Source organism: Artemia franciscana, chromosome 11 (assembly GCF_032884065.1).
Source record: "Artemia franciscana chromosome 11, ASM3288406v1, whole genome shotgun sequence".
NCBI classification, from domain to species: domain Eukaryota; kingdom Metazoa; phylum Arthropoda; class Branchiopoda; order Anostraca; family Artemiidae; genus Artemia; species Artemia franciscana.
Window position 1 is genome coordinate 30,821,751 of NC_088873.1, and position 144,179 is coordinate 30,965,929.

General features: G+C 35.9%; 3 protein-coding genes across 3 annotated transcripts in view; 2 read left to right on the plus strand and 1 right to left on the minus strand.

The window, feature by feature from the left end:
- The first annotated feature begins 47,144 nt into the window (after positions 1-47,144).
- On the plus strand, positions 47,145-91,749 carry LOC136033083 (uncharacterized). The gene is made up of 5 exons (XM_065713687.1): positions 47,145-47,718; positions 70,506-70,749; positions 71,708-72,312; positions 79,437-79,677; positions 91,500-91,749. Exons 1-5 carry the CDS (start codon positions 47,173-47,175, stop codon positions 91,682-91,684), a joined length of 1,821 nt encoding a protein of 606 aa, XP_065569759.1. The 5' UTR covers positions 47,145-47,172; the 3' UTR covers positions 91,685-91,749.
- A 10,001-nt stretch (positions 91,750-101,750) lies between these two features.
- LOC136033084 (pleckstrin homology domain-containing family F member 2-like) lies at positions 101,751-140,050 on the minus strand. The gene is made up of 9 exons (XM_065713688.1): positions 139,844-140,050; positions 133,781-133,845; positions 119,923-120,060; positions 118,193-118,256; positions 117,137-117,262; positions 115,534-115,640; positions 114,414-114,573; positions 110,137-110,228; positions 101,751-102,056 (listed from the first exon to the last, which is right to left on the minus strand). The coding sequence occupies exons 1-9, from the start codon at positions 139,857-139,859 to the stop codon at positions 102,024-102,026; spliced, it is 801 nt and encodes a 266-aa protein (XP_065569760.1). The 5' UTR covers positions 139,860-140,050; the 3' UTR covers positions 101,751-102,023.
- Positions 140,051-143,023: 2,973 nt separating this feature from the next.
- LOC136033085 (ribonuclease kappa-B-like) overlaps positions 143,024-144,179 on the plus strand; it is a 16,059-nt gene continuing 14,903 nt past the window's right edge. Inside the window, exon 1 of the mRNA XM_065713690.1 lies at positions 143,024-143,165. Within this exon, the coding sequence (XP_065569762.1) occupies positions 143,097-143,165 (69 nt within the window). The 5' untranslated portion in view covers positions 143,024-143,096. The remainder of the gene's footprint in view (positions 143,166-144,179) is intronic.

Below are 144,179 nucleotides of genomic sequence, written 5' to 3' on the forward strand. Positions count from 1 at the left end.
GCGGCGCTAACTTCTAATTTCAAATCAAATGAGCCCCATCTGAAAGTTATACGACCAGCCATTCCAGAAGATTCTTTTATCCCCCAAGGGCATAATTTAAAACCCTTACCCCTGGGCAAGAACTCTTGGAGGGGGGAGGTTATCAGACTTGGAGGCATTGTTACATTTTTTTAATATTTTGAACTAAATGGTTATATCACAATTTCAATCAGATGAGTTTGCTGAAAAAGAGTAGTTGGGGGGGGCGGTAGTTGCCCTTCATCACTTTTTACTCCAAAAAGGGAAGTAGAAATTCCAATTTTAAACTAACTGAGCCTGGCTTGTTGTATGGTTGTATGAACTAGGTTTATACAACCATCCTTTCCATAAGAACCTTTAAAACTCTTGGGCATAACTTATAACCCTTGTCCCCAGGTTCCGATGGTTTGTACCAACCCCAAAAGCCTTGTTATGTGATCTTTGGACTATAATGGCTATCTAAAATGTAAGAAAAAGGTAAAGAATACGGCACTGCACTTTACAGTCCCTACCAACGGTACTGATCTCCGTATCCTGGCCCTTCAGCCAGGAATGCAATAAGGGACTGGGGGCCAACCATCCTGTGCATCCTTTCCTGTTTACCTTTCCCAGATTTCTCCAGGTATCCATTTAGAGCTGGGTCGACTCTATCTGAGCATACAGAGTCACGCCACTGACCCCTATTCCCAATCATATAAACTGTATACACTAAGATTCGAACCCTCGCCCTCTCAGACAAAAGATCACAAATCCGGCGCACCAATCCACTAGGATCTAAAATGGCTATCTCAAAATTTCCATGAATGCATTCCGGGAAAACACGAAGTGGGGGGGGGCGTAGTGGAGGCAACTGCCCTCTGATCACTTTGACTGTTAAGAAGGGAAATAGAACTTCTGATCATAGACAGTGCAATAGCGCTGCCTAAGTAAAGAGCAATGTGGGCACAATGTATTTTTTCTTTTTTTAGATCAGAGGACTTTGTATTGAAGGAATTGTCGTAGAAACTTCGAAAAGGACTCATTCGATGGGGATTGAAGGGGCTAGTGCTCTGGCAAGGATTGTAAGCATGTACTTGGGGCAAATAAGATTTACATAGAAAGGATGATCGTAAAAGCTTCAGAGGGGGCCTATTGCATTGCTAATCGGAAGTTTTAGTGAACTTTTTGAGATTCAGAGTTTTTGGAGGATCAACCATCCTCCCCCCCCCCCAAAAAAAAAAACGCCTCGAATTTTCCCGAAATGCATGCTATAGAAATTTTAAGATGATTTTATATTGTCGTAGAAACTTCAAGGACAGTCTATTTGATTGAAAAAGTGAAAGAGCCAGTGCCCTTTTTGATAGCCTAAACTAATTGGAGGGCGACTAACACCCACCCCCTTGCCCACCATTTCCCCAAAACATCTAATAATGTTTTGAAATAGCCATTTTGTTGAATGTAATTGAAAAGTCTGGAAATTATATCTTTAAGGTGGACAGTCCCCCAATAGCCCTTAGGGCAAGGGCTGTAAATTATACCCTGAGGGTATATAGGTTTTATGTAGAAAGGGTGATCGTATAAACTTCGAAGGGGGCTCATTGGATTTCTAGTCCTTTTTTTTCAAAATTTAGAGTGATCGGAGAGTGGATACCCCCCACACCACGTATTTTCCCGAAATGCATCTGATACAATTTTTGAGATGCCCATTTGTTGCTATAGAAACCTTGAAAACAGCTCACTCGGTTGGAAGTTAATATTCTTCAAAAAGCTTATTTTTATAGTACCCGTAATTTACCCCACTCACACAATTATAATCAAACAAAGATAAAAGGAAAATAGGAAAAAAATATTGGGTGAGAGGGTTTTCCTGGGTAAAGGAAAAACTAATACGATTTCAGCTGAAGAAACAAAAAAAAATTTGAAATATGAGTTTTTTTGCCTTAAAAAGTGCGATTTTCAAGGCCTGGGTGTAGCATACGGGAGTAATTATTTTTAATTTATGAACATACTTAAAAGAAAGGTTATAAATCTTAGAAGAAAAATTTGAAAAAGAAAATTAACCTTGAAAAAAAAAATACTTCTTCTCATTTTTTAAGCTGAGAAGAATAGGTGGCGTAATAAAAAATATACCTCAGCCATCCGTATACAAATGGCATAATCTTGATTTGCCAAATGTGTCAGACCATCCCCATAATTGAAAGACGTTAATGTTCCTGTTGTTGAAGTATAGTATTGTAGACATTGTGCAGGAGCTAAAAAAAACAACAACAGAGGTTTCATTAAGTTTAATTCAATACCATCCCTTAACTGTCGGAGCTATTTGCATTGGCGTACTGATTAAAATGTAGAACCTCGAAAAGTTTGAAGATCAGTTGTTTCTTTCATAGTGAACTACGTCCTGGGAAGAATAATCGACTTTTAGCACCATTTTGTATTAATTCGATCATGTCCTTGTTTAGACTATATTTTTCAGTCGATCATAGCCTGTTTATTTTTAGATAACATGACAAAATACTTCATTCCACCTGGAGAAGTCATTAGTTAAAAAACATAAAAACCCCAAATAGTGAACCAAAACAAGATTCTGCTAGTACTGAGATTTAGCTAGCGCTAAGTTAGGCAAACAAGGATTTTCAAAGAATTTTCTGATTGTTTGTCAGCCAATCGGAAGATTCTAAGCAGGATTATCAAATCGGAATCGAAAGTCTTAAAACTTGGAGCATTAACCACGTCATCAAACAGTTCGTGGTAACGAACTGTAGTATGGAGCGACCCAGCTCAATAGTAACCGAAACTCTAAAAAATGGAATTTTGATACCAATAGTTACATCAAAAGAATCGCATTTTAATGCTGATTTTAAATATATAAGTTTCATCAAGATCAGTTACTCATCAAAACTTACGAGCCTGAGAAAATTTGCGTCATTTTAGAAAATAGGGGGAAACATCCCCTAAAAGTCATACAATCTTAACAAAAATCACACATCAGATTCCGCGTATCAGAGAACCTTATTGTAGAAGTTTCAAGCTCCTATCTACAAAAATGTGGAATTTCGCATATTTTGCCAGAAGACAGATCACGGATGCGTGTTTATTTGTTTTTTTGTTTGTTTGTTTTTTTCCCAGGGGTGATCGTATCGACTGAGTGGTCCTAGAATGTCGCGAGAGGGCTCATTCTAACGGAAATTAAAATTTCTAGTGCCCTTTTTAAGAGACCAAAAAATTGGAGGGCACCTAGGCCCCCTCCCACGCTCATTTTTTCCCGAAAGTCACCGAATCAAAATTATGAGATAGCCATTTTATTCACCATAGTCGAAAAACCTATAACTATGTCTTTAGGGACGAATTACTCCCCCGCAGTCCCCGTGGGAGGGGCTGCAAGTTACAAACTTTGACCTGTGTTTACATATAGTAATGGTTACTGGGAAGTGTACAGACGTTTTCAGGGGGATTTTTTTTGTTTAGGGAGAGATTTGAGGGAGGGGGGTTACGTGGGAGGATATTTCCATGGAAAAACTTGTCATGGGGGAAGAGAATTTCAATGAAGGGGGCGCAGGATTTTCTAGCATTATTTAAAAAAACAATGAAAACATAAATATGAAAAGTTTTTTCTACTGAAAATAAGGAGCAGCATTAAAACTTAAAATGAACAAAAAATATTACGCATATGAGAGGCTTACCTCCTCGTTATACCTCACTCTTTACGCTAAAGTATTTTTAGTAATTTCAACTATTTATTCTACGGCCTTTGTGATTCAGGGCTCATTCTTAAGGGATTGGGACAAAATTTAAGCTTTAGGGTAAAAAGCGAGGTATCGACGAGGGTTGAACCACCTCATACACGCACCAAAAACATACGAATATAGAAGTTTGTTACGTAAATTATTTCGTAAGTTACATATATTTTTTACCAATGAAAATGTTTGCAAAAAAGTAAAAGTTCTAGTTGCTTTTTTAAGTAATCAAAAATTTGGAGGGCAACTAGGCCTCCTCCCTCGCTCCTTTTTCTCAAATCTTCCGATTAACTGCATTTAATTAACATGCAAATTTCGTTTTAATTATTTATGTGCGGAGAGCCAAGATCAAAACATCCATTAATTCAAAAACGTCCAGAAATTAAACAAAAAAAAGTTTTTTTAAATGAAAGTAAGGAGCGACATTAGAAACTTAAAACGAACAGAAATTAATCCGTATATGAAAGGGGCTTTTCTTCCTCAACACCCCGCTCTTTACGCTAAAGTTTTTTACTGTTTTAAAATGTAGAGTTAAGAGAAAGAGTCAAACTTTAGCGTAAAGAGCGGGGCGTTGAGGAAGAAAAGCCCCTTCTACATGCGGAGTAATTTCTGTTCGTTTTAAGTTTTAATGTCGCTCCTTACTTTCATTTAAAAAACTTGTTTTTTTTTTGTTTAATTGTCATACGGAATGAGTCCTCTACGCAATGAAAAACAAGAGGCTACGTGGGGCTCGTGACAATGCCCTCAAATTTTGCGTTTTTAAGGAACTTTTTTATTCAAAAATATTTTTTATGTTGCTAGATGTTCCCCCAGAGAATTCCTCCCGCCGAAAATTCGCCTCTGTAGACCTCCATCGGATAAGTCCCACAATACTAAAGCGTTGCCTGTAGTAAAGAGTCACAAGGCTTTAATATTTTATGATTTGTTTGTTTATTTAGAATTATTTTTTTTCCAAGAGTTACTTCATATAAAAAGGAATGGTCGTGTAAACTTCGGGAATGGGGCTCATTCGAATAGAAATTGGGAGTTCTAGTGCACTTTTAAAGAATAATAATTGATCCAAGGCCAACCACTCATCCCCCCATGCCCTTCTTCCTTAAATTCCGGTTAAAATTGTGAGACAGGTATTTTGCATCATAAAAACAACAAACTTGGGACTGTTTTAATTTTCCTATTTCAGTTGCTATATTCAAGTTTTATGTCATTTATATACGTAGTTTGCTGAGGACGGCTCTTGGATATTGTGCCAAAATATTCTTAAGGCCTAAATAAATTTTACTATCGTAGGTAAATTCCCTCTTGTTTTGCTTGTTGTTGTCTTTGTCCATTATTATCCTTTGGTATAATTAAATAAAAAAAAATAAGTTTTTTCAACTGCAAGTAAGGAGCGATAGTAAAATTTAAAACGAACAGAAATTACTTCTTATATGAAAGGGGCTGCTCCCTCCTCAACGCCCCGCTCTTTACGCTAAAGTTTGACTCTTTCTCTCAACTCTTCTTTTTAAAAGAGTAAAAAACTTTAGCGTAAAAAGCGGGGCGTTGAGGAGGGAGCAGCCCCTTTCATATACGAAGTAATTTCTGTTCGTTTTAAGTTTTACTGTCGCTCCTTACTTGCAGTAGAAAAAACTTGTTTTTTTTTTATTTAATTTCTGAACGTTTTTGAGTCAATTCATGTTTTGATTTTGGTTCTCCGCAGAGGAATTTGCATATTTTTTTTTTTTTTTGGCTAAATGGCTTTCTCATAATTTTGATCGAATGATTTTGAGAAAAAAAGAGCGGGGAGGAAGCCTAGTTGCCCTCCAATTTTTTGGTTAATTAAAAAGGCAACTAGAACTTTTAATTTTTTACGAATCTTTTTATTAGTAAAAGATATACGTAACTTATAAATTAGCTTACGTAAAGAATTTTTTATTCTCATGTTTTTATTTACACATATGAGAGTCTTCGCCCCCTCGTCAGTACCTCTCTCTTTACACCAAATCTTAAATTTTGTCCCAACTCATTAAGAATGACCCCTGAATCACAAAAGCCGTAGAATAAATAGTTGACATTACTAAAAATACTTTAGCGTAAAGAGCGTGGTATTAGGAGGAAGTGAGCCCCTCATATGGGTAATAATTTCTGTTCGTTTTAAGTTTTAATGCTGCTCCTTACTTCCAGCTGAAAAACTTTTTCATATTTATTTTTTCATGTTTTTTTTTAAATAATGCTAGTAAATCCTGCGCTCCCTTCAAGGAAATTTTCTTCCCCCATGACAAATTCCTCGAAGGAAAGTTCCCCCAGTATATCCCCCTTTTCTCAACCCCTCCCCCAACCAAATATCCTCCCAAAAACGCCTGTACACTTCCCAATAACCATTACTGTATGTAAGCACTGGTCAAAGTTTGTAACTTGTAGCCCCTCCCATGGGGACTGTGGAGGAGTAAGTCGTCTCCAAAGATATAATTATAAGGTTTTCCGACTACGCTGAATAAAATAGCTATCTCAGAATTTTGATCCGTTGACTTTGGGAAAATAATTAGCGTCAGAGGGGGCCTAGGTGCCCTCCAATTTTTTTGGCCACTTAAAAAGGGCACTAGAACTTTTCATTTCCGTTAGAATGAGCCCTCTCGCAACATTCTAGGACAACTGGGTCGATACGATCACCCCTGGGGAAAAAAACAAACAAATAAACACGCATCCGTGATCTGCCTTCTGGCAAAAAATACAAAATTCCACATTTTTGCAGATAGGAGCTTGAAACTTTTACAGTAGGGTTTCAAACAGTTCGTGGTAACGAACTGTAGTAAGGAGCGATCCGGCTCAATAGTAACCAAAACTCTAAAAAATTGAATTTTGATATCAATAGCTACATCAAAAGAATCGCATTTTAATGCTGATTTTAAATATATAAGTTTCATCAAGTTTAGTCTTACCCATCAAAAGTTACCAGCCTGAGAAAATTTGCCTTATTTAGGAAAATAGGGGGAAACGCCCCCTAAAAGTCGTAAGATCTTAACGAAAATGACACCATCAGATTCAGCGTATCAGAGAACCCTACTGTAGAAGTTTCAAGCTCCTATCTACAAAAATGTGGAATTTTGAATTTTTTGCCAGAAGACAAATCACGGGTGCGTGTTTATTTGTTTTTTTTTTTTTTTTTTTTTTTTTTTTTTTTTTTTTTTTTCCAGGGGTCATCGTATCGACCAAGTGGTCCTAGAATGTCGCAGGAGAGCTCATTCTAACGAAAATTAAAAGTACTAGTGCCCTTTTTAAGTGACCAAAAAAATTGGAGGGCACCTAGGCCCCCTCCCACGCTCATTTTTTCTCCAAAGTCAACAGATCAAAATTTTGAGATAGCCATTTTGTTCCGCATAGTCAAAAACCATAATAACTATGTCTTTGGGAATGACTTACTCCCCCAAAGTCCCTGGGGGTGGGGCTGCAACTTACAAACTTCGACCGGTGTTTACATATAATAATGGTTATTGGGAAGTGTACAGTCGGTTTCAGGGGATTTTTTTTTGGTTTTGGGGGTGGGGTTGAGGGGAGGGGGCTATGTGGGGGGATCTTTCCATGGAGAAATGTGTCATGGGGGAACAGAAATTCAATGAAAAGGGCGCAGGATTTTCTAAAATTACTATAAAAAAACAATGAAAAAATAAACATGGAAAATTTTTTTTTCAATTGAAAGTAAAGCGTAGCATTGAAACTTAAAACGAACAGAGATTATTACGCATGTGAGGGGTTCTAAAAATACTTTAGCATAAAGAGCGAGGTATTTAGGAGGAGATAAATACCTCGCTCTTTATGCTATAGTATTTTTAGTAATTTCAACTATTCATTCTACGGCCTTTCTGATTCAGGGGTCATTCTTAAAGAATTGGGACAAAACTTGCGATTTAGTGTAAAGAACGAGGTATTAACGAGGGTACAAACCCTCTCATATACATTATAAAAATTAAAGAATATAAAAGTTTGTTACGTAAGATAATTCTTAAGTTACGTATATTTTTTACTAATAGAAAAATTCGTTAAAAATAAAAATTTATAGTTGCCTTTTTATGTAACCGAAAAATAGCATGGCAACTAGGCCTCCTTTCCCATCCCTTATTTCTCAAAATCGTCTGATCAAAACTAAGAGAAAGCCATTTAGCCAAAAAAGGAATTAATATGCAAATTTCATTTTAATAATTTATGTGTGGAGAGCCAAAATCAAACATGCATTAATTCAAAAACGTTCAGAAATTACATAAAAAAAAACTAGTTTTTTTAACTGAAAGTAAGGAGCGACATTAAAACTTAAAACGAACAGAAATTACTCCGTATATGAAATGGGTTGTCCCCTCCGCAATCCCTCGCTCTTTACGCTAAAGTTTGACTCTTTGCCACAATTCTGCTTTTTAATACAATTAAAAGCTTTAGCGTAAAGAGCGAGGGATTGCGGAGGGGACAACCCATTTCATATACGGAGTAATTTCTGTTCGTTTTAAGTTTTAATGTCGCTCCTTACTTTCAGTTAAAAAAACTAGTTTTTTTTATGTAATTCTGATAAGCGCTGAATCTGATGGTGTAATTTTCATTAAGATTCTATAACTTTTAGGGGGAGTTTCGCCCTATTTTCTAAAGTATTGCAAATTTTCTCAGGCTCGTAACTTTTGATGCGCAAGACTAAACTTGATGAAACTTATATATTTAAAATAAGCATTAAAATCCGATTCTTTTGATGTAGCTATTGGTATCAAAATTCCATTTTTTAGAGTTTTGATTTCTATTGAGCTGGTTCGCTCCTTACTACAGTTCGTTACCACGAACTGTTTGAAAAGAAAATAATTCGCTATTTCGGGGCTTCTGACACTATTACTCCTTTGCGGAAGTTAGGCTCAAAATTGAAAAAGGATTTTATTTTTTCTCTGGGCCCCTTCCGCTTCTTAGTTCGTTTATTTTCTCGTTAGTTTTCACCTGTTTTCGCTTTATAGTTGTGTTATCTCTTAGCAGTTCTTTCGTTAGTTGAATTATGGTTGTGGTATATATGTTTTATCGCTCGTATAGTTGTGTTATTTTCAAATTATACTCCGTAATAGAGAGGCTCCGAACACCCAGCATTATATATTAAGATCTGAATTTGACGTTTTTTTCTAACGTGACCAGATTCGTCCTGCGCCCTGCGCCCTTTTCATTGAATTTTTCTTCCCCCATGACATATTTCTCCAAGGAAAGATCCTCCCACATAGCCTCTCCCCTCAACCCTACCCCCAAAACCAAAAAAATCCCCCTAAAAACGTCTGTACACTTCCCAATAACCATTATTATATGTAAACACTGGTCGAAGTTTGTAACTTGCAGCCCTTCCCCCAGGGACTGTGGGGGAGCAAGTCATCTCCAAAGACATATTTATTATGGTTTTCGACTATGCTGAACATAATGACTATCTCAAAATTTTTATTCGTTGACTTTGGGAAAAAAATGAGCGTGGGAGGGGGCCTAGATGCCCTCCATTTTTTTTGGTCACTTAAAAAGGGCACTAGAACTTTTCATTTCCGTTAGAATGATCCCTCTTGCGACATTCTAGGACCACTTGGTCGATACGATAACCCCTGAAAAAAAAAAAAAAAAAAAAAAAAAAAAAAAAAAAAAAAAAAAAAAAAAAAAAACACGCACCCGTGATTTGTCTTCTGCCAAAAAATACAAAATTCCACATTTTTGTAGATAGGAGCTGGACACTTCTACAGTAGGGTTCTCTGATACGCTGAATCTGATGGTGTCATTTTCATTAAGATCCTACGACTTTTAGGGGGTGTTTCCCCCTATTTTCCTAAATAAGGCAAATTTTCTCAGGCTCATAACTTTTGATGAGTAAGACTAAACTTGATGAAACTTATATATTTAAAATCAGCATTAAAATGCGATTCTTTTGATGTTGCTATTGATATCAAAATTCAATTTTTTAGAGTTTTGGTTACTATTGAGCCGGATCGCTCCTTACTACAGTTCGTTACCACAAACTGTTTGAAAATGCACAGTTTCAAACATTTGTAGATGAGAGCTTGAAACCTCAACAACAGGGCTCTTTGAGTCTTTTGTAGTTAGAAGGGGAGAGAAGATGCCTCAAAGGGTGCATTTTAATGCCAAAACATCCTAATTCCCATTGAACTTTCAGACAAATATAGAATTTGTTTTAAGGAAGGGGCAGGAGAGGGAGAGGCAGAAATTTGCATACAATCCCTCTTGGCATCTAGAAATATGTCTGGTCTACGCTGTTATTATGAAAGTGAAGAGGAACACTAAAGCCCAAAATGAGCAAAATTTATATCTAAAATTCTTTGGTAAAAAAGCTGGAGCCAGCATTTCCCCCGGAAGATCGCACCCACGTTGAATTTCCCAGATAATTCCCCCCCATGGAAAGTTCCTCCGCACACACTTTCTCTGTGGCAGCCACAGAGAAAGTACAAAATAAATATCTCATATTGTCGATCAGATGTCCTAAGGGGTGACAAAAGGACCAGATATCAAAAATAGTTTTAGGACAGGGCCTGGTTAGTCTCCAATCACTTTCGACTTTAAAAAAAAGTATTATGGATCATAATTACCGATCGAATGAGCATCCTCCGATGTTTCCACGACCGAAAGGGGGAGGATGGGAATGAGGAAGGGGCAGCCCACCTCCAATAGGGAATACATTCTGCTAATTTTGGAACTTAATGGTTCACCTTACTTTCTTAATAACAGCGTAGAACAGAAATATTCCCTAAAATCAATAGAGATGAAATATCAATGGCTAGCCCCATCCCCTACCCCTTCCTTAGAGCAGATTCTGCATTTATCTAAAGGTTAAATAAGTGCAAGGATGTTTTGGTATTAAAATGCTCTTTTTTCATAATACTTCTTTACTTTCATAATAGTAATTGAATTTTTATATTATTGTTATTTACAGACCTCCACAGAGCCTTCTCCATGATTTTATGGACCTATTTGAAGAATAGTTGATGAAACTTCCGACTAGCTCTGTGCTATGTTTTATAATGGGGGACTTCAATATTGACCTAATAGACCGATCGTCTGCCAGTACTGAATTTATTAATAGAAGTCTATCTAATGAGTTTCACACTTGTATAAATATCCCTAAAAGAATTATGGAAACATTGGCTAGACAACTGGATAATATTATTCTAATTTTCCTTCGAGTTTTCCTAGGGTACTCATCAATGAGATATCCGACCACTTTGGAGTTTCAACTGGCTTCAGGGCTGCATTTAATAGAACACTTTCGGATACAACAAATTCAGCTAGCTGGTAAGTTCCGAGTCTCTTGGTTGCTGACTGCGTATCAAAAAACTCAGCTAGTTGTTTTTCTTTGAAAGTTTTTTTCAACTTTTTTAAACTAAGAAATTTGAACTTAAATTTAAGAAATTTGAATAAATGAGAAATTTGAGAAAGGGGGGGGGGGGGTAATTCAGAAAAATTAGAAAAAATGAGGTATTTGTAGATCAAGTGTACCAAAGATATCAAAATATTTTTTTTATTCTACACCAATGATTCAAAAAGAGTAAAGAATGGTGAAACTATTTCAGGAGGAGATGGATAGCAGTCTCCTGGTCATGTAGATCAAGCAGTAATGGATACTCTCTTGACTATGATAGAGGGCAAGCGAGCCGTCAAGATTTCACCAGCTCTTCCGTTGTGATAAAAAATTGAACTTATATTCTCTCTTGTGTGCATGTGAGTGTATGTTTGTGTGTGTGTGTGTTTGTTTGTGTTATAGAAAATTACTCTACACTTGTTTTAAAATTATATTAAAATAGAGATTATTAAGCACACAATGAAAACATTCTTTTTCAGCTTAATGAAAACCTTACCATTCCTAAAGAAATATCTTCATGTCATTTTGGGTTTACTTAGTTACATTATTGCCTTCATCAGGTCAAGGGGGCATCAATTTCCTTGACGGCAAGGAGATATCAATGTTGTCACCGCCATCATCATTTCGTGACAGTTTCTGTGCCCAATTGAGACAGAACAGGCCCCCAGATTGGCTTGAAAAATTTTTGTTGGACTGGTGTGGAGAGGCAAGTGGTGATACTGTAACTCCCCCTAATGTTTCAACAGGAGATTTGGACGTTCGTTTGGGTCAGGCAAGTTGAACAACAAAGTGTACCAGCAACCTTTGAACAACAAAGTGTACCAGCAGCCTTTGAACAACAAAGTGTACTAGATTGTGTAAAAATTCACTCATGATATTTTTGAAATAGAAAATAAAAATGATATACGGATGTTAATCCTGATTTTTCCTATAGTATAATAATGTTTATAGTGTCATTTTTTTGACAGTTTTTTTTTAAGCTACAAACTTGAACTTTGAATTTTTCTTGAAGGTCTCAAAAAGACATTACGTATACTTGTAACAAAAAATTCAGTTAAGTTACATTTTTTAAATTCCAGGCCAATGATTCAAACAGAACAAAGACTCGGGAAGAGGTTGTTAAAGCATTTCAAAGAGACTTTGACGATACCTCTGAACAAACTCTTTGACGATACCTCCGACACACTATGTCTGAATCATCCCTCTCCAGATAAAAAGAATATTCCTATCAATTTCGCTGCAGGTTGTAAAGAAGATTACAAAAAAATTATCTTTTTAATTCATCGACTGATTTTTTATGGTAAACTAAGGAATTTTGCCTGAATAAAATCAGCTTTAGATTATCAATCCACACATTGACATCAGAAAAGCAATAAATAATGAGGGGACTGAGCCAGAGTCGTACTAATCCGGACTCCTCAATGCCAAGATTATTAGGCAATACTCTTTTTATCTGACCAGATGACCGGGGATGTCGTGGGACTCGTTATGGCATACCATCGAAAACTGCCTAGCAAATATATTGGAATGATGCTAAAAAATTTTCAAAAACAATTATCTCAATGAATAGCAACAAGTTCAGATGGTGACTTTTACTCTCTGTAACGTGTAGCCTATAGCAATCAGGTAATTCAGACGATCCACTGACTGCGTATAAAAAATTTAATAAAGAACTTTTGGGTACAGGAACCTCAGATAGTTGATAAGTTCTGAGTGTTCTAGTTGATGACTGACTGTAAGAATTAATAAAAAGTACGTTTTAATTCCAACAAACTCATCCAGTTGATAAATTCTGAGTGTTTTAGTTGCTGACTGAGTATAACAAAATTTTTAAAAAGCAGTTTTGAATACAGCAAACTTAAGTTCTTCGCACATTGGATACCAAGGGGAATACCTGATTGTGATAAGTACATCCGACACAGCAAAAAGTATGCTATATCATAGGACCTCTGTTTGCGGATGTGTAATATTAAACTTCAACCAATAGACATCTTTAAGCTTAACCTGTCATTATTTTAGACATGTTACCCGAAGCAATTGTACTGCTAGTGTCAAACTATGCTATAATGGATGAAAATACTAAAATGAAAATATCTTTTTACTGCCATTATAGCATCTGTTAAGGCTGTTGTTATGATTACACCAATTCTTCTGGTTCTAATGCAACCAATTTAGTTCACGCGCTCATTGGAAAAAATGTGACGAACCGGGAAGAGATGAGGAGAAAAATTTTAAATGAAATGAAATCTACTAGAATGGTGGATAAATCTGTTTTAAATTGGTCAAGTAAGAAACTAGCAGAAGGAAGGGCGCCTCTACCGCCACATGAAAGCTCAAAAATAGAGTGAAGGGCTTGGACATATAAAAGAGATGTTTATATAAAACATATAAAAGAGACGGGGCATACAGGAATTCATCATCGTTCTGGATGAGCCCCCATTTATCAATTAATGCAAAATCTCACTACTGATGAAACTTATAAGAATGTTTTTGATTTTATATTTGCAATAATTTTATTTTCCATATAATCTTTGTCTTAGATTTTCCTTAGATCTTGGTTAAGCAGTAAAAATTGAAAAAGACCTTTTTTAATGGTTAGAGATGAATGAACAGGATTTTTTCAGGTCAAATTTAAAAAGCTGGTTAAGTCCGAGTGTTTTAGTTAATGATTGAGAATACAAATTTAATGAAAATTAGTTATGAGTACAACAAATTCAGTTAGTTGGTATATTTCGATTGTTTTAGTTGCTGACTGGATACAAAAAAATTAATAAAAGTACTTTTCAGTGCAACAAACTAAACTAGTTTGTAAATTCGGAGTGTTTTTCAAAAACTTTAATAAAAACAACTTTTCAGTACAACAAACTCTGCTAATTGGGGAATACCAGGTCTTTTAGTTGCTAACTGCATATAAAAATTTAATAAAAGCACTTTTTAGTACAACACACTCAGCTAGTTCGTAGATCCCTAGTGTTTTAGTTACCGACAGCGTAAAAAAAAAATTGAAAACACTTTTTATAACTTTAAACTCAGCTAGTTGGTAATTACCCATTCTTTTAGTTGTTGACAGTTGAGTCAACAAGAGTCTTTTCAGTTGTACCACAAAATTTAATGAAAGCACTTTTGAGTGCAACAAACTGAGCTAGATTGTGGATTCTGAATGCTTTAGTAACCGATTGCATATCAAAAAGTTTAATAATAAAAAGCACTTTTAAGTACAAAACTCAGCTCGTTGTTTAATTCCGAGTCATTTAGTTGCTGACTGCGTATAAAAAATATATAAGAACACTTTAGTACAACAAATATAGCTAGTTGCTACATTCTGAGAGTTTTAGTAATTGACTGCATATTAAAATCTTTAATAAAAGCACTTTTAACTACAACAAGCTCAGCTAGTTGTTGATTTCTAAGTCTTCTATTTGGTGACCGAGTATTAAGAGATTTGATCATAGCACTTTTGAGTTCAACAAACTTAGATAGTTGGTAAATTCCAAATATTTTACTTACTGACTGAGTATCAAGAAATTTCATAGAAGTACAATCATTTTGATTGACCGATTAAGATGCCGAGGACAGTGAAAATAGAAGAAAAACATTGGCTTTGGATTGTGATAAAAAAAATAAAACCCTTTCACATTTTCCTGATAAAGAAAAACACTATTGTTTGGTAATATCAAGTGCATTTTGGTGATGTCAGAAAATTATTCATTCGCTTATCATGTCTCTACTGCTATCATCTATTCATTTACAGTCATAGATGGCAATATTTTTGACTACCCCTAGTTCTACTACCTGTTCCGCTATAGTTGTAGATGGTAGCACAACTGGGTTTTTACCTAGGTTACTTTATGTTAACGTGTTTTAAGCTAGGTTTGTTTGGGTTTAGTAAGCATGCTCGCACGCTTACTCAACCCACATGAACCTATTTCCTCGAACTCGTTGGGTTTCATCGAAAGCAAACGAACTCTAGTTTTTCTTCAACTCCCCCTTGACATACATTAAAATTTTCACACTTGTATCACCAGTCGTGGCTTATATATTGCTAATATTCTGTTTCCACAACCAGTAAGGACAAATTGTTTTGATTGTGTTTGATGTCTTTTTCAACTTTCCATAAATTTTCACCTTAATTCTATTAGCCTTTTTGGGAGATCCCGGATAAAGAAAGTTCTCTTTTCTTAATAAGAATCCTTATATGTTAACAATAAGCAATTTCCATAGCTTACGTCCCTTGTATCGGAAGCTACACAAGGAGAGGGGGGCTTGTCAACTCTGGAGGCATATGGAGGTATGTAAACTTTAGACTAGTTTGAATAAAATAGCTTTCGCACAATTTTGATCAGATATATTTTGGTGGAAAAGAGCGTGGGAATGGGTGATGGGTCTCTGGTCACTTCTTAATTTCAAAAAAGGCATTGAAAGTTTCAATTTTCAATTGGATAAGCCCCCTTGAAAGTGTATATGACCAGTCTTCCCATAAAAACCAAATATCTTAACAACAAGCAATTTGCATATCTTATAGTCCACGCCTTGGCACTAGAACGGGAATAATTGAACCCGGAGGCATTTTTGTTTGACTTTTGGACTGTTTTGAACAAAATATCTGACTCAAAATTTTAGATTGAGTACTTCTAGAGAAAAACAGTGTGGGTAGAGCCCACACTCCTCTAATCACTAATCTAATCACTCCTCCAATCACTTTTAACTCTTAAAAGAGAGCCCTAGAACTTTTAATTTTTAATCGAATAAGCACCCTTTGACGTCTCTACGACCAACTCTTCCTTATGAAATGCCTCTAGGGAAGAATAAATAAATAAATAATATGAGTAGTAACCGTTCAATCCATCTGTCAACGACCATACCCACTACTCCTTTTTTCCTTAGCGACTTAAGATCCTGAAGGAGGTTTAACAGCGGTTCCCCTAGCACTACCATCTACCTAAATAATATTATAGATGGCGATATTTTTTCTTTACTTATAGATGGTAAAATGTTTTCGTTTTTAACGTTATTATAGAAGCATATTTTAGCCTCTAAGCAGTTTCCATTGAAATTATGAATTATTTGTCTGGTGTAGGAATCCAGCTTAACACCCAAAATTTCCTATGATAAAGGTTTTCAACTGAACCATCAAGCCAATGATATTATTATGCTCTTAAAAATACATTCTAAGCATAACACAGGAGTTTGACATGGCTACTAAGCATGTTATCGATGATATAACATAATCTATCCAATGACCCCGGGTAATACTTTGCATGCTGCTATACGCCTTTCACACAGAATGATTAGCATTAATGAAATCAGGGTAAGGGTTATAGTTAAGTAACGTAACAATTTCACACTTCATATGTATGTATTAGGCACTGAGAGGCTTATGACTCCTTCCCGCCATTAATTTGGACGGTTTTACAACTTTATCTCACAGTGAATTCTAGGTTTTATGAATCCTCCCAGTCATAAATCCTAGACGGATTTTACAAGGACTCCAGACAGTTTTACTGTGTCTGGGAGTTTCTTGGCGTCATTTTGACAAGATACATACCGCAGTTATTTGACATTTTGCTGTGCGTGTTGTTGATGATAGAGCATAACGGATCCTAAGACAGCCCTGGCCATCTGGAAAAAAATAAAGAGAGCATCGCGTAATCATTTTGGACTTGAGCGTGGGTTTAAAACAAGGAAAAACAAACCTTATAATATCATTAGTTGAACAAAGATTGAAGTGTGAAATGGTTTAATTAATAAACCATGGCAATATAAATGTTTTTTTAGTATGGTTAGTGGAGGGGGCTGTTTTTCATACAGTTTTATTTTACTAAAATTCATTTAGTGTCCTTTTAGTTATCGAATTGTTGGTGATTATATGTCATATAGCATCTTTCATTTAAAAAAAATCCCCTCCCTGCTCGTTATTCTTAAACTGCTGGGTTCAATACATTGAAACAGTATTGCCAAAGTTCTACTTATCTAACTCTGCCTTGTGCAACGTATATATTTATAGGGCTGAGTTTTGGAATCTATTCAACTCACTTTTGGCGGGTAGTATCAAGACAAATCCAATAGACATATTGTACTCCAATGCGGGCAATATTTGAGCCCTTCTTGAACGACATATTCAGGAGTAGAGTGGGTGGGATAACATTAAATCATCCATCGCACAAAAATTGCGTATTTAAACGAAAAGTCGGGTGATGTGTATTCGCATTATGTGGAAACTCAAATTTTACATCCTCCTTCCCTCTCCCTCCTATTAAAATAAAATCGGTTTTAAAATTAGCCGCATTAGTATCTGAGTTCTCAATAAGAAAAACCACCGATTCACTGGCCCTCTCATCATCTTCATCCAACTTAGTTACAATACTTTCCACCCAATCCATGAATACACCTTCAAAATTGTGCATGTACGGGTGAGGTTTTTTATTTTCAAACTGATTCTAATGAATACAATTTCATAAATTTTTCGTCCTAATTTATCTATTTCAATGTTGCGGTCAGGAAAAAGTCTAGCAATCAAACTCCCACCGCTACTGACGGATTATCCTATGAAAATTGTGTACTATAAAATTTGTTGAGACAAATCAATGTCAACACTAATGGTACAATGTTGAGCACTGGCAACAATCTATCAAATTATGCAAGCGACATACAATTTATGTTGATGACCCCGAAGTCTTATAAGAAACTGAGAGGTCAGGCGAGAGGCTACGAATATAGATCAAGCGTTGATACTGATGGAGAACTCACTTGGGCAATGAACATGGAGTATCATTTAGTTGATAAACTAAATCATGAAATATTTAATATACTTCAATGGATGCCTCCCAACGTTAAGATCAACATAAAGTTACAACTCGCTCCGTCCAATTTCATTCTGAGAAAAACACTTGATGCAGCACCCGATGTAAGTCCCAATTTCACGTCGGCAACACTTAACGTACAAAAAACAGGTTATGAGTTCTGTTGCTTTTGCAATTGCAAAATTAAGAGCCAGTAGAAATAATATGAAACAGCTAGCTCCTCACACGATCATCAATAAACGACAATTTCCATGGGTGCACGTACTTATGCCGACTCTTCATTCATCAACCATGAAATTCCTTAAAAACTTGCTTTGGCATTTCTAAAAATTCCAGTGCTATAGGATCATGGACAAGTTCCCCTCGAAAATATTTAAAATGTTTGACTTACTTCTCTTATGTATAAAGTAAACGGACTTCCTTTCTACAGTTTATTCTTTGATGAATCCTATAGTACCCTATATGAATTTTCAATGCAATATCTGGATCAAAATTCACAACTATTTGAAAATGGTATAGCCGATACAATGTTCCCAAAAAGTCATGCTATCATTGGATTGGACTTGTTTGGTACTCATTATATGAGTATTGTCTGAACTGGCACTGTCCGTATAGAATGTACCTTTGTCAAGCCGTTGGAGGATAGTATAACATTAATCTTGCTAAATTAATTTGAAACATATTGGGAAATTACACTTATCGGAAGTGTTCTACTAGACCTCGCACCATGAATACAAATCAAACAATCGTTTGATTGTTTCGATCAAATTTGATCTCTACACGTCCAAATACAAACCCTATTGCATACACATGGATTTCCTTGAACATATTCATAACGCTAACAATAGCATTATCATTGTTAGTACTAGTCCATCGACTCTACAGACGGATCATTTGCTATTCATCTTTCAAACGGCGAAGAAATTTTCTGGCCCTCTTGGTTTACCATGTGCATTTTACTTTCCCCAAATCAAAAACTTTCTTGAAAGAAGTGGGAAATCTACTAATCAAAATAAGAAGTGAATACAAGATTTATCAACCAAAAGCTCTGGTTTTCATGCTCTACTGTATTTGATTTTTTGATGTCTTGGCTATACTTAAAGTGAATTTCTCGACATTTATGAAGACAATCCTCTACTGAATGACTTCATAGTGGAAAAAATCCTTTAACCGAATAATATTGATTTTAGCACCCTAAGAATGCAGTGTTTTAAAAATGTTTTCAAATTTATTTTCTACAATACAATGTACCTTCATTCTTATTATATCTTTTTATGAAGTCAATGACACTATTTCGGTTCATATTGTAAAATTCACATGTTTCAATTTGTTTATTTGAAGGAATTTCATACACGATATTCGCATATGAAAAGTCATTTTCTGTTACAGCCAAATAAAAATCAGTAAGGTTATTTTCCAAGTAGTCATTGTTTTCACAGCGATGACGTACAAACCACACTCGCTTGTTATTCAAGCAGCTGAAGCGTTGACCAGGTTCTTCCTCCGAAAAAATTTAAAACCACGATGATACCAGTCTCTTAAAAATAAACTGAAATCACCTTTAGGTTTTTTTCCAATCACAACGGGGTATTTTCTCATTTTCAGAGTAAATTCAAGTATTTTCCCATTGATCAGATTTACCATAGTTACAATGGTAGCATGTGAAGCTTTTAGTTTGAGATTTACAAACCTCTTCAAGACAGAAATTACAGTCTTTAATTTGTACAGCATGTCCTCTATGCAATTTACAGGGATCGTATTATATACTCTTTTCGTCATAGTCATCAACGCTTGTGCAGTTCGCGCGTGACAATCAGCTGCCCAGTGTATGCAAACATAGTGGACATGTGTAGAGTATTTTGTCACTGTTGACTCTCACACTGCCAAATAGAAACTAACTTGCTATCAGAAGGAATATTTATTTTACTTCTAGTGACGGAGAGGAGGAGTGATCCAGTGACTTCGCACTTCAAAATCAATTGAATCTGTTTAGAAAGGATTTTTTTAGATTTTCGACATGATTGTTGTTCTAATGATGAACAGAGACCGAATTATCATTCGGGTAGAATCTTATATCAACATAGAAACTTGAATATCCAGCTATTATTCGAAAGCAAATCTACAATATCATTTTGTTTTGTTTCGGTTAGTATGTCAGTAAATCGAGTAACTGCGTTTGACCCACGACGGATAAGCATTGTATAATGATCCGAAGCTGCTGACTCATCTTTCATAGTATCGTCAAGCATTCTTTGAGACAATGTTTTCTTTTGCACCGATTACATTTGAAACTGATCCTATAGATTCAAACATTTTTCCAAAGTCACAAGATTCCATATGATTTTTTGTTACTCAAATCCATTTCATATTTTTGCTTTTGACACTTTCCACTGCTGATTACAAACCAACTAACAGACTCCAAGGGAAACTGAATTTATTAAGAGGGAGGATTCATAAAACCCTTAGAATTCATTGCGATGGGGAGTTCTAAAACTGTCTGAAATCATTGTGTGGAGGAGTCATAAAACCCACAAAACGTATTGCATGCAAATGAAGTGTGGAAATTGTTATACAACTTAGGTATAACCCGTGCTCTGAATTCATTGATGCTATTCACTCTCTGTGAAAGGCGTACAGCAGCACGCAAACTATTATCTAGATTCAAGGGGCTTCTCACCCTCTGTGAAAGGCGGATAGCAGCACGCGAAATATTACCCGGCGTCATTGGACCCATTATGTTACATCATTGATAACATGCTTAGCAACAATTTCAAATCACAGCGGTATCAATGACTTGTTGGTTCGGTTGGCTAACGTGGGGTTCTTTTACCATACGAAATCCCAGGTGTGACGTTCGATTCCTACACCAGACAAAATAATTCCTAATTTCAATGGAAACTGTTTAGAAGCTAAAAACACAAATGGGTCTATAATGACGTTGGAACAGAAAACATGTCACCATCTGTAGCTATAGTAAAAATATTGTCATACATGACCTAAATTGAGTAGATGACAATCCATCCGACAATGGGCGTTGTCATATGGATTGACCCATTACCAGTAATAATACTTTGAACCCTTTTGGCCCTTTACTGTGAGCAACACTACAACATTGCCTTTGACTTAAGCAGGTGAGTAGGACTTTCAGTTTCAACTCTAATGGATATTCATATTATCCAGGGGTATTATGGGAGGAGTTCCCCTGAGTAAAATTTTCCACAGGAGGGGAATTCTCCCTGGGGATTTTCCGCGGAGGGGTATTTTGCGAAGGGATTTTTGTAGGGGGGGGATTTCTACAGGGGGAATTTTCATCGGAGGAGAATCTTCCTGGGGGGGGGGACGCCTAGACCCAAAAAACACACAATTCCAGACATTTGTAGATGGGAGCCTTAAACCTCTACAATAGAGATTTCTGAATATTTTGTAGTTAGTGAGAGAGGCAAATGCCTCAAAGGGTATATTTTAACGGCAAATCAACCAAGCTTTCATGGAGCCTCCTGGTAAATAAAGAATAAGTTTTATGGAAGGGACGGGGAGGATGGAGTTAAAAATTGATATTTAATCTCTCTTGATATCTGAGAGCATTCCTGGTCTATGCTGTTGCTATGAAAGTAAAGAGTAACATTAAACCCCGAAATGAGCAGAATTTATACCATATAGGAAGGGGGCTGCCCCTTTCTCATCCTCAAAGGGCCCTTCATGGTCATAGAAACCTCGGAAGATGCTCACTCGATCAGGAATTGATGGTTCTAGTCTTCTTTTTTTTTTTATTTGAAAGTGAATGGAGACCAACCAGCCCCTGTCTCAAAACAGTTTTTGTGAGTTTTACCTCTTACTCCTGATTTGCTTGACTAACCCGAACGGAAAAGCATCTATTTTGATTCTATATAGTCAGGAAGGGGCTTAAAAGTACCGAAGAACGTCAAAAATGGCTATATTTAAACATCTTTTCCGGCATTTTTAGCAGCAATCCTAATGTACTATTTTAATCGTATATGGCGTCAGTCAGCTGCATGGACGTTGGCTATGCGTGCAGAGTTTCAATAAGGTTTGTATTAGAAGACACCGATTCCAGGGTCTTGTTCTTATAATCAATTTATTTAGGGTATCCATAAAGTTATTGACTGTCTCTTACACTAATAAATTGCATTGCCATTATGAGCTACGATATCATCTGAAATGGGCATAGAGGTAGACAAATATGTAACTACTATGACTAGAGTCTTATTATCAAAAATAATATTATTGTCCATAGAGGAAATTGTAAAAAAAAGTCTTGAATCAACTTCATCTCAATCTAAAAGGTGTGAACAAAGAATACAAAAAAGCAGAAAAAGATGAAAATTGCAATCAAATTGTCCAATAAATCAAATCAAATTAAAAGTTTCACTTACCATTAGTTATGGAACTGCAAGGGAGTTGTGTTATTTTTACATTCCATGTGCGAGCGCCATTTTCTTCACCTGGCCCATTTCCTATACTAAATGTCATTGTAAATGCATTTTGTCCAGAGCTCATGTCCACATACACTATGAGAGAAAACCTTGTTACAAAGATTAGTTTTTGCAATGCGGTCATAGATGAAGGAAGGACAGAAAAAAAAATCCCCCATTAAACAAGGAGATATAATAACGTCCATTAATAATTGTCATTTACAAATATCTACAGTTAGAGCGTCATATGCTATCCATATGTCATATATGTTTGTTTATTTTTTTAAGGGGAAGATCAATTGGCATATCTCTGCATAGGGCGTTGGACAGTATGATATAACTTGTTTTTCTTCTCAAGAAAATGTTCAATAACTATAAAACTATAAACTTAGATTAGTTTGGTTATTATAAGTAAGCTTTTTCGGAACTGAATCATTTCAGCTTAAGAGTATTGATGAAAAGACACGAAAAGCAGATATTATCCCGAAAATTGTTAAGAAAAAAAAAATATCCGGGCAGCGCTTTTAAGCCATAAACTGAATAAGAAACAATTTAAGATTCTTTAGCATCTACTCTTCAAAGTGTAGAAATACTTTACTGATTATTTTTTCTCCTGTAATCGGCCTCAGAGATGGGTTTGCTCTACTTACTATGCTGACCAGTATTATTGCCACACAGAATCGGGATCGGATTTGATCCTCCACTTATAGTGAAACTGTCAGTATCACACTGTCCTTGATAGTTTGCAGCATCTTCAGAATATTCGGCAGTGTTTGGTTGAGCGATGACGAAATCCTGAAAATCCAACCTAGAAGTATAATCCCATTTAAATTTCACGTTTTCTTCACTACAACTTACGAATATGTGGCTGAAAAGGGACTTTTTCTGTGAAAATCAGATTTCATTATATTTCTTAAGTGTTTTTTTATAATTTGCGCATCAACCTTTCTTTAAACAACTTTTTTTTGTCACCCTTTTATCCAATTAAGCTGCCAAGCTCTTATTCAGATCCATCGATGTGAACCGTCATTTCATTTCCTTTTCTTACATTTTTATCTGTTTTGGGTTGATTAAACTGGCTAAAAAAAAAAAAAAAGAAGAAGAAGAGACTAGCTGCAAATAAACAATTTAAAATTCTTGTCTATATTTTGCAACTTGAGGACTTTCCATGGGTTTCAACGTGAATTCCTTGGGCATTTTTTTTTTTTTTTTGAGATGTTCCCCCTAGACGGCATCAATAGGGCAAAACCCCACCCCCGGGTTACAAGGGGACGCTATGAGTCTACTGCAGAGAAATAGAGAAATAGAAACAAAGGATATTTCTAAAAAATAACAATCAGAGATCCTACTCAGGTACATATCGAATGGAAAAGTAGTTGAGAGACCAATCGGCTGCTATCACATACACAAATTAGACGCTGAGAGCTCATCCATCTCGATTTGTGAAACTATAAAAAAAAACTTAGTGTATATTTGATGCGGTGTATTGCCCAATGTTATGACTGCGCATCCGTTATGAACGGGGAATTTAACGGAGTTCAAGCAAAGTTTAGGGAGAAGGTGACTCGTGCAGTTTATGTACACTGTCACTCCCACAGATTAAACTTGATTTTGACTGCCTAAAAAATATCAGCTAAAATTCCGCTATTTGTGGATTTCCAGCGTAGTACCGGGCAAAAAGTCTTGGAGCTTCAAAGGACCATCCAGAACTGCTGGTTTTACACATTCCACTCAATTTCGAAGGTGAAGGCCAGGTTTGATTGTATTGTTGCTGTGCTTGCCGCAGTCTCTGATAGTTCCAACGGCCAGGCAGCGTGTGAGGCAAATGGACTAGGCCTACTGGACAAAATCAACTCTGCCTCTTTTTTCTCAACTTTGCACATAATGGGAAAAGTATTAGTCATTGTAAATTGTTTATCAGAGCAATTTCAATCCGAAAATTTGTTCATTTATAAGGCACTTGCTCGGACATATGAGACACTCCAAAAGCTGAGAAATGATAACGAATGGAACAACATAAGCAAAAACATATCCGAATTCTTGGCTTTACACGATATCCAGGAGTCAAAATCTCCACGATCTAACACTATTGCTCGAAGCAAGAGTTATCAAGCCATTTCCATTCACCTCAAAGACTTTTTTTCAAACTCAACAACCGGTAAATGCAATACTAGTCGGCCAGTTCAATCAGACTCCGGTAAACTTCTGTACTTTGAGGTAATAGAGCGTTTCACGAGAGAGATATTTCATGCAAAATATGCTTCTGCTTTACGCTTGTGGTTTCGACCACTCAAGTTCCGACTTTCTGAAACTTTCGAAAGTGGAAAGGGTTACGTGTCATTATCAATGGATTCTCAATGTCGATGATCATGCCATAGAATCCCAGGTTTCTCTTGCAAAGCTGCAATTGTCAAAAAGTGATATTCCAAAAATGGAGCTTCTTCCAGCTATCAAAACCTTATTCGACCTCCCAGTTGCCTATTCTGCAGTGCTAAAACTGATGAAGCTAGTTGCTACTTTGCCTGTGACCACTGCCAGCAATAAACAATTATTCTCAGCATAAGAGCCTGTGAAGGACTACATGCGATTGACGATGGGAAACGACAGCCATTAAAAATAGGAGGTAAAGAAACTGGATTTAGATAAAATGGTCGACGATTTTGCCAAGAAGCAAAGTTGCTACTACCCCTTTTTTGCGTATGTTTGCTCAATGTTGTTTTTTTTAGCATCTTAGTTAAAAAAAATTCGATATAAACCCTTCCCCTCTCTACATTTTCCTAAATTGGCGCCACTGTTAATGAAACCTCTTTACTGAATTGATTTCGATTGCGACGACTATTTGATCTTTTTTCTTAAGAAAAGGAATATGAGTTGAATTTCTTTACTCTAAACTATTGTATACAAGGTCCAAAAAATTAGAAATACAAATAACGATCATTGTGACTGGACCTGCAAGGTATAGAAAATTTAAGATTTGAAAGCTCTTTAGACCTCGGACATTCAAGAAAACAAGCAATCACGAGTCCCAACCTCTAATGGAAATTGTAGGTCGGAAGCAAAATTATTCAAATATACTAAAAGCACATTAATAAAATCATGCCCATGGTCCCCAATAGATAGAAAAACATTAGCAAACAAGTTTAGAAGGAATACTTTAGTGGAAAACTGCCCAACGGGAAATTTTTAATAATATATATATATATAGAAACTTGCCAAACACGAAAACAAAACTGTTCTCGTTTTTAAATCTACGGTTGGAAGAAGAAAAATTTCCCTTAACCCAAAAACAGAGAAAATTTTTTTCAGTGCAAAATACGAGTCATGATCGTATCTAATCCCTATAGTTTCTTAATCAGACAAACAAAATTTTCGTACAATCAAACAGTTCGTGGTAACGAACTGTAGTAAGGAGCGACCCGGCTCAATAGTAACCAAAACTCTAAAGAATTGAATTTTGATATCAATAGCTACATCAAAAGAATCGCATTTTAATGCTGATTTTAAATATATAAGTTTCATCAAGTTTAGTTCTACCCATCAAAAGTTACGAGCCTGAGAAAATTTGCCTTATTTATGAAAATAGGGGGAAACACCCTTTAAAAGTCGTAGGATCTTAACGAAAATGACACCATCAGATTCAGCGTATCAGAGAACCCTACTGTAGAAGTGTCAAGCTCCTATCTACAAAAATGTGGAATTTTGTATTTTTTGCCAGAAGACAAATCACGGGTGCGTGTTTATTTGTTTTTTTTTTTTTTTGTTTTTTTTTTTTCCAGGGGTCATCGTATCGACCAAGTGGTCCTAGAATGTCGCAAGAGGGCTCATTCTAACGGAAATGATAAGTTCTAGTGCCCTTTTTAAGTGACCAAAAAAATTGGAGGGCATCTAAGCCCCCTCCTCCGCTCATTTTTTCCCAAAGTCAACGGATCAAAATTTTGAGATAGCCATTTTGTTCAACATAGTCGAAAACCATAATAACTATGTCTTTGGGGATGACTTACTCCCCCACAATCCCTGGGGGAGGGGCTTCAAGTTACAAACTTTGACCAGTGTTTACATATAGTAATGGTTATTGGGAAGTGTACAGACGTTTTCAGGGGGATTTTATTTTATTTGGGGGTGGGGCTGAGGAGAGGGGGCTATGTTGGAGGATTTTTCCTTGGAGGAATCTGCCATGGGGGAAGAAAAATTCAATGAAAAGGGCGCAGGATTCTCTAGCATTACTTTAAGAAAACAATGAAAAATAAACAAGAAAACGTTTTTTCAAATGAAAGGAAGAAGTAGCATTGAAACTTAAAACGAACAGAGATTATTACGCATATGAGGGGTTCTAAAAATAATTTAGCATAAAGAGCGAGGTATTTTGGATGAGATGAATACCTTGCTCTTTATGCTAAAGTATTTTTAGTAATTTCAACTATTTATTCTACGGCCTTTCTGATTCAGGGGTCATGCTTAAAGAATTGGGACAAAACTTACGATTTAGTGTAAAGAGCGAGGTATTAACGAGGGTACAAACCCCCTCGTATACATAATAAAAATATAAGGTTATGAAAGTTTGTTACGTAAGTTAATTCTTAAGTTACGCATATTTTTTACTAATAAAAACGTTCGTTAAAATTAAAAGTTCTAGTTGCCTTTTTAAGTAACCGAAAATTTACAGGGCAACTAGGCCTCCTTCCTCACCCCTTATTTCTCAAAATCATCTGATCAAAACTAAGAGAAAGCCATTTAGCCAAAAAAGGAATTAATATGCAAATTTCATTTTAATAATTTATGTGCGGAGAGCCAAAACCAAACATGCATTAATTCAAAAACGTTCAGAAATTAAATAAATAAAAAACTAATTTTTTTAGTTGAAAGTAAGGAGCGACATTAAAACTTAAAACGAACAGAAATTACTCCGTATATGAAATGGGTTGTCCCCTCCACAATCCCTCGCTCTTTACGCTAAAGTTTGACTTTTTGCCACAATTATACTTTTTAAAACATTTAAAAGCTTTAGCGTAAAGAGCGAGGGATTGTGGAGGGGACAACCCATTTCATATACGGAGTAATTTCTGTTCGTTATAAGTTTTAATGTCGCTACTTACTTTCAGCTAAAAAAATTAGTTTTTTTTTTATTTAATTTTCTTTTAAAGCTTGCTCATATTTTTGATGTCACAGTCACATAGGAATTGCACTGAATCCTGGAAATGTGGTATTACCTGTTATACTTCGACTTTTTAACTTTTCAACAACTTGAATTGAGCTTTTATATATGATTTCTGTGTCCCTAAAAGGGGTTGAAGAATGGTGGCCAAAAATTTTGCATTTTCGTAGCTGGGGAACTATAGCCCGCTAGGATAGAGTTCAAATCAATATATTTTTTATTGATTTTGGAAAGGCCATAAAATTTTGTTACGGAATAATATTTAGGCCAAACTTTTCTGTACATTTGAAGGGTTTTTAGTCCATCATCTTTTGTAGTTCCCAGCTCCTTTCTCGATTTGTTTGTGCATTTATGTGTAAGGATTTTAGTTTTGTATATTTTTAGCACCAGGAACTCGTCGGCTTCCCCGCCGGACCTTGACATGGCTACGCTGCAGGCTTATATGCATTGATTTTATTGTCACTTGTCTTCAAAGAACAGACAATGTTAGCCTCTTCTTGATGTCATGACGTCACCACAGGATTGATACAACCATCCTTGGAAAAATACGAATTCTTCCATAAAGTTCTGATTCATTTAACTTATTTTTGTTGCTATGCCAGTTTGATGAAAAAAGAACTATGTAGCCAAGACCGGGCCCCGGCCATTGGCATGCAGCAGGCTTGTGTGTATTGATTCTCGTTGTTGCTTGTCTTCTAACTGCAGATAACGTGAACTTATCATCGGCATCATGGCTTCAGGTTAGATTCAATGGAACCAGGCTGGGAAAATATTAAAAGGGCACATAATTCTAACAAAAGGATTTTTTAATTAAATACACAGTTGCTCCTTTAACAGGAGTATATACATTCGATATTCTTTTGCTTTAAGTCACAAGGTGTCAAATAAGTAACAAAAACTTAGTTAAGAAAGTTTAGCGCGTATTCAATTCCTCCTTCCTGTTAATGCACCAAAGAAGTATCCATTTTACAGGGTTTGTTTTCTTCTAGAATTCGTTTGGTTCTTGCTGTTGCTTCTCTTCGAACCACATATTTCTTTTACTATTCGATATATTCGTTGGGATGCTGGTTTTTAGATGTCCCTTTGCCGCAGATTTCGCTTGCACTTCATTTCAGTGCATGATTACCTCAGACTTTCTTCCACGCCTTTTACTTTAGCTGTTCGGAAACATTCTAAGGCATGTATTCCAATGCCTATGCCATATGAAATATCTAAATTTGGCATAATCGTTGTTTTATTCTTAGTTTCAAGTAATAGGGTTAAAATAAGCGATTTTAATTGTATAAAGAAATTCTGTCGTGAATTCACTTCCTCCTTCCTGCTTAACACGTTTCACATTCAATCATAATCTTTTGAAATATCTAAAATTTACAATAGCATAATTATCATTTTATATTTCATTTTTGACAAAATATAGTAAAATGGGGTAATTTCTAGTAAAAATGAGGGGAAGGTTTCTTACCTTAATTGACAAATATTTGGGTTGCACTTTTGCACTGTCAAGGAGCATTGAAGCTGAGGATTCACTCCAGTTGGGTATTCAGGGTTTTGGAAATAAGTACAGTTTTTATTTGATGTAGATCCACAGGTCGACACGACAACTGTAACAAAATGACAATATCATACATGAACAATATCAATACTAATTCTGACCCCGAAGACCTATTTCTGATAAAAAAAAAAGCGTGGAAAATCTTTGGTCAAGGGTAACAGGGTTTAATGTGAGAAACAAAAGTCGGAGGGTTTCAAACTTTCTCAAAAACATAACTTTAAAAAGACTATTCACTCCCTAACAGCCCAATCTCTCATACAGATCAGCTCCACACAACTCAAAGTTCAGTTGTTTCAAACGACACAGTACACACATAATTCAGATTCTCATAAATATTAATTTTAAAAAAATCCAAAAAGGAAGTTTATCATATAAATGTTAAATATGCTCTGGGTTTTTAAACCCAGAACGAGCATAAATAAAATAAAATAACGATGAAAGACTAAAGTGACCAATCATCACAACCAATGAAGAAAGGAAACTCAAAATAAACTGAAGGTAGAATATAAGTTACATAAAACATAAAGATAAGAGATGCTAATACAATTGAGGAAATAGATTCTAAAATGTGATGAAATTAAAATGAATAATCAAACTTAAAACGAAAAGAAATTACTAAAAGCGGGAATAGAGCTACTGCCCCAGAAGCTTAAGAAATTTCTTGGACCGAGCCTTTGATTCTATAAAAATTTCTAGGCATTATACTCGAAAGAATCTTCCTAGGAGAATGTTCAAAATTTTATGTATAAATGAAAATAGCATAAGAGAATAATTGTACATCAGAGAGTTCCCGTACATCTGAATCTTCGCTTAACTCAACTCCACTTTTCCACAGCACTAAACTCCGTGATCGAATCACCAAGGATGAACTCCGCAAATTCTGCAATTAGCAGTTTAATAAGGCCACTATAACTTAACAAAAAAGACTCCGATGGTTCGACCATACACTTCGCCACCCACACCACACCTTCGTCAATAAAGCCCTCAGATATACACTTCTTCCGGGATGGGAAAAGCGCCATGGGAGACAGAAGAAAACATGACTCGACTGCATCAAGGCTAACCTAGACACAATCAGTGGCTTCAAGAAGCATCGATGAAGATGCAAAAAGTCTTGGCTCAAATCTATTGAATCACTCGTGAATGGCTGAGAATCTTGTATTACTAAAAACATGAAGCTACTGGACGCCAGGGAGAGCTTAGATGCTTGAGTCCTACTACAATTACCAGTATAAGTAAGTACGTTTGAACTATTTTTAACAAAATGGCTATCTCAAAATTTCTATCGGATGTATTTGGGGAAAATGGGTGTGGAGGGGATTAGGTGCCCTCAAATCTCTTTTGAATCTTAAAAAGTAAACTAGAACTTTCAATTTCCAGCCAAATGAGCCCTCTCCGAAGTTTTTACGAGCATCCCTTCCATAATAACCATATATGCACCCAGAAAATAACTTACAACGCCTGTCCCTGGGCCCTGGGGGGTTGCGTCGACAATAATATTTTTCTTATCAGACCTTTCAACTATTTTTAGCAAAATCGCTATTTCAAAACTTTCATTGGATTCGTTTGATGAAAAAGAGCGTGGGGGGGGGGCTAGTTGCCCTCAGATCTCTTTTGACTCTTAAAAAGGAAAATAGAACTTTCAAGATCCAATCAAATGAACCCTCTCTGAAGTTTATACGAGTATCCCTTTCACAAGAACCATATGCGCCCCAAAGACATAACTTACAACCCCTGCCTTCTAGGCCCTGGGGGGCTGTGTCGACGCCGGAGTTTTTGTTATCTAATTTTTGAACTATTAAAAAAAAAATGGTTATCTCACAATTTGTATTGAATGGGTTTGGAGAAAAAAGACGTGGGAGGGGGCTATTTAACCACCGATCTGTTTTGACTCTTAAAAGTGAACTAGAACTTTCAATTTCATATCAAGTGAGCCCTCTCTGAAGTTTATTCGAGCATCTCTTCTATAAGAATCATATATGCCCCCAGGGCGTAACATAAAATGCCTGCCAACAGGCTCTGGGGGGGTGTATTGACACCGGAGTTTTTTTTATCTGATCTTTGAACTATTTTTAACAAAACGGTCTTATAAAAATCTTTATCGGATGGGCTGGGGAAAAAAGTGTGGGGGGCTAGTTGCCCTCAGATCTCTTTTGAATCTTAAAAAGGAAAATAGAACTTTCAAGATCCAATAAAATGAGCCCTCTCTGAAGGTTATAAAAGTATCCCTTTCATAAGAACCATATATGCCCCCAGGGCATAACTTATAACGCCTGCCCTCGGACCTTAGGGGTTTTGTCGGCTCCCGAGTTTCTGTTATCTGATCTTTGAACCATTTATAACAAAATAACTATCTCAAAATTTTGTCGGCTTTATTTGAGGAAACAGGGGTGGGAGGGGGCTAGTTGCCATCCAATCTCTTTTGACTCTCAAAAACTGAACTATCAAATGAGCCCTCTCTGATGTCTCTTCCATAAAAACCATATATGCTCCCAGGGAATAGCTTACAACGCCTACCCCTGGGCCCTGGGGGGTTGTGTCGACCCTGGAGTTTTTTTTATAGGATCTTTGAACTATTTTTTTTTTAATGGCTATCTCAAAGTTCTTAACGGATGGGTTTGAGGAAAAAAGGGCAAGGATGGGGAGGGGCTAATTACCCTTCGAACTCTTTTAACTCTTAAAAATGGAATTAGAACTTTCAATTTCCAATCAAATGAGCCCTCTCTGAAGTTTATACGAGCAACCCTTCCATAAGAAGCAATACACCCCAGGGCATAACTTTCAACATCTGCCCCTGGGCTCTGGCGGGTTTTGTCTACACCAGAGTTTTTGTTAAATGGTGTTTAAACTATTTCTAACAAAATGGCTATCTCAAAATTTGTATTGGATGCACTTGGGGGAAAAAGGCGTAGAGGGGGGGGGGGCTAGCTACCCTCACAATAACTTTTGACTCTTAAAAAGGGCCCTAGAAGTTCTGGTTCCCAATCGAATGAGCTCCCTTCGAATTTCATTCGACAACCCCATCCATATGAAGTGCCTCTGGGGAAAAAAATAATAAATAATAAAACACTGGAGCCGTATGGTCTTTACTATGAATTGCTTAAAATCTGAATCGTACCCAGTCAGTTGTGGTGTCGCACAGGGATCAGTTATTGGCCCGATTCTCTTCCTTTTGTTTATTAATGATATGCCTAATTGTATCCATAACTATTGTTTTAGTGTTAGCGATATGACTAAAATTCTCCGGAATGAAACTGTGTCATTATTTGTGGATGACACTGTGGCTATCAGCTCTGCTTAGACGGAAAAATTACTCCTGACATTGATGAAAGATAATGTGGATAAGTTACATTCTTGGTTGAGGGTAAATAAACTTAAGATTAATCTTGGTAAATCAAATTTTGTCATTTTTTCGCAATCTCCTTTTTTTGTCTATGGATTCATGATATTATAACACATTGTGGAGTTTCAAAGCGTAATTTAGTGATTCAGTACCTGGAAGTTTATATTGATGAGATTTTATCATTCAAGTACCACGCACAGTCTGTGACTAATATTTTGTCTCGTAACCTAGGTACAATGAGAAAACTTTTTTCCCTACAAATGTGGGGCATATTTTCCCTACAAATATCCTAAGCCTTTTTTGTTTTTCCCTTATGCATCCATATATTCTGTATTGTAGTAGCGGTTGGCTTGGTACATCTACTTCCGTTGTCCGGTCCGTACGGGTTCTTCAAAAAACGCTGTTCGTTTGTTGGTTGACCTAAAACCCCAGGATTCAGTACGGAACGTCTACGAGCAAATAAGGATACTGCCAGCTTCAAGACTACGAGAGCTATATACACTTTTGTTTATTTTTGGACTAAAACTGACAAATCTTTCATGATTTGACAGTTTAATTAATTTGAGATCCATCATCCATAATTAAAAAACTTGGTCTTCTGGAGAGATTAATATTCTGTTGATTATTACGTGCCGGTCGACGTTTTCTTTACTTCAAAGCGGGATTAGAAGGTGGAATTATCTAGACCAGAGTTTGAAAATAAAAGTGACATTTCTTTTTTTTAGAGAGAAATAAAAGAAATTCTTTTTACTAAAAATTAATTCTATACAAAATTAGTGGTGAATAGTAACTTTGGTAAAGAGTCCTTGCTAATATTACTACTAAACAATTTTGGTTGGATGAAAAGGAGTATTGTTGTTTGTATGGATTGAAAGTCTGTGAGACTTTTGGTCTTCTACTTAATTGAAGCCATCACAACCTCTACAATAAGATTTTCTTGTCGATAAATACATTACATGTATTTCTTTAAATACATTAAAGTACTTCAAATAAATAGAAAAAGAAAATAACACTGTTTATTTTCTCGGTCAACCTGACTGAGACTCTTGGCAGGTGTGACTTGCTAAAAGATAACAAACCGTGTATTGGTCCACCCACATACTTCCGCCGTTTACCCAAGCCAAATTAATCAAACACTTGGAAAACTATAGGTTCTGTCACTATATTAGTTCTATGACTATCTATCTTGGTTCTACTGCCCTAGCAATGATACATGGACGAATAATAGATGAGACATATCTATTAACAAATGAACTTACCTCCTTTTAATATAATCCTAATAAGGGGGGAATTAATGCCAAGTTTGCTTCTCACTAAATTGGACTAACTATCTTGGCTTTTCTACAATTAGCCCTGACTTGATACCCACAACTATTCAATTTTAATTCAAAGTTTCAATTTTAATTCATTTAATTTAGTTGAATAGTACAATAAAAAGAATGAGGGTTAATTTGATAGCTGAGAAGTAAGTTTGAACTTTGTTTTTCTTACGCTATTCTATTTTTGTAATGTCTGAATATATAAGAGGTTTAAGTTCGAGGGGGGAATTTTCCTGCTTTGAAAGAGATATATTTTGCATGATCGCTATAAAATCAAAACGTGGTAGATAAGCAGGTAGGATGATTTTTGTGCATCTCTACTCCTTCTGTAAATTAGTCTAAGGCGTAAAAAATTCCATAAAGGTAAGTCTAAATCTGTTATGATCTACGGAAGCAATAAATCTTTCCGCGATTTTCGTCTGAATTTGATTTTCTTGTAAAATTGAATGCATAATAATTAGATATATTATTGATAAAATAAATTGACCCCTTTATCAGGAAGCCTTGTCGCTTAAAATTTACTGTATTTCGTTTCCTAAAAGTATTTAAAAGTATTGTAAGGTTTTTTCTAAAAGTATTTAAAATAAATTTATTCCTACGAAAAAACCTTCCTTAAATATATTCCCTGTCAGCCAGCCATCACTGATATTTTGGCTTTTGCCCCCCCCCCTGGAAAATTTTCTGCTGGCACCCTTGCACCTGATCAATCTTTTCGTTACCCAACGTCACCTTTTCATCTTCACTTAATCCTAGCTTTTGTAGCTTGTCTTCTTAACATTGATTTTCAAACCTATTCTGGCACCCTGAACTCGCAAAACCTCTAAAAATTCATTGATTTTGCTGACAGTCTCATCCAGGATGCTTAAATCATCAGCATAATCTAAGTCCAGGAGATTTTTTCTCGCCATTTGATTCCGTGGTCTCCCATTGCCTTTCCTGTGCTCCTTAAGATAAAGTAGATCAAAATGATGCACATAAAGTGGGATAGAACACAACCCTGCTTAACTCCTGATTTAATACAAAACTAGCTACTAACTTCATTTTCTACCTTAACCGCAGAAGTGTTATTCTGGTACATCGCACTAATCACATTAAGTGTATTTGTCTAGTATGCTATACAAGGAAAAGATCTTTGCTAAAGCCCCTCTATCAACAGAATCGAACACATGCTCATTATCTATAAAACTAAGGACTAAAGGTATTTGACAACTAAGGCACAGCTCAATTATTAACCTAAGAGTGAATGTTTCACTCTAGAAGTTTGAGAATGTTTCACTCTCCATTCACTCTAAGAGTGAATGGTCGACACATCCTCTACCTTTTCAGAAACCGCACTGTTTTTCTCTTAAAACTTTGTCTACAGCATCTCTCAGTCTAAAAAGTATCATATTACTAAATAATTTGCTACCTTCAGAAACAAGACTAATGCCTCGATAATTACAACACTCACTCTTATCACCTTTCTTATTCGGTGGTTTCATTAAGGTTTTCCTAAAATCATCAGGTACTTCTCCTTTTCAAAAATCATATTCATAATCTTCAGTGTCTTATTTCTAACCTCAGAGCCACCGTATTTAAGAAACTCATTTATTACACTATCAGCACCTGGAGCCTTATTATTTTTTAATCCTTTTAGTACTGTCACTAATTCCTCCTTACAAAAAAAACTCTTCGTTCACGTCCAAGGTATCACAAACTTTTTCATTTTCCTCTATATCTTTTCCTGTTACTGACTCTTGGTTTAGCAAATTCTCAAAATGTTCCGCCCATCTCCATATCAATAATTGCTGCTCCGTTCCTGTGTTTAACCGGGACAAGTTGACTACTCCCTCTCAATTTATCAACAAACATAAACCTTTTTCACTAGTATTCCAAGCAGCAGTCTTAACTTTCTTCCCTAAGACACCATCAGCAACTTCACAAATGGTTTTTCTAAAATTATTCCAACCATCTTCTACATTGTCAAATTTTTTAACTTTCAAGTTTGGTATTCAACAGAGGCGCCATTTGGGGGGGGTCAGGGGTGTTCAAATGCCCATCCCAGATTTTCCAGGGGGGCCCAAGCTTCCACCACAAAGGGCCTTTTGCCGGCCATAATAATCCATTATGTCCAACATAATCCATTCTGTCCAATTAATTTGAAATTACTGCACGCCTATTAACCAAAGAGCGTAATTACTTGAAGACCCTCGGGGTAATTACGCTGTTTGCTATTAATCATTGTAAACTTTGAAAGCAGGTTAGATACATAATAAAATTCTCGCGTTCTGTCAAATACCCATTTCCTAGATGATTACGCGACACGAAGTGATTCGGGGGGGGGGGGGGGCAAGATGGAATTCATGCCCATCCCAGGATTTGGTCCAAATGGCGCCTCTGGTATTCAACTGATCCTGGAAAGTTTCTCTCAAATTTTCATCCTGGAGTTTACCAACATCATAATTTTCCGGGGGTTGTGACCCTTCCGAATTTTCAGCTATAAATTAACCCTAGACAAACTAGATTTACTTTTAACATAAATAACAGCACTCCCATATATCCTAGTATCTTGCATTGATCCTGCCAGTCTTCGGGTAACTATAACATAATCAATAAGCTTTGCTGTCTTACCATCACGTGAATATTATGTCAACTTACGGGCCATTTTATGACCAAACACCGTATTGGTTATAACTAGATTGTAATACCTACATATATATATATATATATATATATATATATATATATATATATATATATATATATATATATATATATATATATATATATATATATATATATATATATATATATATATATATATATATATATATATATATATATATATATATATATATATATATATATATATATATATATATATATATATATATATATATATATATATATATATATATATATATATATATATATATATATATATATATATATATATATATATATATATATATATATATATATATATATATATATATATATATATATATATATATATATATATATATATATATATATATATATATATATATATATATATATATATATATATATATATATATATATATATATATATATATATATATATATATATATATATATATACATATATATATATATATATATATATATATATATATATATATATATATATATATATATATATATATATATATATATATATATATATATATATATATATATATATATATATATATATGTATATGTATATATATATATATATATATATATATATATATATATATATATATATATATATATATATAAATATATATATATATATATATATATATATATATATATGTATATATATATATATATATATATATATATATATATATATATATATATATATATATATATATATATATATATATATATATATATACATATATGTATATATATATATATATATATATATATATATATATATATATATATATATATATATATATATATATATATATATATATATATATATATATATATATATATATATATATATATATATATACATATCAAGTTCTGATTTTTCAGTGGTCGTTAAAGAATATTTACTTATCTTGTATTTTTTATCCTTTCATGCTACCAATATAGTGTACTTACAGACACAGCAAACACCAAATCCAGAAGCACATGTCCCATATGCGGTACCTCCGCCTGTCGAACACTCTGCACTGCTTAAACATGTTCCATTGTATAACGAATTAGTGGATACACATTCATTATTAGGAAACCGGATAATTGAGAAGACAGAAAGAACTGAAAAGATTAAATTTTAAGCCTCCATTGCACAATTTAGAAAGATATTTAACAGAATACTCTTTCAAATATTGTAGTTTTGAATCCTTTTTTTAAATTTTTGCTTGATCTCTAAAAGACATCCCATTTAAAATTCATGAACCTGCCCCCCCCCCCAAAAAAAAAAAAAAACTTACACAGAATGAAAAGTATGATTTGACTAATAGATATCATATGCATCGTGTAATCAAGCCCAAAACCCAGAAGTAGCCAACCCTTTGCTGGTCATAATAATGCGAGAAAAATTAGATTGGGAAGCCAGTATCCCCGTTTAATCTTATTCAATATGCCATCAAAACTCTGAGATGAGTTCATTAATGTCAACAGCAACAAAATTTCAATTTTCCATGCCTCAGTTTTTTTTCCAGTGTCTTTTTTCAGTCTGAAAAATACATACGCAGTGAAAATACGTCCAAAAGTATGAAATAAGATCATGAATATGTAAGAAAATGTCATACAGTTCCATTCATTAGCCTATTCATTTTTATCCATTTATGATATCTACTGATAAACATAATTTTTGGCTTTAAATGGCTTCTACGTTTTAAGCAGAACATAAAACTTAATACTTCTAGATTAAACACAGTGTTTGCAAAGTGCTTTCTAGATTGATTTTTTTTGCGAACGTCGAGGGTTTTGTAACTACAATAAAAAAAAACATTAATCAATAAGGAAATAGTCCATAGCGTTTTGTTTCATTTCATTATATTCAAAAACACAAACCCTTTTTTTTAGAACAGATTTTCTTTTACCCATAGTTTTTAAATTTTTTTTTTTTTAATTTTGATGTTACAAGCAATAACCAATTATTTGCACTAGCTATTACAGATGGAAAAATTCTGATCATATTTTCAAACTTTTTTAAAATTTCCTTTTTTATATTTATTATTTTCGACTTTTTTGTTTAATCTAAGACTGAATAGTCTTTAGTCTTCTCTTGAACAAAATTTGTCTTATCTAAGATTCAAACCTAAGTTACTAGGATCACAAGCAAGCTTTCTAACCACTGCACAATCAGGTTTTGTGTATTGGTACTGGTTTTATACTTTTTGGTGCGTCCGATCACCCGCTTACATTTTATTATTTATACAAGAGATAGTTCCCAAGAGGGGGAATTTTGATGCTGCATTATTGGAATGGCATCGGTAGTACATATACGTAGAAAATTGGAATTAACTGAACATTGGTTGAAAAATAGCTCACAAGTTTAGCGAGTCTATGAGACCAAAATAGAGACAAGTTGGTCTCAGTTGCTAACGGTCTGGTAAGTGAGTTGTTGAAATATGCTGGCTGCAATGCTAGAAACTAGAACGATGTTTCAAAACCGGTGAAAATCAAGAATTTGATTCTTTTAAAGGGTGAGTACCTGGTTATCTGAGAAAAACTTTAATTGCAGGGACCTTAGTAGTCAAGACGCGTCGTTAATGCGATACAAATACAAATACATATTATAAGAAAGATGACAAGAGTAAGTGATAAAGTCTTGAGAATTTTAAAAAAAGCTTTCTATTCTTACTAAACGGCCCTTAGATTTCAGGAGTCGTTCTTAAAAAATTGTGATAAAAAGCCAAAATTTAGCGTAAAGATCGAGGTATTGAGGAAGGGGCAACCCCTTCATATACGGAATAATTTCTATTCGTTTTGAATTTTAATGTTGCTCCTTACTTTCAGCTGAAAAACTTTTTTTATGTAATTTCTGATCGCTTTTCATAGAATGGTGGTGAATCTGGCTCACCCTCCATGGAAAATTCCTTCCCCTCACCAGAAAATCCTCCATGGTTAGTTCCTACCACGTAAAATACCCCCCCCCCCATAAAACTTCTTGCGGACGTTTCAGCCTGAAAAAATTCTCTTTAGCATACTTTGGATTGCAACAGAATTTAATTTCTAACTGTTTTTCCAAATCTCTCCAAAAATTCCCCCCTTCGTGGTAATTTTTCCCTGTAAACCTAAATACGCTGAAAAATTCCCCCGAGCAATAACCTCTTAACATATCCAAGGGAAAAATTAGTTACCAAAGAGAAAGTAAGACCTCTAAAAGAGACCTCATTGTTAATGGAATTGACGAAGTCTTTAGTTTTATACTTTAACCTTTATGAATATATCTTGTCTAAACATAAAGAAAGAAAACGATCAAAAACAGAGCTTTTAAAGGCCAAATAAAAATACTGAAGAAAACACAGCAAGCGAATATTTTGAGTAAACAACCGCCTCTCTTTTTCAGTGCAAACAAAATAATATGACCAAGGGAAAAACAAAAAACTAAAAAACCAGTGCAGAAAGTAAAACAAAACCAATGAAAAAAAACGCCAAAAAATAAAAAAAATTGTGTTCGTGCTGAAGAAGAGAGGCGGTTGTTCTCTCGAAATATTCGCTTTCTGTGTTTTCTTCAGCATTTTTATTTGGCCTTTAAAAACCCCCTGTTTTTTGGCCGCTATGTTAGTTAAACATCCCCCAAAACAAGCTTCATAAATTTAATTTCACACTTGAAACTGTTCCTAAGATATTGATGATATACCCTTTTGACAACCTGCATCGAAATGTCAGGTTGTCATCCGTACAATATAAATTTTCAGAAATATTCTCTGAAAATTTCACCTTCATAACCCTTAGGTATATCTGTAATAATAGTCACAGCAGTAATATAATTACTCGATCTAGCACAATAAGCCATTGCTATGATATTGTATATTTACTCTTTTGATAACCTGTATATTCACATACTTCTTTAAATTTTCATCTTAATGCTCTTAACCATACAAGTAGTTGCAATAGAAGTAGGAGTTGGAACAACAATAATAGCAGTAGTAGAACTATTAAATGTTGCAGTAGCAGTAATATTAGTCGTAGTGTTTGTATATTGCTTTTGGTCAATTGTTCTTCCCCTTTAAGTATTCTCCGAGAGTACCAACTTAATACACAAATTAATTCTCAAGAGACGCTATTTTTACAAGTGCTCATGGTGTCTTCTTTAGTTCAAATTTGCCATCAATATTCTCTCAAATTTTACCTTCATAGGATTAGCCTTAATAGTACTAACATCGCAGTAGTTTCAGTGATAGTAGAAGTAGTTGCAGTGTTAGTGTTGTATTAGTAGTAGTGGTAGTAGCAATAACAGTATTAATATGTATTAATAGCGATAGTAGCATGTACATATTTCTTTTTGGTCAGTTGAATATCGCTTTCATGATGCCCCGGAAGTTTCACCTTGACAAGGTAAACCGTTCCAAAAAAAATTGAAATGCGCTTTTATCACTCTTTTGACGCCCTTTTCACCTTAATACTCTAAGCCTTACAAGTTGTTGCAATTGAAATAGTAGTGTTAGTGTTGGTAGTAATATGCAAGCATTACCTTTTCGAAAATTGATCTTTCCCTTCAAGTATTCCCCGAAAGTTTCAACTTAATACCCAAATCGATTCATGAGAAACGCTCTTTTGACAATGTGCATTTGCTATATGTCTTTGATTTAGTTCAAAATCTCCCTCAATATTCTATCAACTTTTCACCTTCATCCCCAGGGCATAACTTAAAGCCCTTGCCCTTGGACTCTGGAGGGTTCCCTGGAGGCATTGTTATATATTCTTTGTACTGTTTTAAACAAAATTGTAATCGCATAATTTCAATCAGATGCGTTTAGTGAAAAGAGGGGTAGTTGGGGTTGGGGCTAGCTGCCCTCAATCACTATTGACTCTTAAAAGGGCACTAGAACTTCCAATTTCGACCAAATGAGCCAGTTACCTCTAAAGCTTATGCAACCATTCCTTCACTAAGAGCCTTTAATTCCCCAGGGGCATTACTTACAACCCTCACCCTTAGGCTCTGATGGTTTGTATCAACCCCAAAAGCCTTGCTGTATGATCATTGGACTATTTTGAATAAAAGGACTGTCTCAAAATTCCTATTGGATGCCTTTCAGAAAAACCGGACGTGTTTGTGTGTGTGGGGGTGGGGCTCTGAATCCTTTGACTTTTAAAAAGGGCACTAGAACTTCTGATTACCAATTCAATCCCCTCCAAAGCATATACGACCACCCTTTCTATAAGAAGCTTGTATATCCCAAGGACATAACTTAAAACCCTTGTCCTGAGGGGGGGGGGTTGTCTTCCTCACATACTTAATTTCCGGACCCTTCAACTATGATAAGCAAAATAGTTATCTCCAAATTTTGATAGGGTTGTTAAGGGAAATGATGTGTGTGGAGAGGGGGGGCTGGTTTCTCTCAAATCGCTTTGACTCTTAAAAAGAACACTTTAACTTCCAGCTTCAAATCAAACAACCCCGGGCACGGGGGGGGTGTCAACCCTTGAGGTATTTATGTTCTTAGACATATTTTGAGCAAAATCGCTGTCTCAAAGAAGCGAGGGGAATAAGCTGTCCTACATCACTTTTAACTCTTAAAAGGGAACTAGAACTACCGATTTTCAACCAAATGATTCCTCCTCAAAAATTTATACAGCATTCCCTTCCATAAAAACCTTAAATGCCCCCGGGATATAATTCATAACCCTTGCCCCCACGCTCTGGGGGTTGGTTTCAACCCCAAAAGCCTTGCTATATCATATTTGGACTATTTCGAATAAAATTGCTATCTCAAAATTTCTATTAGATGCAGTTCGGGACAATACGACGTGTGTGTGTGGGTGGGAAGGGAAGTGTAGCTATCCACCGATCACTTTGACTCTTAAAAAGGCCACTAGCTTTTCCGATTACCAATCCAATCAGCCCCCTCCAAAGTTTATACGACCAAGTTCTTTCTAAAAACCCTATATTGCCCCCAAGTACAGCATGGAACCCTTGCCCTGAGGGTTGGGGGAGTTCAACTTCAAAGACATATTTTCCGGACCTTTCAACTACGTTGAACAAAATGGATATTTCAAAAATTTGATTGAAAGTGTTTGGGGAAATGACAGGCGCAGGTGGAGGCATTTATCCTCCAATAGCTTTCGACTAATAGAGAGGAAACCAGTCCTCTCAATTTCCAATCGAATGAGCCGTTTTTGAAGTTTCTACGACAACACTTTCTGTGAAAACCATATATGCCCAAGGATATAACTTAAAACCGTTGTCCTGATAAACAATTTATAATAAGGGGGGAGGGCTGTCATCCTCAGAGACACAATTTTTGGACCTTTAAGCAGCGCTTAAAGGTCCACTTAGGCAGCGCTTCTGCGCTGCCTATGAAACAATATATCTATGTTTTACAAAAATCCCGTTTGTTCAACCTCAAAGACATAATTTCCAGACCTTTCATCTACGTTGACCAAAATGGATATCTCGAAATTTTGATTGGAAGTGTTTGGGAAATGATAGACGTAGGGGGAGGCATTTATCCTACAATAACTTTCAACTAATAAAGAGGAAACTAGTCCTCTCAATTTCCAATCGGACGAGCCTTTTTTTAAGTTTCTACGACAGCACTTTCTATAAGAACCTTATATGCCTAAGGATATAATTTATAACCGTTGCCCTGAGAAGTAACATATAATGGGGGGGGGCGGTCATCCTCAAAGACATAAACTTCGGACCTTTCAACTACGTTAACAAAATGGCTATGTCTAAATTTTGATCGGAAGTGTTTGGGGAAATTATGGCCGCGGGTGGGGGGGGGGTGTTAACGATCTGATCAGTTTCGACTATCAAAAAGGGCACTAGTCCTCTCACTTTCCAGTCGAATGGGCCCTTTTTGAAGTTTCTGCGACAACACTTTCTATTAAAACTTTAAATGCCCCTAGGAAATAACTTACAACCCTTGGCTTAAAAAATAATACATTGTGTCAACATCGGTCTTTACTTAGGCAGCGCTATAACGCTGCCTAAGTATTTGTCCTCCAATCACTTTCGACTAATAAAGAGGAAACTAGTCCTCTCAATTTCTAATCGAATGAGCCCTTTTTGAAGTTTCTACGACAACACTTCCTATAAAAATCTTATATGCCCAAGGATATAACTTATAACCGTTTCCCTGAGACATAATTTATAATGTGGGGGGAGGGGGCTGTCATGCTCAAAGACATAAATTTTGGACCTCTCAACTACGTTGAACAAAACGGCTATATTTAAATTTTGATCGGAAGTGTTTGGGGAAATGACGCCCACGGGTGGGGGGGTGTTAACACTCTGATCAGTTTCGACTATTAAAAAGGGCACTAGTACTCTCAATTTTCAGTCGAATGAGCCCTTTTTGAAGTTTCTGCGACAACACTTTCTATTAAAACCTTAAATGCCCCTAGGAAACAAATTACAACCCTTGACCATGAGGTCTCTAGGGGAAGGTCATGATCAAAGAAACAATTTATGCACCTTTCAACTACGCTGAACAAAATGGCTGTCTCAATATTTTGATTGTATATGTTTGGAGAAATGGTGGGCGTGAGAGGAGAGGGGATTAGTTGCCATCCAATTACTGTCAACTATTAAAAAGCGTAATAGTCCTTTCAATTTCAAATGGAATGAGCCCTGGTCTGAACAAAAAAAAAATAATAATGCACTGTGACAACATCGGTCTTTACTTAGGCAGCACTATTGCGCTGCCTATGAAACAGTATTTCTATTTTTTACAAAAAGGCCATATTTTTGACCACAGAATAGCAATAAAAAACTTATTCCCATATTGGTTTGAAATACGAATTAAGTGGACTGACTACTTTGTACGTGTTCTAAATTTCTAGTCTCCGCAATGAAATTGCGCCCTAAACTCTTTTAGCAAAAAATTAATGACTTACATTTTCCGTTTCTTCCACTTAGTGTATTCCTTTTTTCATCCGTGATTTTAAGTCCAAATGCTAAATGTAAAATTAAAAAAACAATAAACAAAGTTAAATATGTTTCTTTAGTCATTTTATGAGATATTGTATAAATGAATGTGGCATAGGTTTCTCACCGGCATAAAAATGTCACGGTTCTTGATATTATATGCCTAATATTATTACTTATTGTTGAGTCAATTATGCGTATACAGCTCTAATCAATTAAATGTTAAGATCCTAATGAAGCGTAAACAGCTCTACTACATTGAGGTCACTACCCGTTTATTAGAACTCGGTAAATTTTTTTTTCGTAGATAGTTTTTTTATTATTATTATTATTATTTGGTGACGAGAGAAAGTAAAACTCGCTTGAAAATGCCTGGTCGGTTGTATTTGGAATTTGTCATTTCCTATAACTGTCACGTTCTCCGATAGAACGTAGCATCATTAGCAGCGCAATAGCGCCGCCTAAATAAAAAGTGATGTGGACACAATGTGTTTATTATTTATTTTTTATTAGAATAAATAATTATAAATATTTTATTTATTCTTTATATTCTTTGTTTTATTTATTCTTCGTTATTTTACTCATTTTTCTCTGTCTTTTCACCAACACACTTTGTCTAGAAGGAGTTGTCATAGAAAATTCGGAAGGAGCTAAATTGAACGGAAATCGGAAGTACTAGTGCAAAACTAATTGGAAGAATTGGGAGGTTCAAAACTAAATAGAGGGAACCAGCCACCATCACACGCGCATTAATTCCCCAATCACATCCAATAATAATTTTAAGATGCCGTTTTGCTCGACATAGTTGAAAGGTCCAGAAACTGTGTCTGTGGGACTGTCAACCCTCCTCCCACAGCTTTCGCGGCAAGTGATATAAGCTATGCAATTTTCCCATTGTTTATATACATGATTTGTTATAGGGAAAGAGCGTATGTTTAACCTTCAGTCTTCAAAAAGACCAAGCGCATCCAGGTGAGGCTTTCAAATAATGTTTAGGGAAGTGTTGAAATATATCAAAACATTTTATATTAAATCAGATGTCAAAAAGGCATTAAGGGTATTATGCTAAAACTATCAGGGATTGCTTAGGGAAGGCCAATCGGCAAAAAAGGCAATATGTGCCTAAGAATAAGGCGTAAAAACAATATGTGCCTAAAAAAATATGTGCCTAAAAATATAATTTGTACGAAATCCTAAGAATACAGTAAACAAAATGGCTATAATTACGATCCAGATAGTAAACTACAAGTCGTGACAAAGCATTTCAGAATAATGTTTCAGAATCGGTGACAGTTTCTGTATTTAACTTGCTTAATGTTCGGTATTAATATCGATAATTAACTGAAAACTAAAGTGAAGCATCCTATCTCTGAAGCGTTAAAAAGATTTGGTAAGTACTTCTTCGTTGCATACATTTCCGCCTACGACGTTGCAAGCAACAAATAATGGTTTTAATTACTAAAGAAGATTTTTAGTTTCTTTTCATGATAGTAAGACATTAAAGTCTATTCAAATTCACAGACATATTTTGGATTTTTCAGATACAGATACATTTTGGATACAGTAATAAAACGGTGATTCAAAAATAGTTTAAGAAAACAATTCGTTTTTATAACAAAAATAATTCAGTCGTGTGACGCTTAGGCCACGTTGTCATTTGGCAATTTAGGGATAAACTGGAAAGCAAATCAATCAATATGAATGCATGAAAACTGTTTGTTTTCACAAAGCAGAGAAAACCAAGGTTTTCAAATAAGTGATTTATCTGACACTTTCCCCTTAAACACGAATTGCATCAGTTTATTAAAAACACGATTATCTGGTGCAGTGCAAAAAAGTAGTTCCACCGTATATTTTTTCTTGATTAAGTTTTTCTAGTGACTCTGAAACAGCAAGTTAGAGACGGCATAGCGAGAAAACTGTTTGTTTTCACACAGCAGAGAAAACCAATGTTTTCAATTGACTGATTCGTTTGACATTTTCCCCGTAAACATGAGTTGAAGCATTTAATGAAAAACACAATTTTCCACTGCTGCGCTGAAAAAGTAGCGACACTGCATTTTGTTTGTTTGATTGAGTTCCTGATGTGACCCTGAGATGACAAATTCGAATACAGCAAGAACGCAGAAACAAAAGGTGTCAAAGAATGGAGTTTCAAAAGAGGAAAAAAAGCTAAAATTGCTAATCCTATAACTTCTATGAAATAATAACTTGAGTACCTAACTTCCCGTTCCCAAAGCACTATCTGGCTCTATCTGCCAGTGTTTAACTAGCTTATTTTAAATAGTTTTTGGCGTTCAATAAGTAATTAGGTAGTAATTATTGAATTATGTTCCAAGTAACTAATAGACTCCTATTAAATGTTTTGTTGGCTTGTTGCAGTTCAGAGCTAAATAGACTGAAAATAGTCCTTTTCTAGGTAGAAAATTCTTGTGTATTAAATTCTATCAAGTAGAAAATTCTTTCAGGATAAATTAAAAATCATTCCTGTTAGACATTTCTTAAAAGGTGCTTTGGAGCTGTGAGATCTTTCAAATAATTTTTTGTTTTCAATCCTATTTTTGGCATTACAAGAATGACATAGGCGTACAAATTGGCAGAGTTAGAGTGCTGGAATTTTGACCTTACTTTTGATTTTTCAATTAGTCTTGTAAAATCAATTTTGCTGTCCAAACAGCCTTCAAGAGAGCACACCACTTGAGTAATAAGCACATATATTATTTATTGAGGACATAACTGTGATTAATTACGATATGCTATATTGAACGCTGGTCTGAAGGTTACTTAACTTAGCTAACGGGATCTAGGAATTGCGGGTCTTGACGGTGGCGTGTATGCTGGAATTACCGAAAGTAGTGGCATCTAAAGAATATTAAACATCCGGAAATCACATAGAGGGCAATAAAAGCAAGTTATTTAAACAAGTAAAAATGTTGAAAACTAATATACTATCAATTCCTATCACCATTTTGGTGAAAAGGCAATTGAATCCTGTACAGCTCGTAGCTGACAATCTAGATTGCTGTAACCACAGATCTTGTACTGTTTTTAAAAGGAATGAGTCACGAACACCCAAGGTTGACAGTGTAAGAAATAAAAACGTCACATTTGAAACAATTCAAAGGATTATTTGTGAGTTTGAATCCAAAATACCAACTTCTGAAGGCATTCAAAGCTTAAAAAGACTGCTAACAGAGGTTTCAAGAAATAAGGATGAAACTACTTTCTTAATGCTAGTAAACTCTAGAATAAAGATAGAATGGAGGATGAACAACTTTGAAGAAGCTGTTAAAAGTCTAAAAAAGTATTATAAACCGATCAGGCCTGAGCCTTCAGATGCCAAAAGAAAAAATATTGAGAAGTCAGCATGCAGAAGCCTTCTAAAAGACCTAATGCAAATTAATCTAAGTTCAGATACAATAGATTATTTGTACAATTTTACAGAGTGGTGTGGAAGTACAAGGTATGATTGGAAGGTAAAGATTTTGGTATTATGCTGATTTTAGTAGCTCTGCATGCAAAAATCATAGGTCTACAAGAATTCTGAAAATTATCAGGTTATTATACAAAGAAAGGTAATATATCCTAGACCTAACATCTACCAGTTCTTAGTGGTAAAATTGGTGCAAACAGTATCATTGGCTTCTATATAAAGTGAATATACCACTCGATGCCTTTTTTAATGCTGTTTACAAATATAATAATCACTTCTACTGCAAATTCAGATTTAAGCCTTTTTTGATCTCTTAAAAATGATCTATATATAGGGTCATTGCAAATCTGTAATAGTTTAGAAACAAATTTGGGCTATATATTTCCACATCAGGGGGTGGGGGTAAAGCATATCATATATTAAATATGTAAACTAACCATTGCTGTATTTTTGTATTTTTTTTTTTATGTGTTTGTGCACATTGAATTTTAATGAGAAGAGAAATCACCAGTGCAACAGCACAAACACATAAAAAAAGAAAAAAATAATACAGCAATGGTTAGTTTACATATTTAATATATGCTATGCTTTACCCCCCTGATGTGCAAATGTATAGCCAAATTTTGTTTCTAAACTATTACAGATTTGTAATGACCTTTTCATTGTAATGACTTGTCGTTTTTAAGAGGTCAAAAAGTGCTTAAATCTGAATTTGTGGTAGAAGTGATTATTATATTTGTAAACAGCATTAAAATAGGCATTGAGTGGTATATTCACTTTATATGAAAGCCAGTAATACTGTTTGCACCAATTTTACCTTCTTAGCAACATGTTTTGACTTCAAGTAAGTAGTAAACTGGTTCAAAAACTACTACAATTCCAGAAGCATAATCACTACTATTGTAAATAAGAAATACTGGAAATTTTGAAAATTTACAATTTTCTATATAAAAAATTGCCAAAAAATAAACCATAAGCCCTTGAACTAAAAGGAATTTTCTTATGTGCACCTGTTTTGTTTAAAGATTTTTTTTTTTAATTTGGCTTGATTCAAGTTGTCAAAGCAAGGGTTGATTTTGGCTTGCAAATTAGTCATGCATGTTGCTGATTCAAGCAAACCAACAAGGGTCAAAATTGCAAGGCTAATTCAATGTAAGACAAACTTGCATCAAGCATTTGTTTAGTAGCAGTCAACTCCCTAACTATGTATCCTGGACTGCATGCAAGCATTTGTTGTCTAACTACCCGTAGATAGATGTATTGCTCAAATGACGGCCAAAGAAAGTGTTGTGATCCAAATACCTTTTTATCAAATCTGATTTATTGATTTTTCTGATTTATCTGATTACATTTTTTGTCCAAATTTAGATAGATATTATCCTGTCATTTAAGGGAATATTCTGAGCCCTAGTAACAAGAAAGGGTAAAGATAGTAGCTTGATATTGCATTCCTGGGGTATATTTTAAGCTGTGGATTCACTCTTGAAAGTTTCATTCACTTAACTCAACTACTTTCCAAGGCAGCAAGAAGCTAATTAACTAGAACTTCAATCTTTCTTTGGTTTTGTTATAATAAACAAAAACATTAGCAATTTATTAGTGCTGGCAGATTACTACCACACCAAGCTGCATGGGGCAAATGCAACTATTTGTGCTCCTTCTTCATCCTGCTCTGTTTTGAGAATCATGTTTTGTGAGTGGCTTATGAGGTTTCCTTTTCTCTTGCATCTTTCCTTGTGATTTCTTCCCACTCCTGTGGTTCATTGTGTTTCATTTTATTCCAACTGAATTACAAAAAAAGACAATTCTTGGCAATCTTTCAAGCATTAGTCATGACTTAAACACCTTAACTTTTCCTTCCTTATAGCTGTAGAGACTTGACTCAAACCACATATTTGTAAAGCTTATTATGAGATATGCAGTCACTCAAAGAAGTTGTTAACATAACTCTTAGACAAATACTCTGGGTAACCTCTAGCATATCTTCCTCATCTCTTTGAAGCACTCATATTTATAAATCATGTTTGGAAAAGTGGTTTCCAATATCTTAATCTTATCTCATATAGCTGGCTCGTGTCTTCCAATTTTTCCAAACTTATTTAAACTATGGAAAAACACTCTGCATTTCGCTTATTTTACAGTTGGATCTTCATGGCATCAACTTTCCTTACTAGTAATTATTGAGAGACAATGAACTGGAAACTAGTGAAATTTGAGGTTTTCCCTATAATTAAAACCAGAAAATTCTATTTTTTTCTGAAAACGATTCCATCATTTCTTCTTTTTTTAATTGTGTCTTAAGTTTTCATTTATTATCTAAACATACACTTCACTAGGAACTTGGAAAACCTGTCTGTGAAGATAAGCTGATTTCTTCTAGTATTTTTCTTCTGTCATTTGAATCAAGTCAGCCAAAATAATCATAACTCTATGTATTGGCACTTGGCTGGCCTTTGTAACTCAAAGCAAATCAGATATACTCCGTTTTTTCAGCTGTGTTTCAAGCATACACAAAATGTGTGTCATTTTTATAACGATTTAAGCCTGAATCATCATTTCAGTTTTCAAATTTTTTTGATGAAATGACATTTATTATACAGCTTTGAAAATTCTGTTTTTTTAATGAGGCCTACTAACATGACTAGAATTATGCATAACTTTATGTGGTTAGGTTCTTTTTCTTTAATTCTTTTATGATAAACAATAAAGTTCATTTCTACTGAAATTGGTGTATAATAGCTGTTTAACAATATTAATGTATAACAAATGTGTCTGTAACACAAGATACTTGACCTAGGAATGTAGAATGGTCCATGTTTGGCCAGCTCAAAATAATTCACCAATGAGAATCAAGTGGATTTTTATGCTACAAAATTGCCCCACCTCCTTCTTTTTATAAAAAGGCATTGTTATCCCCACTCCTAATTTCCATGAATTAACACCACTTCATAGTAATAAAAACCCTAAACATTTTCAACAGCTATACATGTTCACACTTATGTAGTTATTACTAGGGGCTCTTACAATAAACATTGAAGTTCATTTCTACCGAAATTGATGTAGCCTATATGTCTTCACACTTATGTTGTTATTACTAGGGGCTCTAAGTTAATGTCAGAAGCTTGAAATCTGGGTACTGTTCCTTCTATCTCACTTTGGAATTACATCCCAGTCAGAGTTAATCTAAATCATTTTGTTAAAGTTTTTTTCATCAATTTCATTGTATTTTAATGTGGTTACTGTAGTTGACTATTCTGCACTTTCTTGTGCTTCTCAGTGTGTTCCTTTTGCTTTTCTCTCTTTCTTTCTCTGTGATTTTTTTCTCACTTAAATTTTCTTTTCATCTGATTGGATGCGTGCTTTCTATATTTTTGCCCCTCATTTTCTTTGAGAGATAATTAATAATTCTTTTAAATGGTATTAAGCATGTTAGTATTAAAACAGATAAAACTAAAAAGCTCAAAAAGAGGAAACCAAAACTTTGACCAAGTACAAGGAACAAATAATATTCAGGTGTGCAAAATGTACATCGAATATATACAAATTGTCATAAATATTTTTCTGTTAAACAAATGGAATTCATTTTCCAGTATAAAAATTAGAAAGAAGCCTGAATTAATAACGTTGTAGGTTTAGAAAATAAAATTAAAGAGTTCTTAAACTTAAAACAACAAAAATTTGATTACAAAGAGAAGGGGATTATTGCAACCCTATGCCTGCCCATGAATGTAGGCAACAATGTATTGATGACACACACTCAATTTGGGTAAGAATATGAGTCAGCAATTGTATAATAGTTCAGAGGTGGGACTAAAATTGACGAACTCTTGGCCTTTTATGGCACTTGGTATTAGTATTAACCAAGTGACGTATAGCAATTGCAAATTCTGTTGGTTTGTCTGTCCTGGTTTTGCTACTTTAGGCACTTCCAGGTAAGCTAGGACGATGAAATTTGGCGGGCGTATAAGGGACCGGACCCATTAAATTAGAAATAGTCGTTTTCGCTATTTGACCATCTGGGGAGGGGGGGTCAGTTAATTTGGAAAAAATAGAAAAAATGAAGTATTTTAACTTGCGAACGGGTGATGGGATCTTTGTGAAATGTGATATTTGTAAGGATATTGTGTCTCAGAGCTCTTATTTAAATTCCGACCAGATACAGTGACATTGGGGGGAGTTGGGGAGGGGACCTAAAATCTTGGAAAACGCTTAGAATGGAGGGATCGAGATGAAACTTGGTGAGAAAAATAGGCAGAAGTCCTAGGTACGTGATTGACATAACCGCAAGGGATCTGCTCTGTTCGGGGGAGTTGAGGGGGGGGGGGGTCAATCTGAAAATTAGAAAAAATGAGGTATTTTTAAATTACAAAGGAGTGATCAAATCTTAATGAAATTTGATTTTTGGAAGGATATCGTGTCTCAGAGCTCTTATTTTAAATCCCAACCAGATCCGGTGACATTGGGGGGAGTTGGGTGGGGGCAAAAAATCTTGGAAAATGCTTAGAGTGGAGGGTCGGGATGAAACTTGTTGGTAAAAATAATCATAAGTCCTAGATACGTGATTGAAATAACCGGAACGGATCCGCTCTCTTTGGGAGAGTTGGGGGAGGAGGGTTTATTCTGAAAAATCAAAAAAAATGAGGTATTTTTAACTTACGAAGAAGTGATCGGATCTTAATGAAACTTGGTGTTTAAAAGGATTTCTTGTCGCAGAGCTCTTATTTTAAATCCCGACCGGATCCGGTGAAGGGGAAGCTGGGGGACGGAACCTAAAATCTTGGAAAACGCTTAGAGTGGGGGGATCGGGATGAAACTTGGCTGGAAAAATAAGTACGAGTCCTAGATACGAGATTGACATAACCGGAACGGATCTGCTCTCTTTGGGGGACTTGGGGGAAGGGTTGATTCTAAAAAAATAAAAAATGAGATATTTTTGACTTATGAAAGAGTGATCGTATCTTAATTGAATTGAATTGAATTTATTTATAACCCGTTATAATACACATGAAAAACGGGGTAAAATGTGAATAAAAGAAAATGACCTAAAAAACTACACAAAAAACTTTCCAACACTTCAGCTTACTTAAAAACAATTAAAACATACAAAAGCAAAACATTCATTGAATCAAAATAGCTCTCCATGGGTGCCGACCAATTCTGCTATTATAAGCTTCTATGCTTTTTCTGATAGAAGCATTGGGGTCTATGATGCCGTATCTTTTAATGACCCAGGAGTTGTTTGACCATGCTGGAAGGGCAAGCAGGTATTTGGCATACCGGAAATAGATTCGCCGAAGCTCCTTCGTCTCGGTTATCGTAAACGTACGCCAAAAAGGTGCAAGGTATAAGAAATTCGGGAGTGCAGAAGCATTGTAGAGTTTCGCTAGCAGTTTACGGTTGAGTCGAAGTTTGTTTGCTACCAAGGTTCCGTATGCAGCTGCTGTTCGATGTTGGAAATGAAGGATCAAGAGCCTTCTTGTTGCTTTGAGAGTGTCACCAATAGGAAGCCCTAAATATTTCATTTGTGATTTTGGGGAAACTGGCGCGCCGTCGAGATTAATAGTAAATCCTGCTCGAGTTTTAACCCAGTTGAACAGAACCACGTCCGATTTTTCTCTATTGAATGTAAGGTTAATCTTAGCATATTCTTTACTTAAAATAGCAAAATTTCTTTCGAACGACTGTACTGTTCGACTAGGGTTAAAAATATCATCTGCATAAGCGATAAGTGACACATCAATCCCTTTTAAAATACACGAAGGAACTGCGCTGGATTGGGCGTTCAGGATACAGTTATTAAAGGCAACTGGAGAGGTAAGGGCACCCTGTCTGACGCCTCGACGGACTGGAATAACGAAACGTGTTATGGTCCCATCAGGTAGCCTGATTACAACAGCAAGATGGTTATACATATCATACAAAGCACGAATGGCAGACGTGTCAACTCCCCGTTTATATAGCTCAAGGAGAATTTGTGCGTGAATCAGAGAGTCAAAAGCATGGCTTACATCATGACTCCCTAGGACGAGCGAATCACCAGACTTATCAGCATCTATAAGTATTGACGATAGTACAGTAAGCGCGTGGGCACACCGTAGGCCTTTTTGGAAGCCAAGCTGATATGGCGGCATGTAGCATTTATTTGTAAGTTCTGACATTACGAGTGTTTCAAAAATCTTGCAGAAAGTAGTAGCAACTGTAATAGGGCGGTATGAAGAACACTCATTCAGCGATTTATTTATTTTTTTGGAACAGGAGTAAGACGACCAGAAGAGAACGAGGTTGGAACTATTCCAGTTGTGAACACCATTTGGAACATGAGATCAAGGTGACAAAGTAGTAGGGGACTTCCAAGAAGAATGTGTTTAGCACAAATATTATCTGTACCCCTCGAAAAAGGTTTCTTAATTTTTTGCGCAGAATTCATAATATCAGACAGTGAAACAATAAACGTGGGTACAGTCTTTTTTGACAGTATCCGATTGAGATCACATTTAAGGGGATATTCTACTTTGGAATCAGGTTCTGAAAACTCTTTCAAAAAATGCTGTTGCCAGGCCTCAGCAGAGATATGAGCTGACGGAGCGTTTCTTTCACTCTGGTTGCGGGTCAAACTTTTCCGCAGAAGCATCGGATTACTCATTATCTTTTCTGAAAAATCAAAACGAATAGCGGCTCTATGTTTTTGCAGTTCTTTGGAAAAATGGCGCTTTGTGGAAATCCTTATTTGTTTCACTATGCCGTCCTTGGGTCTCCCGCATTCTATCCATATGCCTAGCCAAAATCCGGCCTTCTGGCAGGCTTCAACAAGGGATGGGTTCCCAGACCAGCCCTTAACTTGTGACCCAGCACGGACTCTGGATCGAGGGACAAAGTGCGATTCCGCTTGTAGTAGCGCATGCGAAATAAGTGACGAGTACATATTTAGTTTTAGACGAATTTCAGACGTGGGAATAGGTGCTGATGTTTGGAGCAAGTCAAAAGGTATTTTTATCTTCGAAAGTAGATTATCAAGCCAGTACTGATACTGAGTCAAATCGGTTTTACTCCATTCAATGATTGTTGTCCATTTTGAAGGTCGATTTGCGCGCATTCGATAAAATGGTGCACTGATTCGGAACGATAGCAGTAAATGGTCAGAAACAAAAAATTCACGGAGCACATTTACTGTTAATGAGCTACTAAAAATACTACTAGACACAAGGACATGATCAAGGTTAGAAACTGATCCGGTAGAGTGAATGTACGTAAAGTCACCCGCTTTCGGTACAAGAGCACTTTCATTTGGAATCGGACAAAGCAAAAGAGCTGAACGCGAGCTTTCACTTTTGGATATATCACAATTAAAGTCCCCCAATAAAATCCAATGGAGATGAGAAGCACTAATTTTATTCATACATTTCCCCAGTTCTTTGCAGACTAGAGCAAACGTTCATTTCGGAGCAATCGTCTCTGTAGTCGGTGGGCAGGTACACATTTATTATAACAGTCTCGCCAACTCTAACTGCTAAGAAATGGTCGGAACTAGCGAACAATTCGGAGTTAATATGCCCACTTATTAGCGTGGCAAGTCCATCCGAGGGGCGCCCTCGTTTCTTAGGTATTTTCGCTGGTACAAAATGGACCATGTGTGAGGGTAAGGCATTGAATATATTTCTAATGTCGTTAGACAGAAAGTGTTCTTGGAGACAAATAATTTCTTCGGTGAGGCAGAGCTGTTCAAGCACGGTAATTTTTGTACTAAGACTACCATTCATATTCCAGGAGACGAAACGCTTGTCAATATAAAATTCATTCATTTTGGGCGTTTGAGGTCATTAACTTCGCTGACTTGTTAGATGGGCAGCTAGCGTGGTAGCATGTGTGTCGGGTGCTTGTACAGCTTAGGCACCGCATCGCATTCTGGCAGGGATTTTCTTTCGTTGCACCATGGTTATTTTGAGCACAATGGGCACACTTCGATACGTTTTTGCACTGGGCCGCTATGTGGCCAGATTCATGGCAGTTGTAGCAACGTTTCGGAAGAAAGACGAATTCTTGAATTCTAAAACTTTCAAAGCCCACTTTCATTGACAGTTTTGCGGCTGTATTAAGGGATTCACGACTTGGAAAATAAAGCTTGAATGCGCGTGATTTTCCACATTGTTCGGCTTTCTCACATCCAGAAACTAGACTTTGAATTACCTCTGCGTCAAGGGGTTCAGGAATCCCTTTAATCAGTCCTATGTACAAAGGGGTTTTTACTTTGGCTTCGGAAAATATGAATGAAATTTCATATTTAGAAGGACCTCAAAACTCAGATCTCTTATTTTAAATCCCGACCGGATCCAGTGTCATTTGGGGGGGGGGGGGAGGACCGGCAATCTTGGAAAATGCTTAAAGCGGAGAGATCAGGATGAAACTTGGTGGAAAGAATAAGCACAAGTCCAAGATAGGTGACTGACATAACCGGACCGGATCCGCTCTCTTTGGTGGAGTTGGGGGGGGGGAGTAATTCGAGAAAAATTAGAAAAAATGAGGTATTTGTAATTACTAACGGGTGATCAGATCTTAATGAAATTTGATATCTAGAAGGATCTTGTGCTTTAGAACTCTCATTTTAAATCTCGACCAGATCCGGTGACATTGAAGGGAGTTGGAGGGGGAAACCGGAATTCTTGGAAAACGTGAAAATCGATGTATCTTACGAATGGGTGATCGGATCTTAATGGAACTTGATAGCCTATATATTTATTTATTTATGTATTTTTCTTTATTTCCCTCAAAAAATGAGGAGTATGCTACAATATAATATAAAGAAAAGACGCTTACAATAAGTAACGCTTACAATAAAAAAATATCAAATATTGATCAAACACTTAAAAAGAGAAAAAAAGATACAAAAACACTTGCTAAATAATTTAGCCTATAAATTCATCAAGAGCCAGAACTGTCACTAAAAAACGGAAATAAATTGTGGCCTAAAAGGATAAATTTCCCCTTGTCTTCAAATGTTTTATATCTGTTCTTTATACAGACTACAGGATCCTTCACTTTAAGCTTTAAAACAATCTCAGTTCTAAAAGAAAGGGGGAAACCAAGTAAAAATTTACAAAATTTCAAATAAGAAACTTTAATGGGTGAAAGATCAGAAGGTCTGAAATTACGGAAGAGGAGGGACGGGAACAATACGTGAGGCAGAGCAACAGCGCTATATATACGACCAAGGACGTCCCGACGGTAAAGACCCCGAAAACGAATTAAAAGACCAAATGTCTTGCGTAGTTTCATCTGAACATGCTGAACCAGGACTGGTTTAAAATCTCGTTTCGAAGCAGCATAAGGTAATCCCAAATAAGTGACTATTGGCGACGACTGGAAAATAACAACATTGCCGCAATCGAGAGTCGCCCTGACATTATCCTCTAAACAATTTACAACAAAAAAATTGACATTTTCAAACTGATAGAAAGGCCCAAACCCTTTAAACAATTAATTAAAATATTAAAATTAGAAACAAGACTAGACTTGAACCGGCTTAGAAGGATAATGTCATCAGCATATGCAATGTAAGACAGATTTCAAGATAATGAAACAAAAGAGCAGGAAAGAGAATTAAGGGAAGTAGCTAAACATGAATTGAATGTATAAGGAGAAATAATTCCTCTTTGTCTAATTCCTCTACCCACTTGAATTAATTTGGACTGAGATGAAGACGAACTCGGATAAATACGGATCTTTAATCCAGAATACCAAGAGCGAGGACTGGAATGACAGCTAGGGGCAATCCAGCATGGATTAAAGCGAGCAGTGCAGATGCATGAGAAATGTGATCAAAGGCCCCTTTGATATCAACCAAGAGGGCGTATAGCGGTTGACCAGAGATTATCGCTTCTTCAATAACTTTGCTGAAAGATGCATGGGCGTGGTCACATTCCAAACCTCTCTTGAAACCAACTTGATTAGAACCAACGTCAAGAATTTTAAGAAGATCCTTCAAACACAACTCAATCACTTTCCCAATCATAGAATTGGCCTCCAGGAACTACAAGATGACAAGTCTTTATTTCCCGCTCTTAGGAATAGGCGTAACTATGCCAATATAGAATGACGATGGTACTAAACCAGTAATAAGTAAAAGGTTGAAAAATGCCAGTAGAGTAATAAGAAAAGAAGAAGGAGCAAGTTTGAGGTGATTAGCAAACACGCCATCATGATCCTTAGCCGACTGCGCCTTTAAAGTTTTGATAGCTTTACATAACATATCCTCAGATATCCTGTAATCAATTGAACAATTCTTCAATCTTTCATCTAATTGCAACACAACACTGTTAGAATCATGCGAAGTCGACAACTTAGAAAAATAATTTTCCCACTTTTTTAGCGATGGTCTGGAATTAGTACCAGGCGTGTTAGTCCGCCTATTGCTTCGGAGAACTTTTCAAAGGAGATTCTTGTCCTTGTCGTTATCAATATCTGAAGAAGCTTCTTCCGTGATCAGGCTATTATGACGTCGGAGCTCCGCTTGGAATTCGGCCTTTCTCTTTTTCATTAGCAAAAAAGCTTGATGCGTGTCTTTAGGCTTACCAAGCGCCAGCCATTCCAAATACGCTTGTTTTACCGCCTTATTAGAATTTACCAAAAAAAGGATTGATGCTCCAAAAAGGTTTCTGCGATCCCAATCTTATCCTATTAGTAGGGAAAGCTGCCGCAGCACCATACTTTAAGCAATGGATTAATTTAAAATAAAGAAAATTAATAGTCAAAGATGGATTACTGTCCATTGAATCCAAGCTATCAGGAATAAAAACTTTATCAATTAAAGTCCCAACTCTTTCTTGGTAAAGCGTTTTAAAATTTGGATTCCAATCAACCCGATAAAAAAAAAATCAGGAAGCTTATTACCTGAAAAACGAACTGGGGAAGGACGACAAGGAAAGGGGCGTAAAAGGAACTGAAGCGGCCTGTGGTCACTAACGGGGAAATCTTCGATTACAATAACCACAGGCAAAGGATCACTTGGGTTAGAAGAAAAAACATGATCCTTATTAGTTGTACTACCACTCCAATGAATATAAGTAAAATCCTGGGACTTCGGTAAAACAGAAAAATTAGGAAGACAAGATGATAGAATTGTACCCCTTTCATTCGCTATGTTTGGATCACAGTTAAAATCACCTAAAATATAAGTACGCAAATTCAACTGTGAACTAGAGACAAAACGATTAAGATTAAAACAGCATTGAGTAGACGCATCAAAAGAAATATCATCATGGTAATCAGTCGGAAAATAACAATTAATTAAAACTACGTTTGAAAAACTACAAGCAAAAAAATTTGTATCAATAGCTAGAATAGTTGCATTAAGAGACTTGGGTAAAATAGTAGCTAAACCACCGCAAGGACGCCCACCAGTCGGCGTAGCGGGAACAGCAAAAATATCATGCCGAGTAGACAAACTAGAAAGCAGATTCAACGAATGATCAAGGAGGAGGTGTTCTTTAAGACATAATAACGATGATTTTTCATTCAAAAACTATGATGCACAGGTAATTTCCCTAACACACCATTCGAATTAAAGGACGTAACACGAAGTAATACGTTCAATTACAAAATTTCTTTAAAATAGGACACCTAAAGCTGTAAACGGGATGATCATTCGAGCCACAACTGGTGCATTTAACTGGCACTTGACATGGGGAGTCTTTAGTCGAAATATGATTACCGCTACATCGGGCACATTTGAAACATTCAGATTTACATTGATTTTGACCATAAAACTTTGACATTTAATACAACGCCTAGGCTGAATATAATGACATTCCACTCGAAAAAACTCATAACCGAATTTGATGCCATGTGTGATGTAAAAATGCAGGTATTCTTCTGTTTGAAAAATAACTCTTACAGTTTGCGATTTTCCTTGCCGATTAAACTCAGTTATACCCGGAAAGTCCGATGCGTAGGCACTAACATCAAAATCAATGTCAACACTCCTTATAACTCCAAAAAAATCGCCGAGGCTTTGAAGTTATTATGCTTTCAGGAAAATTAACCTTTAGATCGCAACTGAGCTTTGATGCATCTGGACATGGTACCAATACCATAACACTATCCTTAGTCGCTTTAACATAACGAATATTTGCACACTCTGTCTTATCAAATTCTTTCTTGCGGCAGACAGGATCCTTCAGTAGGAGAGCGGGTGGATTTTTTATCACTATGGTCTCTAATGGAATAGTCTTTAGTGGGAGAGGCGGCCATTCATGCGGGGGGCACAGTGGGGGGATTGAGATCAAGATCGTTGCCGGGTGGTATTTTTTTCTCTAAATTAGATTCGATACGATCAATAGAAGACAGTGTTTTTTCAAGCTTTCGGGAATAGTCATAAACAAGTTTATCGAGCCGGACGCTGATGCCAGGCTTTAATACTGGACATTTCCAGCCATATGAGACGATTACAGGCCATATGAACTGTTTCGAAACAAGTTCTACGATAACACGCATTATGTCCGAGGCAGTAGTCTTTTCAGCTATTTTTCTCTCCTTTCTTGCAATCTACCAGCTTTATGACACAGACATGCGAGCAGCGTTTTTGCTACATTCAACTCCTCTAAACGATAGAATCCTGCCATTGCCTTAGATATTTCATCAACGCTTATTCGGCTTTCAACGAATCAAGAACGAAGAGCTTGTAACGATATATTGTCACTTGGAATTACTTAAGTGGAATGATTATTTGGTCAAATAGTTCGTAGTAACGAACTGTTGTAAGGAGCGACCCGGCTCAATAGTAACCGAAACTCAAAAAAATGGAATTTTGATACCAACAGTTACATCAAAAGAATCACATTTTAATGCTGATTTCAAATATATAAGTTTCATCAAGATCAGTTATACCCATCAAAAGTTACGAGCCTGAGAAAATTTGCCTCATTTTAGAAAATAGGGGGAACACCCCCTAAAAATCATACAATCTTAACGAAAATCACACCATCAGATTCAGCGTATCAGAGAACCTTATTGTAGAAGTTTCAAGCTCCTATCTACAAAAATGTGGAATTTCGCATTTTTTGCCAGAAGACAGATCAGGGATGCGTGTTTATTTGTTTGTTTTTTGTTTGTTTTTTTCCCAGGGGTGATCGTATCGACTGAGTGGTCCTAAGGGCTCATTCTAACGGAAATTAAAAGTTCTAGTACCCTTTTAAGTGACCAAAAAAATTGGAGGGCCTCCCACGCTCATTTTTTTCCCAAAGTCACCGGATCAAAATTCTGAGATAGCCATTTTATTCACCATAGTCGAAAAACCTAATAACTATGTCTTTAGGGACGACTTACTCCCCCGGAGTCCCAGTGGGAGGGGCTGCAAGTTACAAACTTTGACCTGTGTTTACATATGGTAATGGTGACTGGGAAGTGTAAAGGCGTTTTCAGGGGGATTTTTTGGTTTAGGGGGGAGAGTTGAGGGGGGGGGCTACGTGGGAGGATATTTCCATGGAGAAACTTCTTATGGGGGAAGAGAATTTCAATGAAGGGGGCGCAGAATTTTCCAGCATTATTTGAAAAAGCAATGAAAAAATAAGTATGAAGTTTTTTCTACTAAAAGTACGGAGTAGCATTAAAACTTAAAACGAACAGAATTAATTATGCATATGAGGTGTTTACCTCCTCGTTATACCTCACTGTTTACACTAAAGTATTTTTAGTAATTTCCACTATTTATTCTACGGCCTTTGTGATTCAGAGGCCATTGGGACAAAATCTAAGCTTTAGTGTAAAGAGCGAGGTATCGACGAGGGTTGAACCCCCTCATATACGCAATAAAAACATACGAATATAGAAGGTCGTTACGTAAGTTAATTCGTAAGTTTCGTATATTTTTTACCAATGAAAACGTTTGTAAAAAATTAAAAGTTCTAGTTGCTTTTTTAAGTAATCAAAAACTTGGAGGGCAACTAGGCCTCCTCTCTCGCTCCTTTTTTCTCAAAATCTTCCGATTAATTGCAATTAATGAATATGCAAATTTCGTTTTAATTAATTATGTGTGGAGAGCCAAGATCAAAACATGCATTAATTCAAAAACGCCCAGAAATTAAATAAAAAAAAAACAAGTTTTTTTAAATGAAAGCAAGGAGCAACATTAAAACTTAAAACGAACAGAAATTACTCCGTATATGAAAGGGGCTTTTCCTTCTCAACGCCCCGCTCTTTACGCTAAAGTTTCTTAGTGTTTTAAAAATATAGTTAAGAGAAAGAGTCAAACTTTAGCGTAAAGAGCGGGGCGTTGAGGAGGAAAAGCCCCTTTCATACACGGAGTAATTTCAGTTCGTTTTAATGTTGCTCCTTACTTTCATTTAAAAAACTTGTTTTTTTATTTAATCTTGAAATAGACTGGACTGACAGGTCCACGCTGCGGCCGCATGAATTTGCTGCTACAAAATTGGTATTAGCAGGAATGGATTTTTGACTGCTGATTATCGAGGCAATACTGGGATTATTATTATTAGAGATGCAAGATTCATGAGCTTCATCGTTATTTGAACATATTAAGCAAATCCAATTCGGTTTTCTTTACGCTCAGTTGGGGAAATGCCTGCACACTGTGGGTGAAACAACTCGAGACATTTTGTGCATTGCAGGGTGATCCCCTTGCCACAAGATCGACCACAACCAGGACAAATAAATATTGACATTTCTCACTCCGTAGGTCTGGGGTTAAATAAGCAAGGCCATAAGAAAGACGACAAAAAAATCGCCTTTACCGTTTCATTAAGCTTATAATGCAATGAAATCCTTCAGGTTAAACTTGCAACACAGTACGTCTATGCGGTACGGACACTCAGATCTTGAAAGCCAAAGGGATGTGTTACTATCCGTCGTTAACAGAATATAGTCGAGCGAGAAATGAATTTATTCAATTCAGATCAAATCAGAGACATTAATCCGATCAAACAGTTATATACATTTAGTCACACTAAAGTAGACCGGTTTTACTTACAGTTCATAACTATCCAATTCAAACCAAATCCTTTTACTTTGGACTTTGAATCAATATAATCCGATTGTTTGAGATGTTCTCACTTTGAAGGCTAGTTCAGTACTGAACTATTTTCAGTATTAATTATATATTAAATATATATTTCGTACATTTTACTTCGCAATAATTATTAAACAAGAGGCACAAGTTCAAAAGTGTTTGCAGCTTGCTGAGAATCAGACTGAATCTTGGAACTAGTAGAAGAATCTTATGTCTCAGATGCTCCATTTTCAATTCGAATCGGATCCGGGGACATAGAGGGTTGGAGGGGAGAGAAATCTTTGGAAACCGGAAATCTTGGAAAACCCCTCGATCTGGAGAGATCAAGATGAAACTTGATAGCTGGGGGTTGTTGATTTGGAAAAATCAGAAAAATTGAGGTATCTTTAACTTAAGAAAGGGTGACCGGATCTTGATGAAATTTGAGGGGGAAACCGATTTGGAGGGGGAAACCGAGTTGGAGGGGGAAACCGGATATCTTGGAAAACACTTATAAATGTCGTAGATACGTGATTAACGTACTGGACTGGATCCGCTCTCTTTGGTGGAGTTAGGTTGTGGGGTTCAGTGCTTTGGCGAGTTTGGTGCTTCTGGACGTGCTAGGACGATGAAAATTGGTAGGCGTGGAATTGGGCTGAAGGGAGAGGAAAAATTAGAAAAATTGAGATATTTTTAACTTACGAGTGGGTGATTGGATCTTAATGAATTTTGATATTTAGAAGGACCTCGTGACTCGGACCTCTGATTTTCCTTTTAAAGCAATCTATTGATTCTTAGAATTTTACTAGAGCTCATACCATATGAGCTCTTGTCATTGGCTCTTCCGACCTCATCAAAAGTGCCATATGAGCTCTTAGCTATTGTTTTTTGTTTTTTTGTTTTTTTTTTCGTGGTGGGGCAGACCTATAAATTCTGGTTTGAGGCTCAAGCCACACAGGCCCATCGACTAACTCTCAGCATTGTCCTATCACTATTAATAAAAGCTGCCTAAGGAGGACAACCTATCCACTTGTTTGATTTTTCTGGTGCCTAACCCTTCCTTACTCTCCTTTACCTGCAAGGTTAGATTAGATAGGTTCATTCTATCGTTCTCCTAGCTATTGAAACGCACAAAAGCTGTAGATAGTAGGCAGAACTTTACCAGGAACTCCCATAGCTTGGATGATTATTCACTACTAACTCATTCTCAAAATGAATGAGAAAAAGCAGTTCTGGTGGTTGACTGAGCAAGGCTCTTCAAGAAGGACACCAGTGTTTGATTCACACTTTATGCTTGCTGAATTTCTTTTAAGGGGAAATGGCTATAACTTTTTTGTCGAATTAGATAGAGACAAGGAGAACATAGAGTAAAACAAATCGTTTTGAGTAATTTGAAAATCATGATAAGGTCACTCTGTTTTCTCATGCATGCTCACGATGGTGGTTTCAGTGCTGTTAAACATTCTTCACAAGACAGATTTTCTTATGTAGCTGCAAGTTTTTGTTGCTTGCCTCTCGACATTCTCTAAAGCTGTGATATTGTGAGTTGAATGGGTGCTAGCAATAACAGTACCAAGTCCAAAAACGTCGAAAAGGTGCTATTGTATTTACATTTCTGACTGATGAATTGAGGTGTTTTGGACTGGACTTTTTCGAAATTCAGAAACTCGTATCCCTGGTATAGGAAGTATGAAATTATTGCGACATAAGGGGCACAGCTAAGGGGAGGTGACCCCCTCCCCAAAGCTCCGAGGTATCAGCAAACAGTGCTGACGCCTTAGAATTTTAAGAGTCTTTTGCGTCTTACTTTAGCTTATGTGTCCACATTTGTTGGCAAACTAGACGATTTTGTCGGCCCATTCTTTATTATATTCTTTATATGCCCCTGGGTGATATAGAACATATTGACTCAAGCAGAAAAGATGGGGTGAATAGACAGGGACTAGGGCTCATGACGAACAAGAAAGCTTCTAAATCTCGCTTAGGCTGGGAAGATATTAGAGGATGTAAGTTGCTTCTTTTACGACTAAAAGTACAAGGTGTCAGTCATAGTAGTATATACCCCTGTAGAACCAGCTGATGGAGAAAGTAGCAAATCAGATGGATTTTACATATAGCTGCTAGAACAAATAGACAGGATCACGGGTAGAGATACGGTACTTTTACTAGAAGACTTTAACGGCAATGCGGGAAAAATAGGAATAGAAGGTATCCTATCCTAAGCAAATTCAGTGTAGGAAAGGAGAATAGCAACGGTTATAGGAGGCTAATTTTTATCGGTATTTCAATCCAGTTATGACCAATAAATTACCAAACTTTTCAAACAGAATGAACTGTTGGAGATTTTGCGAGCTCAGGGTGCTAGAATAGGTCTAAAAATCAATGTTAAGAAAACTAAGTCTCTAAGGCTATGAATAAGTGAAGATGAAAAGGTTATGTTGGGTACCCAAAAGATTGATCAGGTGGACAGCTTCACTTACCTTGGTAACATTATTAGTAAAGACTTTGGGAGCAGTGAAGATATTAAAAGTAGAATAGCCAAGGCCCAGGGTGTTTTTTCACAGTTGAAAAAAGTTTGCTGTACGAAAGTAGGCTGTAAGAAAGATGCGGTTCTATCCCGCTTTCTAGGGCTATAATGAAAGAGAGGTCGAGATTGCTTGGGCACCTTCCGCGGTTGAGGGATGACAGATTGCCAAAGATTGTCCTTTTTTACCAACCACCAAGGGCTAAGCGGAAAGCAGGTCGTTTGCGGTTGGGGTGGGAGGATGTCATAAAGAAAGATTTAAGGAAAATGGGAACCTCCTAGGAGGGTGTTGAGAGGGAATGTTTTAAATAGATCGGGATGGAGGAGGAGTGTGCGTAGCTGTGTTGGGCTCAGGTGACTTGGTGCTTAGGTTCAAGGTGAGTTGTTAGTAGTAGTAGTATCAAACAGTGCGCGGTAGCGAAATGTAAGTAAGGAATGACGTGGTTCAATACTAACCGAAACTCTTAAAAACTGAATTTTGATAACACTAGATATATCAAAAGAGTTGAATTTTTATGCTGATTCCAAATATACAAAGGTAACTGAGTTTAATTTTACCCCATCAAAAGTTAAGAGCCTGAGAAAAAAGCGCAACTAGGCCCCCTCCCAAAACCCTTTTTCGTCAAAGACGTCTGATAAAATTTTGAGATAGCCATTTTGTTTAGCATAGTTGAAATGTCTTATAATTATAACTTTGGGGATCACATGGCCCCCCATAGTCCCTGGGGGAAGGGAGTTATTCATTTTGCCCACTATCCACATATAGTATTTGTTATTGGGAAATATACGCATTTTTTTTGGGGGGGGGGTGTATTTTCTACAGTTGTATTTTCTACGAGACGAATTTTTCATGAGGAGGAAAATTTCAGGGGAGTTTTACAGGGGATATATAAAAAGGAGGCGGGATTTCTTGGCATGATTTGAAAAATGGTCAGAAATTAAATAAAAAAAGTTTTTTCAGCTGAAAGTAAGGAGCATCATTGAAAAATAAAACGAACAAAAATTATTCCGTATAAGGGGGGCTAACCCTTCATCAACCCTCACTTTTTACGCAAAAGTTTGACTTTTTTCACAATTCTTTATGACAAACTGCTCTAACACAAGGGCCATTGAATTTGAATGAGAAGTATTTATCAAGAACTTTAAGACTTTAGCGTAAAGAGCGAGGGTTGTGAAAGGGGCAGCCCCCCTCATATACGAATAATTTCTGCTTGTTTTAAGTTTTATTATTGTTCTTTACTTTCAATTGAAAAAATTAATTTTCTAATTTAATTTCGTCATAAAATGGCCCATAAGTTAGCATGGTACTCACATAATGGTAAGACGGCCAACCTTATTGAATGTGTTCTTGTAACCAGATGATTAAAAGAATTGACACTAGATACTAGTGTATATTGGAGTGCTGTCGTTGATATTGAAAGTAAATATCACCATCAAGCAGTGTCTTGGGTGTCAAGCAGAGCTACCTTCTGCGAGGTTATGGCGTTGATAGATTTCAGGCTGAGAATATGAAAGAAATTTACCAGGATCAGCTGAATATTAAACTGAGAAGTCAATGTTAATATTAAACTTGAATATTAAACTGAATACTAAACTGAGTATTGACAATATGGAAGATGAACGAGTAATTTTAGGGACATAATTTGTTAAGTAGCAGATGGTGTCTTAAAGAGGAAAACTGGAAATGCAGCCAGAAATATTAATGAAAACGCTCTAAGTTTGGTACAAAATAGAATGGGTTTGTACTAGAAGTAGTTGAACGATAGATAATATGAAAATAAGAAGAATGCTAGGAAGGTAGACCAACCATCAAAATATGAATTAAGGAAATATAGAGTGGAGAAAATGAATACAATTGCAGAAGATCTGGAAGATGCAACCAGACGGCACAACAGTAAAATATTTTACTGGCATACTAAAAAACTGAGAGGGAATAGTCAACCTAGAATTGTCCCAGATAAAGACAGGAACAGGGATTTAATTAGTGATGAGGAGAGACTTAAAGAGAAATGGGCAAAATATTTGAGATTGTTTTTACCGTGATCGAACAGTTCGTGGTAACGAACTGTAGTAAGGAGCGACCCGGCTCAATAGTAACCAAAACTCTAAAAAATGGAATTTTGATGCCAATAGTTACATCAAAAGAATCGCATTTTAATGCTGATTTTAAATATATAAGTTTCATCAAGATTAGTCTTACCCGTCAAAAGTAACGAGCCTGAGAAAATTTGCCTCATTTTAGAAAATTGGGGGAAATACTCCCTACAAGTCATACGGTCTTAACGAAAATCACACCATCAGATTCAGCATATCAGAGAATCTTATTGTAGAAGTTTCAAGCCCATATCTACAAAAATGTAGAATTTCGCATTTTTTGCCAGAAGACAAATCACGGATGCGTGTTTATTTGTTTTCTTGTTTTTTGTTTTTTTGTTTTTTTGCTTTGTTTTTTTCCCCAGGGGTGATAGTATCGACTCAGTGGTCCTAGAATGTCGCGAAAAGGCTCTTTCTATCGGAAATTAAAAGTTCTAGTGCCCTTTTTAAGTGACCAAAAAAATTAAAGGGCACCTAGGCCTCCCACGCTCATTTTTCCCCAAAGTCACAGTCACACTCTTTATCTAAAGTTTAACTCTTTCTCTCAATTCTGCTTTATAAAATAGTAAATAGCTTTAGCGTAAAGAGAGGGACGTTGAGGAGGGAACAGTCCCTTTCATACATGGAGTAATTTCGTTTTGTTTTAAGTTTTAATGTCGCTCCTTACTTTCAGTTAAAAAACTTTTTTTTTATTTAATAAGTTATAGGAAATGATATAGAAAAGAATGAAATTTGTTTTCACAATTTGGAAGTGAAGGACGATTGATTTTGCGAGGAAGAATTAGAGACAACACTAAAAGGATAAAAAATAATAAGGTCTCAGGTGCTGATAGTGTGGTAAATGGCTTCTTGAAATATGGTAGTTGTGAAGTTAGAGATAAGTTACTGAAGATTATGAATGTGATTTCTGAAAAAGGGAAAGTACCTGGCGATTTTAAGAAAACTTTAACGAAACCACCTTCCAATAAAAATTAGTAAGAGAGAAAGTGAGAATAATAGAGGCATTAGCTTGGTTCCTGTACGAAGCGAATTACACGTGACTGTCTATAACTTTAACCTCGACATCTTGAATTATTTTCAATCCTATTGGAAAAACACGTCGAAATCGAAGAAAAAATCATGCACAACTTCTGTAAGTCGAAGTGACCCGAAAATTACCTCTATAACTCAAAATTCAGTAGATAAGTAGTCATTTCATTTTCAATTTACCTCCTCAAGTCAAAGTTTGCCTCTGTATTTCTAAGTTTTTCCAACGGTCCTCTGTTAGACGAAACCCCGGGGTTCAGGTTGCAACATGTAAACTTCGATTTGTGTTTATTTTGTTTAAAATATTTTTAAACCAGATTCGATGAACGTTCAGATGTCCATCCCAGCAAACTAAATTTATTGTCGACATCTGAAAAAATCTAATCTTGATATGTCAAGTCTACAATACTCTAATAAAATTATTCTTAACTTTGTAGTGAGTAAATTTAGTGATTTTGTACCTCCGTAACTCGATTTTCCATTTGGCTTATCTCTATAACTCTTTAACTACATATAAGTCAAATTTTATGCAGGATAACGTCTATATTTCGAACTATGCATAAGTCGAACTATACGTAATTCGAAGAAAAATCGTGGTCCCGTGAATTTCGAGTTAGCGAGATTCGACTGTACTTAGTATTACAGTGTATTTTAGACTTAGGGATGCTGTAGATGTAGTTTTAAGAGGACAAATAATGTGGTTTTACGAAGGCGAGAGGATGTAACGGCCAAGTTTTTACTCGGTGATTAATAATTGAGAAGTGCCTGAGTCATCAGACTCCTTTGGTCCTCAGTTTTATGGATTATGAACTATTGTTTAATTCAGCCGATACAAGAGCTTTAGCCAAGGTCCTATTTTTGTTCTGCATACCAAATAAATACACTGAGGTGTTCAGCGCTATGAACGAGTTTAACATTGATGTGGTCAAGGTCAGAAATGAATCTTATTGAATCTTGAGGTAAGCAGTGTTGCGTTTTGTTCCCTAAGGAACATGGCAAAGATGATGGGAGAGCATGATTTTTTGTAGGTTTTGAGAGTTCAGGGCCCAAGAATAGGTTTGAAAATTTCTGCTAAGAATACTTATGATGACTTGTGCTAAGAAGACTAGTCTGCAAACAGACTAGGAATAAATTAAGGTGAAGAATGATGTTGGGTCACGAGAAGATTTATCAAGGAGATAGCTTCTCTTACCTTGGTATTATTAGTAAAGTTGGCGGATACTGTAAAGATGTTAAAAGTTGAATAGCCAGGGCCCAAGGTTTTATTTTCACAGCGTAAAAAAGGTTTGAAGAACATAGAGGGAATTCTGCGAACCAAGGTAAGAATGTTCGATTCTACAGTGGTGACACAGGTTAAGTATGATTCTGAAATGTGGGCGTTCAACAAGACGAATGAGGATTTGCCAGATTTTTTTCAGAGGAATTGTCTACAGATTGTTTTATGTACCCGTCTGACTGATTAAATTTCATACAGTAATGTGTACGATAAATGTGGTAGGGACAAGTTGAAATGGCTAGGATACGGTCTGCGGAAGAACGATTACCGATTGCCCAAGATCGTCCTTATTTCGCTATCCATCTAGGGCCACATGAAAAGCTGGTCCTTCCTAAATGGGGTGGAAAGAGGTCGTTAGAAAGAATTTAAAGGAAAGGTGACCGATATATTAAATATATGCTGACAAAGAAGCTAGGAATCGGAACTTTCAACTGAGTTAAAAGTTTTACAAGTTCAAAGTTTAAAATAAAAACTGAAATATTAAAGTAATAAAAATATTTCAAGTAGTAAAATCATGAAAAAGTAGTATTCCAAAGTTTGTTTCTCAAAGCTCTATCTAGCTGTTTAACGATTGTAAATTAGGCCTGCCTTGCAGATTAACTAGGGATTACGTAATGCTTGCTAATTATTTGAACTAAATACAACATGCGGAAAGCAGCACAGCCTAGTTTTATTCTGTTAAAGACAGTCTATTTTCTACTCACAATTTGTCTTGAGGTTACGGTTTCATTTAATTTATTACAGGAAAATGACAATGTTTCACTGACAATGGTCCTGTCATCTTAAAGGAAAATTTCCTGTCATTTACAGGGCAATGACAATGTTTCACTGACAATGGTCCTGTCATTTTACAGGAAAATTTCCTGTCATTTACAGGGAAATGACAATGTTTCACATATATTTGTTCATTTACAGCCAATGGCATTCTTGTGGATGAATCTGATCAAGTCAAAAGATGTGAATCTTCAAGAGCAAGGAATATGCATCTTCAAAAAACATGGTCCAGTGATGAATCGATATGTGCCCCGCAGGATAGTTTTTATTCTGAGTTCCATTGAAACAGATTTGAAAGCCTTAAATCATCTTCTGGAGATATCAAAAGAATTAAATCTGATAGATATAAGGACTATCCTGTACGAAAAGCTTCTTCATTTGATGTGTAAGTGTTTATTTTTTTCATTGTGACTATTCTCATATCCTTGATGACTCTGGATCTGTATTATTTTTCTTTAACTTATTTAACTTTTCAGATCCAGAGTCATCCCTGATGACTCTGGATCTGTATTATTTTTCTTTAACTTATTTAACTTTTAAGCTTTTAAGTTTTATTTTAACTTTTTTATCATTCAAGAAACTCAAGTGGTTTAAGACCTGAACTCTCGAGGAAACAAATGCATTCAAGGGATTCATATTTTTATGTATTTTCTTAATTGAACGTAAAAAAAAAATTGTAGATTGTAGATTAGATTAATCATTCCACTATTAATAAAATGCAGTTAAGCAAGCCAAAAAAACTTTTGGAAGCAGAAATTCCATAAGGAAAATATTTATACAATGCACAAATTAGGGATGTCAGAGGAGGTCTATAAGGAGGGGTGGGGTACGCCTTTAAGCTACTTATGCCTTGACGATTTCTTTAGACAATCCTTGTGGGACATTGTCCATATCCGTCCTAATGTAGCATATGTATGCTTATTCGTATATTAAGCATATTTTTTCATTCTTTAATTGAACAGCTTTTTTTTAAGATTAGACCACTTTAGCTTTACTAATCAAAGATCCAAATAGTAGTGGGACGATGTCTAAATTTCCCAGATTCGGATTTCAACGCAGCGTCCCGATTACAATTCTTAGTACAATTGAACGTACCGTACGGTAAGCTTTCAAGATTGGCACGCATATTGTACCTAGACTTAGCGGGTTGTTGAGTTGAACCGTAAACTAGTTAAATGTTCTCAAAAAATTGCTGCTCCATTAAGATGATTTTTTGTGCAGACTCTCTCCTGGTTCGAAAAAATTTAGTACTTTTAAAGTGTATACAGATTGGGTGAACATTTTGGATTGAACAATAGCTTAGAATTTCTCTGTTCTAACTCGGATTGTTTTGACTTTTACAGATAACGAAAAGAATGTTGGAGAGATGGATAAACTATTGAAAGAAGCTGCAAGCGCCTCAATCAGAGTGTCCCCATCTATAATAGACAAATATGCCCAACTAAGGACTAAATCTGACAGTTCTTCGCCTCTAGATACGATTCTATTAAAGCATGGATTGCATAGCAGTGAAGAGACAAACACAGTGCCTGTCGCAGAGACTAAAAAAATTGATTTACGGTTTGCCAAAGACTTTGCAGCGTCTGTAACGGCTAATGTCTCTCCGTCCTTTGAAATGTGTTTGAAATTCTTGCGAATCCTAGCTGAAAATGGTGCTTTTAGAGAAGTCGAAAATTTGATTGATGCTGTGAAAAAATATCACAGAAGTCGTTATTTTAAAGAAGGGGAACTAAAACGGTTCTTGGCAGAAGCACTCTGGAAACAAGGTGATAGGCACCAAGCACTCCAATGCATTAAAGACACATGTGAAAAATACAAAGAGAAAAGACAAATTACAAGACGCCTTAGAAATGTATTTTGTGTCTGTGTAGGAAAGACTTCTGATTTTTATCATACAGATGTCATAGAAACAGCGGAATGGTTTGGGAAAAATTTTAATGATTTTAAGGTAAGTAATTTCAAACAAAATTATCGTCAATGGTCAGAAATGTATTCAACCGAACCTTTGTTTTAGATTAATGTATTGGGGAAAGCTGAGATTTAGTTGAGCAAGCTACTGGTTCATCGGTCATGTATTATAACATTTGGCAATACTAATAAAATTTCCAGTTACTGGTGGACATCAAATAGAAAGAAAACAGCTTATAAATTCTAGAATGTTATTCACTGAATCTATATTTTAAAGAGGCAAGATAAAATACTTAAGCTATATAGAATAGAAATACAAGGAAGTGAAGAACTGAAGTAAGCAAGATATGCTCGATTGCGCTCGAACTAACAAACAATAAACCTATAAAAATGATAAATGAAAACAAGAAATAATTATGGTCTCCTTTTCTGCTCGTGTTAGGTCTATGATAGCTCTTTACTTTTCTTAAAAAATATTATTTGCGGAAAAAGTCTTTGGAAAACTAATCTCTGTTAAGGGCGGGCGACTTTTTTCTGCATTTGCTTCTTGATTTCAACTGCGTCCCTGAAAAATTGCATGAGAATTTTAACGGGGCAATGATACAGGTGTTATCAAACAAAATGAAGTATTTTCAGTTATCATAGACGTGTTCAACCAAGGTGGAATTAAAATTCCTGGGCTTTTGGCTTAGGTCTGTCGATTTGTCGATTGAAGGTTTGTGTTCTGATAACCTCTCCTAACAGTTGATGGTTCCTTCAATTTATAAACAACCCAAGATCAAGGGATTCTATAAACATCACTGGTTAGAGTAGGCTGCTTTCATCCTTGCTGCTGTTGAAAAATCTCTGTATTTTGTTTAAATTTTTGAACGTGACATTAAGGTTATGTTTGTATTCTCCTGTGGACTTTTACCTGGATTTTTATTCTTAATTTTGTAATGAAGACAGTTGAGTAGAGGTTTCGAACAAAATATTTGCGTAGCATTCATCTTTGTTACCATTGGCTGTGATCATCCTTGTTTTTTACTTTTTTACGAATTTTCGTTTTGTTAAGATTAGCCAGTGTGGCCTCAGAAACTGTTTACACATATCACCTATTGTTTCATGAATTTTTTGTTAGTTTCTCATACACTCTCCCGACCTCTTTGAGCAATGCACGAGAAGCCTGAATAAAAAGTTACGTCCTCTATCCCTGTAAACTATTCCTGTTCGCATAAAAATTGTATTTTGCTAAGTGAAATGACAACTCCTTGTCAATCGCAGCTTGGGGTTTCACATCTCTTATTGCTTTTAAAAAAATTGGCTAAAAGAGGGCTATAAAGGTAAAGATCACGCGTATGAATTAGTAATAAACATTCTCGTTTTGACTTTGTCCTATCCTTGTTCTTTTTGTTTGTTTGCCTTTTTAAAGAGCGGCACTACTAACTTAACTTTTGTTTAATCAGTGTTTATTGTTTCTCTTTTTTCTTGTTAAGACTCAGTAACATCTTGAAATACCTTAGATTTCTTTTTTGCGATATAAGGCTTAGAATCATATAGAATTCTTGCAGGGAGCTTTTACACTCATTGATAAATTGATTACATTTCAGTCTTTGATGATCATAATGCTTAAAATTGTCGGAAGATACGGTTTCTTTGGATAGGCTGTTCCCTGGTGGTGCTAAACAAACTGAGAAGGAACCACGATATACTTATGGAGCCAGCTTTTTTTCCAAGCTTATTTGAGTGACTGTACGATATGGAAGCCTTGTTGCCAACACTATTTGATATGATTGGCAGCCTGTAGGCTGCCTGTCTTGGATCTTTAACGCCCCACCAATGCCGTTGGTGGTACCGCTAGAGTGTAGTAGCGTGATCGAGCGATTACAAGGGTTCTGCAATTTCTTTCCGCACTGATATTGCAACCAGTATTGGTGTGAAAAGCGTACTACTTTTTGGAGGGGTTAAGGGCCAAACTGTTGGGGCCAAGGTGCCACGATATGTGTCATCACTGATATCTCTAACTATCTCTTTGAAGGATAAACGGGTTATCCTGTCGATGTATTAATGACGGTACTTCTCGAAAACTCTTCTCCTACCTGCCAGGGTCCGGAAAAAAATAATCTCACACAGTTGGAGAAAATAACTTATTTATATTCTACAAATGTCAACTCCAGCAAAATATGAACACACTTCTAAACGTAGACTCTGAACAGTCTGAAGTCTATCTATGCGCGAACTAACAATTCATTGTTTCCATATAAGCAAGATTTGGGTTGGGGTAGACCCTAGAATGACCCTGGCCAATCTAATAAATGAGGATGTCAAATCAACAAGCTTTTGGAAAAACATTATATTTTCAACGACCGAGATCAGACGGACAGAAATAGATTTCTAACCAAAAGTTTTACTTATTGCGAAACAACTGTCATGGCAACGGAAGCTAACTTGTCCTCTGAAATTATACCATAATCAAATCTATTCAAAACTGTAACGGGTCATCTATCTGAAAAAGAAAAGGGGCAAAGCCCCAACACTGGCCTTGAGTCATACTTACACTATAGAAAAGTTATAAAGATGAAAGATTGATGGAGTTTAGAATTTTCCAAACACGAATTGCATTTCTTCTTTCTCACTTATTCAATGTCTTACGGTTCCAGCCCTTTTAATTGCTCTATATTGGGAAGTTGGGGAGCTCTTTGGTGTGCTAATATTTTAGCGTCTCTTCTTCGGACATATTAGAATGCGTCCTTACAAGCACTGTACACATGCCTTGCCAGCGGGGGGATACACAAAGCCGGTGCAAAAATGTATAACGTTGTTGCTGGAGCAAACACTTTAGTTTGTCCTTTTTTTTATATTGCCGATTTCGGTTTATTAAGAGAAAGTGGTAAGTGGTTTTGAACGGAAAGTTTGGACTTTAGGCGTGATTGATGAATGTCTGCGTTGGAGAGCTACCTGAAGTTCTTACAAGGGGCATAAAAAACCTGCTTTCGCTTGTCCTTGAGTCTGCACGTGCTGTATGTGAGCTGAATTGGAGTTCTATAGTCCATCTCTGAATGGACGACTTAAACCTGTTTCGTCAAGTTTTCGTTTCTTCGAGCATGATTCTGAATTAGAGCTGAAACCTCTGTTCTAGCTGGCAAGCAGAAAGGCACCAGTTTTGAATTAAAGTTTGACTGAAAAATAAAGGCGTCTTTCTGCGTCAGCAATCTCTAGGGATTACAATTGTATATCTGGGGATATACTACAAATACATACTTGCTTACTTTTAATTCGGTTTGGACATCGTTTGCGAACATTTTCTGGCATCCGATAGTCCTCCCGCGGTCGAGTTAAATTTATAGCGGTTTTGGGTTTATTTGTTCATCATTTTGGTTCAATTTATGGCCCATTGGTGACCGAAATAGTGAAATTCATCTGACGCTGGCCAGCCAAGTTTTGCGTTGTCCTCCTCGGAACTCCTTCCTTCCAGGAAAAAGCTGGCAAAGAAGGGTTTATTATACTTATCGATTATCTTACCGATCTTATGCCATTGTAAGTATGACCAACAAATATATATAGTGCTCATTCAATCGTCTAGTTTGATGTCAAAAATTCTCAGGTGGTAAGAACGGCCCGAAAATTCAGACCCCTTACTCCAGGGGATGTCAACGTCCATGACTCACAGCCATATAGAAAAAAAAATATCATTTGAGTGCCATGTAGATTCAGAACTCTATTCTCAGCTTGATTTGAAGCTTCACCTGTACTTACTTGCTCTCTATTTGTAGCAGGACACAAACTATATCAGCTCTCCCGTGTGCTGAGAGGTCGACAGACTGCTTGTAGCCACGTATATCTTCAGTAACGGAGGTGATAATCTTCAACCACGATTTGTTCTATCTTCTTTTTTATGTCGGTGAAAGTTGCCTGGGGGCTCCAGGTCCGTTTCGACGGTGATTAGTAAGGCTTTGCGTTGTTCTCCAAGGCACTTGGTTTAAAAGGGAAGTCGTATTCAGTTTTTTTGCAAGATATTTTTCGGCTTGTCTGTAGACTTGCCCCAATTAAGTTAGTTGGCGGTTCTTTATGAGCTGCATCGTATTCTTGAAAGCGTCACTTCCTGATCTCTTTCTTTGAGACCATATCAGTAAGTCGAGGATTCATCAATTTCCAAAGACACCCATGTTCAAAGAAATTGAGCGCTTCAGCATCAGTAGCTTTAATGGTCTAAAATTCACTTTCATAAAAGTGTACTGATCTGAGCATTGCTTCATAAATTCTGATTTTGTTGTGGAGTTTGATCTCGGGCCTATGTCACAATACAATGCTAAACTGGGCGAAAGCTGCTGCTACTGGTGCTACCAAAATTTGTATCTCATATTCACAACTGCCATGTATATTGATCGATGAGCCCAGATATTTGGAGCACCCTAGTCCTAAGATTTTTACTAAATCAAGGAAAATTGCTCGGGCTCCAGCTGTACTCAAGCTTTTTGTCATGTATTTAGTTTTGGCTTTTTCAACTTTGAGAAGAAAAGGGAGCATGATAGGCAGTTTCTATTAGCCTATTTTATGCCTTTACGACCGACCCACCAAGCAATGCTTCATCATTTGCGTAATCAAGGTCTCTGATAGTGAAACCCAGAGAGACGTAAACTCCTTTGCATGTCGCTATTGCAGGTTTAATTATCCACTCGACAACCAAGTTAAAAAGTATCGGTGAGAACAAATATCCCTGCTTTACTCCGTAGTTGATTTGGAAAGTCTCAGAGACCTCGTAAATAATCTCTGAGACCACACTGGCTAATCATGATAAAACGAAAAAAACGTAAAAAAGAGAGAAACGAGGATAATACACGCCAGTGAAAAACGTAGATTACAATGCAAATTTTTCGGTCAAGACTTCCGCTTTCCCATCCTCAGTGCACAATATTAAAAAAAAAAAGACAGAATACTGACAAAAATCCAAAGATAATGTGAAAAGACCAAACCTTAAAACATATAGTTTAACGAAGTTTAACCTTTTAGGCCACTATTTATTTCCGTTTTTTAGTAACAGTTCTGGCTCTTCATGATTTATAGGCTAAACTATTTAGCAAGTGTTTTTGTATCTTTTTTTTAAGTATTTGATCAATATTTGATAGGTTTTGATTGTAAGTGTTATCATTTGTTTTTTCTTGATATTATATTGTAGCGTACTCCTCATTTTTCGAGGGAAATAAAGAAAATAAATAAATATAAAAAAAAAACAAATATATGAAGACCCTGTCAAAGTAACGGTGAGAAGGTCTTCATATTTAGTTTTTATGTTTGTTTTAATGTTGTTTTATATTATCTTTGGATTTTTATCTGTATTTTTTTTTTAATATTGTGAATCGAGGACGGTTAAGTGGAGGTCTTGACCGAAATATTTGCATTGTAGTCTACGTTTTCACTGACTTGTATTATCCTCGTTTCTCTGTTCTTGAAGTTTTTTTTCGTTTTCTCAGAGACCTTATGCTGACTAAGAGTACTACAAGCATTTCTTCATAATAAGATTGGATTTACGTTTATCCGTTACTCCTCCTCTTTCATCCTGCTCCAGATTCCACGTTTTGCTAGAGAATGAATCGCTGTGACAAAGTTAGTAAAAAGCAGTACCTGGGTTTTTCGATGCCTCAATTGATAGTCCAGCATTTGGCAAAGCATGAATAGCTGATCAATACAACCAATTCTAGGGTTATTCTAGAACCTCTTGTTTGGGAAAAAACGTCTGAGAAGCACTATCGAGAGCACTTTTAAGGCACTACTAATGAATTAGACATTCTTGTAGTTTGATGTCATGGATTGGTTACCTTTCTCGAACACTGGTATTATCACAGATTTTTGATATACTTCTGGGAACGATTCTGATTCACAGACTTTGCAGATCATGGAATATAGTTATACAGTCAATTCTGTGTAGGTGACTTTGGGAAATTGAGGCAGTATACCATCTACTCCAGGTATTTTTTTGAAGTTTCAAACTTTCAGGAGCTTTCTACATTTCAGTGGTCATCTACCCAAGTTTCTTTTGAAGTCTCAAACTTTTAGTAGCTTTCTGGACTTCAAAGGTGAGGTGTCGTTAACCCACAGATTTCTGCAAAGGACGGAAACCAAACTCTTTGTTGTCGTACAGCTGTTGAAAAAACGGTATCTTGATCAGTGTTGATTGGATGCGCTCTACTGGTGTAGTGTGGGCTGATACAGCAGGTGCAAATGTGTGGGTTAAGCGGGTTTTTATATGTTATTGCCATAACTTTCCAGGCTCATTTCCTTGCTATCAGATGTCACTTTAGATTTTTTGATCGTAGGTTTGTCTGTTGCTTCGCTGAGTAATGTGTACACCTTTCTTGTCTCCGAGCATGCAGCTTTTGATCGCGTATTGTCAGCAAAGGTTTCCTGGTAGTGCTCTCCACCTTTTCTTGTAGGCTGGTGGTACTGGTTCCTCATTTGTCTTAATTTTGAACTGTTTATTACTGATTTTATGTTTTTCAGAATAGACAGGAATTCAGTAAAAAATATGGTAACAAAACGAGAATTATTTTTATTGGGATGGGAGACTTTAAATTTTGAGCGGTTAAATTCAGCCATCTTAGTCAGAGGCTGCTAAGACAGTATTCCTTAGCTTTTTTTTATTTGTTCCTTCAATTGAAGTGTATATTATATGTCTTATCTCTAGTTGCTTTGACCTCTGACCCTTCTTGAGGGAAACGTTTAAGGAGGATTTCTCCCTTCTTGTACATAATCGTCGATAAACAAAAGAACTTGAATGAGGTGCGGTAACTAAAAGATATTTAAGAAACCGGTATATTATTGAAATATATCTTTGTTGGTCTCGGATCCCCAATACGTTGGGTCTATTCTGTACATCGTTCTTTTAAGCCTAGGAACTCTTGCGGAATCTCAGGGCTAGAAAAAAATAATTAGATAGGGATATTTAAAAAATGGCTTTTGTGAGAATTCCTGATGTAATTTGTCCTTGTCACAAAGGATTCTGTGCGTGAAAAAATACCTTATCGTCTTACCAAATCATTTGGTCAGATTTCATATCCATTGGACATGCCATCAGGATCTAACTGATTAAGACACACGCCAAGAGTGCAGGAGGTGGTTAATTCGAAAACAATTTAATGTAGGTTTGTCGTGCTTTCAGTAAATTTGAATATATTTTCCCCTTTTCAGCCCCTTGCAGTTCTGTGGAGATATTTAATTACTTCAGAGATTTACGAACATATCCAAATCAGCGAAAGGATTTTTGAATCTTATGGCGACGACATGGCAAGTGAAATTCCTCTAGTCCTTGGAGATATATCGAAATTACAGTTGAATGAAGATGAACTAAGAAGGCTGATAGAATCTTCACTGACGTTAAATCTCCGCCCCCTCATATCAATACTATACAGTCTTCTTCTTGATAAGTACTGTAAGTTTTTGCTATTTCCTTTATAATTCGCCTTATTTGTTTACTTTATTCATCAAACTGTCAATTGTAACGAATGGTAAAGAAAAAGTGTCCCTCATCAATAATAACCGAAGTGAAAAAAATGGACTTCTGATACCACTATATAGATTTCTTTCTAAAAGAACAAGATCACATTCTCTTTAATCCTGTAGATTAAACAATCTTCGAGCTACTCTGTTCTTGACCCAGATGATATACCAATGCGTTTTGTGCTAAGAATTAAATCTGCTTTACTTACCGTAGAAGCAGGACTATGAAATATGTTCTAAATTTAAAGAAACCACCTCGTTGATTTTCTCACTTTAGGAGAGGAGGTCGCCAGTTCCTCTTAATGTAAAGGCCAACAAGCATAATTAGGATCCTGGGGAAGGTCCTCGAAAGAGTTATAAATAAGTTATGAATAATTCTGATATATTAGCAATTCTTCTAGGTTTTGTTTGTTTTGGTTGGCTTTTTGGGGCTGAAAATCCTTTTCCTAGCTAAGTTATCTAGTATGGGCTGCCTCCCCATAGCAGTATAATGTTTGCATGAATATATAATTTAGTCAGAGGAAGCAGGCTTCAGATCAAATGACCAGTACTTTGACTCTTGTTGATAAAAGAGTTTCGCCAAGTGTGCAAAACGATGTTGTGACAAAGCCTAGGAGTGTGCAAAGCCTCGATTCAACTGGAGGTCACGGGGACTTCTTGTTTTCCAGTTTTAATCCGACTTAAGCGCTTCGTAAAGACTTGAGAAGATGTATTAGTCCCTGTTCTGCACTGGTCTGAGATCCATTGCTTTTCCTTAGGCCATATTAATTTCAATGATTTAAATAATATGGAAATTACAAATTGGAATGTTGCAATGTTAAAATATAACTATCGTACTGACATTTTGATTGACGAATTTAGATGTCTTAAATCAGACTTGTTAGAAGTCTCTTAAACTCATATTCCATGGCTAGCAAACATTAAATTAGGTTATATAGAATTTTACTAGAACCGACTGATGGAGATAATAGTGACTCTAACAAATTTTAATTATAGCCACAGGAAAAAACAGACAGGATCTCAGGACAAAATTGATATTTTTGTTTGGGGATTTTAATGCCCAGGCTGGTTGAAATAGGGATAGATGGTATCCTAGCCTTGGTGAATTTTGTTCAGGAAAAGAAAATAGTAACAGTTATAGACTGCTGCAATTTTGTAGGTATGACAATCTAATTATAACCATTACTGTATTTAGTCATATAATGACCCATAAGTTAACATGGTACTCATATGATGGTAAGATGGCTGACCTTATTGATTATGTTATTGTAAACAACAGACTAGCAGGATCAATACAAGATACTAGAGTATATAGGAGTGTTTTTATTGATGTTACAAAATGTGTATGATGATGTTAATAAGGCTTGTAAAAGAAGTATTGCAGCGACATATCATATGAAAATATGAAAAATGTAAGGAAATTAGAGAAAGCATTAAAATATGAGTTGAGGAGATGTGAAATGGTGGCCACGGATAAAATTGCTAAAGATTGAGAAGATACCGCCAGTCGGCATAATGCTAAAACAGAGAGATTAAATCAGTCAGGAATTGTCCCGGTTAAATATAAGAACAGCGCCACGATTAGCCATAAAGAAAAAGTTAAAGAGAGATGGGGAGAACATTTTGAGAACTTTCTAAACAGTTATAAAGTTGTAGGAAACAAGAAAGGAAAGAATGAAAAAGTTTGTGGCACTTAGGAAATGAAGGAAGATTTATTATGCGAGGAAGAATTAGAAACAGTACTAAAAGGGTTAAAAGATTGTAAGGCCCTTAGTGCTGATAGTGTTGTCAATACGTTTTTTTTATTAAATATGGAGGATGTAAAGTTAGAGATAAATTATTGAAGAAGATTGTGAATGTGATTTTTGAAAAAGGGAAAGTGAAAGCCATTTTAAGGTAATTCTAGTTAAATCCCTCTATAAGAAAGGTGATAAGACTGAGTGTGGTAATTGTAGAGGCATTAGCTTGATTCCTCTAGGAAGCAAATTACTTAGTATCAAGATATTTTTTTGACTTGGAGAAGCTCTAGACAACGTTTTAAGGAAAGAACAATATTTAGGAAGGGGAAAGGATGCGTCGACCAAATTTTTACCTTTAGGAATTAATAAGTAAGAAGTGCCTTAGTCATCAGACCCCTTTAGTCCTTAGTTTCATCGATTATGTGCAAGCGTTTGATTTGGCCGATAGAAAAGTTTTAGCGAAGGTCCTGTTCTTTTATAGTATACCAGACAAATACATTAAATTGATTAGTGCTACGTACGAGAATAACATTGTTCTTTTAACGTAGGAAACGAGGCTAGAGTAGAGTAAGTTTTTATTAACAACAAGACAAAATGCTGTTAATCAACGAAGACGCAAATGCCTTATGGCATAATTAAGCGTATTACCTGTTACAAAGAAAAGTAATAATCATCATGCAGATTACATTTTTAATATTTTAAATGGCTACATCTTACCAAAATAAAACAAGAAAAACAAAAACCTGACACTGCTTGTTCACAAAATGAAACAAGAAAAACAAAAACAACCTGACACTATGAATTCGCAACGTGTTTCTTTGATACCTTAAAAAACTGGACCTTATGAGGGTACTCTCGAATTGGTAATGGTTTGCGGAGTTGGCGTAAAAGCCAATTCACTTGATGTACCTATTTTATCGAAATTCCGTGCTTTAGAGTTTTGGTTGTTATTTGGCTGAGCTGCTCCTTACTTACAGTTTGTTGCCACGAACTAAATAATTAACCGATCAGGCTTGGAATCCACTCTCAGAAAGGACATTCCTGGCGGATATGGACATTAATTTTATGAAAAAAATTATATAGGTATCTCTGAGACCCATATTACAAGACTTTCTTGGCTTGAGTGGATCGGTTTTTCTTGGAACTAAAAACTTCCTACTGAAAATCTGGAAAGCCATGACAGATGCAGCTCCTGACGAAGCTTGCCTTGCATTGACTACTGAAACTTCGTCATGCAATCCCCATAAACTGGCTTGATTCTGTAGTGGCTGAATCGTAAGGTCTGTCATGGCACATGTATCTGTTGATACATATTCCATTAAGGCCAAATCCATGTATCTTACTATTTTACTCTCAACTTGGAGAAGATTGTCAGGGGTAATATATAATTTCTTGAAATGCAAATAGAAGTATATGCCAATAGTGACGAGTGTTACCTGAAGAAGGCCTATAAGCCTAGAAGGTATTTCATCTAGCAAAGGCCTTCGGAGGTTCTCAGCAACATTTTAGTGTCCTCACTAAACTTAATTTGGGAACTGGTTATGCCAACTTCTGGATACAGCTGTGCATGCTGTGGATCAGCATAGATGGGCCAATGGATTGAATACATTATTCTTCTTCTCGACCATTTACGAAACAATTTTCTCTGTGGGATCTTTTCTGCTAGATGTTCACCGGTAGATACCAAAAAAAGACGAAATAATATCGTTTTCGATATCGATATTTATGTTTCGATATTCGATATCGATATTTGGTGCGATATATTGATACGGATATTCAATATCGCCCAACACTAGTTGTAGGTCGTAATTCTAGAGATGCGAGGTAATCATGATATTGGGAGTTTGTCGTAAAAATTGTAGAAAATCTTAATGGAAGTTGATGAAAAGCAAAAACATGGCATATACAGGAAATAGAAATCAGACAGATATGATTCATCGAAATTATACCGGAAGACCCGTATAATTGTCTTATTGAAGCTGAACAATCAACATGTGAACAATCAAAAGTGTTTTATTTTGCATTTTTTTTTTTTTATTTATAAATAGATGCAGAAGTAGATGCCCAAATTGAAGTGCAATAAAGGAAATAAGAATGAACAAGAGAAAAATAAACTGTCTTCAAAATAATTTTAGGGAAATGACGGCGCAACCTTGACAGCATCCCAATATTTCTTGATATCTTTAGTGACAAGATTTTAATGTGTTTTCGGGATGATAAAGAAAAATTTTCATCCAGAAGAATCCCAAGATACTTAAAATGGCGAACACGTTCAAGTTCAACATTGCTCAAAAAATAGAAAAAGAACTACTTTGAACTGTACCCGTACGTGAAAACAATACATGTTGACATTCCTTTTCATTAGAAACAAGTAGATTCCTAGTATACCAATTAGACGCAGCTGGAAGTGTCAAAATAAAGTTTAAAAATAGTCTATCCAAACAGAATGGGATCCGAAAAGTATTACGTCATCAACAAGCATTTTTACACAGTGGTAAAACTTCAGGCAAATCAGTTATAAAAAGAAGGAACAAGATAGGTCCTAAGACGGAGCCTTGAGGAACGCCACATGATATGGGAAAACAATTAGACCGAATAGCATTTCCACGATCAAAATATTCTAGATTCCCACCAGAAAGATACGATTTAAAAAAAAATTGGAGAACTTGATGAAAATCCATATTTTTTCAATTTAATAAGAAGCAGACGATGGTCGATAGTATCAAATTGCTTGGCAATATCAAGAAAAATCGTCAAGGAACTCTGACCACATTCGAGAGTGTCAATTATTTCAAATAAAAGATCATTTACCTCCAATTCATTCGACCTGCCTTTAATGAATCCGTATTGAGATGTATGCAAGATATATATTATTCAAAGAAAATTATGAAGTTGCTTATGTGCAATTTTTTCAAGAGTTTCGCTAAAAACAGAAAGGTGCATTCCACTATAATTTAAGGGGTCAGTGGGACTTCCACTTTTATATAAAGCAATAACATTTGCCTTTTTAGGCAAATCAGGGAATATTCCAGTAATTAAAGATAAATTAAAAATATTTGCAAGGAGAGAAGAAATATTTGATGCTACTTGTTTGACAATTCGAGTAGAAAATCCGAAATCATCTGAAAGCATTCATAACTATCTTACGGTCTGAAATCTTTTCCCCATCAACTTCAAGACAATCAACACTAGTACTAGAACAATGATTTGGTCGAATCTTTTGATTAATAAGATTCCACGTCTTTCTAATGTCAGATTTTATACAAATTGAACTATAATATTTACGTTTAGCACACCTTATAATAGAGTTCAACCTATTTCTATATGAACGATAATCTTGAAACGAATCCTCTGTTTTCACTGATAATATTTTTATACTTTCTATTTTTAACTCTAATTGCCGAAACAATTCCATCAGAAATCCATAGGTCAAATTTGTGTAAATAATTCTTTTGAGTGACTCGATACAAAGTAACCAGGTTTGTAAAAAGCGACATTTGACTAAGAAAACACGAACATGTTTCATTTACATTATCTGATCTAAAAACTGAACACCAATTATGATTATCAATGAGCTTACGTAGACTGAAAATTAATCACTTCTGTCTACCTTTGTTTTTTTCTGAAGGCTTGTGCCGATCAGGAGAATTTTGGGCAAAATAAAAAAAAGCTGTAACTAGGAAGTGGTCAGGCGTATTAGTCAAAACCACAGACGATTTTACTACTCTGAATGAATGGGCAGAAAAAAATATATTGTCCAAAAGCGTAGCAATGGTTGTTGTAACTCTAGTAGGCAGAGAAATGTTAGGTAGAAAACCTGATGGAAGTAAATTTTGAACAGAATTCTCTGTTAACATTAGCATCCAAAGTTGATAGGTCGAAATTGAAATCACCAAATATAAGAACTGTTTTTTTTTTACACTCTGCCAACTTAACTAGTATCTCTTGAACATATCAAAAAATCTCGCTGGATTACAAGAAGGAGGCCTGTAAAAAGAACATGAAATAAACGGTAAGCATCCAGATGGTGTAAGATAAAGGAATAAGCCCTCGCGTATACCTTCTTCCCCGAAATCCATATCACTCATCATGATAGAAGACCAACTATTTCGAATATAAATTGCTTAGCCACCTTTTGCACTGACTTTCCTATTGCGGGAAAAACACTTTATAATGAGGATATCCAGCATGCAAACAGGAGTATTATCCGATAAAAAGGTTTTACAACCTTTTTATAACACAACATTTAATAACACAACATTTAAATTTAATGAGTGGGGTCGTAAGTATTAATAGGATACTACTCATTTCATTTAATTGTTAATTCATAAGGTGATATGTGAGACTTTTTGTCAATGTATTTCTAAGAGCAATATATTAGCATCGACTGGTTAGTTCAGTTGACTAGCACGTCATTCCTTCATCCTTAGGAGTCTCCAGTTTAAATTCTACACAGTCAAATATTTCTGAAATCATCGAAAAATGCGTAGTTGTGATCTCAAATCATTACATTTCTTTCACAATAGCATTTAGAAAGGTAGATTTGTCTTGTCCAGGTTTGTTCAGAGTTCATTGCTCCTCAAGACCGGCTTAGGAAATTGCCATTACCGGGTTTGTTCACATCTCATTGGTCTTCAAATACACCATTAGAATCCCCTTGTCCGGATTTGTTCAGATTTCACTGATCCTCAAGAGTGCCTTAGGGGATGGCCTCGACAAGCTCATTGATCCCCAAGAGTACCTGAGGGACTAACCTTGACAGAGTTCATTGATCTTCAAGAGTGCCTTAGGGAATGGCCTTGACAGAGTTCATTGATCCTCAAGAGTGCCTTTGGGAGTGGCCTTGACAGAGTTCATTGATCCTCAACACTGTCTTAGTGAATGGCCTTGACAAGCGAGGGGATACTCACTCTCTTTGATAAGGCGTATAGTATCCGTGTAATTAATTATATCATATCTACTTATGTAAACAATGGGCAAAGCTCACAACTTGCAGCCCTTCTCCTGGGGACTGTGGAGGATAAATTTATCCTTAAAGATGTAGTTATTAGATTTTTTTCGATTATGCTGAACAAAATGGCTATCTCAAAATTTGTATTGGGTGACTTGAGAAAAAAAATGGGAAGGGGCCTAGTTGCCCTCAATTTTTTGGCCACTTAAAAAGAGCTTTAGAACTTTTAATTTCCGTTCGAATGAGTCCTCTTGCGCTATTCTAGGACCACTGCGTTGATACAATCACCCCTGGAAAAAAAACACGCATCCGTGATCTTTTTTCTGGCAAAAAATACAAAATTCCACATTTTGCAGATAGGAGCTTGATAGGAGGTGTCTCCTCTTTAGTGGACAAAATGTTTTGCCTGTACACTCTTCCTTAACTGTTTCTTCATCTGGATTAGTATTTAAAAGTCACAAGGAAATAGAAGTAGGGAGCAGCAATATAAATGACGGGCTGGATCTCATGTACACTCGTAATGAGCACTTAGAATCAATAACGAGTCCTTTCCAAATGACCATCGTTTCTGTTTGTTTAGATTTTTTCAAAAAAAAAACAACAACAATTAGTGACACAGCTAACAAAAAAGCGTACCACATCAAGTTTATATTAATTTCTTATTGAATTTCTGTTCAGCTCGAGTGACAAAAAGTAACTAGTGACTCTCAATAACACAAGAGTAACTCTCAAAGGTAAATTAGCTATCATTCATGGTTTTTTCTATGTATTCTATGTTTTTTAATTTAAATTTTATATGAAAAAAAATATCACTATTCATACCTGTACTCAAAGGAGATGGGGTATTGCTCTTAAAGCCTATGAGGGTCTTAAGCTGAATTTTGTTCTTATGCCTCCTAAAAACCCGCTTTTATACCCTCCCCATTAAAGGATGAATTTGTGACCTTTTGTTATTCTTAGGGTGTACCTAACAGTCTGATAGTGGTCACTAAAGTCCTATATACATGTATAGATAGATATTAATGCAAGCTGCCTAGGATTATCAATTACCTGCATGATATACCACTAGTGATTGCAGCTACCATTCTAGATACTTACCTAATCACACACAGCACATAAGACTCCAGAAAAGACAACATTCCAGCATGAGATTGGGGAAGGCTAATTACCCTCAGAAAAGGTGGTGTTGATCCTCAAAAATTTCCAGGCCAGTTCCTTTCACAAAAAATACTCTAGCCTTTTGTATGTGGGTTAACAGCCCTATTGCACCCCTGACCACTCCAGATTTTACATCATTTACAGAAGATTACCTCTCCTTTGAAAATTTATTTAAGAACCCTCTTCCACTAAACAAGTTTTTCAAAGAAAAGTAAAGAGCTCCATTAAGCCAAGAATGAGCAAAAATAAAGTCAAGCAATCTTCCAAGTATAAAACTACCACAAATCACTATCAATTTATAAATGAAACTCAAAACGAACAGAAGTTACAATAAATAGCCAAGTCAAATTCAAAACGAGCAAAAATTAACATGAGACCCCCCCCCCATACCTTCTCAAGACCAGAACACAATTGACGCTTCACTAAAAGAAAAAAAATGACCGTGGATTTTCAGTTTAATATAAACATACTGACGTTTCTTCCTTAAGCTTTTGATATTTTTTTTTATTTATGAAAGTAAGAAAGGTTAAAACATTTCTAATGTATTTTGTTTTCAGTAAAGTGCAAATTGTGTTATGGTCTTCAGAAGGCATGGGGGTTATCAGTCGTACTTACGTCAATTTTTGCTGATTTTTAAGTCTGACTTGACTATTTATTGTCATTGCTGTTAGTTTTGAGTTTCAATTATTTAAGTTTCATTCATTATCATTTATTTCGTTTAGTATTGACTTTCGTTATTATTTAAATTTAAGATATTTCTTTGTCACCTTTTCGAAAGTCCACATGCTTGTAGTTTTTTTTGTTTTGTTTTTTTTATTTAGTTCTCCATCCGCCTAGATATTCCTTAAAAGCTTCACCTTAATACCCTTAGCTTGCGCAGTAGCAACAGTTGTAGCAGCATAAGTACCAGCATGCGCATAGCACCTTTGGTTTCTTCAACATCAACTTCAACACACGCTGAAAGTTTCAGCTTAATAGGTACCATCAACTATTTTTGAAGCATTTCTGATGCGTCTGCTTGACAACCTGCGTGGGCATAATGTGTATCGATTAAGTTCCATACAGTTTCTATATATATCAAATTTATCGCCTTAATATTCTCAGTTTTAATAGCAGTAGTAGTAGTAGCAGTAGTATGAGTAGAAGCAGTAGCATTAGGATGTAAATATTTTCTTTTGGTTAGTTCAACATCCTTCACAAAAAGCCCTATTAGTTTCAACTTCACAAACCAAACTGTTCCTAAGATATTGCTGTTACACCCTTTTGACAACCTGCATACAGAAGGCGTGTTCTGATTCAGTTTATCTTCCCCCTCAAAATATCTTGAAAATTTTACCTTCGTGGTCTTAGGCATAGTTGTTATAGTAGTCACAATAATAAAATTGCTATTAATAGTACTTGTGTTGAATAATGGTAGTACTACTAGCAGCAGTAGTATTAACCTATTGCCTTTTGGGCAGTTTAAGATCCCTCTCAGTCAAGTCCTGGAAGTTTCAACTTAATACAATTAGCCATGCTGATATTTTCTTTTCATAACCTGTATGTTCATATACTTCTCGAAATTTTCATCTCAATGCTGTTAGCCCTACAAGTAGTTTCAATAGAAGTAGTTGTAGTAAATGTAGCTGTAACAGTAGTATTAGCAGTTGTGTGCACATAATGCCTTTTGGTAAACGATCTTCCCCTTTAAGTATTCTCTGAAAGTTTCAACTTAATACCCAAATCACTTCTTGAGATACGCTATTTTGACAACATGCATGCACATAGCATCTTTTGATATAGTTCAAATTTCCCCTTTTACTGTAAATAGAGTAATGTGTAACAGTAATGGTGGTAGTTGTAGTAGTATTGATAGCATGCAAATATTGCTTGTTTGATCATCTCTCTTTTCATTTCCTGAATTTTCCAAATTAATATACTCAGCTATTCCTGTGTTGTACCCTTTTGACAATCCGTATACACATAACGTGTTTTGATTTAGTTTAACACTCCCCTCGAAATTCTCTGAAAGGCTCGCCTGAATACCCTTCGCATTCTTGGAAAGTAAAGTTCAGACATGCATACGTTCCTCGATAACATATACTATGTTTAACCAATGAACGAATTGCCTAACTTACAGCCTTCGTCCTGAGGACTGTGGAGAGGTTTAGGTCCCCATTACTGGACCTTTCAATAATGCTGAACAAATTGGCTCTCTTAAAATTTCGATCAGATACATTTTGGGGAATGATCGGGGGGCTGGGGGGGGCAGACATCCCTCCATTCCCCTCCTGACTCTTAAAAGGGGCACTAAAACTTCTGACTTCCAATGAAATGAGCTCCATCCGATACAAAGTTTATACCTCTACCCCTTCCATAGAGATTAATATTCTATTGACTGTTTCAAACCGGTTGACGTTTTCTGTGTTTCATAGAGGGATTAGAAGTTGGAATCATCTAGATGAGATTCTTCAAAATAATAGTGATATTTCTTTTTTCAAGAGAAAAATAAAGGAAATCCTTTTTACGAAGTATGAATTTTAGTTCTTTTATTCTAGTTTCATTTCTTTTTTTTTGGGGGGGGGGTGTGTAAATACATAACTGAGTACCTTATGGTGGCCTCTCGGGGTATGATTTTATTAGTATTACTGAATTTGTTTGTTGTAAGGCATGTGGTGCCGATTAAGTCGTACTATTGGCTTTATAATTTTTTTCTGTATAGTTTTCTAATGTATTTTTGCTACCCCCTCGGACAAGTTTTTTACGTCTCGGGGTGGCTGTTATTTCTGTTTTTGTCCCTTTTTTTGGTTTAATAAATATATATCTCTCTCATAAAAACTTTGTACGCCCCGGGCATAGCTTACAATCCTTGTCCTGAGGGCTGTTGGTGGGGAGGGGGTTGTCATCCTCAAAGACATAATTTCTTGACTCTTCAACTGCGTTGAACAAAATAGCTATCTCCAAATTTTTATTGGATTTGTTTGGGGAATGATGGGCAGGGAGGGGTGTTAGTGGCCCTCCAATCACTAGACCGTAAAAGGGCACTAGCCCTTTCAATTTTCTATCGAATGAGCTTTATTCGAAGTTTATATGACTACCCTTTCTATATAAACCTGATATGTCCCCAGGGCATAACTTACAACTTGCCCTGAGGGCTGTAGGAGAGTTGTCATCCTCAAATACATAATTTCTAGGCCTTTAACTACGTTGAATAAAATGGCTATCTCAATCTTTTAATTGGATGTGCTTGGGGAAATGGTGGTCGTGGTGCCCTCCAATCACTTTTGACTCTTAAAAAGGGCAGTAGCCCTTTTATTTTCCAATCGAATGAGCCTTTTTAGAAGTTTTTCTGACAATGAAAGGTCATCTCAAAATTCCTCTCAGATACATTTCGGGAAAATACAAGGTGTTTGTATGTAGGGGGAGGGAGAGTGAGTCGCTTCCGAAGCAAATACGACCACCCTTTCTATATAAACTAATATGCCCACATTACATATCTTTCAACCCTTGCCCTGAGGGCTCTAGGGGTGGTTGTCATCCTCAAAGACATAATTTATGGATTTTCAAACTATGTTGAACAAAATGGCTATCTTAAAATTTCGATTGAACGTGTTTGGGGAAATGGTGGGCGTGGGAGGGGGGTTAGTTGCCCCCCAATAACTTTTGACTATTAAAAAGGACATTAGCCCTTGTGATTTCCAATGGAATGATCCCTTTTCGAAGTTTCTACGACAGCTCCTTTGATACGAATTGCTCTAAACAAAAAAAAAAATAATAATAATACATTGAGCCCACATCACCCTTTACATAGGCAGCGCGATTGCGTTGCCTATGAAAAGGGTAATGGAACGTTGAGTTCTAAAACGCGCATTCTAAATACTCTCAACTCGTTTTTCTTGACTTATAAAAGCTCATTTTTGTTTTTAGGTGATTCCAACAATATTATTCTAGCTGATGAAGTGTTCAACTCTGCAATGGGCCTTAAAATTCAGCTATGTGAAGAGTCGTTGCGAAGGTACTTGAGTTTCCGAAAGAGCTCTTTGGATGTGGTAGCACCATATCTTCAAAAGAAAAAGACAATCAAGTCACCCATTTTTGAACTCAAGTTCTGATTCTTGTTTTAATATCCTTTTAATTCAGCCACAGTTATTTTAAAATAGGAACATCAGAAAACAAACCCTGCCATAAACAATCCACCGAAAAAATTGCAGTTTCTATGTTTTCCTAGTCATAGAGTTTTTATTTACTATCATAATCTACCTTACACAAGAGGAGGACACGCCTCTTCTAAGAGTAGTTCAAGGGCCTTCTAGAAAAGTTAAATTTAAAATTCAATTTGGTATATCTGCTTGAAAACGTTTTCCAAGTAAAGTAAGATTTTCATGCTACACTTGCAAAGTTCTGTCTTAAGATTCAATATGAATTTCTTCCAGGTTGTGTGAGAACTGGTCTTCGCAATTTTACAAAGTAACAGTACTCGGAACATCTGGTTCCCTTTCAGATCAACAATATACTAAATCCACTAGGCTTATGGGTTTATTTTTCTAAATTCTTAATTGAACTTTGCTTTCGTGGAAAGTTGGTCTATGAATTGTCAACTAATCTTCCAAAATTTTAAGCGCCAGAAACCGTATCTAGCTTTTGACACTTAATACCTCCAAGATCAATTTTCTTGACTTAATTCACCTTAATTTACCCTAACAAAACTTAGAGAAAATAAAAACTAAGAAACAGGATTTGAGGCCACTGGAATTCACAAGAGGAAAATATACCAGGCAAATTTTACCTCTAGGTCGAAGTATGAAAAAGATTAAGACGCAATGGAACAGAAAAACTATAAATGGTGAAAAACTAAAAGTATTGTAGACATTAAAAGAACAAATCAAGAACTAAAAAATCCTAAAAATACCATAGAACTAAGAGATTATATATACCACATATATATATATATATATATATATATATATATATATATATATATATATATATATATATATATATATATATATATATATATATATACACCATATATATATACCATAGAAATTACCAAAAAAAAAGAAAAGAAAAAAAAAATAGATATCTTCGAATTGAGAGATATGTCAATCTACAGCGTTCTGGGTTGCACTATAGCTGGCACGTGTGCAGGGGGGGGGGCCTTCGGCCCCGAAATTTTGTAAAATGTTCAATGCTCCCATGGTTTCTTGGGATTTCTGGAAAAAGTAGGACGTTTATTAAGAATCTAGATACATGTGTGAAACCTTTTTTGGGATTTTACAGCATGCAATTATCCGGTCAAGTCACTGCCCAATTATTAATCCATTTTCTGTCTAACATTTTACCCTCTTTGAAGTAATTAGTGATTGTATTGTTTTTGTTGTTTTTTATGGCACTTGATATTAACCAAGTGACATATAGCAATCGCAAATTCTGTCGGTCTGTCGGTCCCGGTTTTGCTACTTTAGGCAGTTCCAAGTAAGCTAGGATGATGAAATTTGGCAGGCCTATCAGGGACCGGACCAGATTAGAAATAGCCGTTTTCCCGATTTGACCATCTGGGGGGGGGGGAAGTGGGGGCCCTGTTAATTCGGAAAAAATAGAAAAAAGTAGAAGTATTTTTAACTTACGAACGGGTGATGGGATCTTAGTGAAATTTGATGTTTGGAAGGATATCGTATCTCAGAGCTCTTATTATAAATCCCAACCGGATCTAGTGACATTGGGGGGGGGGAGTTGGGAGAGGGAACCCTAAAATCTTGAAAAACACTTAGAGTGGAGGGATCGGGATGAAACTTGATGGGAATAATAAACACAAGTCCTAGATACATTATTGACATAACCGGATTGGATCCGCTCTCCTTGGGGTAGTTGGGGCGGGGGGGGGGGGGTAATTCTGAAAAATTAGAAAAAATGAAGTATTTTTCCCTTACGAAAGGGTGATCAGATCTCAATGAAATTTGATATTTAGAAGGGTATCGTGTCTCAAAGCTCTTATTTTAAATCCCGACCGGATCTGGTAACATTGGGGGGAGTTTGGGGGGAACCTAAAATCATGGAAAACGCTTAGAGTGGAGGAATCGGTATGAAACTTGGTGGGAAAAATAAACAGAAGTCTTAGAAACGTGATTGACATAATTGGAACGGATCTGCTCTATTAGGGGGGGGAGGGTTAATTCTGAAAAATTAGAAAAAAATGACGTATTTTAACTTACGAAGGAGTGATCGGATCTTCATGAAACTTCATATTTATAAGGACCTCGTAACTCAGATCTCTTATTTTAAATCTCAACTGGATCCAGCGTCATTGGGGGGGGAATCTTAGAAAATGCTTAAAGTGGAGAGATCTGGATGAAACTGGATGGGAAGAATAAAAAAAGTATAATATACGTGACTGACAAAACCGGACCGGATCCGTCCTCTTTGGTGGAGGTGCAGGGGGGGGGGGGGTAATTCGGAAAAAAGGTATTTGTAACTTACGAATGGGTGACCAGATCTTAATGAAATTTGATATTTAGAAGGATCTTGTGCTTTAAACCTCTTATTTTAAATTCTGACCAGATCCTGTGATATTGGGGGGAGGGGGTGGAGGGGGAAACCGGGATTCTTGGAAAACAAAAATTGGGGTGTTTTTATCTTACGAATAGGTGATCGGATCTTAATTAAACTTGATATATAGAAGGATCTTATGTCTCAGATGTTACATTTTTGACTCGAATTGGATCCGGGGACATAAGAGGTTGGAGGAGGGAAACAGAAATATTGGAAAACGCTTAGAGTGAAGAGATCGGAATGAAACTTGATGGGAAGAATAATCACAAGTTCTAGATACGTGATTGACATAACTGGAACGGGTCCGTTTTCTTTGGAGGAGCTGGTGGGTTTTAATTTGGAAAATTTAGAAAAATTGAGGTATTTTTAACTTAAGAACGGGAGACCGGATCTTAATGAAATTTGATATTTAAAAGGAATTCATGTCTCAGAGCTCTTATTTCAAATCCCAAACAGATCTGTTGACATTGGGGGGAGTTGGAGGGGGAAATCGGAAATCTTGGAAAACGCTTAGACTGGAGGAATCGGGACGAAGCTTGGTGGATAAAATAAGCAAATATCGTAGATACGTGATTGACGTAACCGTACTGGATTCGCTCTCTTTGGGGGAGTTTTGGGAGAGGTTCAGTGCTTTGGCGAGTTTGGTGCTTCTGGACGTGCTAGGACGATGAAAATTGGTAGGCGTGTCAGGGAGCTGCACAAATTGACTTGATAAAGTCGTTTTCCCAGATTCGACCATCTGGAGGGCAAAAGGGAGAGGAAAAGTTAGAAAAAATGAGCTATTTATAACTTACGAGTGGGTGATCGGATCTTAATGATTTTTTATATTTAGAAGGACATCGTGACTCAGAGCTCTTATTTTAAATCCCGACCGGCATTAAGCCTCTGATTTTCCTTTTAAATCAATCTATTGATTCTTAGAAATTTGTTAGAGCTCATACCATATGAGCTCTTGGCTCTTAGCCCTTCTTGCCGCGTCACAAGTGCCATATGAGCTCTAGCTCTTGTTTTTCGTAAAGAGAGTTTGATTTCCACAACATAATAGAATTATCCCTGATATTAGGGCGTTTATCCCCCCTTTTCAGGATAAAGTACAACTTTTAATGGATCAATTTTGGAAACTATCATTTTTCATTATAATCGACGTTTTCGCAACAGAAGAACTACCCCCCCCCCCCCCACAGCACCCATATTGCACTTTTAATCCAAAAATTTCCCTTCCAGTGGGATATACTAGATTAATCTCTGGTTCTAAATCGCTATGAACATAACCTTGAGCCTAAAACGTACTTTTGAGGCTTCAGTCTTCTTCCCCCCATCCGCTACAATACTGCAGATTAAAGTTAATCTGTATTTTCCGATACACGTGCTTTTTGCATTTATTTAGTTACTAAATAAAAAAAGGGCTACTTTATATCTGCTGTTTCAAAGGTTTTGCCCCCCCCCCCCCCGAAAAAAAATTTCTGCGTACGTGCCTGCACTAGAGTAACACCAACTGCATGTTTGATTTTTTCTACTCTGCTTCGTTTTATTGGATTATTTATGTTAGTTCCCCAGCATTTGTACGCTTTTGAACCTGTTGGCTTTCACTTTTAAAGCCAGAATTGTTTTCAGTTCTGCTTGTTTTTACCTACATCAATGACGCCTAGTTGCTGGTACAGGCGAAATAGTTACGATATTTATTCTTTCTGTGAATTTCATTAGCTTAAAGTCTAGTTTCCTATTTTCACATCATTTCCTGCGAGTGACGCCACATTTAGTTAGATATTTTGATTCACCTTAACGCTGAACATTTACCTTTTGATTTATTTGTTGTTGAAACCAGCAACAAAACGCAAAGAAGAGTATCTAACCACTTAAATTATTTTAACATCAAATTATGAAAAGCACTTGAAAAGTGCAGACGAACTTAACAGGCACAATAAAAGGATAAGCAGAGCTTAAAAAAGGATATCTAAGTTATTAAAAAAATCTTAAAGATATAGCATCTTCGAATACACCTACTACACCATGAATTTCAAAAATAATTATCTAAGATCGTTCGACTGTTGAATTCCAATCCATATACATCACAACAACATCAATGGTACTACACCATAAGATATATATATATATATATATCTATATATATAAAAATAAGTTGTCTGTCTGTCTGTCAGGTGACGTCATGTTTCTGTGTTGACTGACGTCATCAAGTTAGTTGTCGTCATTTTTGCTATGACGGTGACGTCATTAACGGTATTTAAGACATTTGTTCACGGAAAAATGTTTAATTGTAAAATGACTGAAGAACCTACAATGGCAACAGCCGAGGAAGCTGCTCAAAGAGTTTATGCCAAAAAACTTGCTGCTGATAGAGAAAGTAAGAAAAGAAAGCGTTCCGAGGAATCACAAGAACAGCAAGAAAACAGGCTTGCGGCTAAAGAACGCAAAACCGCGCAGTTAGATGAAAATCCACCTGGACAGCGAGAGTCAAAACTGAAAATGATAGCGATGATGATTGGGTTTGGGATTTTGACTTGGATAAGGTCATCAATGCCTACCAGATTTAAGTTAAAAAAACAAAGGTTCGTCGATATGTACTTCATAGTGACGCTGAAAAATAAAGAAGAAAAAGAAAACTGAAAAAAGAAAAAAGGTAAAAAACTAAAAAAAAACTAAAAAGAAAAAACACTCAAAGAGAAATTACAGACCGGGACACAAATGACGACCGAGACAGAGGGAATATAAGTGACGACCGGGAACCTCAAAGAGAAATTACACACTGGGACACCCAGACACAAATCACGACCGGGACACAGGGAATATAAATGACGACCGGGACACAACTACAACGGGGACGCCGGGGGCACAGGCAGGATATATAAATGACGACCGGGACACAGGGATTGTTCGAATAGAAATTACAGACCGGGACACCGGGACACAAATGACGACCGGGACACCGGGAATATAAATGACGACCGGGACACAGGGAATATAAATGACGACCAGGACACAGGGACACATCATTAGAATAATGAGGTATAGATCTGAATACGGATTGTTTTTCCCATGGACAATTATATGTTGCATGTTCAAGAGTCAGTAAACCTGACAATCTATTTATATGCACAGACAATGGGACAGCGAAGAATGTTGTATATTCGCATGTTTTACGTAGTTAAAAACATATATTTATATCTATCTCTATTCACAGATGGGACACAGGGACACAACTACAATGGCGCGTAACTAATATGGCGCGTAACGACTTACGCGCGCGGGGGGGCGCGAAGCGCCCCACCAACTAGGTGTTGGGGTGGCGCGAAGCGCCACCCCAACAGCTAGGATATATCTATATATATAAAAATAAGTTGTCTGCCTGTGTGTCTGTCTGTGGATCAGGTGACGTCATGTTTCTGTGTTGACTGACGTCATGAAATTTGTTGTCGTCATTTTTGCTTTGACGGTGACGTCATTCAAGATATTTAAGACATATGTTCACGTAGAAATCTATTAATGTTTAAGTTTACAATGACTGATGAACTTACCATGGCAAAAGCCGATGAAGATGCTCAAAGAGTCTATGCCAAAAAACTTGCTGCTGATAGAGAAAGTCAGAAAAGAAAGCGTGCCGAGGAATCAAAAGAACAGCAAGGAAACAGGCTTGAGGCTGATAGAGAAAGAAAGAACAGAAAGCGTGCCGAGGAATCAAAAGAACAGCAAGGAAACAGGCTTGAGGCTGATAGAGAAAGAAAGAACAGAAAGCGTGCCGAGGAATCAAAAGAATAGCAAGGAAACAGGCTTGAGGCTGATAGAGAAAAAAAGAACAGAAAGCGTGCCGAGGAACTACCAGAGCAACGCGGAAGCAGACTTGCTGCTAAAAGAGAAAGTGAAAAAAGAAGGCGTGCCGAGGAATTACAAGAACAGCAAGAAATCAGGCTTGCTGCTGATAGAGAAAGTAAGAAAAGAAAGCGTGCCGAGGAATCACAAGAACAGCAAGAAATCAGGCTTGCTGCTGATAGAGAAAGTAAGAAAAGAAAGCGTGCCGAGGAATCAGAGCAACCTAAAAGTTATCGCCTGGCATTCAGGTACAACCCAGTCGATGATTATAGCTTGAGTAGATGTGTTCAAATCGGGACAATGTCTAAAATTTGTCCCTATTGCAAGGCCTTGAAATTTAATGGTGAAACAATGGGAATGTGTTGCGCCTCAGGAAAAGTTAAACTTCCTCTATTGGCTGCACCACCAGAGCCATTGAAGACGAATGAATGCTTGGCTGAAAAATTCTAATTTATGGGCACACGTAAAAATATTAAAATTAACTACAAATATGCGTGTCCGATTGCAAAACGATGACTCTGGTCAAACATTTTCAGATCAATTGCTGACAATTGGAAACGGAAAGCTCCCAGTAGACTCAATTTCAGGACGTATACAACTACCTGCTGATTTCTGTAATTTAGTGACGTCCAAAAATGAATTGATTGAAAAAGTATTTCCGAATATTCTAAAAAATTATAAAAATAATAAATGGCTAAGTGAAAGAGCGATTCTCGCACCCAAAAATATAGACGTCCACGAAATCAACAATATTGTTTTGACCAAGATTCGAGACCAGGCAGTCCTTTACAAGTCAGTCGACACAGTTTTGGAACCAAATGAAGCGGTTAATTATCCATCTGAATTTTTAAATTCCATAGATCTTTCAGGGTTTCCACCACACGTGCTACAACTAAAAATAGGCGTACCAATAATACTTTTAAGAAATATAAACCCACCAAAGCTTTGCAATGGCACTCGACTTGCCGTAAAAAAAAACAATGGAAAACCTAATAGAGGCCACAATCTTGACAGGGCCTTTTGAGGGTGAGGCTGTTCTTATTCCTCGCATTCCCATGATTCCAACGGATCTGCCTTTTCAATTTAAAAGATTGCAATTCCCAATTCGATTAGCATTTGCAATCACCATTAACAAAGCTCAAGGTCAATCATTAGAAAAATGTGGTATAGATCTTAATACTGATTGTTTTTCCCATGGACAATTGTACGTTGCATGTTCGAGGGTCGGTAAACCTGACAATCTATTTATATGCAGCGACAATTGGACAGCGAAGAATGTTGTATATTCGCAAGTTTTACGCAGTTAATTTGTATTGTATCTATCTATCTATCTATCTATATAAAAACGAGTTGTGTGTATGCATGTTTGTTTGTTTGTAAAAAGAGCGTTTGCATATGATGTCATTATTAGTACATACGGCTTTGTATATGCAGAGACAATGGGAAAGCCAAGAATGTTGTATATTCGCAATTTTTACGTAGTTTAACTCCTGCAGACGAAATGAATGCTTGCCTAAAAAATTCTAATTTATGGGCACACGTAAAAATATTAAAATTAACTACAAATATGCGTGTCCGATTGCAAAACGATGACTCTGGTCAAACAGTAGACTCAATTTCAGGACGTATACAACTACCTGCTGATTTCTGTAATTTAGTGACGTCCAAAAATGAACTGATTGAAAAAGTATTTCCGAATATTCTAAAAAATTATAAAAATAATAAATGGCTAAGTGAAAGAGCGATTCTCGCACCCAAAAATATAGACGTCCACGAAATCAACAATATTGTTTTGACCAAGATTCGAAACCAGGCAGTCCTTTACAAGTCAGTCGACACAGTTTTGGAACCAAATGAAGCGGTTAATTATCCATCTGAATTTTTAAATTCCATAGATCCTTCAGGGTTTCCACCACACGTGCTACAACTAAAAATAGGCGTACCAATAATACTTTTAAGAAATAACAACCCACCAAAGCTTTGCAATGGCACGCGACTTGCCGTAAAAAAAACAATGGAAAACCTAATAGAGGCCACAATCTTGACAGGGCCTTATGAGGGTGAGGCTGTTCTTATTCCTCGCATTCCCATGATTCCAACGGATCTGCTTTTTCAATTTAAAAGATTGCAATTCCCAATTCGATTAGTATTTGCAATCACCATTAACAAAGCTCAAGGTCAATCATTAGAAAAATGTGGTATAGATCTTAATACTGATTGTTTTTCCCATGGACAATTGTACGTTGCATGTTCGAGGGTCGGTAAACCTGACAATGTATTTATATGCAGCGACAATTGGACAGCGAAGAATGTTGTATATTCGCAAGTTTTACGCGGTTAATTTGTATTGTATCTATCTATCTATCTATCTATATAAAAACGAGTTGTGTGGATGCATGTTTGTTTGTTTGTAAAAAGAGCGTTTGCATATGACGTCATTATTAGTACATACGGCTTTGTATATGCACAGACAATGGGAAAGCCAAGAATGTTGTTTATTCGCAATTTTTACGTAGTTTGAAACACATATATAAATCTATCTATATTCACAGGTGGGACACAGGGACACAACTACAATGGCGCATAACTAATATGGCGCGTAACGACTTACGCGCGCGGGGGGGCTTGGGGGGGGCGCGAAGCGCCCCACCAACTAGGTGTTGGGGTGGCGCGAAGCGCCACCCCAACAGCTAGTATATATATATATATATATATATATATATATATATATATATATATATATATATATATATATATATATATATATATATATATATACGAGTATGTTCAATTCGTTTATGCAGTTTCAGTTTTACTTACCGCCCTCTTATTGGAAGTCCAAAACTTGAGTGCTTCCTAAAAGAAACTTTTCGGCCAGGCCTCCTTAGTCCTAACTGATTGATATCCAAACGAAGAGTGTTAGTTTATCATCAAAGAAGGAGAGAATGGCTTATTTCTTATCGACTAATATCATTCCTGATCACAAAGTTTCCTTGGATGCAGTTTTAGAGGCTTAGAAATGAGCACATCTGAAATTCTAAACTTAGAGATAGTTTCATCAATGTAATAAAACACAATTTGTTTCTGCAGCGAGTCAACTTTTCTAAAGCTAAAATAGACTTAGCTTCTTTAGCAAAATTGAATTTTATGCTTGGTTACATGTGTGACTACACATGATGACATTGACAGAGTAAACTTTTCTCCTTAATTTCGTTTACCACATCAGAATGCCAAAAACCAACTTTAATCTGAAGCAATTATGGCCAACAAGATTATAATAATTGAAAAGAAGCAGACTTTCATGTTTTAATATGGCTCAAACAAGGATTGAAAATTGCTAGCACTACAGAAAATACAACATTAGGCCTAGGCCCCACTAACCGTAGTAGTAAGACTGACTGCAGTTACCAGGTATTCAACTGATACACAGTAAAAGAAAAAAAAGATACAGCTTCATGAACTTGACAGGTTACGCTAGGTAGCGTTGATTCTTGTTTTTTCAACACAAATATTGTCGCCACCAATAATATAGAACTGGAATCGACCAATTAGTTGTTAGTTTTATGATATTCCAAGAGTATTCGTTTTTGGGGTTTTATTTACAAGAATTTTCAATTTCAATTTCTTGTGTTTTAAGTTGTATGATTCATACTTTGAAGCGTAAATGTGAAATTTCATCAGTGTAGTTAGCGTTTAAAGTTTTATATAACACTAGACTGTACAATCAATTTTATACGAACGCTTTTGAAGTATGTTTTAAATGCAACTTAGCTACAAAACCTACAAATTATAACAAATCCATGGTAGTTTAGAAATAATATAGTTAATAAAAAGTGTATACAAGGCACATCATAACAAAAGAAACACAGTCGAACAAAAACATTCAATCCGTAACTAAAATCACTGAATAACCATTTTCAGCTATTTTCGAACAATACACAAAAATAGTAATAATAATCGGCAGCCACAGTTATACAGCACCCAACACTTAGAGCGATGAAAAATGGATTTAACAGCCTTTTTCTCAGAACTAAAATAACTTCAGGCACAACGAAATACGTAAATTGAGCACTATACTTAATTATTCGAACTCATCCTGTAGAAAGTCGGCTAGAAGAAAAAAAACACAGTTCATTACAATAATAAAATAAACAAAAATCAAGTACTGAGCATAGACTCGAAGTATAGCTTCCTAAAAAGTTCTTGGCATGAAGGCATTCATAACACACTAGGGACAGCAAATAGATTGTGAGAAATATTTGTACAACATACCGGACATTTATCATAATTTTTATATTAAGCTCGCATTAACTACTCCTTGATATCCTCCAAAGATTTTGACTTGTTTCACTGAGGAGTTGTTTTCGTCCCTACTGCGGGGAATGCTTTTTACTTATTGACTTTTTTATGTTTAAAATATACAGTGACGTTTATGATTGCGCAGAATAAACATTAGATTCTGTGAGAGAGAAAACATTTATTATTAAACCAAAACAAAAACAGTAATAACAGCCACCCCGAGAAGTAAAAACTTGTCCGAGGGGGTGGCAAAAATAAATTGGAAAATAATACAGGACAAAGAAAAAAAATTGTTTATAAAGCCAATAGTACGACCTAATCGGCACCACAGACCTTTCAAGAAAGAAAGAAACACAATTTAACAATACTAATAAAATCATACCCCTAGAGACCAGAACACATTACTGAATTATTTATTTACACCCCCCTCCCACCCAAAAAAAAATAATAAACAAAAGAACTCAAATTCATACTTAGTAAAAAGGATTTCTTTTATTTTACTCTTGAAAAAAGAAATATCACTATAATTTTTTAAACTCTGATCCAGATCATTCCAACTTCTAATCCCCCTATGAAGCACAGAAAACATTGATCGGGTCGAAACAGTCAATGGAATATCAATCTCCCCAGAAGATCGAGTGTCATAATTGTGGATCATGGATCTCAAATTAACTAAACTGTTAAAAAATGAAAAATTTGTCCGTGAAGTTCTGAGTTTCCTACTACTGACATTTAGCCAAGACATCGCCGATAACTGTCCAAATCATGACTTCGTTCTTCATTAATCTCCTTAACTTTTTCCTTTTTCTTTGATTAATTGAGATATGGACAATTTACAATTTTCTCTGACAAATTTGTTTCATATAGTGTAGTAAGCTAATGAAATGTTTAGCACGGGTTAGTAGCAAGAGGGGTTGGCAAACCTGCATCTACAACTTGAAAATGGCAAGCACCACAGAGAGCTGACTCCAACAGCGTTATTTTAGGATTTCAATATAAGCTTTCTCGGATGATACCTCATCAATCGTGGTTGATCTTTGATTGACTATAGCTTCTTTCAACTCTATTTCAGCTATATTTATCCAAACCTGTGCTACACGGTCATCCCCTTACTTGATTGAAAATTTGCCCATGCTTAAAGCCGTTGAATGGTTAGACTATGGCTCTAGCCGTAATCAAGCGCAAAACATACAGTAACAATATATTCCTTTTTCACATGGGAAGCTAGCGGGAGTGCCGGGAAGAGTTTTCTTTTCTGACGAAAATAGGAATAATCTATAAATAACAGCAAGCAAGAAAAGAAAATATTTCGGTTCCCTAACGTAAGATATAGGTTCCTTATTTAAAAATTGTACTGGCTCTTCTCAAAACGAGTCAGACTGAAAATCCCTCCCGAAAGATGAATTTTTTTAGAAAATGTTTATTTTTAGCATAAGTCCTAATTTAACTGTGTCCATTTTTTTGGAAAATGTATATCACAAACAAGAAACATTTCGACTTTATCTTAACTAGAAACTAGTTAAGAGCGATCGTCTTTTTGAACCTATGACATCATATAGAACAGAATAGTACGGAAATTACAGCGCCAAATGGAGTTTTTGAAAAACAAATGCATTTTATTTTAGTGATATAAAGACCAATTTGTAAAAAGCGTGTAGATATCTAGTCCCCAGCGCCGGGGAAAAGGGGAAACACAGGTTCTACCCGCGCTAAAACGTGATTTTCTTCAAGTTATAAGATGTAGGATTACTGACCATGATGTTTCCAACGGTGTACTTTTTATTTCGAGCCACCGACATTTTCAAGAGTTTTGATTCAAAACATCTCCTTTCAAATTTCCCATGTATGTTTAGACCTTATTTTTACTTTTAAGTTTAACGTGGACCCTGAATCAGTGTCGAACAGCGGTTTTTTTTTACAAAGGAAAACTGATTCAGAAACGCATGTTTTACTTTCTGGTTACTATGGGCTGTGGTTAAATCTTTAAGGTTGCAGCCATCAGTGCAATCATGATAAGGAATACGATCAATTTGCCTATGCATAAAATTGTTGTTGCTCCTTCACCGGAACACAAATGACGACCGGGACACATGGAATATAAATGACGACCGCGACACTCAAAGAGAAATTACAGACTGGGACACCGGGACACAAATGACGACCGGGACACAGGGAAACAACAACAACGGGGACGCCGGGGGGCACAGGGGGATATATAAATGACAACGGGGACACAAAGAATGTTCGATTAGCAATCACCATCAACAAAGCTCAAGGGCAATCATTAGAATAACGAGGTATAGATCTGAATGCAGATTGTTTTTCCCATGGACAATTATATATTGCATGTTCAAGAGTCGGTAAACCTGACAATCTATTTATATGCACAGACAATGGGACAGCCAAGAATGTTGTATATTCGCAAGTTTTACGTAGTTAAAAATATATATATATATATATATATATATATATATATATATATATATATATATATATATATATATATATATATATATATATATCACAGGTGGGACACAGGGACACAACTACAATGGCGCGTAACGACTTACGCGCGCGGGGGCTTGGGGGGGCGCGAAGCGCCTCCACCAACTAGGTGTTGGGGTGGCGCGAAGCGCCACACCAACAGCTAGTTTCACATAAAACTGAAATATCTCTGGACAACAATTAGCCTGTCGGAAGTGCCTTGTGCGGGTGCGTGTTCTTTTTCAAATACACTCAAAAATAAGTTAAACTAATCATGCTAGAAATGCGAAATTTTATGCAGGATAAATTTGTAATCATGAAGATGAATATAGGCATAACAATCCGAAGAATGCACTAAAAAAAAATGGAAATATGACGTGATGATCACGAGCGTTGGGGGTTGAAGGCCTGAGCTGCCAACCAAAGTGAGCAGAGGGAGGCAAAATTTTTTCTCCATGACTTATCTTACCCAACTGGTGGCCATAGGCATTACATTACGCAATATAATTTACTTCTTGTGAAAAGTTTAAAGGTTATATTAAAAGGTTTTAACTAAAGTTTAAAGGTTTGCTATATAAAAGGAGAGATTGACGGCAAAACTTTAAATGACCGTGAATTACTCTATAGTACCTCTAGGGGTATGACTTCCTCGGGTTGTATCCCTGAACGAAATGTTTAGGAATCTAAAAATTTCTGGTATTGATGCTCCTTAGAAAAAAAGATGCTCATAATGAAACGATAGTCAAAACTAGAACGAAAAAAAGAAAAGACACCTTCACTTTTTCTTTTTTAGTCTGTTTCAAATTTTGAGTTATTTTATTCGGTATATCATTTTTCTTTCGTCCAGCGTTTATTCTATGAAAGTGGATACCCATCTGTTTATTTTGTGATCGTTGTTATAAGCTTTAAATCGAAATATTAGCATAACTTTGTAGCTTGTCTTGTTGATACCAAATCGAGAAAAATTTGCAGTAAGATTTTCATGCAACTATTCTGTCTACAAGCAAGACCTGGGTAATGGAACCCATTTAGAAGTCACGAATAGGCATATATTTATTTGGACAATGTTTTTCTACAGTGTTGTAGAAATCCTAAATTTCTATTAAAATAGACATTTTCATTGATATAAATTTTGAAATAGATAATACTTGAGATCAGTTTACGAGCAGAACATCTGTAAATTATCCCATTCGAAACTACACAGGTACTGGAAATAAAATATCTTTCAAAGAAAGTCAGACGATTGAAAATAATAAATCGAGTCAACAATTTATATAAACTCTTGACTCACATTTAGCAGACAGTAGCAGACCAACAAGGCAGGATTTTGGCTTCTATTTCCATTGATTTCCACTTAGTATTCTTAAAAAATGAATAAAGAAGCAGAAGAAAAGAAAGAATAATAAGGATATACGCGGAGTTTCAATGCCATTATCGATTTGAACATATTACTCTTTACAATGTATTACAACTATTACTCTCTGCTAAGCCTAAAGGATATTTTGAAATTTCCTTTTTTTTCAACTTCAAAAATCTTCAGGTAATGCACCCTATTTTGGATTCAAAAATTTGCTCGAATTTTTCACTAGAACTTCTCAAAAGAGAAGGACTCATCGTTGCACAAAGCCATCTGAGGCCAAAGTACAGCCACTCTTTAAGCGAGAGGGCTTGCGACAGCCATATTTGAAAAGCAGTCCCCAGAAATTCCAGGTGTGACTTCATTCAATGCGATAACAAGATAAACAAGTCCCGGGCAGGTAAACTGAATGTTTTCTATATTTTTGGTTCTCATTGAGTCTGATATCCATAATCACCGTCTGTGAAAGTAGTATCGAGGACACTACAGATTTAAATATGCGATCGAAGTTGAAAATTTTGAAACTTTAGTTGCATTTGGCTGGTGACATAAAATTTTTGGTTCTTTTGAAAGAATGTTCCATTGAATGCATACGAAATTGAGCTCGAAAATTCTGTATGATTCACATACAAATTTAAAAATTTTGCATGGTTCATGTGCAAATTTAAAAAGAACCAAAAATTTAAATGAACACTGGCAAAAAATGTTGTTTCTCCAAGAATGCCTTCAAGACTTTCAAGGACAGTCGAGGAAACGATCAGCCATATTCTTCAATAATAAAAAGTCAGGTCTTATTTATAAGTAATCCAATCTTACAACCAACTTGGGCATATGTCGATTCGGCACTGTAGAGGGGTTCCGTAAATTACTAGTTAGCCAACATTCAAGTTTTCCTGTTTACGAATAGCCAGCCTCGACATTTGCTAATCAGAAATTGTCTACCAATTTACTAACCATATTTTAGTTCAGCACCAGCAATCGAAATTAATCCTATTACCCAGTCCCCCTCATTTGCTTCATCACTGTTAATGTTTACAAAACATTTATCGTCAATTTATGTAACCAAAGGCAAATTCTGTGCTTAAAACTTTGAAAATCAACCTTTGTTTGACTATAAACAAACTTTCGTCTGATTTGCTACAGAAATTTTGATCCAATAATGTGTGTATTTCACGACGTTGGCAAATAGATCAGAGGGTGAGGCTAATCGGTAAGTTGCACTTATCTCGTGTCAGGTCCATTCCTAATTGAGAACACGAAAAAAATATTGTGACAGTCCAAGAGTTAAAACAAAAGTTAAGCAAATAGTGACTTTTGAAACAACCTGTATAGCTCTAACGCAAAACAATCACAACAAAGCTAAGAGGGTATAAATATTGTCGGTAATGCACAAAATTCTACGTTTATAGTTTATCTACGTGGTTTTCTTTTTTTTTCTTATGTTTCTTAAATTAAAATCAAATTGATATACAAGCAATGTTAACGCCCTTTCCACTTTTTTCCTTTAGACTGGAATGGCTTCTGTCTCCCAATTCCCCTACTTTATTCTTATCTTTACAATTGCCAGTCAATTTTACAGGAACAGTTGATGACATATTTTGTATTTTCTTATTTATATGAAAAATGTGCAACAATTCTTATCTGCATTGTACTTAGAACGAGTTCTAAATTAATTAACCAATTACACTTTGTGTTCTCTAGCAGTGTACTTTCTGTAATATAGAGGAATGAATTCTACAGAGAAGTATCCTAGGATTGTTTCTGTCTAACAAAGGGTTTTATACGAAAAAGACAAAACGCATTAATGCTATGTTAAGTATTACATTTTATGGATTAAAAAGCGTAATTTTTAAGTACCACACACAGGCACATACATGGAGGAGCTTCAGGTCCAATTCTTTCTCCATCTGAGTATTTTTAAGATTTTCCCTTCTTTTCTTATTTCTTTCATATTATTAGCCTCTTGTACGTTTTTTTTTATTTTATCTCTGTACTCCAAAATATTTGTGCTGCGTGCCTGTACCCCTCCACCTCCAAGTAAATATAAAAATCCGAGGTTACAAGATCTGACTTAACCCTAAAATCACACCCAAACATATAAATAAGGGAAGGTGAGTTAAGGCACATCGTCCTCACAAACATGAATATTTCGTGAGAATTTTGCCAGTAATGTTGATTTTTTGCAAACAGTTTACATATTTCTGGCGTTTTTTTTTTTCTATTTTTAATTTGCTCCATTTCAACATATTCATGTACATGTTCCAGGCACAATACCTACCCCAATGTTCCTAAAATCGGACTGCCAAGACTGCAGATTTCATTGGAAGTTTGACGAAAATAGCTTGAATTCCGGAGAATAAACTAGCTAACTAACTATACCAACAAACAAAAGGGTAGCATCGAATTAAAAAAACAAAACCCTGAGCATTACATATCTAATTAAACCAAGTGTTTAAGCTCAGTATTAAGTTTACTTTGTACTTTTTATTTTGTATTTTGTAATTCTAGTGGGTCCTCCAACTCACTCAGGGGCCAGGCATCATTGCAGTTGCTAGAATTCTCTGACAATTTCAGAATTCTTTCATAGGCAAAGTGAACCAAATGAATCATGTATAAAACGGGCCACTAGCTGAATTCTTTTTGGCGGCATTGTACTTATACAGCACATAATATCTTAATTACCCAGCTTTGCTAAATATGACAAGTGGACACATTTTAAGCTAAATGACCATTACAGAAACAAACTCCATTGTCTATATTAGTTTCAGACTGAATTAAATTAGAGGATAACTATATTGGAAAACAAACGGTAAACAAGAGTGAAAAACTTTTATAAGTTCAATGATTAGATTGAGAAGATAGCTTAAAAAACAAAAAATTAAATGAAAATAAAGAAACTTCTAATTGCGACAGTGAAATAAATAATATCTCTTCAGACCACACTGACTAAGCATGACAAAACAAAAAAGGTAGGATAAAGAAAAAGACGAGGAAATTCACAGCAAGTGAAAATAGGAGAAAAATGCAAACATCTTGGCCAAGACCACTATTCAACCATCCTCTGTGCAAAACAAAGGATGCAAAAATTGATAAATGTCCACAGAACAAAATAAAATGACAAACCTTAAAACGAAAAAATAAAAAAGGGAAGTTAAAAGTAGCAGCAAAAATCATCCATCTTCTATCTTTATTAGCATTGAATTTATTCTTTTTCTTCATTGGTCTTGGTGTTTGTAGAAAACTAAATAGAATAATTGTGAGCTAAAAAAAAAACAAAAAAAAAGGATATTTGGTTTTACACCAAAAAACCCATATCAACTAAAAAAGAGAACAAGTGATTTCAAATTCAAAGCTTTTATCAGGAATCTGGGTGGTGTTGGAGACCTTCTCGTGATAGCCCTGAGAGCAGTAGCCACGAACAAAGGCTTGCCTACTACTGTTAATTTCAGCCACCATCCAGCCTCAAGCTGTCCTGGCCAATGGCTGACCATAAGTGTTTTATAGAATATGCTGACGAGATTGGATGAGTTGGAGCTAGTAAAGGCTACCAAAATCATGCGTAGTGGGTCAATTCCTTTGGACATCTGAATTTCTGACTGTGATGAAGAAAAAATCCCTTGACCAGGTGGAACAAAGAAGTTCTCTTGTTAGAACCTTTTCTAAGGATCAAGACCGCTTACCAACGACAGATGGCAAGCAGTAGGTGAACCTCCCCTTCAGTATTTCATATCCAAGCTGGTTTTAATCAGGCAGGAGGGTTTATCAGGATGCCTGGAAACAATGTTGGACACCTTGCCACTACAAAGGAAGGCACCTCTTTAAGAGGGTAAATGATAAGCAAGCTTTATTTCAAATTACCATGCCCAAAAGGACACCAATAGCCCAGTGGTTATTTAGGTGTGAAAGCAACGTGCTTTTGTGGACTGAGGCTCGACTCAGTTGTGTGAGTCTACCATAATTACAATAATAATAATCAGCAAGTTGCCACTATTCATTTTACAAATTGCCTTCACATGTCAAACAAAAAATGATCGTTAAAGTAATGCTCACCTCTTCTCTAGTACTGGAAATGCCGTTATGATTTGCTTCTTCATCTGAATCGTCTTCGCCAGAGCTATCACCATTTGCTATAGTTCCATCAGCTGTAAAATGATTTACAATAAAACAAAGGGCGAACATTAAACAAGTCTTTAATAAGTACTACTACGACTACTAACATCTCATTGAAACATGAAGCTACCTGAGGCCAACAAAGCTGTTCATGCACCTCTTCTATCCCAGCCGTCTCAAACCTTCACTCTTTAATTCCTCCAGCAAAGTTTTAATTCCCTTACAAACCTTTCTTATAACCTCTTTCCACCTTATTTTGAGGCGACCTGCTTTTCGTTTGACCCCAGATGGATGGCCAGGAAGCACGAATTTAGATAACGAAACCAGTTTGGAAATGAAAACCAGTTCGGTTTTCAGAATAAAATAGGATGCGTTGACACCCTAAGTGTTGCAGCTAATGTCCTAATAAAGGCTGAACTGACCCAAGAAGGTCTTGTTCTAGTAGCACACGATGTTAGGCGTGCATTTGACTCATTAGTCCATGGAGCCATGCTCCTTCATACGGCAAAAAAAAAGTGTTCAACCCTCTATTATTCGTACCTTGAGAAATTTATATTCGTGGCTTAAATTATGCATTAAAATTACAAATCCATTTAACTTGTTGGTTTCGAATTCATTTAATCTAACACGTGCTCCAAAAGACTTTCTTATACCAGTAACCCACTGAATGAGCTGAATAGTTTTGTTTCTGTTTATAAAGGTACGCCCTTAGTGTTATAGCTGATGAATAGTTTTGTTTCTGTTTATAAAGGTACGTCCTTAGTGTTATAGCTGACGTTCTAGCAGCACACGATGTTAGGTGTACATTTGACTCATTAGTCCATGGAGCCATGCTCCTTCATACGGCAAGAAAAGGTGTTCAACCCTCAATTATTCGTTCCTTGAGAAATTTATATTCGCGGCTTGAAGTACGCATTAAAATTACAAATCCACTTAACTTTTCGGTTTCGAATTCATTTAATCCGACACTTGCTCCACGAAATAAACTTTCTTGTGCCAGTAACCCACCAAATGATGTGAGTATTTTTGTTTCTGTTTATAAATGTACGCGTCAAGGTGCTATCGCTTCGCTTACTCTTTTTCACAACGGTGTCCTAGACGCTCCATCGAAATGCATATCCTCATGCATTGAGGCAGTAACGAACGTGACACTTGTCTCTTATGCAGATGATGTCCTTATTGACTTGAGAGTCAATCTTCTAAATTGGGACTGTAATTTAACTCTGAGATTCTTCTGTTTAATTGGGTCCCACACCGTTAGTCCAACAGGGACGTTCTCCAGGAAAGCCAATTGAAAAACTTGTTTATCTTCGTCTACCAATTGGCCATCCCTAAAGCAGCCCCATTTGCTGCTAATTTCTCACTTTGAAAAAAAAAATGTGGGGCGTCTTATGCTTCAGTTGTCCGAAATAAAAAATATTTCAATCGAATAATCCTCGCTAAAGTATATAATTCAATAGCACTACCACATTGTCTATATACAGCACCATTCTGGAAGATTTTCTCACAAACAGTTAAACGTAAACTCCTCTCAATATATTTAAAATTCGCAGAATGTTTACTTCATTTACCCCCATGGACCCAAAATTCCGCATTAATCTGTGATTATAAAATAGCCGATCCAGCGATAGCTCTATCAAAATGGAGTTCGAAACACAATCACAGCATCAGTTTTCATCCATGATATCAAAACGGAGTTCGAAATACAATCACAACATCAGTTTTCATCCATGGTATCCCCTTCTTAAACAGTGATATTTAAAGTTGAATGTAAGTAAAAGTTGTTTAGTGTTTTATAGATGCTCTGTATTAATCATTCTGATAGTTGCGATGTCTCTTTTTTCTTTCTTTTATTAATTTTTTTTGTCGTTTTTTCTATGTACTCAGTCTCTATGTACTTTTGTATCGCATAACGGGTTATAAATAAATAACTAATACTTGTTCAAAGAAACCTTAAAACGCATTGGATAGAATCTAAAAAGTAGCAACCAATAGCACTACCAATATTCATATACAACAATATAAAACAGAAATCAAATTAGACACAAAAATCAAAGATGGCAACCGACTTACCGATTCTATTGTGACAAATCAGCAAGAGAACCAAAAAAAAGCTCAAGGTTGGGAAACCCTGTTACATGATGAAAGCATTCAAGAAAAGAAATAAACAGCAACTTGATTGTCAGAATGTTTATTTTATTTTAATCGACAGAATTATTATCAGACAGTCACGACCAATTTTATTCTTGGAACTTACATTCATAAGCACCTGGGTCAAAAGGAGCCCAATAGGCCAAAAAATTATTTTGTCTGTTTTGACAGTAACTCTTCGGAATAAAAAATTCGACATAGGTTATTTTATTTTTAAATTTATTCTTAAAATTATAAACCAAACTTATTTGATATGACGAACTCCAGTTATTAGTTACTGTTTCACAATTTATTCGAAGAAAAGTCCACAGCTACAAGATAATACAAAGAAATTTACCCCTTCCTTCACTAAAGCAGGTAATTACAGTCCCCAAGCAACATTGTACTCGGAATACTACAAACAAAAAGGATAGCGCCCGGAAAATTGCATCCACCAACAGAAGATTGACAATTTATGTAGGTTGAGACCCTAAAACAGTGCCATACACTGTCCTTTCAACCCATCTTATAAGACATACTGTCTTTTTCTATGGTTGCAGCAGTAGCTGTAACATAGGAAAGAGCAAACTACGACCCACAGTAGCCAAAATTTAAAATTCAGAACAAGAGTCAACCAGGGAATTGTTCAAACATTCATAATACACTGTAGTAAATTATACACTGACAACAATACAAAAAATCAACTTGTACTTTTAAAATTGGGTTTCTAAAATTATTTGACGTTATACGAAGTTTGCAGTCATTTAGGGTTGTTATCTTTTGTCATTTATTTCATTATTAATTGCACTCCAGTAGCCAGGTAACCAGAAGCCTATAGGAGATCAGAAGTTTGATTATATATATCTATATATATATATATAAATAAGTTGTCTGTGTGTCGACTGACGTCATGTTTGTTGATTGACGAAATTACACACCGGGACATCGGGACACAAATGACGACCGGGACATCTTATATATACAAAAATAAGTTGTCTGTGTGTCTTTGTGTCGAGTGACGTCATGTTTGTGTGTCGACTGACGTCATGTTTGTGTGTCGACTGACGTCATGTTTGTTGATTGACGAAAATACACACCGGGACATCGGGACACAAATGACGACCGGGACACTGGGACATAGGGAATATAAATGACGACCGGGACGCTCAAAGAGAAAGCGACCGGGACACAAGGAATGTTCGATTAGCAATCACCATCAACAAAGCACCGGGACACAGGGAATATAAATGACGACCAGGACACTCAAAGAGAAATTACAGACCGGGACACCGGAACACAAATGACGACCGGGACAAAATGACGACCGGGACACCGGGACACAGGGAATATAAATGACGACCGCGACACTCACAGAGAAATTACAGACTGGGACACCGGGACACAAATGACGACCGGGACACAGGGAAACAACAACAACGGGGACGCCGGGGGGCACAGGGGGATATATAAATGACGACAGGGACACAGGGAATGTTCGATTAGCAATCACCATCAACAAAGCTCAAGGGCAATCATTAGAATGATGAGGTATAGATCTGAATACAGATTGTTTTTCCCATGGACAATTATATGTTGCATGTTCAAGAGTCGGTAAACCTGACAATCTATTTATATGCACAGACAATGGGACAGCCAAGAATGTTGTACATTCGCAAGTTTTACGTAGTTAAATATATATATATATATATATATATCTATATTCACAGGTGGGACACAGGGACACAACTACAATGGCGCGTAACTAATATGGCGCGGAACGACTTGCGCGCGTGGGGAGGCTTGGGGGTTGGCGTGAAGCGCCCCCACCAACTAGGTGTTGGGGTGGCGCGAAGCGCCACCCCAACAGCTAGTTCCACATAAATATCATATTTTTCTCGATTTCATAAATAGCGCACTTTTCCTGCATCTTTAATTTTCTAGAAGTGGACGGGAGGTTCGTCAGTCTCTCCTCCCCCCATTATGAGCACCAATTATTGTAATACATATTCGTTGAAATAAAAGAGATGGATATTACCTGTTCATACAAAGCGGATAATAGCCTACTATATTGTGACGTTATAACTTACCTTTGCTTTCAGGAAAAACTGGCTCCGAAATTTTGCGTTTCGTCAGGGTGTCGTAACAAGTAAGGCAAACACGAACGGGTTTCAAAGATTGATGGGCAAGCACAAATTTCTTCGAGGAACAAGGACCACATACCACAGCACCACACTTACGGCAATGATGCTAGAAAAGAAAAATTGTGAATCATAACATTTTTTCCTACGAGAGGGCAGAGGAGGGGTCAAGAACAAGAGAAAATAAATGCATTTCTAAGCCAAAAGATTCCGAAAACAAAGATACCGAAAAAAATGTTTTACGGACCGATGTTTATTCAAAAAAAAACTTGATTATCGTTAAAATCTTTCATAAATAGATCCAACAATGGATCAATGATCAATTAATTATTGGGCAAGAACGGATGTTTCAAAGCCATTTTGGCTTATAACCGCTTAGTGGTAAGGCTGATAATGACTGGGAACTCTCCTTTTATCTTTTAATTGCCAAGACTGGAGCATTAAATTTAATATCGGTTTTGAAGAGGTTTCTCTAAATATTATCCAAAGCTACCATCTCCACCCACCTTAGTATACATGCGTGAGGAGACGCGCAAAATTCAAGGAAAATAGGGTTAATTTACCTTTTTCTGTAACTAGTAGCTTCAGAAAATTAATACACAACAGATGTGAGTCACAAAATCAAATATTTCCCGGGTGTGTTGTTATATTTTAGATCGCTTGTAGCCGAGTAGTGATGGTGGTCAATCACCAATGCGTGGTTAATGCTCTTTACTTACATTCATTTTTTTCGAAAACGAAATTACTTTCTATTGCTTGAACATGTTTACAACCAAAAACATTCCAAACACTAGTTGTTTAAGCCGTTATTACCAGTGTGCATCCCCTCCATATTGGGGGGAGGGGTACTATTTAAGAAGTCAATAAACAAATTGATTTACATAACTTATGTAAAAAGGATAAAGAGCATCGACGAGGGCGTAGCACACTCATGACTAAGTGAGTATGGTCCTAACAAAGAAAAGAGGAGAGAGTGACAGAGCGACAGATGAAAGAGGGAGGTAGGGAGAGAACAGAAAAGCGGAATGGGGAAAGAAAGAGAAAGGGAGATAGAAGAAAAGATACTAACCCGCCTGTTGAGCATACTAAAATGAGACTTTTTACAATGCATACAAATAGTTGCATCTGAATCAGGAGTCCAAACTGCTGCATGTTCGTCTATTGGCTTTTTACCGCCTGCAAAGAAGTAATTATATGACTTAGAGCCGAAATAACCGTTATTTACCAAACAGAGAAGCGAAAAAAGAGAGAACAATAAGAGGGAGAGAAACCAGAGAGAAGAACTAAACTAAACAAGCTAGAAAAATGAAAATTTCGCACAGTAATCTTAGAGCCATGAGAATAGCCACAGAACATATCCTCCTCCCCCTAATAAAACAGAAACAACAGAAAACTTGCATGAGCTTACGTTACGCAAGGGCACACTTGTGGCGAAAGAAGGGACGAGCTGTTTCCCATAGCGATCATAGGGAGGCGAAAAAAGCGAGGACTGAATTTCCAAGTCTTTTTTTTACCGTATATTCGTGCTTTTCATTTAGTAGCCTACCACTCATCGAGGTAGTTAGAGACCCAAATTCAGTTTCTTAACATGCACTTCCTCTCCACCCAACTCTTAAAGGAATCATCTATTCCAGCAGCAGAAAGTTCACAATTCTTTCCAGGCTTTAACGCACTGAAGGGGGGTGTTTGGGCCCTTCTCTCAGTATTTTACGATTTTTACCAAAAATTTTTATCTATTACCGTATAATTTATTTATTTTTTGGTTTTCTCTCTGAAGTTGTGCCCCTTCTTCCAAAGAAATCCCAGTATTCGTGACTCATCCAATTAGCTACACAAACTCGTGTTTTTGTATTGACTTTGCAAACACAGCCTTTTTTCTGCTCTAATTCGTCGAAAAATTATTAAATTTTTGACCAGCCTAAACCTGCTTACAGACCCATCCACGCTTCCAGTTCAGACATTGTGCAGCATCCCTACCAGTCTAACAAAAGGTTGGTGGTGGGATGGGTAGCTAATGCGTACTGGGGGACTGATTCTCTTAGTTCTCCGATCTTGCGTTTGAAGCCTAGCGTTGAATTATTCCGAAAGTATTATCATTTCGAATCCATGTAGCTGAAGAATCAGAAGAGCTGAGAGTTTCATAGGTCAACCGATCTCACTTTCTCTCAGTTTTCTACCAATTCATTTACCAAGTCATAGGACTCAGCTTTACGAAAAAAAAGAAAACAATTTTGAAATTATGTCTCGTTTCATGGTTTTGAGCTTTTTTGACACATACCTTGTTTGTTCATGAGTCTCCTCTTGAGTCAGGGTATATACCCTGCAAGTTTCTAGCAGATTAGATAAAACGATTTTTTCAAAGTTTGCTAACTCATTTTGGTTAGGGCTGATCAAAAGTACGCCTAGTATACTTCTAATACAAAGAGACTAATACACAAATAAATTCGAGGACATTTTTAGAATATTGATCACACTTTTCTCACAGGGAAAACTTTTTCATGTCTCTAGTTAAGCAGATTTTTTAGCATAATACAACTACAGAAGAGAAAATAATGAGGACTTTTTTTCCCAAGACAATGAACCAACAAAACCTATTTGAATATTTATAGCATAAGAAGTAAAGAGCTTGAAAAAGAGACCAACAGCAACAACAGGTTAATGTATTAGCTTACTTTTACGTAAAAGATCTTCAACGCACTTATTTATATGCGCCATCCATTCTGATTTTTCTGTAGTCGTTGCTGCATATACAGCAAAAGACTTGCTAGCTGTGCAAATGAGCCATCCGTTGCGAAAAGCTAAAAATAGAGAGATTAAGTTAATTATTTCACAAGTAACGTCCAAAGAAAATACGAAACTGAATTGAACCAGATGTTTGGCACCACAACGTAGCTCTTCGGCGTAAAAGCGCCATTGACAGAATAATGCTACTCAGCTAACTAAATTAGCGAAAATGCCTATGTCAAAGCCCGTAACAGCACAAATAGCTTTAGGAATTATCAAGGGTAAAACTATGATTTGTCGAAACCTAATTGTAATTAAAGCTGGATTAGCTTTCAGTTAATCCCGATAGTTCCTGAGGGAATAATTCGAACACTTTAGCTCATTTTGTAGTCCATTTAGTCACTCCCTTTAAAATCATAATGTATATTTGCTGGGCCACCATGATTGAGGGGATAATACTTTCATCTTTGACGCTACAAAGTTGATAGGGGAAATAGTAAAATGAGAGACTGTATATGCTAGTCACTGGATGAGGGGTTCCTTAATGTTTCAAAGGAAGATAAAGAATCGTCAGTTTCAAATCGCATCTTTGATCAGTGAAGTCAGACGCTAGAAGCCAGAGTAAATTTATAAATGGCTGAAGACAAATTATTGCCAAACATTTTATCTAAACAATGTATAAATCAAGAGTGTAAGTTCACACACACATACCAACAAAAGTTTTTATGCTAGAATAGGATAAAAAAAAAAGCTCCGCTACTAGAGAAACAGACAGGAACAGAGCTAATACTCTTCTTGTTTTCATTGGCAGACCTTACAACCCGATATCGTTTTTTTCTGAAACCAAGGATTTCACGATTGATAAAGCTAGTATTTTTAGAACGATACTGTTGGCAGCCACCGAAATCTTTTGATGCGATAAAAAGGAAAGCGTATCCCATAAATCCCTGTCCATTAACTCTTGGCTGGGACAATCCTAGTCAGAAAAAAAGGATAAAACTTACGGCCATCATCATCTAAAGACTCAAGCTTGACTTCTTCCAACGGAATTATATGCTGGGTGCTATACTGAAAAAAAAAATGTCCATAAACTTCGAGTTCTAAAATAATTGAAATTTGACGAATCAACCCGAAGTCCAAAAAAATACATTGAAAATACTTTCCATAGGAGGGGGAAGGGGGTCCAACTATCACCATTAAAATTGGCAGCTTCACTAAGTCTTATAAAAAGAAAGAAAAAATCTCTATATATGATTTCAGTTTTTTTTCGACTTGTTTTTTTTTTATCATCCCAAAGCTCTGATGGCTAAATGTGAGGCATTTTTTGCATTGCTTGGCATTTGTTAATGAAAAAAATAGAATATATCTGGGCTAGTATAATAAACGTTAGATCCTGAAAAGTGATCTCTTGAAGATATAAGTACCAGAACATAAAGTTTTCACTAGAAAAACTTTATCCTTTTAATAATCTACTCTATTAGATAGCTTGGGGAGGGGGACAAATTTAACGCTAGTATGGTGACACTTTCATTTCGTAGCGCTACAGTGATTGCAGCAATGGAATTAATAAATCGTCAAATTTTGTCCCTTTTTTATTGGAGCTAGCAAATACGACGACTGAGTAATTTTGAAACTGCAAAGGAAGTCCAAAAACGTATCAATTTTATAAAAACATATAATGAATGACACCAGACCACAAACCTTCATAGAGCAAAAATATCACATTTCTTGATACAAACGACCCTGAAAATAATATTGCACTCTGCGTTACATTATCTTAAGGTTATAAGGGTGTGTGTGTGAAGAGTTGTCTTGTCGCCATATAGCACTGCTAAGTTGAACCTAGAAATAAAAAAAAAGATAGAAGAACAACGCCCAAAATACTAGCGTAACATGTGGAATGGTAGTGCCCAAATGAATTATAAGGTAAAGATAAAAGCATTTGGCCTGTGGATTAACTCTTTCCACAGTCTTTGGCAAAATCTTTACGAAAAAATGTCCTAACTGAGTGACAACTAGCTTGAATTGTTTACTTCCTATTCAAAATGGCAGAGGCAACCCCTTTTTCAACATATTATGAGATATGTTGCACTTTATAGCTCACGAAACTATTAGGAGGATAACCAACCTCCATGTGCTTCTATTAATTTCTGCAACCCGCACGGTACCCAATCAAAATTTCAAAATGGTCATTTTAATCAAAACCTTCGAGAACTTTTGAAAACCTTCCTTTGAAGGTCACATGTTCCGTGTACACCTTTCTTCAACAAATCAATTATTAAAAAAAAGAAGTTTCGTATATACATTTTAGAAGGAAGAGACTCGTTGCACTTGTGAAATCAAAATCATTCAAGGATGATTAAAAGCTTAGATATGGGTACTGAAGTGAATTTCTTATATTTAAAGATATTATACTTCTTCTGTTCTTATCCCATAGCTCAAAGCAAATGAATTAATAGAAATGTTGTTCTCATACTTTGCAACAGAGTCTATCTAGACAGCGTCTATACAGACTGTGCTTTGCACCAACAGCTTAAATGTGTTTATCTGATATACCCTACAAGGACACCTACGCCAAACCTCTACTATTGGCTGAATCAATCCATAGCTGCATGGAATTTAAACACCCTCTTCTAATTGCGGTTACTGGAATAAATTATTTCTTTGAAATCCCATTCTCTACCTTTTATAAGTCGTCAATCTATGAGGAGATGTATAAAAAACAGGAACTTACTTTCTTTTTACTGATTAAAATCGTTCCATAGACAAGGATATCATTGAAAAGGAAAAACTGTCTCGATTTCGGCTTTTTCCTGCACATTTTCGTGAGAACCCCTTCACCAACTAAAACACGTCCAGGTACAGCAAGCATCTACAAAGAATAATAAGAAACATAACATCACATACAAAACTATATAATGCAATAATCAATAGACGTCAGGTCGTTAAAATACGGGCAATAATAACCTCTTCCGCATCAAATCGACTTAAACCATAAAATAAACAAATAATAATTACCCATGATTCTGTGGAGAAACGATTAGATTAACTTTAACTGATGGCGTAGTACAGATAATATGGTAAAGCTAATTTTAGACTATGTGAAAGTAACTTTACGAAAAGCTTCATATTCGAGAGTATCAGGTTTTTACCGTCTTTATTTCGAATTGATCTTCAACTTTAGGGAATGTCTTTATAAACGTACATATTTAAGACGTTATAAAAATCCTTTCTAGATCTGCAAATTTGACGACAAAGTTAATATAATCAAATGCGCACATTCAAAACAATAGCCTAGAAATCACACGAGCATGCCAGCATACAAAAAAAACTGGAATAGCGGGTGCAACCTAACGGTTAAAACAGTTCAATAAAAAGAAAGCATAAAATCCTCCAGATCCACTGATGGCACACAGGGTGTCGGTTATTGTCGATCTTTAATTTGCAGGGGCTTTTTAACAGGGACAGATAGCAAGCCTATCACCCAACCTAGCAGCAGCTGGTATACAAGTCGGGGCCCTATTTTGCCAAGCAGAGATCAATCTACTGGACTACCCCAGGATAATAAAAATGAACATCAAACAAAAGAACACTGTTTGAAGTAGCCAAAAAAAAATTATTGTACAAAGGCATTTGGTACCTTTTCGTTATGGAAAAGTGACTTTTTTATTTGCATTGAAAGTCCACTAGCATTGCATCTAATTAATCTACAGAAGTACCGGTAATCCTATTAAATTTTCAAGTTGTCATTACAGGGAGGGAGGATGTGACAGTGTAAGTCAGACCATAAGCATTTCACTCCAAAGCTTGTGGTGAGTTTATTTCGTTTTATTTTCACGAGCCAGATGAAGCTGATTTACACTATTCTCGCAAGCAGTAAAGATATAACTAAGAACAATTTTTACCACCTTTTTTGGAATAATTTCTTCTTCTTTTTTTTATGAAACATAGATACAAAAGAAGATTTGAACAATCAAGCCAGGACTGAATGTAACAGAAGCAAATAGTTATTTGTAAATCCGTGACATTAGACAGAATTCTTAAATAAACATTTTAATAAAAATGATCGAACAGTCCGTAATATATGATTCCAGGGCACACGTGACCCCAACTGCCTAGAGGCAAGCACCCTACGGAATTGAGACGTTCCTCACTTAGAGCATGTTAGCAGAAAAGGTGGGCATGCTGCACCTTGTTAAGACCTGAACCAAGCAAGAAATTCAAATCGATTGGAGGTGCAATTGGATGATCGGAAGTGCAAATTGGGCCTGTTAACCCTCCACTGTCAGCTTTTTAGCAAAAATTTAGATATTCTTTTCCTTGTTAAAAACGTAATCCTTAGAAGAATTTAGATCTAAAGCCTATGGTTGAAGGCACAAATTGTGTCAGTTAACCCATACAGTCCAACTCTATCAACAATTCTTTTTAGCAGAAAGGTATACATGTCCCATCTTGTTTAAGCCAGAATTGCGCAAGGTATTTGAATTTTAGTGACTGAAGGGGGGAGAATAACACTAGGTTCAAACAGAGTTGAGTCATGAGTCGTTACCGAAACGAGCGAAGTCTTAGCGTCGAAATGACACAGTGCAAACAAAAACAATGAGTGCAAAAGGCAAAATTCTGCAGCCAAGTCATCACTGAGTAATCAAGTCATCACTGAGTGGAAAACTCCTGAGTCGACCCAAAACAATATGAGTTCCGATTCAAACCAAAAAGCAATTTAAGCCCAAATTGGACTCTGAATTAGGTTCTGATCTAGGTTCTGACTGTGTAAAAACCAGCTAAGACCTAATTTGATACAAAAATGAGCTAAGTTCGGATTCAGCACAAAAAGAGCTAAGTCCTAACACAGTTTAAACAAGCCAAGACTTTACAAAAGCCAAGGCTATGGCCTGACTTGGCGCAATAGCCATCTAAATCCTGACTCTGTGCAAACCAGCGAAGTATGAGGTGAGGAATACCTTGTTTTGAAGACAAATGAAATCCTGGATCGGTGCAAAGACTGGCAAAGTCCACATCGGGTTCAAAAAGTAGCTGATCCTCGACTAGTTGCAAAAACAAGTGAAATCCCGACTCGGTATAAAATCAGGAAGTCTAAGTTGCAACACTCATGTCGCAGGTTAGAGCTACTAATTTTGTGCCTTCAAATCAAACAGAAAACACGGTGAACAGACTCACACTTAAGGCGATTCGGTAAAATTCTAGTTAATTGACTTCTTGCTATCTCGGAAAGGGTTTAGGTTAGGAAAATGAAACTTTCAGGGATGGGTCTACAGGCTAAAGTATGTCTCGGGAATGTATTTTACTGTACCCACCTCCACTCCTTCTCCCTCTAAAGGGCCCCAAAATTTGCCTACATGACAGGTCTATACCTATTCAAATTTTGACAAAACAACATTTTACCTTAATTTTCAGTTACTAGTTGCTTTTTCTCTGCCTTTAGTTCTGAAAATGCAATTCCTTTTATTTGAGTAAAATTCTGAGCCATATCAATGTTTTTTTTCAAAATTTAGGAAATGTATTTGCATATCTTTAAGACCTTATAAAACTGAATTGAGCAAAGTTATGAAGCTGAAAACAATTTAGTTGTATTTCAATTAAGCAGAAGATCTATTTTGCAAGGTTTCACTTTTATAGCACACATATTTAAAAGGTCATCAAAGGTCAGGGCCCTTTAGAGGGAGAAGGAGTGGAAGTAGTTGTTTCAAAATACCTTCCCGGGACATACTTTAGTCTGTAGATTCATCCCTGAAAGTTTCATTTCCCTAACCTAAACGCTTTCTGAGATAGCAAGAAGTCAATTAACTAGAATTTTACCGTCGATTCATTTCAAGGCAGATATTCACGATTTTGAGTAACTTTAAGAAGAACTTAAATTTAATAAAAAGAAACATTTTTCCAACCGAAAGTAAGGAGGCAACATTAAAACATAAAACGACCAGAAATTATTAGGGGGCTGTCTATTTCTCAACCCTCGCTCTTTACACCAAAGTCTTAAAATTGCTTTAAAACCATTTCTCATACAAATCCAACGTGTGCTTGAGCAGTCTTTCTTAAGAATGTGAAAAAAAGTAAAACTTCCGCGTAAAGAGCAAGGGTTAAGGATGGGGCAGTGTCCCTCATATACGGAATGAAATCTTTTTGTTTTTAATGTTAATGTTGCTCCGTACTTTCAGTTAAAAAAGCTTGTTTTTTTATATGTAGTTTCTGGCCATTTTACGAATTATTCCACGAAATTTCCTTCCCTCTCACCCACCCCATGTAAATTTCTCCTGGAGCCCCCTCCCCCGGAAAACTTTATTCCCATTACAAATTCTAACCGTAAAAATTTCCCCGCCAAAAAGTTTCCGCATATCTACCAATAACAAATACTATATGCCAACAATGGTAATTGTGTAACTATGGGGGGTCATGTCATCTCCAAAAGCAGGGTTATTAGACCTACCAACTACGCAAAACCAATAGCTATGTCAAACATTTTATCGGATGTATTTGGGGAAGCAAATGGTCTGGGAGGTGGGCTAATTGCCTCCAATATTTTTAATCAATTATAAAAGCGAACTAGAATTTTGGATCCCCGTCCAAATGATTTCTCTCCTGGTTTTTTAAGACCAGCGGTTCAATACGATCACTCCTGAAAAACAAAAGAAAAAAAAATAAACACGCATCCGTGATCTTTCTATGGCAGAAAAATAAAAATTCCACATTTTTGTAGACAAGACCTTGAAACCTCTACAGTAGGGTTTTCTCATATGCTAATCTTACTTTTTGGAGGCTGCCCCCTTTCAAAAATCTGGCAAATTTTTCAGGCTCTTAGCTCTTGATGGGTAACATTAACCTTAATAAATATTATATAGCCTGTTCGGAATCAGCATAAAAGCTATTTTTTTATGTATCTACAGTTATCAAAATTCCGTTTTTCAAATTTTAGGCTAGGCCTACAATCGGGCCGAGTCACTCCTTACTTACAGTTCGTTACTAAAAACTCTTTGATAAAAAACGCATCAGACTATAAAAAGCAAAACAATGCTTACGCATTTGTGTGTGTGATTTGAGTTTCTAAAAAAAGACTTGTTTTTGGAGCTCATCTATTAGGCGAAATACACTCATCTTTTTAAGGAGTATAGGAACAAATAAGCTTAGCAACTGAAGAATAATAATAAAAAGGAAACCATGCCCATAATAAACTAAGTTGCTGGCAAGTTCTGTAACTCCCCGTGGCTTTCAAATGGGACCCCCTCCCAGCCGACACCCTAAATACACCACTGTCCGGCATCAACCTTAAATATATCTCGTTGTCTCCTGCTTACGCATTTGTAAAATAAAAACATTCTTTCCAGTAATAAGAAGCTCCGACCATATCACTTTCATCTTATTTAGCTTCTAATTGTCTTAGTAAAAAATGGGCAAAAAAGAACAGTTCTTGTCATAAACACAAAATCAGGATAGCAGTCACATCCTAAACCTGTTATTTGGTCCTAATTAAAATTCATTCAATAAAACTGAACGTTTGTAGCATTTCAAGTCAATGATATTGGTCATAGTCATCGCAGTTGGCGTTGATTTAATAGAGCAATGCGTCTCCGTTGTATTTTTATATCGGCCTCATCACACAGAATGGATTATTTCTGTATAACGCCGAGAGCCAAACAAGGGCGTTTCATTTCCCCTCTACTTCCTGTTCTTGTAATTTATTACATACTTCAGGATTGCAAGGGTTTTGGCATCCAAATCAATGGCAAGGCAAACAACTAGAAGATCTTGATTTCATCAATTACATCGATGGAGGCAAACAAGGGTACACTCCAGGACTTTGAACCGAATCGAGTTTTTGAACCGAAGACAAACTCGAAAAAAAACCACGGCAACAAGATATTCACCGCTAATAAAGCATATAATGGAATTTAGAAACCTTGGAACCAAAAAACGAGATCCAGTAAAAAGGAGGTCTAGTCAAGGATGAGACAAGCCAATGGAGATTTTAATCGACCAAAGCCAGTTTGGCGATTAAAAAAGTAATCTTCAAAAAAAACCTGACTGTTCAATAGTAATGTCCTCTCCACCCTACTATGCAGCTGTGAATGCTCGAGAAGAAAATAGCAGCAGGAAAAGAGAATCTTTGATTTCAAGAATAACTGTCGTCGTAGGACACTAAATATTATCTGTAGAGACCAAGTTACAAACCAAACAGTTCAGTCTTAGGATGTCATCCGCATGGTGGAAGATATACTTTCCAGAACGGTATTCAAGTAGAAGAGCCAGAAGAACAAAATATATGCTTCGTCAAACCTACCAGCGGGACACGAAACACATCTGCATGCTAGTCTAGTCCCAGTAAGAAGACCTATGGGTATCAGCAAATACAAAAAATGACTTGTGGCTGTTTTTAGATGTCCTGGGTACACCTGGCGGCAGAGGAGGAACTAAGGTCTACGGACATAGAACGAATGGTAACATACATCTGTGGATGGTTATAACGTATCTGCGATCATTCGATCGCAGATGTTTTTTAAAGGACCGAAACCGATCATGGGCAATCTTTTATCCTTTCAAAAATCTGGTAATGTTCAAAATTTCAAGATAGCCATACTAATAAAACTTCTCTCGGGACAACATGGCAAGGCCACCCTAAGAATCAAGGTACCCAAAATATACGAATAATGTGTAGAAAACAGAGGCTTATTAGAGTTAGATACAGTTTAATACAAAGGTGGGCATGTTGCATATTTTTGAAAGCACTGATTGAGGGGAAAAGGGGAGGTATTTCGAACTATGCCCCTTTAATTACCTCCCTCTCCACATTTTCAAAAACTAATCAAAAACGGGTATTATAAGTTTATTGAGCTCACTGATTACAAATAAGAGGCTAATTCTGTAACATAGGTGGCCAAAACCCAAATACTTAGAGGACACTTTTCACAAACAGTTGACAATCCTTAAAAAACAATGGATATTCCAAAACTTTTTGAAATCAAGAGTCATTCAAGAATTTCAATTGGCACCATTGAAGGTCCCTAAGTAGTGTCCTTGGAGTAATACTCAGCAAAACCTCTCTCTCCCTACCCCTCCCACTGTTCACATATGAAATTATAACAAAGTAATCTACGGTTCATATATGGACACATTGACCCTCCTTTGACTCGCTTATTATAAATCTGAGCTTGCTTGTTACACATTAAAATATAGACTTGCAAGATAGGCTATTATTTAAATACACGCTTACGAAATCTACTGTAAGTACTTTAATCTACGTATCATATATTCTAAATACTAATAGATTATAGTGTTCTATAGATATAATTATAGCATATTATATGTACATAATCTACATGGCCTACTTACTGAATATATACTTACAAAATAAAACATACTTATTAGTTTATGCATGGGATGCCTTGCCCTCTCTAACACTAGATTTTGTACACATAGACTAGTTTCACCTCTTTTGACTCATTATCAAACAGTTCGTGGTAACGAACTGTAGTAAGGAGCGACCCGGCTCAATAGTAAACGAAACTCTAAAAAACGGAAGTTCGATGCTAAAAGATATATCAAAAGAATCGGATTTTTATGCTGATTTTAAATATATAAGTTTCATCAAATTTAGTCTTTGTCATCAAGAGTTACGAGCCTGAGAAAATTTGCCTTATTTTGGAAAATAGGGGTTAACACCCCCTAAAAGTCATAGGATCTTAACGAAAATTACACCATCGTATTCAGCGTATCAGAGAACCGTATAGAAAAAATTTCAAGGTCCAATCTACAAAAATGTGGAATTTCGTATTTTTTGCCAGAAGACAAATCACGGGTGCGTGTTTTTGTTTTTTTTTTTTTTTTTGTTTTTTTTCCAGGGGTCATCGTATCGACCAAGTGGTCCAAGAGTGTTGCAAGAGGGCTCATTCTAACGGAAATGAAAAGTTCTAGTGCCCTTTTTAAGTGACCAAAAAAATTGGAGGGCACCTAGGCCCCCTCCCACGCTCATTTTTTTCCCAAAGTCAACGAATCAAAATTTTGAGATAGCCATTTTGTTCCGCATAGTCGAAAACCATAATAACTATGTCTTTGGGGATGACTTACCCCCCACAGTCCCTGGGGGAGGGGCTGCAAGATACAAACTTTGACCAATGTTTACATACAGTAATGGTTAATGGGAAGTGTACCGACGTTATCAGGGGGATTTTTTTGGTTTGGGTGTGGGGTTCAGGGGAGGGGGCTATATGGGAGGATCTTACCTTGGAGGAATATTTCATGGGGGAAGAGAAATTCAATGGAAAGGGCGCAGGACTTTCTAGCATTACTATAAAAAAAAACAATGGAAATATAAACATGAAAAAGTTTTTTCAACTGAAAGTAAGGAGAAGTATTAAAACTTAAAACGAACAGAGATTATTACGCATATGAGGGGTTCTAAAAATACTTTAGCATAAAGAGCGAGGTATTTAAGAGGAGATAAATTCTTCGCTCTTTATGCTAAAAAGTTTTTAAATAATTTCAACTATTTATTCTACGGCCTTTCTGATTCAGGGGTCATTCTTAAAGAATTGGGATAAAACAAGATTTAGTGTGAAGAGCGAGGTATTAACGAGGGGACCAACCCCCTCATACATATAATCAAAAATATAAGAATATAAAAGTTTGTTACGTAAGTTAATTCTTAAGTAACGTATTTTTTTTTACTAATAAAAACGTTCGTTAAAAATTAAAAGATCTAGTTGCCTTTTTAAGTAACCGAAAAATTGGAGGGCAACTAGGCCTCCTTCTCCACCCCTTATTTCTCAAAATCGTCTGATCAAAACTAAGAGAAAGCCATTTAGCCAAAAAAAGAATTAATATGCAAATTTCATTTTAATAATTTATGTACGGAGAGCCAAAATCAGACATGCATTAATTCAAAAACTTTCAGAAATTAAATGAAAAAAACAAGTTTTTTTAAATGGAAGTAAGGAGCGACATTAAAACTTAAAACGAACAGAAATTACTCCGTATATGAAAGGGGCTTTTCCTCCTCGACACCCCGCTCCTTGCGCTAAAGTTTGATTCTTTCTCGCAACTCTACTTTTTAAAACAATAAAAAACTTTAGCGTAAAGAGCGGGGTGTCGAGGAGGAAAAGCCCCTTTCATATACGGAGTAATTTCTGTTCGTTTTAAGTTTTAATGTCGCTCCTTACTTCCATTTAAAAAAACTTGTTTTTTTCATTTAATCTTTCAAAGATCATTCGGAAACGGACCTTAATGAATGAAAGCTTGAAACCCATAAAATCTTGGCACAATTGTCCTTAGTCAGAATGCGTAATGTAGATACTTCAGATGATGGACAAGCTACGCTTGTTAAAACCTGATTCATGCAACGATTTTCAGACTGACTGGTCGAAGAGCCCTTAAGTAGGATCCTTAGACCGAAGTCTGAATTCACATCCCTCTCTCCTATCCCATTGTTCCAGAATAGGCATTTCATAACGTTTTCAAATCATGGTCATTCAGGGTATCTTCCTTAATGATTAAATGCTAATCATTGCGAATTTCCAAGATTGCACTATGTCTATGACTGTCATATCGACACAAACAAATTTTATTTTTCACAAACGTTGTTTGATATCGACCAAAATTGATAAAAATGGTTTTTATGATTTTTTTCTGTATAAGTGTGACCCTGATATCTAATTCAAAAAAAATTATAAGCAGTTATTTCACTAAGGGAGGTCATGTCACACCTTGTCATACAAGGTAAGGCATCACATCAGGCCGTGAAAGGACTTTCCAATTTGATTTCACCATAATTTGCATAAAAGTATTTCTGTTGTTGTTGATTATAAATCTGTGGCTAATATTTCAATGTAGAAGTCCGATATCATTGCGCGGCTAGTCCTTTGAGTAATCCTATTCCAACTGATGCTACAGTTTAACTTTATTAATACTAAATGCCGCTTTGAATTTAACTTATAATGCAATCAATATATACAAACATTATGTATATCGACTAGAAAAGAGGTAAATTAAATTAAAGAAATAAATTTTTTCCATAAAAAGCAAAGACCGAGCCTAAAACTTAAAAAGAATAAACACAAACATTAACATTACAGAAAAATCAACAAAAAACCAAACTTGAGAAGAATAGATCCATATATAAAATGTCAACACTAAGACCAGAAGGAATAAATATGAATTAATAAGCGGAAACAAAAAACAATAAATTTCGAATAAAACTTCAAACAAACATAAGTTAAAGAAAGTGACGATAATCATTCACCTTTCAAACACTGCAAAAGGCTAGAGTGTCATTTCTACCTTATTGAAAACAAAGAACATCCTTTACACTGTTTATCTCCATTTTTCAATTTTATTATTAACAAATTAAATACTATCTATGCTTCTATCTTTTTTGTCACAAAAATAAACATTGCAATAATGACAAAGAAGTTTTAAAAACCCACAGACTTGTATGAATTCCAAAACTATACATTTTTTTCAGATTTAGGGCTACCAACCAAAATAATTTAGTATATAAAGATTTTCCTCATGCCCCCCCCCCCTCTTCAAAGATAATCACTGGTGCAAATCATTTATAATTGGTGATCCTGAAATTATTTCTAGTGATTTTAATCCAGAATCTGCAAAGAAATTTGATCATTGTACCAATTAAACTTTTTTTTTAAAATATCGAAAACCTGAAAAAAAAATGCATGAAAACTCATGACTTCGAGCAGTATAAGAAAACTTGTCAGCTAAACATATAAGTTAAAAAATAGAGGGCGAACTTTGTTTGAAGAAAATTGAAAATTTGGTGACACCCTGAAATACTGGGTTTTTTTTAAGCGTTGTAACTAAATGATATTACGATTTTACCTCTACATCAAATTTCCATAAATAATAAGCTTTTCTAGGCAAATTAAGGGTTTAATTAAGGAAAGCACTTCAATATGAATTTAGATTAATGAGCAACATAGTGCCTCACTTAGTACAATTCGCGTACAAATTAAAGGTGTCCAATGCTTGTTTGTTTGTTTTTTTTTGTTGATTTTTCTGCAATGTTAAGTTTATGATTTCTATTTTAACTTATAATATAAGGGTATGTTTTACAAACATGTTTCTTTGTGGTAATGAATTTCATGATTACAAACTAGAGAGGCTGAATATATAATAATGTCAACAGCGCCCTCATCACATTCAGAATCTTCTTTTTGTGTCAAGGCTTCAAGGGCTGGTCCGAAGTTCCATGTGAGGTTCAAAGTATTGTTGACCTTACTACTTTCAAAAATAATCTAAAAATGATACGTCATGCCAATTATGGCTGTTAGTTGCCCTCCAGATCTTTTGAGTATTTTTCTGTCTGGAAGTTTTCCAGAGGGATGAAGTTCTACTGGAGAACACATTAACGTATAAGGTGGTATACGTGTGATAATTAGCCTTTAAAAGCTGATGAAACTCGCTCCCTAGGAGCATTCGATTATCGTTGCATTAGGCATATTCTATTTTTCATATTTTTGTCTCTCATATCAAACGCTGAAATTCGAAGGTGCTGTGCACAGCGCCTTTTTAATCATAGAAAAAAATGACTGAAATTCCTTGGACATGAGCTAAGACAATCAACCAGAATCACATCATAAGAATTTCTTACCCGCAACACCTGTCTACCTAGGAAATAGAGACTAGATGACCAGAAACAGAATCTCTGGCAGACATTCAAGAAAGACCTGGGCATTGTGGTGACTTTCATTTCCTTGGGATCAGGATTGGCAAAAGATTGCAGATAGGCTGCCACTGACATATCCTATTGGAGAACGTCAATCATCCCTTGGTCCATCGGCGGCGCATAGGATAGATCTTCGCCTGGTTCGGCCAATAGTAAGCAAATACAGTGTGGTTTGCTAGCAGCTGGTTTCGTATTAAATCAAGCACTGTTGTGTTGTATCCCCCTTTATATGAATCATTTTGATGGACTTTGTCTTAAGGAGCACAGGAAAGGAAATGGAAGAACAAAGAATCAAAGGGGGGAGACAAACATTTCTGGATTTGATTATGCTGATGATTTAAGCATCCTATATGAGAGTGTAAGCAAAATGAATGAACTGTCAGAGGTTTTGAGAGTTCAGGGAGCTACAACAGATTCGAAAACTGATTTTAAGAAGACTAAGTCGCTAAGGCTGGGAAAAAGCGAAGATGAAAAGGTGACGCTGGGAAACGAAAAGATTGATCAAGTGGATAGCTTGATTTACTTTGGTAGTATTGTTAGTGAAGGCGGTGGGAGCAGTGAAGGTGTCAAAAGTAGAATAGCCAAGGGCTCAGGGTGTTTTTTTTCACAGCTGAAAAAAGTTTGAAAGGACAGGAAGATAAGTCTGCGAACCAAGATTAGAATATTGGAAGCTATGGTGATGACAGTGGTCAAATATAGTTCTGAAGCATGGGCACTCCAAAAAACGGATGAAGATTTGCTATATGTTTTCCAGAGAAACTGCCTACGGATTGTTTTGGATAACCGGCTCACTTGCAGTGTTTCAAACAGTAGGCCGTAAGAGAAGTGTGGTTCAATCCCACTTTCTAGGGCTATAGTGAGAGAAAGGTTGAGATGGCAAGGGCATGTTCTGTGGATGACAGATTGCCAAAAATTGTTCTTTCCGGTCAATCATCTAGGGCTAAACGGGAAGCAGGTCGCACTCAATTGGGGTGAGAGGATGTTGTAAAGAAATATTTAAGGGAAATGGGAACTTACTACGAGGGTATAAAAAGGAATGCTTTTAATAGATTAGGATGGAAGAGGCGCGTGCGTAGCTGTGTTTGCTTCAGGCGGCTTGGTGATGTGGTGAGTTGTTAGTAGTAGTAGTAAACACATTGTCCTAAGAGCTTAATGGGTACTTCTTATACATTTTATTCCTCTTTTTTTCGAAATAACTGAACTTATTTCAATTTAATTCATGCCTACATTCATTGCCACTTCTGGAAGTTGTGTTGAACATTTCTAGTCTATGGTGCCTACTTCATTATGACATTCATAAGCATAAGGCATTTGTGTATATTGGTTGAGCAGGAAGGGGAGAGGGCTTTTTTAACGGAAAAATAGTAAAAGATTTTCAACAAGGAAAATAGTATAATACCTAAAAAGTGAAACTTTAGGAGAAGATTTCTTTTATTCTCCTGTGGTCCTTTTCCAAAATCTTAGGGGAATAATACCCTCTCATTCCTGAATACAGGCACGGAGTCAAATTTCATAATAATCTACTTTCAAAGGTGTTAAACACTGTTTACATTATGGCAGGTCACAATGATGAAAGACCCATGCCGTCTTTGCTATTATAGGAGGATTTGTATTTTTAGGGGAATAATACCCTCCCCTTACTGAATGCAAGCATGGACAAACATTTCATAATTACCAACTTTCAAAGGTGTTAAACATTGTTTACCTTATGGAAGGCCACAATGATAAAATACTCTTACTCTTACCCTTAAGAGAAATTAGATTCGAATCCAGAAGTGACTGGCTTCATCCTTCTTGTTGTGTAGTTGAAAAAGATGTGCTGTGGAATATGAGTTTTCACCAAATCAATCAAGGAGGGTTGCAGTGGCCTTAATAATGGACAGTCTCATAGATTTATATGAATAGTTACCAGATGATACAGAAAAAGCATTGCAATATGCTTTAGTATTTTGGTCCCATATCTTCAGCGCCTTTCCTATCCGCAGAGACTTTCTAGGCTTCAAATCTTGTCGTTGAAGTTTCGTAGACGTTGCAGTGACCTTGTAAATGTGTTTTGTATAATTAAAGGAGTGGATGATGTTGATTTAAATTTAGCCATTATCACTCTATTTGTCAGCATGATTATAAATTATATCCCCCAAAACCACTGAAAAATTGGTCAATTATCTTTTGTTAGTAGAGTTGCTGGACCATGGAATGGTTTGCCTTTGGAGGTTGTCGAGGCAGAGAGTGTTCAAATTTTTAAGAGTGCATTAGTAAATACGACTTTTTATTTAGACGCTTTTGTTGTGTAGTTTCGTGTTATTTAGAAGTTTTTGCTGTTTAGTTTGTCGTTGCCAATTTAATTTAGATTAGTATTATGATTTTGTGTTTTTGCAACAAGCATTGATGCTTACCGCTATTCGTAATAATAAATAAATAAAAATATGCAAGCAGGTAAACAGCAGCCAGGTATCTAACAATAAGGGTGGTAATCCACAGTTTTAATAGAGAAGCAAGCCTAAATAACTGGTTTGTCTTCTTGAAACAATTTCGGAAACCTTTGTTGAAGGCATAGAAGAAAAGTGCAAGGAGCACACCAAAACAAATGATGTCTATACTCTAGAATAGCATGTCTATGGGCCGACCATATTTTTCAACCCACTCAGAAAATAATAGATTGAAATAACAAACAAATGTTATATTAGCCCAATTTATGGTTACTGAACTAATAGCATCAATAGCTACTCAATTCTGTTCGGGGCTAGGGAACTAGGGCTTTGATGAACACATCCTAATTATAAAGGAATGCCATCTATATTACCTGTAGCCTAAACCACACAAACTTTGCCATGGTTAACAATACGATCAGACACTGGTTTAAAACTATAGGAACTCCATAAACCAAAATACAATAAATTACCTGTCCAGAACTCCCAAAACAACTTTCCACCATTGCAATTCTTCTGGCATTTGCTTCACTGTTAACTGGAATAAAAAAGAGGTCATCTTTGTTACTGAAATCTCACAAGAGAAAGCTAATAGCTAAATAATAAATGGTGAACTAACAACTGTGTACTACTATTGGAGCAAAAGAGTTTGATCCCACATCCTTCAGACTGAGGATTAACATCTTATCTCTGCTGATTTGCCACAACAATGAATAGTTGCAGTTCTAATGCATAGTTGCTTCATTGTAACTAATAGATGAAAAATAATGTGGCAAATTCAATCTGGAAAGGGAAATAAATGTTTCCTATTTGAGCTCCTGTTAGAACCCAAAGTCTTAACCCATAAAAACTCCAAGTTTACAAAATTCCAGGATCTTCTACTTAAAAAGGTGCACTAAATTCAAAAACTTGACGAAATATAAAAAAACTTGGTTTCTTTAGTCTAGATGCAAGATGCATGTAGATGTTCTAATTGTTCAACCATTTAGTCGTTTCTGATAAATTTGGGCCAGGAGAACTTGAGCTCCTGCAGGTCATGGGTACCAGCAGGGGTAATCCCCTGGGAAGCAAAAGTACATTGTTGCTCTACTGAGAATAACCTTTACACATTAATTACTTCAGTGCCTAGTTTATCTAATTATGGTGATATCCTTTGACTGAGCATCAGGCCAAAAGTACTCCTTACCCTTTTAATAATTTTACAATTCTCCAATCTTATCAAATAATGGTTTGGCCCTATACTTGATGAATGACTAGTTATTCAATATTTTTTGTGTTAATGCATTCTTAGGCCAATTTTATATAAACTTTTGTTTTAAATCAGTTACTGCTTTTTGATGTAAAATAATTCTCCCTTTTGTCAATTTATTGGCCCCTTTTTGTGTGTTTGTGTTTTGTTGGGGGGTTTTTTCACACTGAAATGCGAATTAGGCTTATCTTTGCTTGTGATAGGCAATCTTTTGAAATTTTATCAGAATATAGATTTTAAAAGGGCTGAGGTGCTGACAGCTACATCATTTATTTAAGGGGGCAGAAGGATGCAGTAATATTGCTTCAACTACACTTGAGTTGGCCAAGCAGACAAAATCCTGCTACAGCACTTTGTCTTGTCCAACTGAGGTGAATCTTCAGCAAAGGCTATGGTTGAGGATGGGATCAAATGGGGAGGTAAAACACTCCAAGACTTGATTATGCAGATGATTCGAATTTCCTAGATAAAAATTTTAGCAAAATGAATAAATTATTGGAGGTTAATGAAGGTGAAGATGAGATGTTGGGTAACAACAAGATCAATCAGTCCCTTACCTTGGTGGCAATATCAATGATGATAGAAGATACAGTTATTATTTTTTGTTGCTTTTTTGCCATCCCCTGTAGCAAAACAGAAAGCAGGTTATCTTCAAATGGGGTGGGAAGAGATCATGATGAAAGATTTAAAGCACACCAAAGCTTGGAGGAAGGAGGAAAGCAACTTTGTTGGCATCAGGCGGCTTGGTGCTGGGGTGAGCTGTTCACAGTAATAATTGTTGAATAGTTTACATTTTACAACAGAATTAGAGAAAACAAAACTTACCTTCTATAAATATTTTTTACAGTGAAATTGACTGATATATTATATTTCAGAAAAATTAAAAAAAAACACGTCACAAAAATAACATCTAATAGCCATATCAACCTCCACAAGTAGAAATAGTTGTAATTGGCTCATTAATTGATTAAGATTTTACAGCATGTTCAACAAATACCAAAATTAGGAAATGCTAGATATAGGCTAAGATATATTTCAGTGGTATAAACTGAGCACAGCAGTTCACCTATTCTTCCTCCCAAGGACACTGATGTGTAGCACAGAATAAGACCAAGAAGACAAATACACCAATACTTCACTTTGAGTCAGGGTTACACTCCAGAAAAAAATACAACACAAATTGAAACAACAGAAAGATAAAAATCCCCCAGTATGTGACAAACAAAGACCAGCCAATAAAATCCCTCACACGGTGTGACATAAAGCAGCATGTAATCTACAATGTATGAACTAATTCTCCCTTTCGCTCCTCATTGAATTTTAGCAAAACTGGCATCCAAACTACATTTTTAACAGGGATGAGTCACCCTTTTAACTGTGCAGCTAATTGAATTGCATGCAAGAAAAAGGGAAAACCATAATTATTAGTTAAAATAGAGAACCAAAGAAAATCAAACAAGTAAAGGTAAAGATGAAGTTAAGTTTATAAGAATTTGACTTCAAATGAAAGGACTACAAAAAAATAATAAATAAAGACTCAAATCCAAAAGTTCAAGGAAAATATTTTGATCATTATACCTTTGTTAAATCTTTTTTTTTTTCAAGAACTTGGAAAATGTGTCTTTACAATGGAAAAAAAAAAACTCAAAATAGTTAAAAATATTACTCATATCATTGCCAGATTGGGAAATTTTGTTGTGTCATTCCTCCTCTAAGCAATATACAATAAGAGCACGATTCTTACCTTGTTCATATATAAAAATAAACTTATTCTATTTATTAGTATGGCATCATTACTTTCAGTTTAATTGACCATATCCCCCCTTAATAAATCAATATAGCCCTATGTTAAACACCAAGTTTATCAATTTTGCTGGTTTGCATTCTTTTCTTTGCTTATTTCATAGCAGAAACAATTTGTCCATAATGCCATCAGAAAATAATAAGAAACAAGAGCTAAGAGCTCATATGGTACTTGTGACAAGGCAGGAAGAGCCAAGAGCTCATATGGTATGAGCTCTAGCAAAATTATAAGAATAAATAGATTGATTGAAAAGGAAAATCAGTGGGTTAATGCTGGTCAGGATTTAAAATACAAGCTATGAGTCATGAGGGATATGAGTCATGCTACAAGTCATGATCCCCCACTCATAAGTTATAAATACCTTGTTTTTCGAAATTTCCCTCTTCCTTCAGCCCCCTAGAAGGTTGAATCAGGGAAAACGACTTTATCAAGTCAATTTGTCCAACTCCCTGACACACCTACCAAATTTCATTGTCCTAGCATGTCCAGAAGTACCAAACTTGCCAAAGCACTGGATCCCACCCCCTAACTCCCCCAAAGAGAGCAAAACCAGTACAGTTACGTCAATCACATATCTGTGACATTTGCTTATTCTACCCACCAAGTTTAATCCCAATTCCACCATTCTAAGTATTTTCCAAGATTTCTGATTTCCCCCTCCAACCCCCCCTAATGTCAACAGATCTAGTCAGGATTTGAAATAAGAGCTCTGATACATGAGTTCCTTCTAAATATCAAATTTCATTAAGATCTGGTCACCCATTTTTAAGTTAAAAATACCTCAATTTTTCAAATTAACACCCCTCAGCTCCTCCAAAGAGAATGGATCCATTCCAATTATGTCAATCATGTATCTAGAACTTGTGCTTATTCTTCCCATTGAGTTTCATCCTGATCTCTCCACTCTCAGCGTTTTCCAAGATTTTTTGTTTCCCTACTCCAGCCCCCTATGTCCCTGGATCCAATTCGAGTTTAAAATGGGGCATCTGAGACATAAGATTCTTCTATATATAAAGTTTCATTAAGATCCTATCGCCTATTCATATGATAAAGATACCCCAATTTTCATGTTTTCAAAGAATACTGGTTTCCCCCCTCCAACTGCCCCCAATATAACAGAATCTGGTTGGAATTTAAAATAAGAGCTCCAAAACACAAGATCCTTCTTAATATCAAATTTCATTAAGATCAGGTCACCCATTTGTAAGTTACAAATACCTCATTTTTTTTATTTTTCTGAATTATCCCCCCCCCCCTCAAACTCCACCAAAGAGAGCAGATCCAGTTTGGTTATGTCAGTCATGTATCTTGGACTTGTTTTTATTCTTCCTACCAAGTTTCATCCTGATCACTCTGCTTTAAGTATTTTCCAAGATTTCTGCCCCCCCCCCAAGTGATTCTTGATCCAGTTGGGATTTAAAATAAGAGATCTGAGCTATAAGGTCCTTCTAAATATGAAGTTTCATCAAGATCCAATCACTCCTTCACTAGTTAAAAATACATTATTATGCTCACATTGCATCATGCTGTACTAAAAAAGGGGTGGTTCAAAAACTCATCTTTGTTCTTCTGGAATCCCAAAGAAAAGTTGTCTTTCCCAAAAAGAGATCTTTTACCCAACTAGGGAGCCCATGTTTTTATAATGTTTCCTCTAGAAGTAGTCAGCCATTAAATAATTACCCATTATTCTGAACTTGATGTTCAAAGAACAGTAAATATCTTACTGTGCATAGCCTAATTATTGACATACAAATAAAGTGTACATACCACTTGATACCTTTTTTAAACTCTTTCCAAATATAAGATTTAATTTCTGATGCAAATGAGAGGTAGCTTTAAAATTTACCCACCTCCTTAATTTGCAAGTATATACCCTAAACTGGTATATGTAAGGGTGGGAATAAAATTAATTTGGGTAAAATTCTAGTTAATTGACTTCCTGCTATCTCAGAAAGGGTTTAGGTTAGGAAAATGAAACTTTCAGGGATGGGTCTACAGGCTAAAGTATGTCCTGGGAAGGTATTTTAAAGTACCCACCTCTATTCCTTCTCCCTCTAGAGGGCTCTAAAATTTGCCTACATGACAGGTCTACACCTATTGAAATTTTGACAAAACAATATTTTACCTTAATTTTCTGTTACTAGTTGCTTTTTCTCTGCCTTTAGTTCAGAAAATGCAATTCCTGTTATTTGAGTAGATTTTTGAGCCATATCAATATTTTTTTTCAAAATTTAGGAAATGTATTTGCATATCTTTAAAACCTTATAAAATGGAACTGAGCAAAGTTATGAAGCTGAAAACAATTTTGGGTAAGATCCTAGTTAGTTGACTTCTTGCTATCTCAGAAAGGGTTTAGGTTAGAAAAATGAAACTTTCTGGCATGGGTCTACAGACTAAAGTATGTCCTGAGAAGGTATTTTGAAGCAACTACTTCTACTCCTTCTCCCTCTAGAGGGCCCTGACTGATGACCTTTAACAATATGTGTTTTATAAAAGTGAAACCTTGCAAAATAGATCTTCTGCTTAATTGAAGTACAAAAAAATTGTTTTCAGCTTCATAACTTTGCTCAATTCCATTTTATAAGGTTTTAAAGATATACAAATACATTTTCTAAATTTTGAAAAAAAAAACATTGATATGGCTCAAAATTCTACTCAAATACCAGGAATTGTATTTTCAGAACTAAAGGCAGAGAAAAAGTCACTAGTAACTGAAAATTAAGGTAAAATGTTATTTTGTCAAAATTTCAATAGGTATAGACCTGTCATGTAGGCAAATTTCAGGGCCCTCTAGAGGGAGAAAAAGCGGAAATGGGTACTTCAAAGTACCTTTCTGGGACATACTTTAGCTGGTAGACCCATCCCTGAAAGTTTCATTTTTCTTAACCTAAACCTTTTCTGAGATAGCAAGAAGTCAATTAACTAGAATTTTACCCAATTTTGTTGTACTTTAATTAAGCAGAAGATCTATTTTGCAAGGTTTTGCTTTTATAACACACACATTTTTAAAGGTCATCAAAGGTCTGGGCTCTTTAGAGGGAGAAGGGGTGGAGGTAGTTGCTTCAAAATACCTTCCCAGGACATACTTTAGTCTGTGGATTTATCCCTGAAAGTTTCATTTTCCTAACCTAAACCCTTTCTAAGATATCAAGAAGTCAATTAACTAGAATTTTACCTTAATTTGTAGCAAAAGGGTTTTTTATATTAGGAAAGTGCATAAAAATGCATCAATTGGTTTGTTCACTTTATTTGTAAGTCAATAAAATGAACAGCAAAATATTTACACAAAGAAGGTACTTAGACCCACGCTTGCTTAGGTAGGTTATTTCCCAGCATGGGCTAGCCTACCAGCCTAGCCTTGAAAGTTTTTAAACCCATAGTTCTTTATAGAAGAAAAGAGACTAAATTATGTTTTTCAAGCTGCCTGACATGTCTTATGCCAATATCCATGGTTCAGAGGTTATAAGAAAGTATTAAACCTACCTAGTCTGTCAACCATTTTGAACCACTGGAACTAGCCAAGCCAATCTACTTAATCCTTTAATAGGCAAGTTAAAATCTCTATGTTGCACTTCACTGATAATAAATATTAATCTTCAACAATTGCATTATCAATCCCAAACTTCCTAGGCTAGATCATGTGAACAACATTTTGAACAGATTTAGTAAACAAACTTCAGCTATTTCTTCTTCAATGAGGCGAAAAGACGCCAAATTGAATTTTCTTTTACCTGACCGCGACGCCATGCCGATTTATCAAGGGCATGTCGCCAATGAAAGACACGCCGGCATAGAGGAAAATTTCGGTGGCGTGCCGTCAATACCATTGGTTTGGCAGTAGGGCGCAGGTTTGTCAATGTTTATCCTTACGTATTTTGATTTATTTGTGGATTTAGGTGTGCTAAGTAGGCTAAATCTATTTGTAAGAGTTTATCGATATTGATTTCTAACCAGGAAACAGGAATAAGAGTTTATAGATAGAGCAGCACACAGTGGCGTATTTAAGGGGAACGGAAGCTTGGACCTTCAACAAATTTCATAAGATTTTATTAAAGAGCTTATATTCTCACTTTCAGCAGTGTTCTTGTTTTCTTGCAGCTTAGTTTGATAATTAATTTGAATTGGCTGACAGAAAAAAAAATCTCCCAAAGATCTTATTATGCTTTTAAACATCTACTAAATTATTCAATTTAAAAATCAATCTAAAATCAGGAGCCTTAATTTGTCATTCGCTCAGTAATTCCATCCATTTGCTCCAGTTTCCATCATATTTTATTGCAATTTTTTTAATCTTGGAATCAGAATGAAAGATATCCGTTTTGTTTTTTACGTAACTCTGTGTTAAGCATGGTCACTGTTCGGTTTTTTTTTTAAAATAAAGGGCTTGAACATAACAGACAGGAAACAAAACAGGTCAATTAATTTACGCTCTGAAGGAAGGTTTAAATTGGAATGTTATGGTCTAAATTGCTTCTTTGGAGAAAGATGGATAAAGCAAGGTTTTCAATCGTGGTCTTAGCTGTAGCTGGAACCTAGGAAAGGATGAAACACGGCCCATAGTAACATAAAATAATTTGAAACCTCCATAAAAAGGTATCAGATTAAAGCAATATGTGCACCATTGAAATTACTTTTGCCCTTAAACCTTAGACAGGCACCTTACTGCTCCTTGAATCGAACAACAGGGAAAATCCTTGGGCTTGAACAACAAGGAAAATCACTTTTTTGCATTGAAACCACCATCAATGTATTATGATCAAACAAATTCTTATACGTTGGTCGAGAAATTAATATTTAAAGAGGTTATATGACCTGGATACATATTACTGTGGTAAGCTAACAAACAAGATATGACAAACAAGATAACAGTACAAATTAAAGACGCTACCATCCTTTTTTTTAGAAGTAATATTTCCGAATCCAAAGCCTACGATTTGAAAATGTGTTTTTTCAAAATACCACCATAGATTTTATTACTGTTTATTCCCTTTTTTTAAAGTTTTGGACGTTGATCTGATAATAATTAAAATTATCACCATATCATATTTAACTTGAAATCAAGTTTGTTATTACGATTTGAAAAAAGTGAATATATTTATGCATGTTTTACAGAATTTGACAGTCTTTGAGAGCTATCAGAATGAGGCAAATAAAAAATTATGTATATTTTCACTTTAATTAGGGAAAAGAAAATAGTCAAACCTTTCAAGAGAGTGATTGACGATTGGTTTTGGGTAATTTCTTCTACTTATTAAAAGTAAACTGTCTAATTTTTAATCAAAATATTAATGAAATGTTAGTTGAGCAAAAAGTTAGAACCTTTTTTTATATTTTTCATTTATGAATAACTTTAATTCTTACTTTAAAATTTTAAGCCTTATATATCAATTTTGGAATTTGAGCCTTGATTTATATTTTTGAATCTTACAATTAATTTAAAATTTTTCATCTCAAATTTTGAGACTTTTAAATTGAAATCTAATTTAGAATTTTTTAAAGCCATTATACCTTTAACAGAACTTAAAGGATTTGGCCTGCTGTCAAAGTAATGAAAACCATTTTTGTAAAGTAGTAGGCCTAAGAGCCTGCAAAAATTTATAGATGAAGTAATATCGTTGCTGGTGTGTCTTTTTTGTTTTATTTTCCATAGCAATTAGGGTTATCGAAGGCCTTAAACTAATTTTTCATTTTTTTTCCGGGAATTTGGCAATGATACGAATAAATTGCTAACCATCTGATATGAGTCTTACCTACGATATAATAAGCCATGATCCGTTTTATCGCTTTTTAATGACAACCAATTTTGAACAAATATGCGGAACTTTTTGAGAAAAAGACAAATAAAGACTGGTCTTTTGAATGAGTCGATCTGAAAATGAATTCCTAATTAAATGACTGAAGATAACTAAAGGATTAGTTCCTTTTTGTTCCCATTTCGTTGCCATCACCAAATATTAGAGAAGCGCAAATAATGACAAAATATTTTTGATTTCATGAAAACAACCTGTTTAGGACAACCAATTTGTTCTTATCCACTTTAAACTAATTTAAAAGTTGTTATCTTTTGGACCTAATTTGTTGAGAAACCAAATAAAATCTTATTTGAAATAGAATTATACCGAATTTTCAAATTTTTCATGTATCCTCGTCATCAATAGTAATAGAATTAGGATCTCTTCGATGTTCCCATCGGTGGATTTCCATAATACACAAGAATGATAAAAAAAAAGGTAAATTTGCAAATTATACACACAAATGTCATATTGTCACTACGAAACAGCGTACACGGAAGCCCAGAATTTGATTATGAGTCAGTGAGCCATGTACACCAGTTAGTAAAGCGGGCCGTGTCAGAAAAAAAAAACACCTTTTACAGTTTTGAGAGATTCAAATTTGTCCTTAGCTTGATTGTAACTGTTCTCTGAAATTTTTTTAGTATGAGTAAATGAAAAACTATGAGGATTAGCTTTCAAAATCTTTAAATAGAATGAGAATTTTATTGAACCCCCTTTTGATTTTGGGAAATTTTGTAGTTCAAATGGCACAAACAAAATTTTTCCATTTTGTTTCTGCTTCTCAAGGTCTAGTTCCGATCAGAAGCTTTTCTACTAGCGAACTCTAATTATCTTGAACCTTATACAAAATTTCGGAATAGATGGTAGTCAGATTAGTATTTTTGGAATTCTAATAAAAACGTTCGGTCTTGTGAGCTATCTTTGTAGAGTGTAAGCACATTATGGCCCTTTGTGGTCCTAAATTATCATTGTTTGGGTTGATAGTTAGTGTTTGGGGGATTATTCAACTGGTAAGTATAGATTTCCTTCTCAGTAGCTAAAAAGGGTGCTATTGATTATGTTAGTTCCTAGGGGAAGATATCCAGTAGGCTAGTTGGACAGCTGATCACTACTTTGACAGTTAAATTATTGTAAAACCTCTATCCAAACATATAGACTGTGGGTTAATTTGCTCTCGGATTTATCAAAATCTTTCAAAAAAGTATGTAATTAGCTTCAATAGGCTATTTTAACCACATAGGATGCAATAGGCCAACTCACAATTTTTAAACATGTCTACAGACATCAATGAGCCTAATATTGGACATTCATTTGGTAAAGCTCTTGATTAGAGACTATTGAGAAGAAAACATGCTAATAAAACAATTCCTAAGGCCTACATCATAATTACCTTAAATTGCAGCTTGGAGCAATTTAAGGATTATTTATCCTTGTGATGCTCCGTGAGAAAAAAGAATTTGTTTGGTGTTGATTGTGGCTGTTAGATTAGACTCTTGTGGAGGACTCTACAGCTTCCTAATTGTAAAGGAACTCCTGGCATAGCCATCCCCTATCAAGGTGGAACTTGAACATGTCAGTTGAAGTAGCAGAAACTGTTCCTTTGGAGAGATGGTTCCACATATTGATGATTCTTTGGCTTATGAAGTGGCTTCTATGTCTACTTGTGGAACACTGCATAGAGAGCTTCAAAGAATGTCCTCTAGTACCAGAATGCAAGGGCTGTGCAAAGAGACCAGGAAGGGTATTTTTAGAGAGGATTGAATTGGTTAAAATAATGTCACCCCTTTTCCGTCAGTATGTCAGTGTTGGCAGCTTCAAACAATGTAGTCTTTCTTCATATAGAAATTTATTCATGTTGATAACCATCCTGGTGGCACAGTGCTGGACATCCTCAAGCAACTTCTTATCTTTTTTGAAGAAAGGGGCTGCTAATGACATTCCAACCTCCAGGCAGGACGTACAAGCACCTTATATAACTTCATAAGAACGCTAGGGTGTTGGCTGGAGATGGTTCTTTTTATGAT

Coding starts and splice junctions, on each gene's coding strand:
- LOC136033083 (XM_065713687.1), top strand. CDS start 47,173: ATGTTGAAAACTAATATACTATCAATTCCTATCACCATTTTGGTGAAA. Junction 47,719..70,505: donor GTACAAGGTATGATTGGAAG/GTAAAGATTTTG, acceptor GTTCATTTACAG/CCAATGGCATTCTTGTGGAT. Junction 70,750..71,707: donor AAAGCTTCTTCATTTGATGT/GTAAGTGTTTAT, acceptor TGACTTTTACAG/ATAACGAAAAGAATGTTGGA.
- LOC136033084 (XM_065713688.1), bottom strand. Junction 117,263..118,192: donor GTCTTTAGATGATGATGGCC/GTAAGTTTTATC, acceptor CTCTATTTTTAG/CTTTTCGCAACGGATGGCTC. Junction 102,057..110,136: donor TTTCCAGTACTAGAGAAGAG/GTGAGCATTACT, acceptor TTTTTCTTCTAG/CCGACTTTCTACAGGATGAG.